Source organism: Panulirus ornatus, chromosome 17 (genome assembly GCF_036320965.1).
Source record: "Panulirus ornatus isolate Po-2019 chromosome 17, ASM3632096v1, whole genome shotgun sequence".
NCBI classification, from domain to species: Eukaryota; Metazoa; Arthropoda; class Malacostraca; order Decapoda; family Palinuridae; genus Panulirus; species Panulirus ornatus.
The window spans coordinates 16198319-16342497 of NC_092240.1; the positions used below are offsets into that span (position 1 = coordinate 16198319).

Here is a 144179-nt window from a genome sequence, read left to right on the forward strand (position 1 = left end):
AAACCTTAACGAAACCTATTCAAATGAAATTACAAGAAAAAATTCTTTGCGTGCGGCAATGAACTTGACCTCTTAAAATCAGTAGGACCCTTCCTTGCCCTATGTGTAAAACACCTCTGAACTTTTTCCAGTAGAGCTAAAGTAACTTGAGCTGAAATGAAACACTTTACTCGTGTGGAAGTGACCCTGAACTTTTGACTTTAAAGGAACCTTTCTTATTCGAAAGAAATCGCCGTGTGATGAGATCCTTCTCGCTAGCCTTGAATTTTTTGGTGGAAATGCGTGTTGTAGAGGGCGTAGGAGTGTGCTGAAGACCCTTCCTTCCTGTATTACTTTCCAAAAGAAAGAACGGAGCAAGGAGCCAAGTATGGATTTTTCCCTCTAAAGCTGTCATTTGTTCTTGACACTACCTCCCAATCTGACATACACCCATACGCGCTCAAGCACAAATATTTGGACGCGTGGAAAAATACACACGCTGACGCATGCACACGGAAACAAACGTGAGCAAAGAAACATAAATGTGCGGACCCATACGCACATGAGAATACATGTGCACATAGAATCATATGTGTGCACACACACGCACGAACATAAACTCTACAAACATCACACAAAACTACAATAATATTTTGACGCTTGAAAAAAGGAGTTTGGCACACACTGGCCCCATGTCGTATATCTAATGTTCTAATATTGATCCTTATCTAATGCTCAATAAATTTACTGATTCTTGGTCCACTCCTCCAGTACTTTATCACTGTAGAATTTTTTTTTTTCACATCTATACAGGATTTGCTAAGTTTGTTATTCTAGCCCATCGCATAGATGTCCGTACTGTTTTCTCATACTAAGATTTCCCTTCTCCAGTAAGTTTTGTTGGCCAATTTTCAAAATTATTGATGAGTCGATGTTCCTCATGGTTTATCCTGTTTCTCAGCTTTCTTTTGTTGATTACTGACCATTTCCCACAAATATCCTTATTAGAAGCAAATGTCGAAATCTAAATAACGGTTCGCAGCAAACAAAAATTCGTACAAAGATGATTTGGTAGCGTTCAGGCGGCTCATTTAACATTTCCGATTTATTAGATTCATCATCAATCGTGATCATTGTTGTGAATTTCTTTTAGCAATTCTTTTGAAGCAGAACACTGCATAACCTTCATGTTGCAATATGAATGTGAAGAGATAGTAGAGATTCCGGAGAAGCGCGCCATGGTTGAAATTATGACCATCGGGTAAACGTCATTCACAAGTTTTTTTTTTCTTCCTAAAGATGAATCTAGGACCGTAGCACCCAAACTGGATTATATTGCGACTAGTGACTAGTTAGGATGGGTGGGCGGGACGCTTCGCCTCCCTCCTGGGGGAAAAAACGGAGTTGGATATGAAGCTGCGATTATTAATCTCGTTTTTCTTATACTGAAAATATTTTCCCCACTTTTCTATTTCATATATTATATTGTTCAAGAAAGGTGCTGCAGATGACCAGAGCGTCAAAGTTCCTGAGATTGATCGAAAAAAAAAAAGGCTTTCCAAGTGAATATAAAGAATAATCTAAGTTTAAGGTAATGATATATGAATTTCAATGAGTGCAACAACTTCCACAGTTAAGTCCACAAAGTAGCACATACACATCAATTGGATTCTTAATGACTGAAACAAATGATAGACTCATGGGAAATAATAGCAGGAGGCCAACCTTCGCTCTGTAAAGGGAATCGGGCGCCATTACCAATAGCCCGCATTGTGAAAACGTGTGTAGTATTCACCGTACCCAGTGACAGGTGTAATGGTATATGTGATTATTTTGACGTGTTTATAATTTCACTGTTGACCTTGAGCAAATCGGTATTCTAAGCAAGATATGTTTTATATCAGTTTAGTTAAAATATGAGGTTTTTATTAACTTCTTAAATGGTATTATTACCGTTTCAGACATCCAGCGAGTTAGGCTCAGTTTGGTCGATTCTTTTTCTTTCGATAATTCTTGATTGGATGTTTTGTGGATGTTCTAAACTTCATTTCTATCACTAACTACCTCATAAACCATCTGAAAAACATAATTTCTGTTTCCAAGCAGGTGGATGTCCGAAACGTTAATTTTACATTTTGAAATCCATTTAAATTCTATAAAAAGTCGATATATTTAATCTTCTATATTATAGTCTGAGAAAATCCGCTTCTAGTGATCTTTGTTGTTGAAGCGACAGATAATTCTAAATAATCAATTATAGTCGATAAATGAGATATTCTATCTAGGAGTCTATAGATCTAGCAGTGGTGGTACAAGGAAAGCTAAGAAAAACGAAAAAGAAAAATACCCATTGCAACAAGTTTCGAAGGTGCCATGACACAAGGCAGCCTAGCTATTGTGAAAAATACGAAAAATTGCATTTCTTTTAACTTTACTCATGAAAATTGTGCCATAACTAAACATGAACGTTATGGCAGAACTACGATAACCTGTTTCCGAAGAATTATATGTATATCGACGTAAATCAACAACAGTATAGAATATTACTCACTCAACTCTTCCGCCGTAAACAACTTGTCACTCGACTGGAATGAATATGAAGGTGGAGTGGAAAATGTTAAAACTCTACCGTCTTCCATGCTGCAGTGACAGATAACCTGTGGATCCTTGCTGTAAAAACATTTACTCGATGATTCTTCAGAAAATCAGTGATACTGCAAGCAACGTATCCGTTTGTAACAGGAAGATGATGCTTTCATTATATATCCAGTTGGCTAGCGTATGGAACATATGTTTGGAAACTGAAAATGTTAAGTAGTTTTTAATTATGTTAATCTACAAAAGTACAATCATCATAATTATAATTTACAACAATATAAATATAATGAAGTGGAATATAACATCTTTACCGAACAGTCGTTACCGTAAGATAGAAATAATTTTTTTGTATGTGATCAGTACAGGATCCAAATTACGCAACCTTGGAAAGATGGAAGCCAATAATTTATCAAATAACCAGCGCCTAGAAACCAAAACCTAGACAATTTCGGTTTGATAAAAGTGAAGAATGAAATTATGTCGATAGGCGTGTTTTACCTTGGCAGTTGGAAATATAATAGGTTATTTAGCATCATTCAACCCTCTAGATACCTACAATTTCCTGCATTTTGTTTAGCATTAGTCACTGTCCTTCTTTCTATTTACATTGTATATTTAAATAAATTCTTTGAAAATCTATAGTGTTTAAAGAGTAGAGCTAAAGTTTGGCATAAGTACTGTAGCTTCAGCCTACAATGAATGATCGCTTGGACTTGGTCGTTACGCAGTTTTCCCAAATATATACTGAACTATATATCATATCTTTACCCCCATTGTATGTGTAACCGAAAAATAGTGAAGAAATACTGTAGGAACTTATTATAATGTGTTATATAATTCATGAATATCCTTTCTCTTCCGTCCCATTGAAATACTACCAAAGTTGGATTTTTTTGCCAAACACTGCAATAACGGTAATGAGTTGATATAAGAACAAGTGTAGAGACGCTTCCAGCATTGTGAGGCTGCGTCTTTTTTGCTGTTGATAGTGAATGCTGGTCACATGAGCCGCGAAGTATGACGTTGGAGTAACTGGGTGGTTGATTGTTGGAATTTAGGCCTACTCATAGCAGGAGACAGATAAGAACGTCATTCTCAGGTTATAACCAGTAATCGACGAATGTCATCAATTCTCTGATGTTCAAGACAGTTGTATGACCTTACACACCCCATATTCACATGGCTCAAGAGAGCGAGGTTTCGCGGAACATGTAGTCTAATCTCGGTATAAAAACACTGACGCCGCGTAATTGAAATCACATTTACCCATTGGGTTGCATAAGCTTGTGCCTAAGGCTCAGACACAGCTTATGTGGAGTAAAAAGGTCCTAAGTGTAATGTCTGGGACAGTAAGATGGGTTTGTTTGTGTAAAAACCCTTTTTAGGCATGTCGATGGTCCGAGAACGCTATAGATAGGGAAGGTGCCCTGTCTTTGTTTCTATACTGTTGTTGAACGACACAGGCAGCTGAATACTTCCTAATCATATACGCATTTTTAACCCTGACGGAGGATGGTAGCCGATGGCCAAGCCAAGAGCTCCAGTCTGGGCGAGCCTTTGTGTGATTCATTGTCAGCAACGCCAACCTTTGCACCAAGAAGGAGCGTCTGCTGTAACATAACATCTTTGGACTACTTACTATACGGTAAGGGTGGGGAAGCTTCAGCCTCAGGTGAATGATAGCCCCACAGTACCCATCTTGCATCCATTTATAATCTTCATTAGCGGGAATGGCTCAGGTGCAGTCCCCTCGCAGCCTTACAAGACGTGCCCCGCTGTCTCAAGAAGTCAGTTGCTGAGGTACCTTCTCAAACCACTCCACATCCATCTTACAGCAGTTCACCCACGGGATATCTGCAACGCTTCCTTTCTCCTGCAGCCACACCTTTTTATCTAAACATTACCGCGGGGCCTCGGCAACGCCTCCTCCCTTTTACCGCACAACCCCGGGGATCTCTGTAACTCCTCCTTTCTCTGGTAGCACAGCCAGAGTAGGATCTCAGCAACGCCCCCAGCCTCCTTCAACACAACCACATGACCTCGGTTATGCTACCTGCCTCCTGCAGCAGCAGCATCACGACTCAGCGAGGACTCGCCTCACCTTCCCTGCAGACGCACCGGTGGAGTCTTCTTACCTGCATCAGCAATTAGCACCTCACCCGTGAGTTGCTCTTCTCTGTTGACTAATTTAGTTATAACATTGTTATAATTGTTATTTATAGTTATGTGCTTGTGTCTGTAAAATCATTACAAAAAAGATGAGATACTCCTTAGTTATAGTATATCGTAGCTTGCTCTGAAACGTCATGCAAAAGTCTAGTAAATAATGATTTTTTTATAGTTTCATCATTCTAACAATGAATTTTATTACCGGCCATGTATGATCACTGGAATGACAATTAAAATGAAGTGTAAGGTACCAAGCTTCTTGTATAAGAATTCCGTGAACGTTAGTCACGTATTATAGGAAATATCTAGTAAAGCGATTCTTACTGCCATCTGTCGGTTGTTTTTATAGTCACACATATATGTTGCCATGTTTACTATATATCAGAACCAGCTGAGACGAAAGCAGTACTCATTAAATATTTACATCCAGCTGATGATGTAAATTCCTCGTCTCGTTAGAAGTAGTGTAACATTTTACTTGGTTATATCATGCAGGCCTTCAGAATGACTTTGATGGTGCCACGTTTGAATCAGGTGATCAAGAGCTGTGCAATAGTGCGGAGAACTGGAGTTGTACAATTATTACAGGTATGAAGGAACTTAAATGATGTACTTATTTTGATTATTAATTGATTTGACTTAATTTTGTATGTCCCACTAGGACCAGGACATAATATTCGGCCAAAACAATTATGATATTTTAGAAGTAAGGTCTTAGTTTGGTCATTAAGACAACGTTTGATAAAGCAGTGATTGTTATGCCGACTAATGTGCAATAATAGTCATTAAACCATCGATGCTAAGTAATACCGTTTGTGGATGAACGCTATTTTGTCGATTAACCAGTACCAGTGGTTCATCCCTTATATTGATTAGTTTACACCAAATGGTTAGAAAGTATGGTTCTTGCCTGTATATTCATGAATACTGCCATCACTTGTTTTAAAGCTAAATGGTTGTTAGGTGCTTTGTTTAAAGTGTTGGTGATATTTATTTCCTGTATCAGCATTCCATTCCCAGGGCGCCGCATTGAGCTGTCTTGCCTAATCCAACATAGCTATACTTTACATATTTAATTTAGCCAGCTGAACCTGTTCAACCTAATCCAGCCTACTGAATCTAACAAACTACTTCATAACATAACTTAACCTAACCAGTTTAGCACAACCAGCCAAACATAATTGAGGCTAATTAGCTGAAGCTAACATACCTAACTTAAAAAAGCTTAATCTAACCTAAGGCACGATGTGTTGCTCGAAGCCGCGCTGGGGAATGGAATGGCATTACTCTGAATGCAAGTCTCCAGTTCTACAGCAAATCATACTGCATCTAGTGTGATTAAGTGATTACAGAAAGCATTATTGTATGCATTTGGTAACAAATTAGCATTTGGCACTGATATTAAGACTATAAAATGAAGTTTGACCCACCAGTGCCATCTAATCGGCAAGATACCATTTGAACCACTAATGCCAACTTGTTATCCTTTGTGAGTTTAAGGTTATTTTGTCGACTAGTCAGCATCATAACCTACTTCGTATACTTGTTACCCGTCATTGTCTTCGATGATAGCATAGTCATCGATTTTGTTACCCATTTTGTTTTGCATTTTATGTCAAGTATAAAAATTTTTATGCTCTGTTTTAAAAGGATCACATTGGAAACAAGGCTTGTGTTTTTTGTGTTATTTCCGGAATTGTTATACGTACAGTACATGTGATATGAATTTCTAATGAAATATATCATCTGTTTCTGTATTCGTCTGTCTCTCTGTTGGTGTAAATGGACTCTGCTTCCAAGTGGTAGCACCATAAGCAAGAGTCCAGTGGTAAATAGTATTGTCAGAATGGAAAAAGTAGTTTAATCGAAGACCTTCTCAACTTAAGGATTGTGTGGAGCAGTGATGGCTCGAACTATGGCAGTGGGGATTTTCCTTAACCTGGTGGGTGCAACCATGCTGCAAAGGTTAAGCTTGAGCTCTCAGATGAACACATGTATGCTATTTTTCTCCTATACTTTTCAATCTTCCCATCTTGTTGTCAAAACTGATATTGGTCATTTGTTTGAGTTAAAATGAATTTCTAAGATTAGAATATTCTAAACTGAATTAAGAGTGCTGAATAGCCCAAAAGCCTAAATTTCATAATCCACTCGTCACCTTGAGTCCATCTTTTCTCTGTTCTTGCCAGGAGTGGAGCCTTGAATTTGTAGGAGTTCCATGAAAGGGGTCCTGATGTATACAGATGATAACATTTATTTGTTGCATATGCAAATAAAGGTTTAGAACCTGATCATATCCATAGTAATGTCTTTAAGGAAAAATATTAGGTTTCAAGGATTAATGATAATTAATTCAAAGATTAATCATTACTGGTGTTTTCATCAATATTAGTACATTTTATTTACTACTTAGCAGGATGAACTATTATACAGTCCACTTGTAAGACCGCATTTCAAGTATGTAACTCCATTGTGGAGTTCATATTTTGTTAAGGATTTTTAAGCAGTGTGTAATGTGCAGCGCTAGGCTACCAAGGCTTCTGAAGTTGAATTTGCCTTTACTGTTGTATAGGAAATCATATTAGTATATGCGCAAGACTAAGGTTTCTGTGTGGAATACTTGACATGAATGAATATGAGGGTATATTTCAGTTAATGAGTAGAGTGTTACATAAAGACACAAAAAGAAGATATCTGAGAACCACAGTAGGCTGAACATCAGAAAACAGTCAAATACAGGTGAAATGGTCTGTCTGATTGTGTCATTAGTTCTTGTGCAATAGAGACACTTGAACGAAATGCAGATTAAGAAAAGGAGATGCAAGAACTGGAGACTGAGGCTGACCAGCCTTTTCCGTTATGATGCCTGAGTTTCTGTGAGTAACCTTCTGCTTGGAATATCATTGATTTTATTTTGTAATGATAGTATGGTGTATTTATAGTAAAATGAGACTGGGAGAGCATAACTAGAATTGATATCTTTTATAGTAATAAGCTCGTCACATGGTTTGATCATGGTGTATTTATAGTAAAATGAGACTGGGAGAGCATAACTAGAATTGATATCTTTTATAGTAATAAGCTCGTCACATGGTTTGATCACACGAAGAGAATGAGTGAGGAAAGATTGACAAAGAGGATATATGTATCAGAGGTGGAGGGAACGAAGAGAAGTGGGAAACCAAATTGGAGGTGAAAGGATGGAGTGAAAAAGATTTTGAGTGATTGGGGCCAGAGCATACAGGATGGTGTAAGGCGTGCAAGGAATAGAGTGAATTGGAATGATGTGGTATACCGGGGTCGACGTGCTGTCACTGGAGTGAACCAGGGCATGTGAAGTGTCTGGGGTAAACCATGGAAAGTTTTGTGGGGCCTGGATGTGGAAAGGGAGTTGTGGTTTCAGTGTGTTACACATGACAGCTAGAGACTGAGTGTAAACGAATGTGGCCTTTGTTGTCTTTTCCTAGAGCTACCTCGCATGCACGCGGGGGAAGGGGTGTGCCATTTCATGTGAGGTGGGGTGGTGGCAGGAATGGATGAAGGCAGCATGTATATGTACATGTGTATATATATGTTTATTTCTGTGTATGTATATGTTGAAATGTATGGGTATATATATGTGCGTGTGTGGGTGTTTATGTATATACATGTGTATGTGGGTGGGTTGGGCCATTCTTTCATCTGTTTCCTTGCGCTTACACGGGAAACAGCGACAAAGTATAATAAGTTCATAATTGAGAGGGCTATGAAGAACAGAGAATATTTAGGGATGATTAACATAGAAGTAGGTGGAACACTTATAGGAATCAACAGTACCTATGAAAACCTTACTTGGTTTGGTCTGGAAGCCAATATTTAGCCTAGATTTCAGTGCAGTAGCCAAAATATATCGGCTATATATATGTGTTCCATCCTGCCACATGGTAAAAGAATGTAACTAGGAATGGTTGTTTAAAGTAGGATTAAGTAACCACACATGCACATACTGCACTAATTCTGGATGTAAATATACGCAGCAACAAAAATGCAAATATGAGACCATAAGTGAAATATTTTTCATATAACTTAAAAAATGATAAATTTCAACTGGCAGAGGAAGCTGAGTCAGATTTTCAGAGGTTCTTTGTATTGATACAAATGTTACTCTTGCTTTCTCAATAATTAACCCCACATATTTCCTGAACTTCATAGCCCTCCTCATTATCAGCATGTATAAAGTTATAGGAATAGAATATTTCTCTGACCATTGCTCCTCTGATCTCATTTTACATGAAATATAGTGCACTGTCATCGCATGATAAAGTCACTGATATTATAATGTGAGTGAGGTTCTTTTAACCCCTAATGTTCCATTAAGTAATGCTTTCCAGCAGCCTTCATCATTTGTTACTCAGGTTATTTAGAATATTAATTGAACCTTGAAAATCTAGGATATTCATAAACAAATGAAAATAATTTCCAAAGCCTGTTTTGTCTACTACTTTCACTGTGCCCAGTAGAATGCAAGACAGGGGCCTTTGTGTCAAGTGAGTGGCCACTGTTCATGTTTTATTGCTTATTTTACCTACACCAAGCATATTGATTACAGATATTTAGTTTGTTAAATCTCTTCTTGCTGTAATCAGCAAGTTTCTTTGATTTTTTTTTTTTCATAACAAAAGTAAAAAGGTTTGTAGAACTACCAGCAGCACTGGTCAGATACATTGTTATGGTCAGGCAGGAGCTGGCAGCACTGCCTCCACTTTTCTTAGAAAACTTTTTCCTTCTTCAACTTACCAACTTTCAGTGCTGAAAGATTCCCTGTCAATCTAGTCAACAGCTGCTTTGTTTCTGTTGTAGAAAACTTGCGAATATTTTTATCATTGACATGGCTGAAGAATAACCAAGTATAGAGAAATGATTGCACACTACCATCTCATCCACCACCCACACCTTGTGCATGACCTTGAAATTGAGGCATGGAAGTCAATGCTTATATATTCTGGTAGAACGATTCCTCACCTCGTGTAGATATCCACCTGGAGGTGCTAAGAGTAACACTAATATTATTACGACTTTGAAGTTGAGGAAAACACGAGGTTCAGAAAAGTTGCCTGTACAATTTTAGTTGGTGAGATGCTCTTTTAACATTTTTTCTTTAAATTCTTCATAACTGGTGATCTTCAGTGCCACTTCTTAGCTTTAAGTGCCTAACAGGCCACTGCAGAGGGCAACTCTAGCAGTGTTTCCAGAGGCTCTTGCCTAATTACCACCTTTACCTAAAGTGTTTACCTCTTGTTCAACTTAATGCTGCTACCTACAACTTCTATCTGTTGTTCCTGCCATCCTGCCAAAAGGCAGGACTAGCACATAGTGCTCACTGCAGAAAAATCGAGAGTTGCGAAGAATGAGTTGTGTGAGCTGAATGTTCTAGTTCAAAGTTATGTGTGGGACAAGGAGAGATTATGTTTGTGGACAGAATGACAGGAGTCCACTTGTGGGTGAGACAGAAATGTAAAAGGGATCATTTCTAGAAACTGGTATGATATATGAAAACATACTTCTGATCGCACCTGACTTCCATCTATTTTCGTTGTTGTTGAAAAGAAATGTGATTATCATGGCCTCATACATAGTCTTGTGCAATCAAATGCACAGGAGTTCAGTTGCATGAATGTGTTTCAGTGCTCATATTTCATCATGTGGTGGAACACAATTGATGACAGTTACTAAAGTACTTTGACTATAACTGAAAATTATGGGAAATTTTGGCTTCAGGGTGAAATGGTAAGGTTTGAATTAAGGTAAATCTCTGACTCTAGATGATGATATGAGGTTTTCATTTGGTTATTTTGATTTTCAGAAGTATATTACATGCTCTGTTTTTCATGAACTCTATATTTTTCCAGACTTTTACAGCAATCCCCACTCTAAACCTATTCATCATAGAATAAAGTAATCCAAGTTGTACACCACCAGCCTTATTACATTCTAGACAGGGTACATTGTCATTTGAAAAGAAAGTCTGATATTCCAAATTCCCTTTTTTTGATTCCCTTTAATTAGAATTTTCTAAAGGTTAGATTTAATGTGGTTTGTTATGGTAGTCTTACCCTGGTATACTAAGGATACTTATCAAATGAATGAGGCAGGAGGTCAAGAGAGAGGTGCAAGAGGTGAAAAAGATTGCAAATAAGAGTTGTGGAGAGAGTATCATTAAATTTTTGGGAAAATAAAAAGATGTTTTGGAAGGAGGTAAAGTTCATTAGACGAGAACAAATGGAAACATCAGTGAAGAGGACTAATGGGGAGGTAATAACAAGTAGTTGTGATGTGAGAAGGAGATGGAGTGAGTATTTTGAAGGTTTGTTGAATGTGTTTGATGATAGAGTGGCAGATATAAGGTGTTTTGGTCGAGGTGGTGTGTGAAGTGAGAGGGTCAGGGAGAATGGTTTGGTAAACAGAGAATAGGTAGGGAAAGCTTTGCGGAAGATGAAAACCAGCAAGGCAGCAGGTTTGGATGGTATTGCAGTGGAATTTATTAAAAAGGAGTGACTGTTGTTGACTGGTTGGTGAGGATATTCAGTGTATGTATGGCCCATGGTGAAGTGCCTGAGGATTGGCGGAATGCATGCATAGTGCCATTGTACAAAGGCAAAGGGGATAAAGGTGAGTGCTCAAATTACAGAGGTATAAGTTTTGAGTATTCCTGGGAAATTATATGGGAGGGTATTGATTGAGAGGGTGAGAGCATGTACAGAGCATCAGATTTAGGAAGAGCTGTGTGGTTTCAGAAGTGGTAGAGGATTTGTGGATCAGGTGTTTCCTTTGAAGAATGTATGTGAGAAACACTTAGAAAAACAAATGGATTTGAATGTAGCATTCATTGATCTGGAGAAGGCTTAGATAGAGTTGATAGGGATGCTCTGTGGAAGGTATTAAGAGTACATGGTGTAGAAGGCAAGTTGCTAGAAGCAGTGAAAAGATTTTATCAAGGATGTAAGGCATGTATACGAGTAGGAAGAGAGGAAAGTGATTGGTTCCCATGAATATCGGTTTGTGGCTGGGGTGCGTGATGTCTCCATGGTTGTTTAATTTGTTTATGGTTGGGAGTTGTTAGGGAGGTGAATGCAAGAGTTTGGAGAGAGGGGCAAGTATGCAATCTGTTGTGGATGAAAGGGCTTGGGAAGTGAGTCCGTTGTTGTTCACTGATGTTACAGTGCTGGTGGCTGATTCGGGTGAGAAACTGCAGAAGCTGGTGACTGAGCCCTCTCATCCAGAACAGACTGCATACTTTCCCCACTCCAAAACTCCTCCATTTACCTCCCCAACAACCCCATTCATTAACAAGTTAAACAATCATGGAGACGTCACGCACCCCTGCCGCAAACCGACATTCACTGGGAACCAATCACTTTCCTCTCTTCTTACTTGTATGTGTGCCTTACATCCTCGATAAAAACTTTTCACTACTTCTAGCATACTCTTAATACCTTTGTCAGAGCATCTCTATCACTCTATCGTATACCTTCTCCAGATCCATGAATGCTACATACAAATCTCTTTTTCTAAGAATTTCTCACATACATTCTTCAAAGCAAACACCTGATCCACACATCCTCTACCACTTCTGAAACCGCTATGCTCTTCCTCAGTTCAATGCTCTGTACATGTCTTCACCCTCTCAATCAATACCCTCCCATATAATTTCCCAGGAATACTCAGCAAACTTATATCTCTGTAATTTGAACACTCACCTTTATCCCTTTGCCTTTGTACAATGGCACTATGCATGAATTCCGCCAATCCTCAGGCACTTCACCATGAACCATACATGCATTGAATATCCATATCAACCAGTCAACAACACAATCACCCTCTTTTTTGATAAATTCCACTGCAATACCATCCAAACCCGCCACCTTGCCAGCTTTCATCTTCCGCAAAGCTTTCACCACCTTCTCTGTTTACCAAACCATTCTCCCTGACCCTCTCAGTTCCCACACCACCTCGACCAAAACACCCTATATCTGCCACCCTATCATCAAACACATTCAACAAACCTTCAAAATACTGACTCTTATCTCCTTCTTGCTTCATGACTACGTATTACCTCCCCATTAGCTCCCTTCATCGATGTTCCTATTTGTTCTCTTGTCTTACGAACTTTATTTACCTCCTTCCAAAACATCTTTTTGTTCTCCCTAAAGTTTAATGATACTCTCTCACCCCGACTCTCATTTGGCCTCTTTTTCACCTCTTGCACCTTTCTCTTGACCTCCTGCCTCTTTCTTTTATACATCTCCTAGTCTTTTGCACTACTTCCCTGCAAAAATTGTCCAAACGCCTCTCTCTTCTCTTTCACTGAGTGAGAGAGAGTATCATTAAATTTTAAGGAAGATAAAAAGATGTTTTGGAAGGCGGTAAATAAAGTGTGTAAGACAAGAGAACAAATGGGAATATCAGTGAAAGGGGAAATGGGGAGGTGATAACAAGTAGTGGGGAAGTGAGAGGGAGATGGAGTGAGAATTTTGAAGGTTTGTTGAATGTGTTTGATGATAGACTGGCCGATATAGGGTGTTTTGGTCAAGGTGGTATGTGAACTAAGAGGGTCAGGGAGAATGATTTGGTAAACAGAGAAGAGGTAGTGAAAGCTTTGTGGAAGATGAAAGCTGGCAAGGCAGCAGGTTTGGATGGTATTGCTGTGGAATTTATTAAAAAAGGGGGTGACTGTGTTGTTGACTAGTTGGTGAGGATATTCAATGTATTTATGGTTCATGGTGAACTGCCTGAGGATTGGTGGATGCATGCATAGTGCCATTGCACAAAGGCAAAGGGAATAAAAATAAAGGTGAGTGTTCAAATTACGGAGGTACAAGTTTGTTGAGTATTCCTGGGAAATTATGTGGAAGGGTATTGATTGAGAGGGTCAAGGCATGTACAAAGCATCAGATTGGGAAAGAGCAGTGTGGTTTCAGAAGTGGTAGATGATGTGTGGATCAGGTGTTTTTGCTTTGAAGGATGTATGAGAGAAATACTCAGAAAAACTAATGGATTTGTATGTAGCATTTATGGATCTGGAGAAGGCATATGATAGAGTTGATAGAGATGCTTTGTGGAGAGTATCAAGAGTATATGGTGCAGGAGGTAAGTTGCAAGAAACAGTGAAAAGTTTTTATCGAGGATGTACATCATGTGTATGAGTAGGAAGAGAGGAAAGTGATTGGTTCCCAGTGAATGTCGGTGTGCGGCAGGGGTGCATGATGTCTCCATGGTTGTTTAATTTGCTTATGGATGGGGTGGTTGCGGAGGTGAATGGAAGATTTTTGGAGAGAGGGGCAAGTATGCAGTCTGTTGTGGATGAGAGGGCTTGGGAAGTGTCAGTTGTTGTTCGCTGATGATACTGTGCTTGTGGCTGATTCAGGTGAGAAATTGCTGATGTTTGTGACTGAGTTTGGTAAAGTGTGTGAAAGAAGAAAGCTGAGAGTAAATGTGAATAAGAGGAAGGTTATTAGGTTCAGTAGGGTTGATGGACAAGGAAATTGGGAGGTAATTTTGAATGGAGAAAAACTGGAGGAAGGTAAATGTTTTAGATATCTGGGAGTGGATGTAGCATCAGATGGAACCATGGAAGTGATAGTGAGTTCATAGGGTGGGGTAGGGGGTGAAGGTTCTGGGAGCAATGAAAAATGTGTGGAACGCGAGAACGTTATCTCAGAGAGCAAAAATGGGTATGTTTGAAGGAATAGTGGTTCCAACAATGTTATATGGTTGTAAGGCATGGGCTATAGATATGGTTGTGCAGAGGAGGGTGGAAATGAGATGTTTAAGGACAATATGTGGCGTGAGGTGGTTTGATCGAGTAAGTAATGAAAGGGTAAGAGAGATGTGTGGAAATAAAACGAGTGTCTTTGAGAGAGCAGAATAGGGTGTATTGAAATGGTTTGGTTACATGGAGAGAATGAGTGAGGAAAGATTGAGAAAGAGGATATATGTGTCAGAAGTGGAGGGAACTAGAAGTGGGAGACTAAATTGGAGGTGGAAAGATTGAGTGAAAAAGATTTTGAGTGATCAGGGCTTGAACATGCAGGAGGGTGAAAGCCATGCAAGGAATAAGGTGAACTGGAATGATGTGGTATACCAGGGTCAACATGCTGTCAGTGGATTGAACCAGGGCATGTGAAGCATCTGGGGTAAACTGTGGAAAGTTTGTGGGGCCTGGACGTGGAAAGGGAGCTGTGGTTTTGGTGCATTACACATGACAGCTAGAGACTGAGTGTGAATGAATGTGGCCTTTGTTGTCTTTTCCTAGCGCTACCTCGCATGCACGTGGGGGAAAGGGGGTCCCATTTCATGTGTGGCAGGATGGCCATTTCCCACATTAGCGAGGTAGCGTTAAGAAGAGAGGACTGAGTCTTAGAGGGAAAATCCTCACTTGGCCCCCTTCTCTGTTCCTTCTTCTGGAAAATTTAAAACGAGGGAAGGATCACCAATTCTTGCATTGATGAAGTGGTCCCAGGAACAGACAAGGAAAGGCTTCATCCTCTCGCATCAGTTCTCTAGCTTTCATTTGTAATGCCTAAAAGCCTGAAATCACAGCTATGCATATCCATTCCCTACAGACCTTTCCATGGTTCATCATGGACATTTTGCATGCCCTGATTTAGTCCATTGACAGCTGGTCGACCTCAATATACCACATCATTATAGGTCACTCTATCCCGTGCATGCCATTCACCCTCTTGCATATTCAGGCCCTAATCGCTCAAAATCTTTTTCTTTCCATCCTTTCACCTCCAATTTGGTCTCCCTATTCTTCTTGTTCCCTCCACTTCTGGAACATGTATCTTCTTTGTCAACCTTTCCTCACTCATTTTTTCCATATGTCCAAACCATTTCAGCAGAACCATTACTACTCACAACTACACTCTTTTTGTTACCTACCTCACTATTACCCTTTCATTACATGATCAAACCACCTTGCATTACATGTTGTTGTCAAACCTTTTATTTCCAACACAGCCACTTTCCACCACATAACCTTAGCTATAGCCCATGCCTCACATCCATATAATGATGTTGGAAATACTATACCATGCTCATTTTTGCCCTCCCAGATGACGTTCTCTCTTTCCACAGTGCTCCCAGAACCTTCACCTCTTCACGCACCCTATGACTCGCTTCTGCTTCCATGGTTCCATTTGCTGCCATTTCCACTCCTAGGTATCTTGAACACATCACTTCCTCCAAGCTTTCTCCATTCAATCTTGCACCCCAACTATCTTGTTCATCAGCCCTGCTAAACTTAATAACCATGCTTTTATTCACATTTACTCTCAACTTTCTCCTTTCATACACTCTTTCAGACTCAGTCACTAGCTTCAGCAGTTTCTCACTCAAATCTGCCACCAATGTTGAATCATCAGCAAACAACAACTGGCTCACTTCCTAGGCCCTCTCATCCTCTACACACAGCATTATCACCCCTCTCAACAAGACTACATTTACCTCACTCACCACCCCATTCATAAACAAACTGAACAACCATGATAACATCACACACCCCTGCTGCAAACCTTCCTTCACTTGGAACCATTAAAACACACACACACACACACACACACTTTTTTACGTATGCCTTGCACCCTTGATAAAGGCTTCTCCGTTTCTGGCAAAATAGTGAGTGGTATAATCATGAAGACTCACAACAGGTGATAGAAAATATATGATGAAAATGTTCATCATATACTTGAGAATATATATGATGAAAATGTTCATCATATACTTGAGAAGCAAAGTTGATTTTTGCTGCATTATTTGGTCTACAGTCAAACAAATGGAAGTATACAGCCTTGAATGTTTCACAGGTAAATTGATAGAATGGAACACATGAACTGTCAGGAGAGGTTGAAAAGGCTTAATCTGTGCATCATAGAGAGAAGGATGGAAAGGTACATGATACTTATGCATGGCAGCATATAGAGGGCATCAAGAAGAATGTATGAACTTAAAAGCTTATCTGATTGGAAGATACAGAATCATTGGGTTGGGAGTAATACCTGTGAATTTTTCTAAAAGGTATCAAGACATGGTTATATGTGAGTCTGTCAAAGAACTTGGAAAGACTGTTCATTGTGATGTTCAGAGAAATAAGAAACAACTTAGAAACATTTAAAAGAAAACTTGATAGACAGCTGATGTTGATCCCTGATCAGTCTCAGATTGACAATTACAGGAGGTGCATGAAGGCCAAGAGCAATATCATTATTCAATAAGTGAAACATATGGCAAGCATGATGCACTAGCCTTATCATCTTTGGAAATTCTCATCATAGATAAAGTACTTTTAGGTAAGTACTAATGGGTAACTGCCTTAGAGAGAAAATTTTTCGCCTGCAAAACCAACTGTACGTTTTTGGATTTGTGTGAAGTATTCCAGTACATAATAGTGTGCTAGATAGATAAAGAAGTATTCATGGTCCTAAAGTTAGCTTTAGTCCTGCTTCTCAGGTTTGGCTTGTGTGATGAACCTCCAAGTAAGTTGCATATTTTTCTTTAATACCAATAAAACTTTTGTGATTGATATGTTTTGAATGTTAATGAAAATGTAGTCACTGTTTATGGCTCAGTCCTCTGCTCTTGACTTTATCTCTTTCATGTGGGAAATGGCAAATATGTATGATTTTTTTTCTTCTATTTCCAGAAGTATCAAAATCCTTCAAGATATGTCATTGGTAAAAGATCCATGTCTGCATTACCACCAAAGATGTCAAAGCCACCCAAGGAAAAGGGACCAGTGTCTTGGAAGTCACTCTTAGCCATAGGAGTGGTAGGGGCTGGTCTCTTGGGCTTTATGTTGTATGTCAAGTCAGAGAAAGAATTAGGTTTGTATGCATTTTCTTTAATTTGTTTACTATGTTTCATGATTGAGAATATATGTCAAACTATAGTTTTAGAGGTATGTTCTATTTGCCTTTGCCTGGGGCTCATCAAATTCCTACAACCACTCACTTCATTCTTACACTTCTTTAATTAATGTGGACAGAGTCTTCCACACTGATATGCTCATATCTCCCTTTCTGTGGAGGAAGATGATAGATATCCCCAATCCAAAACTGGCTAATTTGAAGGACACCTTTTATGCAGACAATGAAGTAGGGAACCAACTTAATCAGTTTAAGGCTTGTTTTAAAATTTTTAATCTCTAACTCACCAATTTCAGTCAGATTGTCCATCCATATGTTATCACTATTCCATTCTCAGTTGATAATATGTAATTTGAATAACATGTTGAAGCTGCAAAGAAATAGATTACTAATGAAAGAGGTGGATATGCAAAGAGAATATTGGTAATATAGATAATTTGCTTAATGTGCTGCAAGTTAGGTTGTGCTGTATTGTGATTGTTTATACTGTTGTCCCAATTTAATGGAGTGAATCTAATAGATAAACCCTTTTGCAACATCTATCAGACATATCTTCGACCCATGACTTTTATGTTGAAATGTGAATGTCTTCTCTTATAAAAGTGCTTCTTCATTTTTTCTGATACACTGAGGTGATTCATAAAGGTAAATCAAAGGATTTTTCAGATTAGAACAATATCTGCATTCTTATCACTTCTACTCAGAAAATGCTTTCATTGTGTTCAGTCCCCAGCCATTCATTTAGCATCTTCATATGATATATCCTGAGTCCTAATGAACTCTTGTGTTGTCAGTTTTTTACCACTCCATTGCAACTGGTAACGCATTTGAATTGATGCTGCTTCTTACTGTTCACCAAAGGAAATTAAGCAGACAGACTGACACTGGGGTGATAATTGATAATGCTTGCATGACATATCCTGACTGGGGAAGTCTAAAGATGGTGTTTACTTACAATGTTTGAGCAACTGAAAGAATGTTTTAGAACTTATAGGGTAAGTGACACTAACTGAGTGTTTGAGGTTGTTTAGATAAAAGTAGGAATTGTGTGATATGGTTATAATGAAAACAAATAGAAGGAATGAACGCATGCACACATCTACCATCAGAGGAAGGTAGAGGGACTTCCAACAAACCGATCACTCACAGTTGAACCTAGCCATATATTGCATATAAGGACAGAAATATGCTATGTACCTGGATTGAAAAAAAGTTGCATAATCAATAAGAAAAGTAGAAGAAAAAAATGGGCATCACCTAGAATGCTTCAAGGTTGGATCTTTGCTAATATTTAAGAGACATAAAATGGTTAATTGAGATTGCACGAGTAACAAACGACATTAAAATCAAATTTTGATGCTATTGGTAATAGCAGAGAATATAATGTTATTGGAGCATCTCGGTGATAAATATGGATAGTAGTTAATCAAGAATAGGTATTATTATGTTGTTGAATTTCATGCCAGTTGTGTTTAATAGTTTGACCTTATTGAGGCAAGCTAATTAAACTGTTGATTAATCTGAAGAAATATTTTGTTCTAGCAGGTAATAAACCCTTACTAGAGACATTTACTTCCCAAGTTAACCCTTTAAGTGCACAGTTCAAATGAAACAAAACACTCAGTGTTCAGAAAAAGGCTTATGAAATGTATATGTGTTATCTGCATGAAAAGAGAGATCTCCTCATGAAGTAGTACAGCTTTCCTTTAAATGGAAGGATTTTGAATTGAGGGCATTCAGGCAGGTTGAAAGCCAATCTATGATAATTGTTTTTCTCCTTTCTGCAAAGACAAGACATTTTATTGGATATTGAAGATGGTCAGAGTTTGGACCTTCGTACCCGTATTTCCAGTGATGAAACGCTAGTCTTCCTCACCCTTTGGTAACCTTTAAGCCATGGCAGGGGAATGGCCCACCCTCAGCCACTATAAGGATAATATCAGATCCAATTAGTCCTAGTAGCTGTAGAAATTATTTTTCTTCATTAGGGTAGAAAACTAGTCTTGCTGGCTCAACCTAGGCTTTATGCTAGAGTTGTTCCTTGTTGGAGGACTCCAAGAATAGAGGCTTTGGTCCCCTTTTTCTAGCATAGTAAATGGTTGATTAGTTTAGAGGTGGTGGGTCTCCTCTGTAGCTTTGGAGTTTCCCTCACTTGGAGAGGTGGTTTTTTGGTATGCCTTCAATTGCCAATGAAGGTATTTATTTTCATGTACATGTACATTTCCGTGTGTGGCGGGGTGGCGATGGGGGTGAGTAGGGGCAGACAGTGTGAATTGTGTGCATGTGTGTATATGTGTGTGTCTGTGTGTGTATATGTGTGTGTACGTTGGGATGTGTGGGTGTGTATGTTTGCGTGTGTGGACGTGTGTGTGTGTGTGCATGTGTGTGGGGGTGGGTTGGGCCATTTCTTTTGTCTGTTTCCTTGCGCTACCTCGCAGGCGCGGGAGACAGCGACAAAGCAAAATAATAATGATAATAATTGAAGCTCTCCAGCCATCCTCTTTCATATTAGTAAATAATTGAAGCTCTCCAGCCATCCTCTTTCATATTAGTATGCTCACATGCATTCAGGACACACCTGAGTAAAGAAATGTGAGTTGTGAAGAATGAAAGCCTTTCTACTCTGAGACAATACCCTACACACAGCTTTTCCTGTTTTTGTTATCCTGCTCAGCCTTCCCCTGATTTTTGGAAAACCTTTTCTCTATGCCTATTGGTGGCTGCCTTCATTTGGCTCTGCAATCTGTAAAAATGTGAGGGCTCTTCTTTCTTTGAGTTGGTGGGAAATTGACATCAACCAGGGGGCAGAGGCTAATAGTGTTCAGCAGAGGCTTTGGTGGTCAGTGAATCATCTGAAAAAGGTTCGCTAAATAGTGTTCTTCTCAAGCTGTACGAGGGTAGGATGGAAACCTTCCTGATATTCATGTGGATTTCTTATGTTCACAGGGCACAGCCTCAGAGAGAGAAGTTTTTTCATTTTCCATAACCCACATCTTCAGAGATATTGGAGGTTAATTGGTGATGATATTGGAGATAGAAATAGTGGTGCTGGTAATCCACCCCCTCCCATATGATTGGGGAAAATATTTACACATTCATTGATACAAGAAAATTACAGTATACATATTACATACATGGTACAGGACTTTGGTGCATCATTAAGGAAATAGCATCATTATTATAATTCTTATTGATTACCATCTGATAGGGACTTTACTTACAAACATGTTTGTTAAAATAACAAAAGACAAAAAAGTGTGAAAAGTTGAAAAATTGTGTTCTACATCCATAGCAGCATATCTTCAACGTGTATCAGTCTGGTTCACTTTGGAACAGGTAGGCACATGGAACCCTGGGAACTTGAGTTGTAATGTAGAGCAAGTAGAAGAGTATGTAAATTATTAAGAGAAGATATACATAACCTTTGAAAATATGGAGGCACAAATATCAGTCATGGACTAAGTGAAGTTATTTTCATGTATTTATGGGGTGCTGCTACTTTCTGCTATTTTGTCATTCCAAAATGTATATACTAGGTGTGGTGTAACTTTAAATGTCACTCTTGAATTTTGAAAATAATTACCTCAAAAGTTTGCCATCAGCCATCTTGCCATTCCAATCAGCTTTCATCAAATTTTCTAAACCTTCATTTGTGTAGCCATCTTTACTGTTTGACAAGGTTGGTCTCACACCCAGCACTCCATTCCAGTCAAATTTTCCTCAGCCAACGGTCATGTAAGTCTTGTAGACATGAAACATATGTGATTTATCCATCTTAAAAGTGTGTGACTTTTCCATTCTCCTGAAATCATTGATCATTCCTCTTAAGTTCCGTTCAGCCTTGCATATTTTGTTATAGGTGATTACATGCATATTAGTTGTGATAGAAGCCACATGCACAATTTCCAGGAATTAGTTTTGCATAATTGGGATCCTTTAGCATTGACCTTGCAGCTCTTATAAAAGGAGAAAGATCCCCATTTTCCTTAGTGTATTTTGTTAGCAGGAGGATGGATGTGCTGGAAATGAGATGTTTGAGGACAATGTGTGGTGTGAGGTGGTTTGATCGAGTAAGTAACGTAAGGGTAAGAGAGATGTGTGGAAATAAAAAGAGCGTGGTTGAGAGAGCAGAAGAGGGTGTTTTGAAATGGTTTGGGCACATGGAGAGAATGAGTGAGGAGAGATTGACCAAGAGGATATATGTGTCGGAGGTGGAGGGAACGAGGAGAAGAGGGAGACCAAATTGGAGGTGGAAAGATGGAGTGAAAAGGATTTTGTGTGATCGGGGCCTGAACATGCAGGAGGGTGAAAGGAGGGCAAGAAATAGAGTGAATTGGAGTCATGTGGTATACAGGGGTTGACGTGCTGTCAGTGGATTGAAGCAAGGCATGTGAAGCGTCTGGGGTAAACCATGGAAGGCTGTGTAGGTATGTATATTTGCGTGTGTGGACGTGTGTATGTACATGTGTATGGGGGGGGGGGGTTGGGCCATTTCTTTCGTCTGTTTCCTTGCGCTACCTCGCAAACGCGGGAGACAGCGACAAAGTATAAAAAAAAAAAAAAAAAATTATTCAATAAACTCTCCTGCCCTTATAGCTGGAGGAAACTGGTCACATTTAGAAATAGAATTTATTTGCATGTTGAAGTAATAAGCTCAGCATGTTTTAATGAGTTGGTTTGGGATTCTGTGTATAACACAGTGTGAGGTCGTACTTGGAGAGGCTGTATCATCACTAGTGGATGGAAAGGAACACAATCACGTTGAGGAACTTTTCACTTAAAAGGAGTCCATCGTTTTCTTGCTTCTTTTTGGAGCTGCAAGAGCCTCATAGAAGGGGTCCTATGGCTGCTTGTTGATGATGCTTTAATGATAGATTACTTATTAGTGGTCATGTGATATAAAGTGTGCTCATTTACTAGGTATGGCTGTACATAGCTGCTCTAAGGATTTTCAGTTGCTTCTACAATGGGCACCTGTTAGGCAAATTTGGTTTATCACCTTGATAGTACCATGAAAAATTCTTTGAGATTTGGTTTGTGCTAGAGAAGAATACATACATATAAGATAATTTTTTCTCTAATGTAAGATGTATAACATATCTTTGTTTTTACAGCCCAGGCTAGAGAAAGGAAAAGAATACTAGGGAAAGCTAGTATTGGTGGAAAATTTGACTTGATTGACCATGATGGGCAACCCAGAAAGAGTGAAGATTTCTTAGGTCAATGGATTTTACTTTACTTTGGATTCACGCATTGTCCAGATGTCTGTCCTGATGAACTCGAGAAGATGGCCGCTGTGGTTGATGCAATAGGTGAGTGTTTTGATTCAAGAAAATTTGAGTGAAGATCCTAGGTGAAACTGTTGTGAAGGAGGTCTGCAAAGTAGATGGAAACAAAATGGGAAGTGCCCGATAAAGAGAGAGAAGCTGTAATTATTCTGATATATAAAAGAAGATAAAGTAAAGCAAATTTTAAGGTGTATGTTAGGACAATTATTGATTTCTGTTAGGAGGATTAGTAGTCCCTATGTGGTGAACAAGTTGGGTTTTGGAAGGGAAGAGAGTATATACACTAGATTTTTAAACTTAAAGTAATGAAGATTGTAGAGACAAAGAAGAAAGCTTTTACAGCATTTATTGGTTGAATTATGTTAAGAGATTTTGTAATGAATGTAGTTTACATGTGAGACTAAAGACTGGTACTAGTGAAGGGTGGGAAATAAAAATGGGAGTGCACTGAGATTGTGTGATATCATAATAGTTATTCAATGTTTTATGGATAGGTCATTATGTGAGGTTAGAGGAAGGTAGGATGTAAAACTTAATATGTAATCATGGAAGATGCCAGTTACTGTACTGTGCTGTTAGGTAAATAAGAAGAGCTGGATAGTTTGTCACTTTGATGATGTATGGTAGAGAAGAATGCTGAATGTGATCAAGAATAAAAGAAAGAATGTTATCTTTGAAGGTAATGGGAAATCAGCATGTAATATCTACATGGTGAAAATCAGCATGTAATCAGCAGGGAGATCAGCATGTAATATCTACATGGTGAAAAAATTCTTAGTAGTAGATGATTTTAGTTAGCAAGGAGTAAACTTATGTAAGGATGATAGTGAGAAGCTGAGAGCAGAGTCATAAAAGGGAGAAAAATTGAAGGTGCCCTGAAATCTCTGGTAAAGGGGAAAACTTTAAGCATGGAGTGTGCACAGTCTTCCACAGAGGAGCATAAGTTTCAAGTCTGATGAATGTATAAGTTTAAGTTCATGGAGATCAGGAGAGGTAAAAAGAGTAGTATAGTTTGTCTCTTTGATCATGTACGGCTGAGGAGAATGCTAAATGTAATCAAGAATAAAAGAAAGAGTGTTGTCTTTGGTGATGGGAGGGTGATGGGAGATCATGTAATATCTGCACAGTGAAAAAACAGTAGTTGTGGATGATTTTTATTAGTAGGGAGTAAACTTATTCAAGAATGATAGTTGGAAGCTGAGAGCAGTCATAAAAGGAAGAAAAATTGAAGGTGCCCTGAAATCTTAGGTAAAGAGAAAGCTTTAAGCATGGAGTGTGCACAGTCTTCCATAGTGGAGTATGAGCTCCAAGTCTGATGAATGAATGTGAATTTTAAGTTCATGTAGGTCAGTCGAGGTAAAAGATAAAAGTATCAGAAACAAGAAATTAGCATAGTGCAGCTAGAATTGATGGAGTAGATAATAAAGAATGAGAATGTGAAAAGAATATATAGTGCAACAAAAACATCAGAAAGGAGTCATTTTGATTAGCTATGGTCATGGAAAATGTAGAGCAGAGGGTAGTTTAATGAAGAAGTGTACGTTGGTACAGCCATGGTACATAGAGTAGAGATGATCATGGAAGAGATAAATAGATCCAGTGAAAATAGTTGATTAGGGCTTAGGATATTTTTTATGGAAATACTAGACATAATGGGATTGGATACAGTAAATGCATATTATGTACATAGAGTTGGTTTGGGTAGAGATGTTGGAGTGCAAGATGAAGTTTTTTTTTTTTTTTTTTTTTTTTTTTTTTTTTTTTTGAGTGCAGAAACTCATGTTTCATTTTAACACTTAGGGTTTGGGTTGAGGATGTGGATGAGTGATTGTAGAAGTTGTATGTACCTGAGCCACCCAACCAGTGGAATTGGGAATGGAGGCAATGATGATAGTGGGATGGAAGCTAGGATACTGTATGTAGGTTACTGCATTATTTTTCTTGTTATTTCTTTACTTTATGATATTTCTGACTACAGTGAAGAGTTTGAATATTGATTTGTAAATCAACAAGTTGTTTGTACTTGATAAAATACCATGTTTTGCGAATATGTTCCATGTAATATACTGAAGCTGATGTCGTAAACCATGGAATATTCTTTGGCTTGGCTGTGGATGATGGGCTCTGGATTTAAAACATTGTGTATGATACTTAGAGATTGGATGTGTGCAAATGAGGCCATTAGTCACTTGTTCCTGATGCTACTTTGATAAGGCTAGAGAAATAACCTCTCCTTTTCATCCACTGATAGATCTTTCTGGTCTTTTACTAAAAGCATTGCTAACAACTTCTGTCACTCCACCTTCCCCTTACTTTAATGTTCTGACATTACTATATCTGTCTCTCCCATAGACAAAGCACTTGTTTTTTGGTTCTCTTTTCTCCTCTAACTCTGTCTTGGATGATTCTGACTTTCCTTCATCCCCTGATGCTCCTCTTACTAATTCTGTGCCCCTCCCTGTAATCTCTCTTCGAACTGTCTGGAAAGGCTTTTCTCTCTCTGGACACAAGCAAGGCTTATGATCCTGATGGCATCCATCCCTGTGTGCTGAAAGAGTGCATCTCTGAACTTGTACCTGTGCTTGCTCGTCTGCTCTGTTTCTGTAAAATTCAGGACTTTTCCTTCATCTTGGTGATGTGCTTTGGTGCACCCCATCCCCAAGAAAGCTGACTAATGTAACCCCTTTTAACTATTGTCCTGTCGCTTTGACATCTACTATTTCCCGAGTCTTTGAATCTCTCTTCAACTCCTGTTTCTTCAGACGTCTTGAATACTGCTTTTATAAATGCCATGCACTCATCTTGTACTCCTTAGTTTCACTTGATATCACCATGTGTCATCTTTCATGGTGTTTATGAACACAAGCCACTTTTCCAAGATTGTTTACTTTTACCATGTCTTTAAGATGTATGTCATTTTCCTATTCCCACCACCAGCTTTCACTCTCATCTCCACCAAGAAAAGATCAAACATTCCATATACCATGCCTTGCAAAGTGATCACAGTCAATAATTCTTTGCATGTCTGTTGTTTAACACATATTCTGTTAGCACCCGTAAACCCCAACCTATGTACACCTATTTGTATGTTGTACCTAGCACCCGTAAACCCCAACCTATGTACACCTATTTGTATGTTGTACCTTTTCTTAAACTTTCTGTCCCAATCACCTTTTCTCTTTCATTTTACTAACAAACAGCTTAAGGGTTAGGATTACGGTTACATAAGAGGGTCCTTCATCACTTTTAAGCAGTTGTGTAGTGCCTAGTGGACATTGTCTTCTTTGTTGCTACATACTGTATTGGTCATGTCAGAACAGATGTAGACATCAGAAGAACACTTTCCTTACCTTGTGATATATTTTCTTCCCATTAGAGAAAATTATTGTGGCAGCCTGTTATATTGGATTGTAAGGTGTATCATGAAGTTTACTATCCTTTTGAATGAATAGAATTTTTCTATTCAAATTTTCTTGTAATTCTTAATTTTTCTCATACAAATACACTGTTTCCTGTGTTAGCAAAGTAGCACCAGAAACAAACAAAGAAAGGGCCTCAGTCACTTGCATCCATTCACTAGTTGTCATGTATAATGCACCAAAACCACAATACATTATCCATAACCAGCTCCCACAGAACTTTCTGTGGTTCTTTTGGCTGCTTTATATACCATGATTCAGTCCACTAATAGCACATTGGCCTTTGTATATGACATCACTCTAATTCATTCTATCCCATGCTCTTCTTTCACCCTCCTGCATGTTCTGGCCCTAGTCACAGAAAATCTTTTTCCTTCCATCCATTCATATCCGTTTGTCTCATCTTTCTCCTTGTCCCTTTCACTTCTAACACATACATCCTTTTTGTTAACCTCTCCTTTCTCATTCTTTCTATATGTCCATACTATTTCATTACACCCTCTTCAGATCTCTTAGCCATAATCATCTTATTACAGCACCTCTCACTAACCTTGTCATTACTTCGGCAACCCTCTTCACAACACATATAGCCCTCATTCATTGAATTTCCATCACATTCGCCATTTTCCATTTACTGTAATCTGTAGCCCATACCTTGCATCCGTACAACATTGTTGGGTCTACTATGCATGCAGACATACCCATTTTTGCCCTAACAAATAGTGACCTTTATTTCCACACATTTCTCAGTCTCCCAGAACCTTCGCCTCTTCACCCACCTTATGAATCATCTCCACTTCCATGGTTCCATTTGCTGCCATGTTCACTCCCAGGTATCTATAACACTTCACTTCTCCAAGTTTTCTGAGTTCAGAGTAACACCCTGAGTAATGTGTCTTTCGGCGCTGCTAAACCTGCTAACCTTGATTTTGTTCTCATTTACTCAAGTTTCCTCTTTCAGTCACTGTTCCAAACTCAGATACCAACTTCTGCAGTTTTGCTTGAATCTGCCACCATTGCTGTAACATCAGCAGAGAACTGACTCACCCCCCCCCCCCCCCCCCACCACCACCACCACCACTTGACCTTCCAAAACTTCTTATTTTCCCTTAAGCTTCCTCTTACTCACTCATTCCATCTCTCATTTGCCCTCTTTCTGCCCCTGCACCTTCTCCCCATCACTTGTTCTCCATCCACATAAGTAATGCCAGTACACCTCTCTTTTCTCTTTCACTAGTTACTTTGTCATCTCAGTACTCACCCACATCCCTTTCTCACCTGCCACTTCCCCACCTCCACGTGCTACACACTTTTCTTGTTCTTGCTATGCTTAATCTCTCCTGGTATTTCTTCACACAAGTCTCTTTTTCCAAATTCATTCATGAACTTGTAGCATTGTCTAGAATGTGTTCTTACCTTGAGGAAACAAAAAGTCATTCATAAACTTGTAGCATTGTCTAGAATGTGTTCTTACCTTGAGGAAACAAAAAGTCATTCATAAACTTGTAGCATTGTCTAGAATGTGTTCTTACCTTGAGGAAACAAAAAGTCATTCATAAACTTGTAGCATTGTCTAGAATGTGTTCTTACCTTGAGGAAACAAAAAGTCATTCATAAACTTGTAGCATTGTCTAGAATGTGTTCTTACCTTGAGGAAACAAAAAGTCATTCATAAACTTGTAGCATTGTCTAGAATGTGTTCTTACCTTGAGGAAACAAAAAGTCATTCATAAACTTGTAGCATTGTCTAGAATATGTTCTTACTTTGAGAAAACATACAAGAGATCTGAGAGGGTCATAAGCATTGACCTACTTCATTCAAACAGGAGCCGAGTTATGTGAATATAGACTGACAGATAGACAGAACAAACGTAGAGCGTCAGAAAAGAAAAATCATGCGATTTTTCTCTTCCCAATAGTATCAAAATTTTGCTATCACCTGATTATAATGTCTACCATTCTTTGATACTTCAGGTGGACCATACCATCATTATCTACTTAATTAATGCTGATGGAGAATTTGTGGATTACTATGGCCAGAACAAGACTGCTAACCAAATAACTGCTAGTATTGCTGTCAACATGAAGAAGTATGTGATATGCAGAAAAAAGGAATTCTAAGTCATCTACTGTAAATGTACAAAGGTAGAGCAGCAGAATTGTTTTATTTTTTGTCTTTTAGGAAATTTCTTAACTTTTCTACAAAGGACTCAAGGCTTACAGAAACTACTGCCAAGATTTTTTTTTTTCTGCCATGGATTTAGAATGCTTTTGATATTTTTCAGATGAAGCTTGTGCTTTTGAAAACACAAAGAAATACACTATAATCATTTGGTGCTCATAATAAATGTTTTTTTTTGGCATGCAATGCATGTAAGATATCAGTGAAATATATGTTACCATTACTGGTTCAGTACTGAGCTTAGTTATATGAGTTCTTCACTGTTTTTTTTATCACATATTCTTGTGTAAATACTCCAAATAGGATTGGAGGAAACTTTTTTCTCTCTCCTTCTCACTTTTTCTTCGTGAATATCTTTATGGTCAAAGCTTTACAAAATTGTTTAATATCTTCAGTTTGGCATGTCACTTTATAGATTTTTTTAGGCAGTGCTTACTTTGCCATAGTATTGGTTACAAATCTCAGGTGTTATGATAGACATTAATAATGTTTTTGTAGGAAAAAAAATCTTTTAAGATTAGGAATTTGAATGATTGCAAAGAAATTTCTATGCCAATATAAGTCTTCAGAAAATCTTTTACACTTCTGTACAAGTAATGAACTTCAGTCATGGTAACAGGTGACCTAGCAAAATATAATGATTACCTGTACATGTTAGCTGTTTAGTGCTTTGTAATTTATTTTCTATTTTTTTTTAATAAACTATTGCTTTATAAGGAGTTTTATGATAATCATATTTGTTTCAATAAAGATAAAACTGGTATGTTATACCTAGCTTACTACCAGATGTTAGCTTCCGTTCCATAGGTTGCTTTGCTTAGTCATAATCAGAATTGTCATGTCTGGATTCTTAATCATTAAATTGGAAGACTTCCCTGACACAAGCAGTTGAAGAGAAGGGTTTTGTCTTTTTCTGCTGTTATGAAATGAAACCTTGGAAAAGCCTTGTTTATGCCATTACATGAGGCTGATGTAAGGTCCAAGGGATTTGTGAAGCAGCAGTTTTATGACTAAATGACTTAAAATGTGAAGTATCAAGTTTGTAAGTTTACAACTAGTATGGTGTGTACTTTAAGTAACCTAAGTATGACTTCTTTCTAGGCCAATTTAATCTCCTTGCTTTATGTTGTTAGCTTTTATGTTGTGCAGGATGTCAGTTAAGAAGTTGTCATACTAGTGGCCAACAGCAAGCAAACTTCAGGTATTGCAGTCAAATTGCATAAGAAAAGGGGATAACTAATTGTTGATTGCTTAGTTGGGATTTTCAATATATGTAAAAATCATGGTGAGGTACCTAAGGATTGGCAGAAAGCATGCATAGAACAAATTGCATAAAGTGTTTGAATTAGAGGTTTAAGTTTGTTAAACGTACTTGGTGAGATGTATGAGAGAGTGGTGCAGAGGGTGGTGACATGTGCAGAGCATGAGAATGAGGAGGAATAGTGTGGTTTTAGAAGTTGATTAGGTGACTGCTGTGAAGAATGAGTTAGAAATACTTGTAGAAGCAGAAGGATTTGCATGTAGCATTTATGGATCTGGAGAAGGCATATGATAGAGTTGATAGAGATGCTCTGTGGAAGGTATTAAGAATATATGGTGTGGGAGGCAAGTTGTTAGAAGCAGTGAAAAGTTTTTATCGAGGATGTAAGGCATGTGTACGTGTAGGAAGAGAGGAAAGTGATTGGTTCTCAGTGAATGTAGGTTTGCGGCAGGGGTGTGTGATGTCTCCATGGTTGTTTAATTTGTTTATGGATGGGGTTGTTAGGGAGGTGAATGCAAGAGTTTTGGAAAGAGGGGCAAGTATCTGTTGGGAATGAGAGAGCTTGGGAAGTGAGTCAGTTGTTGTTCGCTGATGATACAGCGCTGGTGGCTGATTCATGTGAGAAACTGCAGAAGCTGGTGACTGAGTTTGGTAAAGTGTGTGAAAGAAGAAAGTTAAGAGTAAATGTGAATAAGAGCAAGGTTATTAGGTACAGTAGGGTTGAGGGTCAAGTCAATTGGGAGGTGAGTTTGAATGGAGAAAAACTGGAGGAAGTGAAATGTTTTAGATATCTGGGAGTGGATCCGGCAGCGGATGGAACCATGGAAGCGGAAGTGGATCATAGGGTGGGGGAGCAGGCGAAAATTCTGGGAGCCTTGAAGAATGTGTGGAAGTCGAGAACATTATCTCGGAAAGCAAAAATGGGTATGTTTGAAGGAATAGTGGTTCCAACAATTTTGTATGGTTGCGAGGCGTGGGCTATGGATAGAGTTGTGCGCAGGAGGATGGATGTGTTGGAAATGAGATGTTTGAGGACAATGTGTGGTGTGAGGTGGTTTGATCGAGTAAGTAACGTAAGGGTAAGAGAGATGTGTGGAAATAAAAAGAGCGTGGTTGAGAGAGCAGAAGAGGGTGTTTTGAAATGGTTTGGGCACATGGAGAGAATGAGTGAGGAAAGATTGACCAAGAGGATATATGTGTCGGAGGTGGAGGGAACTAGGAGAAGAGGGAGACCAAATTGGAGGTGGAAAGATGGAGTGAAAAAGATTTTGTGTGATCGGGGCCTGAACATGCAGGAGGGTGAAAGGAGGGCAAGGAATAGAGTGAATTGGGTCGCTGTGGTATACCGGGGTTGACGTGCTGTCAGTGGATTGAATCAAGGCATGGGAAGCGTCTGGGGTAAACCATGGAAAGCTGTGTAGGTATGTATATTTGTGTGTGTGGACGTATGTATATACATGTGTATGGGGGTGGGTTGGGCCATTTCTTTCGTCTGTTTCCTTGCGCTACCTCGCAAACGCGGGAGACAGCGACAAAGCCAAAAAAAAAGAATATATATATATATATATATATATATATATATATATATATATATATATATATATTATCCCTGGGGATAGGGGCGAAAGAATACTTCCCACGTATTCCCTGTGTGTTGTAGAAGGCGACTAAAAGGGGAGGTAGCGGGGGGCTGGAAATCCTCCCCTCTCAATTTTACTTTTCCAAAAGAAGGAACAGAGAAGGGGGCCAGGTGAGGATATTCCCTCAGAGGCCCAGTCCTCTGTTCTTAACGCTACCTTGCTAACGCGGGAAATGGCGAATAGTTTGAAAGAAAAAAAAAGGAGAGATAGTGTGATTGTAAACAGAATGCTAGTAGTCCACATGAGGGTGAGGCAGAAAGAAAAGACAGCTACCTGGGTCAGAGGAGTATATATTGACAACCACTGTAATGGCTCACTACACAGCCATCACTAACCCTCCTGATACCCAGGTGGGTAGTACTGTTAATATACCTCCCTGCTTGTTGGCTGCCTACCAACTACTACCTACTTACCACTACCTCTTCTCACCCATATTATTTCCTCCTGAACAAAAACTTCTACTAATCTTCACTTTTGCCCCCATCTGTTAATGATTAGACATCCCACCACCTGCCCCTCTCAGCTCATTTACATCCAAGTCTGTGTATTAATATATTATTATATATATTATATATTTTGCCTTGTCGCTGTCTCCCGCGTTAGCGAGGTAGCGCAAGGAAACAGACGAAAGAATGGCCCAACCCACTCACATACAGTTGTATATACATACACGTCCACACACACAAATATACATGCCTGTACATCTCGATGTATACATATATATACACACAGACTTATCCATATATACACATGTACATAATTCATGCTGTCTGCCTTTATTTATTCCCATCGCCACCTTGCCACACATGGAATAACCCCCCTTCCCCCTCATGTGTGTGAGGTAGCGCTAGGAAAAGACAACACCACATTCGTTCACACTCAGTCTCTAGCTGTCATGTAATAATGCACCGAAACCACAGCTCCCTTTCCACATCCAGGCCCCACAGAACTTTCCATGGTTTACCCCAGACGCTTCACATGCCCTGGTTCAATCCATTGACAGCACGTTGACCCCGGTATACCACATCGTTCCAATTTACTCTGTTCCTTGCATGCCTTTCACCCTCCTGCATGTTCAGGCCCTGATTACTCAAAATCTTTTTCACTCCATCTTTCCACCTCCAATTTGGTCTCCCACTTCTCCTCGTTCCCTCCACCTCTGACACATATATCCTCTTGGTCAATCTTTCCTCACTCATTCTCTCCATGTGACCAGACCATTTCAAAACACCCTCTTCTGCTCTCTCAACCACACATTTTTTATTTCCACACATCTCTCTTACCCGTACATTACTTACTCAATCAAACCACCTCACACCACATATTGTCCTCAAACATCTCATTTCCAGCACATCCACCCTCCTGTGCACAACTCTATCCATAGCCCACACCTCGCAACCATACAACATTGTTGGAACCACTATTCCTTCAAACATACCCATTTTTGCTTTCCGAGATAGTGTTCTCGACTTCCAAACATTTTTCAAGGCTCCCAGAACTTTCGCCCCCTCCCCCACCCTATGATTCACTTCCGCTTCCATGGTTCCATCCACTGCCAGATCCACTCCCAGATATCTAAAACACTTTACTTCCTCCAGTTTTTCTCCATTCAAACTTACCTCCCAATTGACTTGACCCTCAACCCTACTGTACCTAATAACCTTGCTCTTATTCACATTTACTCTCAACTTTCTTCTTTCACACACTTTACCAAACTCAGTCACCAGCTTCTGCAGTTTCTCACATGAATCAGCCACCAGCACTTTATCATCAGCGAACAACAAGTGACTCGCTTCCCAAGCTCTCTCATTCACAACAGACTGCATACTTGGCCCTCTTTCCAAAACTCTTGCATTCACCTCCCTAACAACCCCATTCATAAACAAATTAAACAACCATGGAGACATTACACACCCCTGCCGCAAAACCAACTTCCACTGAGAACCAATCACTTTCCTCTCTTCCTACATGTACACATGCCTTACATTCTCGATAAAAACTTTTCACTGCTTCTGACAACTTGCCTCCCACACCATATATTCTTAATACCTTCCACAGAGCATCTCTATCAACTCTATCATATGCCTTCTCCAGATCCATAAATGCTACATACAAATCCATTTGCTTTTCTAAGTATATCTCACATACATTCTTCAAAGCAAACACCTGATCCACACATCCTCTACCACTTCTGAAACCACACTGCTCTTCCCCAGTCTGATGCTCTGTACATGCCTTCACCCTCTCAATCAATACCCTCCCATATAATTTCCCGGGAATACTCAACAAACTTATACCTCTGTAATTTGAGCACTCACTCTTATCCCCTTTGCCTTTGTACAATGGCACTATGCAAGCATTCCGCCAATCCTCAGGCACCTCAACATGAATCATACATACATTAAATAACCTTACCAACCAGTCAACAGTACAGCCACCCCGTTTTTTAATAAATTCCACTGCATTACCATCCAAACCCGCTGCCTTGCCGGCTTTCATCTTCCACAAAGCTTTTACTACCTCTTCTTTGTTTACCAAATCATTTTCCCCAACCCTCTCACTTTGCACACCACCTCGACCAAAACACCCTATATCTGCCACTCTATCATCAAACACATTCAACAAACCTTCAAAATACTCCCTCCATCTCCTCACATCACCACTACTTATCACCTCCCCATTAGCCCCCTTCACTGATGTTCCCATTTGTTCCCTTGTCTTACGAACTTTATTTACCTCCTTCCAAAACATCTTTTTACTCTCCCTAAAATTTAATGATACTCTCTCACCCCAACTCTCATTTGCCCTCTTTTTCACCTCTTGCACCTTTCTCTTAACCTCCTGCCTCTTTCTTTTATACATCTCTCACTCATTTGCATTTTTTCCCTGCAAAAATCGTCCAAATGCCTCTCTCTTCTCTTTCACTAATAATCGTACTTCTTCATCCCACCACTCACTACCCTTTCTAATCAACCCACCTCCCATGCTTCTCATGCCACAAGCATCTTTTGCGCAAGCCATCACTGCTTCCCTAAATACATCCCACCCCTCCCCCACTCCCCTTACCTCCTTTGTTCTCACCTTTTTCCATTCTGTACACAGTCTCTCCTGGTACTTCCTCACACAAGTCTCCTTCCCAAGCTCACTTACTCTCACCACTCTCTTCACCCCAACATTCTCTCTTCTTTTCTGAAAACCCCTACAAATCTTCACCTTCGCCTCCAGAAGATAATGATCAGACATCCCTCCAGTTGCACCTCTCAGCACATTAACATCCAAAAGTCTCTTTCGCGCGCCTATCAATTAACACGTAATCCAGTAACGCTCTCTGGCCATCTCTTCTACTTACATATGTATACTTACGTATGTCTCGCTTTTTAAACCAGGTATTCCCAATCACCAGTCCTTTTTCAGCACATAAATCTACAAGCTCTTCACCATTTCCATTTCCAACACTGAGCACCCCATGTATACCAATTATTCCCTCCACTGCCACATTACTCACCTTTGCATTCAAATCACCCATCACTATAACCCGGTCTTGTGCATCAAAACCACTAACACACTCATTCGGCTGCTCCCAAAACACTTGTCTCATGATCTTTCTTCTCATGCCCAGGTGCATATGCACCAATAATCACCCATCTCTCTCCATCAACTTTCAGTTTTACCCATATCAATTTAGAATTTACTTTCTTACACTCTATCACATACTCCCACCACTCCTGTTTCAGGAGTAGTGCTACTCCTTCCCTTGCTCTTGTCCTCTCACTAACCCCTGACTTTACTCCCAAGACATTCCTAAACCACTCTTCCCCTTTACCCTTGAGCTTCGTTTCACTCAGAGCCAAAACATCCAGGTTCCTTTCCTCAAACATACTACCTATCTCTCCTTTTTTCTCATCTTGGTTACACCCACACACGTTTAGACACCCCAATCTGAGCCTTTGAGGAGGATGAGCACTCCCCACATGACTCCTTCTTCTATTTCCCCTTTTAGAAAGTTAAAATACAAGGAGGGGAGGGTTTCTAGCCCCCCACTCCCATCCCGACACGTGAGGAATGCGTGGGAAGTATTCTTTCTCCCCTATCAGAAATATATATAATCCAATAATGCCGGCTGACCATCTTTCCACTTATGTATGTACCTCATTTTGAATTTGCTTCAATATTTCTCTTCATCTTGCTGAATACCTCATGCACCCAGTTATACTCTCAAATGCTACATTATCACTTTTGCTTGTAAATCATCCATCACAAATACTCTGTCTCCTGCATCAAGATTGACACACTCACTTGATTGCATCAAAATTGTTGACACTCACTCAGATGCTTCCATAACACTCTTCTCACTTCAACATTCTTCTTGCAGCCAGGTGCATGAGTACTTATTATCACCCATCCCTTAAAATCCTTTTTCATGCATACCCACATCATTCTGGATTTATTTTTATAGATAGGCATTTATGAAAAACAATCTAATTTCTATTTTTGTTTTTCTTTTTTTTAGATGGAATGGAAAATGCTCATAATATTCAGCCCTTATTCATCACAGTGGATCCACACAGAGATAGCCAAAAAGCCATCAAGGAATATTTGAAGGAGTTCCATCCTAAGATTTTGGGTCTGACAGGGTCAGATGAAAAGATTGCAGAAGCCTGTCGTGCATACAGAGTTTACTTTAGTGCTGGTCCTAGAGATGATGATGATGATTATATTGTAAGTTCTTATTTGTCTGTTTTTCTCAATGAGTGTTTTGTAGCTTTTACTCTCTATGACAAAGTAGGCAATTTGCCAACATAGAATATGGTAGTTCTTTGCATGTGTTTCATAGTCTGCACTTGCTGCATCATAGTACATTTATTGATGAGAACAAGGTAGCATTGCTTAAAAAATCTTTATTTGTTGATTTAGTTAAAAGAGTCAAGTAATTGCCTTGTACTAGAAGACTGTGCATTGAATTAGTTCTTCAATTAAAAGAGTGGAAGTTCTATCACACAAGATGGGTAGCCTGTTGAATAAGGAAATGTTTAAGCATCAGGAGAAAGTGATAAACAAAGAGATATAAATGGAAATAGCAATGTATATGAGACTGAGTATCAGAGTTTATGGCAGTAATGTCACATTTAACTGCAGTATGGCTTTGACAATGAAATAGTAGCTCACCATGAAGCTCTTGCCCTTGACATTGTTTGAAAATGCTTGCATGGACAACTATGGTTAGCTATTTTTCTTCAGATGAATTCATCTACATACAGTTTTTATTTCAAAGATAGCCAAATCAGCTTCTTGTACATGAAAAGGAGGGTATCTCTTGTAGAATCTTCAAAAGCCCTTTTTCCAAATTCATTCATGAACTTGTAGCATTGTCTAGAATGTGTTCTTACCTTGAGGAAACAAAAAGTCATTCATAAACTTGTAGCATTGTCTAGAATATGTTCTTACTTTGAGAAAACATACGAGAGATCTGAGAGGCTTCATAAGCTTGACCTACTTCCATTCAAACAGGAGCCGAGTTATGTGAATATAGACTGACAGATAGAGAGATAGATAGATAGACAGAACAAACGTAGAGCGTCAGAAAAGAAAAATCATGCGATTTTTCTCTTCCCAATAGTATCAAAATTTTTGCTATCACCTGATTATAATGTCTACCATTCTTTGATACTTCAGGTGGACCATACCATCATTATCTACTTAATTAATGCTGATGGAGAATTTGTGGATTACTATGGCCAGAACAAGACTGCTAACCAAATAACTGCTAGTATTGCTGTCAACATGAAGAAGTATGATGATATGCAGAAAAAAGGAATTCTAAGTCATCTACTGTAAATGTACAAAGGTAGAGCAGCAGAATTGTTTTATTTTTTGTCTTTTAGGAAATTTCTTAACTTTTCTACAAAGGACTCAAGGCTTACAGAAACTACTGCCATATGGTAAACATTTTTATGCATTTTTTCATGGATGTAGGATGATTTTAATATTTTTCAGATAAGGAGTGCACTCTTGGGAAACACTGGGGGCCAATTATCATCTTTTAGTGTTTGTTATGAATAGTCTTGTTGGCGTGTATTTAAGTATAACGGTGAAAAAAATTCCTTAAGCTTTCCAGAAATGTATATGTTCAAAGTTTAGTCATACACAAGGCTTACAGAAACTACTGCCAAGATTTTTTTTTTCTGCCATGGATTTAGAATGCTTTTGATATTTTTCAGATGAAGCTTGTGCTTTTGAAAACACAAAGAAACACACTATAATCATTTGGTGCTCATAATAAATGTTTTTTTTTGGCATGCAATGCATGTAAGGATATCAGTGAAATATATGTTACCATTACTGGTTCAGTACTGAGCTTAGTTATATGAGTTCTTCACTGTTTTTTTATCACATATTCTTGTGTAAATACTCCAAATAGGATTGGAGGAAACTTTTTTCTCTCTCCTTCTCACTTTTTCTTCGTGAATATATGATGGTCAAAGCTTTACAAAATTGTTAATAATCTTCAGTTTGGCATGTCACTTTATAGATTTTTTTAGGCAGTGCTTACTTTGCCATAGTATTGGGTACAAATCTCAGGTGTTATGATAGACATTAATAATGTTTTGTAGGAAAAAAAATCTTTTAAGATTAGGAATTTGAATGATTGCAAAGAAATTTTCTATGCCAATATAAGTCTTCAGAAAATCTTTTACACTTCTGTACAAGATAATGAACTTCAGTCATGGTAACAGGTGACCTAGCAAAATATAATGATTACCTGTACATGTTAGCTGTTTAGTGCTTTGTAATTTATTTTCTATTTTTTTTTAATAAACTATTGCTTTATAAGGAGTTTTATGATAATCATATTTGTTTCAATAAAGATAAAACTGGTATGTTATACCTAGCTTACTACCAGATGTTAGCTTCCGTACCATAGGTTGCTTTGCTTAGTCATAATCAGAATTGTCATGTCTGGATTCTTAATCATTAAATTGGAAGACTCCCTGACACAAGCAGTTGAAGAGAAGGGTTTTGTCTTTTTCTGCTGTTATGAAATGAAACCTCGGAAAAGCCTTTGTTTATGCCATTACATGAGGCTGATGTAAGGTCCAAGGGATTTGTGAAGCAGCAGTTTTATGACTAAATGACTTAAAATGTGAAGTATCAAGTTTGTAAGTTTACAACTAGTATGGTGTGTACTTTAAGTACACACTAAGTATGACTTCTTTCTAGGCCAATTTAATCTCCTTGCTTTATGTTGTTAGCTTTTATGTTGTGCAGGATGTCAGTTAAGAGTTGTCATACTAGTGGCCAACAGCAAGCAAACTTCAGGTATTGCAGTCAAATTGCATAAGAAAGGGGATAACTAATTGTTGATTGCTTAGTTGGGATTTTCAATATATGTAAAAATCATGGTGAGGTACCTAAGGATTGGCAGAAAGCATGCATAGAACAATTGCATAAAGTGTTTGAATTAGAGGTTTAAGTTTGTTAAACGTACTTGGTGAGATGTATGAGAGAGTGGTGACAGAGGGTGGTGACATGTGCAGAGCATGAGAATGAGGAGGAATAGTGTGGTTTTAGAAGTTGATTAGGTGACTGCTGTGAAGAATGAGTTAGAAATACTTGTAGAAGCAGAAGGATTTGCATGTGGCATTTATGGATCTGGAGAAAGCATATGATATGGTACGTGGAAGATGTTATGAATATATGGTGTAGGGGGAAAGCTACTAGAAACAGTGAAGAGTTTTAATCAAGAAAGTATGGCATATGTGCAAGCAGATGATAGGATGGATGCAAGGTGTTGTGAATATATGGTGTAGGAGGAAAGTTGCTTGAAGCAGTGAAGAGTTTTTATCAAGAGAGTAGGGCATATGTTTAAATAGTTTGAAAGGAAGGTTGGTGGTAATTGGTGAAGCGGGGTTTGGAGCAGGGATGTTGATGTTACTATTGCTGTTTGACTTGTTTATGGATGGGTTGGTGAGGGAGATATATGCAAGGATCTTGGAGAGAGAGTTAGGTATACAGTCTGTTTGGTGTGGGAAGGGCCTGGGAGGTCTGTCAGTTATTGTTAGCCAATGATGCAATTAATACACCCTTAGGGGTGGAACAGAAGAGAGGTATTGCTCAGCTTCCTCAGGGCAATAGCATTAGCAGTTTTTTTTTAAATACAGACAAACACTTGAGGTGTGCAGGGGTTCTTGTTTTTTTTTGGACAGTTTGAGAGTCCCGCTGCCTCTGGGAAACACTACACTGTAGTTCCCCTTTGTCAGTGGCCTATCAAGGATGAGGCATGAAAAAGCTAAGAAGGAGCACTGAAATTTACCAGTTATTCCTGTGAATAAAAGGGATGAGTGATTGAGAGTAATGGCACAAAAATGTAAAATGGGATGACTAGTGAGAGTAAAAGGAGGGAGCTTGTGGAGAAATGTAAACATTATAGTTTGGATGTGCTAGGGTTTGGGGAAACCCATATCCTTGGACAGGGTGTATGGAGTGAAAATGGAAATGATGAATGCAAGTTATGATAGGGATAATATGGATTGGAATGAATAAAAATTATCAGGGAAGAGGGAAAGAAGATTGCATAACTGTGCTATCACCATTAGTAAGGGAGGGAGATACAGAAAAGGGATGGAATAGATCAAGAACGGTATGGGTGAAAGTAAAGATTAGAATTGTGAAGTATGCATGAGTTTATGTTCATGTGCCTGTGAATATGAAGACTGTGCGAGGGAAGGGTGAAATGAAGCATTTCTGAGAAATTTGAATGACTGTATAAATGGTTTTCAGTAGAGAAAGGTAATTGTAACGGGTGATATGGATGTGAAGGTGGGATGTGATGAAATTGGCAAGATAGTAAGTGGGGAGTGCCTGGAGTAAATGAGAATAGAAGTTATCATGTGGATGTATGTGTTAAGAATGTTTTACTCCTTTTATTCAGAACAAAATGATTCACAGTGGATAAGAAATGATGGAAGAGAAGAGCAAAAGGTGTTTATTATGTGGCAGTGTATGAAAGGATGAAAAAGGCTGTGCTAGATACTAGAGTTGTGAGAGGATTCTTTGGTGACGCTGACTATTTTGCAGTTCTTATGGGGATGAGGATAAGGGAGAAGTGGAGGTACAGTGTAAGGAAGAATGGATAGGTAAAAGGTTTGGCAAGCAAAAAGATGAATCAGAAAGAACACAAGGAGGAGTATGATAGGAGGTTGACCAATAGTTTAGATAGAAGTGCACTAAATGTAGGAATGCAGTCATGTGTGAATGAGGTGTTTAAAATGTTTAGAGAAAGACTGTTTAAGAGTGTAGAATTAGTAGTTGGATACAAGATCATGAAATATTGGAATAAAAAGGGAAAAGCATGGTGGAGGGATGAGATTAGAAATGCTGCAGAAGTGAAGAAAAAGGCATGTGGTAGATGTTTTTGAAGAAATTTACCTGTGGAAGTTCAGCAAAGGAGGGAGGAAATGTAAATAAAATGTTAAGCAGCTGATAGAGGAAAGCAAAAAAGAGTAGATGAAGATTTTTTAAAAAAGTTGAGTGAAGAGTTTCAGAAAAATAAGAAATTGTATTGGAAGGATGTGAAAAAAGAAAATAGTGGATGTAGGAGTGGAAATGTCAATGTGAGAACTAAGGAAGAGGAGTTGCCAAGTCAAAAGGAGGAAGTGAAAGGAAGATGGAATGAGTATTTGGAGAACTGATGAATATGGGAGAAGGTAAGACAGCAGTTGTTACATGCATGTGTATTAAGGATGGAAGGACAAGGATACAAATACATGGGCCTGTAGCAGAAAGAGAGGTGAGAAGGGCAGTAATGAGGCTGAAGGTAGGATGGGCACCTGGAGTGGATGGAATTACATCTGAAATGCTGAAGTATGGAGGAGAAAGTGTGTTAGAGTGGATGCACCAGATATGTAATTTAGCTTGGAAACAGGAGTTTGTTTCAGAGGATTGGTTTAAAGGTATTATTGTTACTTTATTCAAAAGGTGCTCATGATGTATATAGCAATTTAAGGGGAATAAGTCTGTGGGATGGCACCAAGAATGGATGAAGGCAAGCAAGTATGAATATGTACATGTATTTATATATTGAGAGCAAAGAACGTGAGGAGAGTGGGGGAGGAATGGGACGTATTTAGGGAAGCAGTGATGGCTTGCGCAAAAGATGCATGTGGCATAAGAAGCGTGGGAGGTGGGCAGATTAGAATGGGTAGTGAGTGGTGGGATGAAGAAGTAAGATTATTAGTGAAAGAGAAGAGAGAGGCATTTGGATGAGTTTTGCAGGGAAATAGGGCAAATGACTGGGAGATGTATAAAAGAAAGAGGCAGGTCAAGAGAAAGGTGCAAGAGGTGAAAAAGAGGGCAAATGAGAGTTTGGGTCAGAGAATATCATTAAATTTTTGAGAATAAAGATAAGAGATAAAAATAATAAAAGTGTATATGTATGTTATGATATATTCTGAGTACAGAATGGAAAAAGGTGAGAACAAAGGATGTAAGGGGAGTGGGGAAGGAATGGAATGTATTTAGGGAAGCAGGGATGGCTTGCGCAAAAGATGCTTGTGGTATGAGAAGCGTGGGAGGTGGGCAGATTAGAAAGGGTAGTGAGTGGTGAGATAAAGAAGTAAGATTATTAGTGAAAGAGAAGAGAGAGGTATTTGGATGATTTTTGCAGGGAAATAATGCAAATGACTGGGAGATGTATAAAAGAAAGAGGCAGGAGGTCAAGAGAAAGGTGCAAGAGGTGAAAAAGAGGGCAAATGAGAGTTGAGGTGAGTTTTGCAGGGATAAAGTGCAAATGAGTGGGAGATGTATAAAAGAAAGAGGAAGGAGGTCAAGAGAAAGGTGCAAGAGGTGAAAAAGGGGGCAAATGAGAGTTGGGGTGAGAGAATATCATCAAATTTTATATTAGATTTTAGAGAATAAAGATATTAAAAGATAAAAAAAGATATAGCGTATATGTATATGTATGGTATGTGTGTATATATATTCTGAGTACAGAATGAAAAAAGGTGAGAACACAGGATGTAAGGGGAGTGGTGGAGAAATGGGATGTATTTAGGGAAGCAGTAATGGCTTGCACAAAATATGCTTGTGGCATGAGAAGCATGGGAGGTGGGCAGATTAGAAAGGGTAGTGAGTGGTAGGATAAAGAAGATTATTAATGAAAGAGAAGAGAGAGGCATTTGGACGATTTTTGCAGGGAAATGATGCAAATGACTGGGAGATGTATAAAAGAAAGAGGCAGGAGGTGAAGAGAAAGGTGCAAGAGTTGAAATAGAGGGAAAATGAGAGTTGGGATGAGTTTTGCAGGGAAATAGTGCAAATGACTGGGAAATGTATAAAAGAAAGAGGCAGGAGGTCAAGAGAAAGGTGCAAGAGGTGAAAAAGAGGGCAAATGAGAGTTGGGGTGAGAGAGTCTCATTAGATTTTAGGGAGAATAAAAAGATGTTTTGGAAGGTGAATAAAGTGCGTAAGATAAGGGAACAAATGGGAACATCAGTGAAGGGGGCTAATGGGGAGGTGAAAACAAATAGTGGTGATGTGAGAAGGAGACGGAGTGAGTATTTTGAAGGTTTGTTGAATGTGTTTGATGATAGAGTGGCAGATATAGGGTGTTTTGGTCGAGGTGCTGTGCAAAGTGAGAGGGTTAGGGAAAATAATTTGTTAAACAGAGAAGAGGTAGTAAAAACTTTGCAGAAGATGAAAGCCGGCAAGGCGGCGGGTTTGGATGGTAATGCTGTGGAATTTATTAAAAAAGGGGGTGACTGTATTGTTGACTGGTTGGTAAGGTTATTTAATGTATGTATGACTTGTGGTGAGGTGCCTGAGGATTGGCGGAATGCTTGCATAGTGCCATTGTACAAAGGCAAAGGGGATAAAAGTGAGGGCTCAAATTACAGAGGTATAAGTTTGTTGAGTATTCCTGGGAAATTATAGGGGAGGGTATTGATTGAGAGGGTGAAGGCATGTACAGAGCATCAGATTGGGTGTGTGGATCAGGTGTTTGCTTTGAAGAATGTGTGTGAGAAATACTTAGAAAAGCAAATGGATTTGTATGTAGCATTTATGGATCTGGAAAAGGCATATGATAGAGTTGATAGAGATGCTCTGTGGAAAGTATGAAGAATATATGGTGTGGGAGGCAAGTTGTTAGAAGCAGTGAAAAGTTTTTATCGAGGATGTAAGGCATGTGTACATGCAGGAAGAAGGAAAGTGATTGGTTCTCAGTGAATGCAGGTTTGCGGCAGGGGTGTGTGATGTCTCCATGGTTGTTTAATTTGTTTATGGACGGGGTTGTTAGGGAGGTGAATGCAAGAGTTTTGGAAAGAGGGGCAAGTATGCAGTCTGTTGTAGATGAGAGGGCTTGGGAAGTGAGTCAGTTGTTGTTCGCTGATGATACAGCGCTGGTGGCTGATTCATGTGAGAAACTGCAGAAGCTGGTGACTGAGTTTGGTAAAGTGTGTGAAAGAAGAAAGCTGAGAGTAAATGTGAATAAGAGCAAGGTTATTAGGTACAGTAGGGTTGAGGGACAAGTCAATTGGGAGGCAAGTTTGAACGGAGAAAAACTGGAGGAAGTGAAGTGTTTTAGATATCTGGAGTAGATTTGGCAGCAGATGGAACCATGGAAGTGGAAGTGAATCATAGGGTGGGGGAGGGGGCAAAAGTTCTGGGAGCGTTGAAGAATGTGTGGAAGTCGAGAACATTATCTCGGAAAGCAAAAATGGGTATGTTTGAAGGAATAGTGGTTCCAACAATGTTGTATGGTTGCAAGGTGTGGGCTATGGATAGAGTTGTGCGCAGGAGGATGGATGTGCTGGAAATGAGATGTTTGAGGACAATGTGTGGTGTGAGTTGGTTTGATCGAGTAAGTAACGTAAGGGTAAGAGAGATGTGTGGAAATAAGAAGAGCGTGGTTGAGAGAGCAGAAGAGGGTGTTTTGAAATGGTTTGGGCACATGGAGAGAATGAGTGAGGAAAGATTGACCAAGAGGATGTATGTGTCGGAGGTGGAGGGAACGAGGAGAAGAGGGAGACCAAATTGGAGGTGGAAAGATGGAGTGAAAAAGATTTTGTGTGATCGGGGCCTGAACATGCAGGAGGGTGAAAGGAGGGCAAGGAATAGAGTGAATTGGAGCGATGTGGTATACCAGGGTTGACGTGCTGTCAGTGGATTAAATCAAGGCATGTGAAGCGTCTGGGGTAAACCATGAAAAGCTGTGTAGGTATGTATATTTGTGTGTGTGGACGTATGTATATACATGTGTATGGGGGTGGGTTGGGCAATTTCTTTCATCTGTTTCCTTGCGCTACCTTGCAAACGCGGGAGACAGCGACAAAGCAAAAAAAAAAAAAAAAATTATTTATTTATTCATTTATTTATTTTATTTATTTTGCTTTGTCACTGTCTCCCGGGTTAGCGAGGTAGCGCAAGGAAACAGACGAAAGAATGGCCCATCCCACCCACATACACATATATACATACACGTCCACACACGCAAATATACATACCTATACATTTCAATGTATACATATATATACACACACACACAGACATATATACATATATATATATATATATATATACATATATACACATGTACATAATTCATACTGTCTGCCTTTATTCATTGCCATCGCCACCTCACCACACATGAAATAACAACCCCCTCCCCCCTCATGTGTGCAAGGTAGCGCTAGGAAAAGACAACAAAGGCCCCATTCATTCACACTCAGTCTCTAGCTGTCATGTAATAATGCACCGAAACCACAGCTCCCTTTCCACATCCAGGCCCCACAGAACTTTCTATGGTTTACCCCAGATGCTTCACATGCCCTGGTTCAATCCATTGACAGCACGTCGACCCTGGTATACCACATCATTCCAATTCACTCTATTCCTTGCACGCCTTTCACCTTCCTGCATGTTCGGGCCCCGATCACTCAAAATCTTTTTCACTCCATCTTTCCACATCCAATTTGGTCTCCCTTTTCTCCTCGTTCCCTCCACCTCTGACACATATATCCTCTTGGTCAATACACACACAGACATGTACATATATACACATGTACATAACTCATACTGTCTGCCTTTATTCATTCCCCTCGCCACACATGAAATAACAACCCCCTCCCCCCCTCGTGTGCGAGGTAGCACTAGGAAAAGACAACAAAGGCCACATTCGTTCACACTCAGTCTCTAGCTGTCATGTAATAATGCCCCGAAACCACAGCTCCCTTTCCACATCCAGGCCTCACAGAACTTTCCATGGTTTACCCCAGATGCTCCACATGCCCTGGTTCAATCAATTGACAGCACATCACCCCGGTATACCACATCGTTCCAATTCACTCTATTCCTTGCCCTCCTTTCACCCTCCTGCATGTTCAGGCCCCGATCACACAAAATCTTTTTCACTCCATCTTTCCACCTCCAATTTGGTCTCCCTCTTCTCCTCGTTCCCTCCACCTCCGACACATATATCCTCTTGGTCAATCTTTCCTCACTCATTCTCTCCATGTGACCAAACCATTTCAAAACACCCTCTTCTGCTCTCTCAACCACGCTCTTTTTATTTCCACACATCTCTCTTACCCTTACGTTACTTACTCGATCAAACCACCTCACACCACACATTGTCCTCAAACATCTCATTTCCAGCACATCCATCCTCCTGCGCACAACTCTATCCATAGTCCACGCCTCGCAACCATACACCATTGTTGGAACCACTATTCCTTCAAACATACCCATTTTTGCTTTCCGAGATAATGTTCTCGACTTCCACACATTCTTCAAGGCTCCCAGAATTTTCGCCCCCTCCCCCACCCTATGATCCACTTCCGCTTCCATGGTTCCATCCACTGCCAGATCCACTCCCAGATATCTAAAACACTTCACTTCCTCCAGTTTTTGCCGCTGTCTCCCGCGTTTGCGAGGTATAAGAAGGAACAGAGAAGGGGGCCAAGTGAGTATTTTCCCTCAAAAGCCCAGTCCTCTGTTCTTAACGCTACCTTGCTAACGCGGGAAACGGCGAATAGTTTGAAAGATATATATATATATATATATATATATATATATATATATATATATATTATACTTTTTCACTGTCCCGCGTTAGCAAGGAAGGGCAAGGAAACAGACCAAAGAATGGCCCGACCCACTCACATACACATTTATATACACACACGCCCACACACGCACATACATAACTATACATTTCAATGTATACATACATATACATACACAGACATATACATATATACACATGTACATATTCATACTTGCTGCCTTCATCCATTTCTGTTGCCACCCTGCCACACATGAAACGGCACCCTCTCCCCCCGCGTGTGCATGAGGTAGTGCTAGAAAAAGACAACAAAGGCCACATTTGTTGTCTTTCTCCCCTGTCCCCAGGGATTGGGGAGAAAGAATACTTCCCACACATTCCCCGTGTGTCGTAGAAGGTGACTATAGGGGATGGGAGCAGGGGGCTAGAAACCCTCCCCTCATTGTATTTCAACTTTCTAAAAGGGGAAACAGAAGGAGTCATGCAGGGAGTGCTCATCCTCCTCAAAGGCTCAGATTGGGGTGTCATATGCAGTCTGTTGTGGATGAGAGGGCTTGGGAACTGAGTCAGTTGTTGTTCACTGATGATACAGTGCTGGTGGCTGATTCAGGTGAAAAACTGCAGAAGCTGGTGACTGAGCTTGGTAAAGTGCATGAAAGAAGAAAGCTGAGAGTAAATGTGAATAAGAGCAAAATTATTAGGTACAGTAGGGTTGAGGGACAAGTCAATTGGGAGGTAAGTTTGAATGGAGAAAAACTGGAGGAAGTGAAGTGTTTTAGATATCTGGGAGTGGATTTGGCAGCAGATGGAACCATGGAAGTGGAAGTGAGTCACAGGGTGAGGGAGGGGGCAAAAGTTCTGGGAGCATTGAAGAATGTTTGGAAATCGAGAACATTATCTTGGAAAGCAAAAATGGGTATGTTTGAAGGAATAGTGGTTCCAACAATGTTATATGGTTGCGAGGCATGGGCTATAGGTAGAGTTGTGCAGAAGAGGGTGGATATGTTGGAAATGAGATGTTTGAGATGTTCTGAGGCCATTCAGGTTAGGGGTCAGGCATATTGGACTTGGACATTATCCATGAGGCAAAGCATTCATTTATTCAAAGGAAGTATGATAACTCCTCTTCATTTACTGATAAGTATTTCTGGTCTTAAGCAAAGGACATCACTAACAACTTTTGTTGCTCTATCTTCCCTCCTTTTTTCTGTTTGGATAGTCCTATACCTGTCTCTCCAGTAGGCAAAGCAATTGTATTTGCTTCTTGTTTCTCCTCTAATTCTACCTTGGATGACTCATCATTCCTTCACCCCCTAATGCTACCTTACTAGCCCTTTGCCCCTCCTAGTAATATCTTTTTGAACTGTCTGAAAAGTGCTTCTCTCCCTGGACACAGGCAAGGCTTATGGTCTTGGTGGATTCCATTCCAGTGTACTGAAAGGTGTGCCACTGAACTTGTACCTGTGCTTGCTCATATGTTCCATTTCTGTGTAAAAACCAGAACTTTTCCTTCCTCTTGGAAGAATGTATTGGTACATTCCATCCCTAAAAAGGGTGACGGCTATAACCCCTCTAACTATCATCCTGTTCCTTTGACATCTACCATTCTCAGTGTCTTTGAAAAATCTCTTCTCAACTCCCATATCCTCAGACATCTTGAATTTCAGTCTTCCCTCTGATCATCAGTATGGCTCCTGTAAGGTGAGATCCTTGGATGATATTCTTTCTTATCTCGCTAATGTCAGGTCATCATCCCTTGAGAGATGTTTGGGAAAAATGTAGTTGCACTTGATATATCCAAAGCCTTTGACAGGATGTGGCATCTGTGTTTCACCTCTAAGCTCCCTCTTTTGGCCTCCCTCCCTTACTTTGCTCCTTCATATCAAGTTTCCTCTCTGGCTGATCTATGGTTGTCAGTGGATCAGCCTCTCTCCCTTTCTCAATCAACAGTGGTGTCCCTTAAGGGTCTGTCCTGTCTTTACACTTTTTTTTCTTTCTTATCAACAATTTCCTTTCTTCTGCAAATAACCAAATGCTCTCATACACTGATGACTCAGCAATGCATTTGTTCACATCTTTCAGTTCTGCTCCTCTCACTCGATCTGCATATCGTCTTGAAACAACTTCCTCCATTAACTCAGACTTGGACAGGATATTTCATTGGGGTAGGTGAAATCTGGTTAAGTTTATTGTCTCCATCTAATTACTAATATTTAATATCCTTCTGAGTATCTCAGCAGGGTAGATGAAATCTGGTTATATTTAATGCCATCTGTCTGTCAAAAATTCCTCACCTTTTTCTTCTCTCCTTTTACAATTCTGTAATTCACCTCTTTACTCTATAAACATACTTGGTATTACTGTAACATTCACTTTACCTTGAAAATCCTCATTACAGAAATAGCTAAGTCTGCCTCCAAGAAACTGGGAGTCCTGGTTAGAATTCGAAATTTCTTTTCTTCCAAAGTCCTTTTGTTTATACAAGGGATTTATCTGTCTACGTATGGAGAACTGATCTTTTATCCGAAGTGGTTCTAGCTCTGTACCCATACCTAACACGAGTTAAGCTAAAAGCACTAACTTATCGAGTTTCCCAGGCTAACTTCAAATCTCGACATTTTTGCCCTTCACTGCAATGTTGGTTCATTTTTCTTTAGGTATTATTTTGGTTTTGTTCCTAAGAGCTGGCTTACTGTGTGGCTGTTGGCAACTTTAAGGTAGGCCATTTTGATGACTGTTTCTTTCCCTACACCTTGAAGCTTTGGAACTCTTTACCCTTTTATGTCTTTCCCAATAACCATGACTTAACACATTTTAAGAGATTTTCACTTCCTTCAAAATTTGTAAATACTTTCTCATGTTTCTTCTTTTTCTCCTTCATAAACATCTCTATATTTCAGTTAAGGCCTGGTCTTGATGTGGGGTTTTGTCTGTGAGTGGAGTCTTTAATGGAATAAACAAAAACAAAAAAGTGGGTCCATAAACTTTGCTTGTTTCCAAAGAGAGAGACGCATTTTTCAGACCATTCAAAAAGTGATTACAGGGAGGAACATAGGATTAGTAAGAGGAGTATCAGGGATTGAAGGAATGTTAGTCATCCAAGGTAGAGGAGAAACGAGAACCAAAGAGAGTTGCTTTGTCTGCAGGAGAGACAGCTATAATACCTTCAGAATGGAAAAGTGAAGGAAAGGTAGAGTGACAGAAGTTGTTAACAGTGCTCTTAACTAAAGACCAGAAAGACTCATCAGTGGATGAAGAGAGTTTATTGCACTTCCTTGGAATAAAGGAATGCTTTTCTCCATGGATAATATGTTTGTAGTGATTATGAGCAGTGAAAAAAGCTGAAAGGGAGTTGGAGGAAGGAGAGTTTTTCCAAGCTCAGTAAACCTGATTCCTTGCCTCATTATCCTTAGAACAAGAACAGTTGAACCATGGATTTGAGCAAGTGATCGTCTTGAAGGAAGAGGGGATAAATGCTTCCATTCCTGCAACAGTAACTCTGCTCTGCATTTGGCAGATCCAAAAACATCTTCACATAAGAGACAGTAAATTGCCCAAGGAAAGTCAGAAAAGGATTTTTTAAGTTGTTCCAGTCAGCTTTGTTGAGGTGTCATTATTTTTGTGTAAAAGGGGCTGCTGGAGGGGGGAGCAGATGAACCAGTTGGGGCAAGATTATGTACAGCACAAAGGATTAAAGGTGACAAACAGATCCAGAATGTTAGAAGTGGCCATTGCAGTGAATATAGGTGGGATGGGTGATTGGTTGCACTCACTCACTGAGAATAGTGAACATGAGAGCTTCAATCTCCCCACCAACCGTTTGGGAGGGCTTCAACCATTCCCTATAGAAAATGTAGAAATCCCCTAATTAGAGGATGTCACAGCCTTATGGCTGGAGTTTAGATGACAGAAGAAAGTTACAAAATTTATAGAATTAGGAGAGAAGTAGATGAAACAAAAGGAAAACAGTGGTAATTAGGAGACAGACCTTGAGCCAAATAATATCGAAGGTGGGGGACTCAAGGTCCTCAAGGCCTGCCACAGGTGTGTTAATGTTGGGATAGCACATATACCACATTTGAACTAGAATCATGAGTGGAGATTACAGTTGGACTATACATGAGGTGGATCATAGGATTGATGAGAAAGCAAAGGTCCTGGGAACATATGGAAAAGGTGGAAAGAGAGTTACTATCTAATGGAGTGATAATGATTACATTTAAAGATATATAAGATCCACTGGTCTTTTATGGATAAGAGGCATGGGTTATAAAGGAGAATGTACAGATGAGGATGAATGTGTTGGAAATTTAATGCGAGGACAATGTGTGGTGTGAGGAGCATTAATCAAGCAAGAAATGATAAAGGAAGAGAGAGAGGTGTGGTCATGAATATGGTTGAGAGCTGAAGAAGGTGTGCCAAAATTGTTTAGATATTTGAAGAGAGAGAAGAGAGGCTGACAAACAGAATATATATGTTAGAAGTTAAGGGGAAACTGAATTGGAGATGAAAGGATGGAGTGAATAAGATTTTAAATGCCTGGTGTCTGAACATGTTGGATGGTGAAAGGTGTACGCAAAAGAGTGAATTGATGGAGTTAGGAATAATGGGGGTTACATGCTGCCAGCTGACCGAACCAGGGCACTTAAGGCAGCTAGGGAAAACCATAGCAAGATCTGTGGAGCTTGGTTTTGTTTAAGGGGCTTGTGTTTCAATGCATTACACATGACAGCTAAAGAATAGATGTGAGCAAATGAGGCCTTTTCTTACTGTGTTCCTGGTACTACTTTGTTAGTGTGGGAAATGGTGAACAGGTATGAAGGAGAGAAAGAATTTCTGTACATCTGGGAATTTTTATTGGTGTCAACAGAGCTTTTAATCCTCAAAATTAATCCTATTCTTCAGCATCTGAAGGTTAACTCTGAAGTTGGTAGCTGGGAGACCCTTCACTCCTAAACCATTGACAGCAAATATGCTTCCTGCTGCCGATTGGGAAGCAAGTTCCTCTGTTTTCAGTCCAGTTTGGGCTGATGTTACAAAGAGAGTAGAGTAATCTTCTCCTCCCCAGCAGACTGAAGTAACATTTTGTGTTGGAAGCTCAACTGTATGAATAATCTTGCCAACTTTTGGATCAACGCAAATAACCTGTCAAAATGGTGTCTATTTTATTATGGGTCCACATATGAAATAATTTGTCAGTTCATACTCCAATATGAGAGATGGGAAATACAAAAAACTGGAAAAAGTACGATTATAGAATTATAAAGAAGAAACAAGAACAACACTTATAAGAAATAAACCTTAAGTGACACCAACATGCTCATAGTATGGTAAATGTACTGCAACTAATGTGTATATTCCTGTTACACTTTGTAATCATGTTCCAGGATTATATTACTCTAGAGCACTCTATGTACAATATGTTAATCTACCACAACTCGGATACAAGTTTGTGTTAATAAGCTGTAAATAAATCAAAATTTGAGTGACAGCAGAAGTGATCATTATAGCAAGCAATTGAGAAACAAACAGAGAATGTGCTCATTCTAACTAGGAAATTATTACAGAGGTCATTTACTTTGCTTGCTTTCCTGCCCCAGGAACACCTAAGGAGATCCTGCAGTCCACAGGAATCAGGACCACAGTTTAAAACTTGTGGTTATGTTGTGTGTTTTGTTTGTGTTAGGTGACTGCAGGACAGTTAACCTCTTGCCTTGCTCATTAATTTCTGAAGTGGTTCAGAAAGTAGCCTTTTCTGTTCATTTCTGAAATGTATACATATTAGCAAAGTAACATGTAAGTTTTTTCAAATATTATTTTCTTTCATACTTGCTTACTATTTTGTGTGTGTTAGCATCGAGAACAGATGACTGGGCCTCAAAGGAAAATTGAGACATGTTTGAAGTTAAGAAATTATTGTATATACAAGTACTCTGGACTGTGGTTTTGGTGCATTACTCATGACAGCATGGGAATGGATGTGAGTGAATGAGGCTATTTGTTTGTCTGTTCCTGGCAAACCTCACTAATGCAGGAAACAAGAACAAGTGTGAAGAAAAGTTATGCTGTAAATACCATCACACTACCTCTGTAATGTGGGAAACTGTGAACAAGTATGAAGAAGAAATTACCCTGTAAATACCATCCCAAGAAATCTCAAGGATCATAAAAAGAAATGTGTCAAGGCAACTATGAAGGGCAGGAGTTGGGGCAGGAAATCCTCCCCTACTGTATTATTTTCCTTCAGTGCTCACTTCTCTCTTCTTACAATAACTTAATTGTGTGGGAAATAGTGACATTTATGAATGGAAAAAATGCTGAAAACTTGTATACAGCATAGAAATTGTGGTGTAAGCTGAACAAGAGGTAGATCCAAATTTACACAGCTTGTCTCAAGTATCAGGCAAATTTGTTTATGTATCAGGTGTCCAAGCTATCCTTGTCAAATTATGTGTCAATTTCACTCTTGCTACCAGACTCCTCTATGTCTATAATCATCAGAATTATCATATTTTTTGTTTTCACCATCCATTTAGAGGGGAAGAATAGATCAGAATGCCATCAAAAATTGAAAAATTGCCACTTTCATACAAGTTTCACTGTTCTCCTATAAGCTAACAAAATGTAAATAATATATGAGCTGCCAACTGTTATGAGAAAATGGAAGTAGTCTCACTACCATGAGTTATTCTGGGTTTGAATTTGAAAATTTTAAGCACCACAAGTTAACTCATGAAAAATTCTTTATGCATAAACATTTTTTTTAGTATACTTGGGATTATAAAGCAAGGGGTAGAGGAGAAATTGTTCAGGTGTCTTCAAAATAGAAGTTACGTATTGGGCGTGATGAGTACCATATCATCTTGAACTGGTGTTTGTAAAGTTGTAGAGCAAAATATCTCATACAGGGTCATTGAGATCAGCCAGATACATTAGCCTGAGTGAATGAATTTCATGTAAAGCACCGTTATATTGAAAATCTGCATTTGGAAAAGACTAGTATTATTAAAAGGCTGCCTTCATCTGAACCAAATAACTGAAATTAAAAAGGTTGTTCTGGTATGGGAATTTTACTTGAATAGGGCACATGGCAGATGGAATGTTAGGGTAATTGTTAAATGCTTTATTTTTACCATTGTATCCAGCACACTTGTCTTGCAAAATTACCTATCAAACTGTCAGTAAAATGACTGGCAGGTTCTCTCCATATCTTGGGAATTTCAACTGGCATTTACTCTTGCTTCCTGCCAGCCCATTGACATGAGCTTTCCACTGATGATTTACAAACAGAATGTGGAATACATGTTTTGTCCTGGTTAACAATTAGTAGTCAGTGGGAAAGTTAGGCAGGAGCCTCTATAAACACTGTGAGAGTTGCCCTCTGCCAGTGGCCTATAAAGGGTGAGGTACTAAAGGCTAAGAAGCAGCACTGGAGTTCACTAGTTGTGGAGACTCTATTGCCATGTCTACCCCATTGAGGGAGTTTCAGGTTGGAGCAGGCATTAGAGATATAGATAGATCAACTTTACAGCCAAATAAGGTATGATAATATATTCTTTCTTTTTTGTCTGGTTCTTTTTTGTCTTGGCTTCAAAGTAGTATAGCATCCACAAATATAAAACAAATTGGGTGTATCTTTACAGGTTCTAGCCATACCTGACTCAAATATGAAACAAAATAAAGATGTATTAGTACACTTTTGGCAGTGGACAAATTATATGAATATTTACTTAGTATAAATGGGCATGTATATGTCACTTTTGGTCATGTAATGAAACATGCCTTTGTTTGAAATTGAAATGTAGGTAAAATGTGTTAATTTTTCCACCAAACCTAATGTGAAAGAATGAATTAAGAATATTAATACATGAATGCATGTTATATATTTTACAAAAATTACAAAATGTTTTGAGACCCAAGTGTCTAATGATGTTCTCATTAGCCACTTTTCATATCCACCCATACTCTCCACTCAAGATTCCATTTCAGATGTGGTGTATGTGCTTATTTCAACATCAGCACACCCATTGCATGCCTCTAGGACCTTGAGACCCCAAACTTTGATGTTATCTGGCTCAAGATGTATCTCCCAATTACCACATTTCTCCTTTGTTTCACCTAGTGATCTCCTGATTCTACAAATTTGATAACTTTCTTTGACCACCATAACTCCTGCCAAAAGAATGTGGTTATCCTCTCACCCACAAGCCAAGATTATCTACAAACTGGATTTCAACATTCACCATAGGGAAAGGTTGAATTCCTCCCACATGGATGACTGGGGCTTGAATCCTTCACATTCATTCTTCTCAATGATCCAGAACAAATTATCTCTAACCCCACCCATATTCCTTAGCACTGAGACTACTTTCCTAAAATTTTGGATCTGTTTTTCACCTCTCATCCTTTGTGCTGTAACTGCACACTCTGACCTCCAGTTGGTTCATCAGACCAAACTCTCATAAATGTACCTATCTTAATAGCACCTTCCCTTCCAGTAGCCCCTTTAAAACATTAATATTGGCACCTCAACAAAGCTGATGGGAATAACTTTAGAAAATTCTTTTCTGACTTCCCTCGATGGGAGCTACTGGAGGGATTGGGTATCAGTGATATAAATAGATTATTCACTACTTAACATTGCAGTAAGTTATCCTTTCCCACTCTTGAAAATTCACATTTTTCAGATTGTTTAAAATGAAAATTATTTCTTACCATTTTAAATATATTCATATGAGGATTAAAACCACTTCAAAAGTATTTTTCAAATGCTACTTTCACTGGAATAGCATGTAGAAATTTTATAAGTATTTCGGCACAATGCACTAAAAAAGGCAAGAGTAAGGCCTTCCACTGGGAATGTGTCATCATTTATTAGACTTGCACCAAGATATTGATTATCATATTTTATCTTGTTTAATGAATCTTTCTATAATCACTGTCATTCATTGATAATTTTTACTGCCTCCACTCTTGTTAGAAAACCTTTTATTGGCTCATTCCTGCTTAAAATGTCTGTCTTTAATATCGCTTTCCTTATGATCTGAAGAGGATCACAATCATCATATAATTCAGGATCATCTGCCAGGTCCTCTAACTCTAGCTGAAAGCTGCTCAATTTCCTTCTTAGAAAATTCATGCAAATGTCCACTCATTGGCTTGGCTGGAGGGTAACTGACTATGAGGAGAAATTATCATGCACTGCCACCTCAGCCACCACTCAGACTCAGTGTATGGCCCTGAAATTAAGGCACTAAACAGTGCATAAGTATCTATCGAGAGGCATCACCTAGTGTTCATAAATGTCCATCTGGAGGCATTAAGGGGTTAATGAAAATGTATACTTGGTGTTCTGTAGAATTTTCAACATGTTATCCTATTTCATTACTGCATTTATGATCATGTAAACAGCTAGATATTTTCATCTCGAATTTTTTTTACAGAATTCAGGTATAGTCTAGTTGGCATAAATGGTAAATATGTCTCCTTTTGCTAGAGAAAGAACATGTTTTGTTTGTTTTTACTAATGGTTAGAAAAGACAAGTTTGATGGTTTCTCTGTCTATAATGAAAATGACATATAGTGATAGTGGACATACTGCAAAGGCTCCCAAATGATATATCTAGTTTTCAAGGCTCGTCTTAAATTTCAGACAAGGGACATCCACTTCAGTCACTGCTTTGCCTTTATATTTTTTATCCTAGTGCAGTGTCACCATATAATAGGGTTATCTATTTTCTTCCCAATGGCTTAATACAACTGAATAATCAAATACATGATTATTTCAAACATAGAACTTTTTTGAACTTGTGAAAAGAAGCCCTTTGATTTAAAAGTGATGAATGATACAAAATATATCCACAGCATAATTATTTTGAGAAATGGAATCTGGATGTTTTGGCTCTTAGTGAAATGAAGCTCAAGGGTAAAGGGGAAGAGTGGTTTGGAAATGTCTTGCGAGTAAAGTTAGGGGTTGGTGAGAGGATAAGAGCAAAGGAAGGAGTAGCACTACTCCTGAAGCAGGAGTTGTGGGAGTAAGTGATAGTGTAAAAAAGTAAACTAAATTGATATGGGTAAAACTGAAAGTGGATGGAGAGAGATGGGTGATTATTGGTGCAAATGCACCTGGGCATGAGAAGAAAGATCATGAGAGGCAAGTGTTTTGGGAGCAGCTGAGTGAGTGTTAGCAGCTTTGATGCACGAGACCAGGTTATAGTGATGAGTGATTTGAATGCAAAGGTGAGTAATGTGGCAGTTGAGGGTATAATTGGTGTACATGGGGTGTTCAGTGTTGTAAATGGACATGAAGAGCTTGTAGGTTTGTGTGCTGAAAAAGGACTGGTGATTGGGAATACCTGGTTTAAAAAGAGAGATATAAGTAAGTATACGTATGTAAGTAAGTAGGAGAGATGGCCAGAGAGCATTACTAGATTACATGTTAATTATTAGGCACATGAAAGGGAGACTTTTGGATGTTGATGTGCTGAGAGGGGCAACGGAGGGATGTCTGATCATTATCTTGTGGAGGCAAAGGTGAAGATTTGTAGAGGTTTCCAGAAAAGGAGAGAGAATGTTGGGGTGAAGAGAGTGGTGAGAGTAAGTGAGCTTGGAAAGGAGACTTGTGTGAGGAAGTACCAGGAGAGATTGAGTGCAGAATGGAAAAAGGTGAGAGCAGAGGATGTAAGGGGAGTGGGGGAGGAATGGTATGTATTTAGGGAAGCAGTGATGGCTTCCACAAAAGATGCCTGTGGCATGAGAAAGGTGGGAAGTGGGCTGATTAGAAAGGGTAGTGAGTGGTGGGATGAAGAAGTAGGATCTTTAGTGAAAGAGAAGGGAGAGGCATGTGGATGATTTTTGCAGGGAAATAGTGAAAATGACTGAGAGATGTATAAAAGAAAGAGGCAGGAGGTAAAGAGAAAGGTGCAAGAGGTGAAAAAGAGGGCAAATGAGAGTTGGGGTGAGAGAGTATCATTAACTTTTAGGGAGGGTAAAAAGATGTTTTGGAAGGAGGTAAATAAAGTGCATAAGACAAGAGAACCAATGGGAACATCGGTGAAGGGGGCTAATGGGGAGGTAATAGCAAGTAGTGGTGAAGTGAGAAGGAGATGGAGTGAGTATTTTGAAGGTTTGTTGAATGTGTTTGATGATAGAGTGGCAGATATAGGGTGTTTTGGTCTTGGTGGTGTGCAAAGGGAGAATGGTTTGCTAAACAGAGAATAGGTAGTGAAAGCTTTGTTGAAAACAAAAGCCAGCAAGCTAGCGGGTTTGGATGGTATTTTAGAGGAATTTATTAAAAAAGGAGGTGACTGTGTTGTTAACTGGTTGGTGGGAATGTTCAGTGTATGTATAGTTCATGGTGAAATGCCTGAGGATTGGTGGAATGCATGCATGGTGCCATTTTATAAAGGCAAAGGTATCTGGATATAGGTGAGTGATCAAGTAACAGAGGTATAACTTTTTTGAGTATTCTTGGGAAATTATATGGGAGGGTATTGATTGAGAGGGTGAAGGCACATACAGAACATTGGATTGGGGAAGAGCAGTGTGGTTTCAGAAGTGGTAGAGGATATGTGGATCAGGTGTATGCTTTGAAGAATGTGTGAGAAATAATACTTAGAAAAACAGATTGATATGTATGTAGCATTTATGGATCTGGAGAAGACATATGATAGAGTTGATAGAGATGCTTTGTGGAAGGTATTAAGAGTATATGGTGTGGGAGGTAAGTTGCTAAAAGCAGTGAAAAGTTTTTATCGAGGATGTAAGGCATTTGCATGAGTAGGAAGAGAGGAAAGTGATTGGTTCCCAGTGAATGTTGGTTTGTAGCAGGGGTTTGTGATGTCTCCATGGTTGTTTAATTTATTTATGGATGAGAGTAAATGAGAATAAGAGTAAGGCTATTAGGCTCAGTTGGGTTGAGGGACAAGTCAGTTGGGAGGTAAGTTTGAATGGAGAAAAACTGGAGGAAGTGAAGTGTTTTAGATATCTGGGAGTGGATTTAGCAGCAGATGGACTTGTGGAAGCGAGTCACAGGGTGGGGGAGGGGGCGAAGGTTTTAGGAGTGTTGAAGAATGTGTGGAAGGCGAGAACGTTATCTTGGAGAGCAAAAATGGGTATGTTTGAAGGAATAGTGGTTCCAACAATGTTACAAGGTTGTGAGGCATGGGCTATAAATAGGGTTGTGCGGAGGAGGATGGATGTGCTGGAAATGAGATGTTTGAGGGCAATATGTGGTGTGAGGTGGTTTGATCGAGTAAGTAATGAAAGGGTGAGAGAGATGTGTGATAATAAAAAGAGTGTGGTTGAGAGAGAGCAGAAGAGGTTGTATTGAAATGGTTTGGTCACATGGAGAGAGTGAGTGAGGAAAGATTGACCAAGAGGATATATGTAACAGAGGTGGAGGGAATGAGGAGAAGTGGGAGACCAAATTGGAGGTAGAAGGATGGAGTGAAAAAGATTTTGAGCGATTGGGGCCTGAACATACAGGAAGGTGAAAAGGTACAAGCAAAGAATAGTGTGAAAAGGTGCAAGTGAAGAATAGAGTGAATTGGAACAATGTGGTATACCGGGGTCGACGTGCTGTCAATGGATTGAACCAGGGGATGTGAAGCATCTGGGGTAAACCATGTATAGTTTTGTGGGGTCTGGATGTGGAAAGGGAGCTATGGTTTTGGTGCATTACACATGACAACTAGAGACTGAGTGTGAACAAATGTGGCCTTTGTTGTCTTATCCTAGCGCTACCTCGCATGCATGTGGGGGAAGGGGGTGGCGAAGGGGAATGGATGAAGGCAGCAAGTATGAATATGTACATGTGTATATATGTATATGTTTGTGTATGTATTTGATGAAATGTATAGGTATGTATATGTGAGTGTGTGGGCGTTTATGTATATACATGTGTATGTGAGTGGGTTGGGCCATTCTTTCGTCTGTTTCCTTGTGCTACCTCGCTAACATGGGAGACAGTGACAAAGTATAAAAAAAAAGCATAAATATCTACAATCTAAACATTTACAATCACCTACTATTTTATTTATTCATTATACTTAATCGCTGTCTCCCGTGTTAGCGAGGTAGTGCAAGGAAACAGACAAAAGAATGACCCAACCCACCCACAAACACATGTATATACATAAATGCCCACACTCACTTATACATACCTATACCTTTCAATGTATACATACATAAACATACACAGAAATATACATATATACACATGTACATATTCATTCTTGCTGCCTTCATCCATTCCTGTCGCCATCCCACCACACATGAAACAGCATCCCTCCCGCAAGGTAGCACTAGGAAAAGACAAAAAAGGCCACATTCCTTCACTCTCAGTCTCTAGCTTTCATGTGTAATGCACCAAAACTACAGCTCCCTTTCCACATCCAGGCCCCCAAAACGTTCCATGGTTTACCCCAGACGCTTTACATGCCCTGGTTCAATCCCTTGACAGCACGTCAACCCAGGTATACCACATCGTTCCAATTCACTCTATTCCTTGAACACCTTTCACCATCCTGTGTGTTCAGGCCCCAATCGCTTAAAATCTTTTTCACTCCATCCTTCCACCTCCGATTTGGTCTCCTGCTTCTCTTTGTTCCCTCTACCTCTGACACATACATCCTCTTTGTCAATCTTTCCCCACTCATTCTCTCTGTGACCAAACCATTTCAACACACCCTCCTCTGCTCTCTCAACCACACACTTCTAATTCACCTCTCTCGTACCCTTTCATTGCTTACTCGATCAAACCACCTCGCACCACATATTGTCCTCAAACATTTCATTTCCAACACATCCACCCTCCTCCACACAACCCCATCTACAGCCCATGCCTCACAGCCATATAACACTGTTGGAACTACTATTCCTTCAAACATACCAATTTTTGCTCTCCAAGATAGCATTCTCTCCTTCCACACATTTTTCAACGCCCCCAGAACCTTCGCCCCCTCCCCCACCCTGTGACTCATTTCCGCTTCCATGGTTCCATCCAATGCTAAGTCCACTCCCAGATATCTAAAGCACTTCACTTCCTCCAGTTTTTCTCCGTTCAAACTTACCTCCCAATTAACTTGTCCCTCAACCCTACTGAACCTAATAACCTTGCTCTTATTCACATTTACTCTCGGCTTTCTTCATTCCCACACTTTACCAAACTCAGTTAACAACTTCTACAGTTTCTCACCTGAAGCAGCCACTAGCACTGTATCATCAGCGAAAAAAATTGACTCGCTTCCCAAGCCCTCTTATCCACAACAGACTGCATACTTGCCCCTCTCTCCAAAACTCTTGCATTCACCTCCCTAACCACCCCATCCGTAAACAAAATGCTTGTATTTGAAACTGATATACTGAATTTTGTGACCAGAAAAAAGAACTAAGTATGCAGCAGCCCTTTACATATGTATATTTATATTGTTTATAAGTTTATAAGTTTATAAGTTTGTTGAGTATTCCTGGTAAATTATATGGGAGGGTATTGATTGAGAGGGTGAAGGCATGTACAGAGCATCAGATTGGGGAAGAGCAGTGTGGTTTCAGAAGCGGTAGAGGATGTGTGGATCAGGTGTTTGCTTTGAAGAATGTATGTGAGAAATACTTAGAAAAGCAAATGGATTTGTATGTAGCATTTATGGATCTGGAGAAGGCATATGATAGAGTTGATAGAGATGCTCTGTGGAAGGTATTAAGAATATATGGTGTGGGAGGCAAGTTGTTAGAAGCTGTGAAAAGTTTTCATCGAGGATGTAAGGCATGTGTACGTGTAGGAAGAGAGGAAAGTGATTGGTTCTCAGTGAATGTAGGTTTGCGGCAGGGGTGTGTGATGTCTCCATGGTTGTTTAATTTGTTTATGGATGGGGTTGTTAGGGAGGTGAATGCAAGAGTTTTGGAAAGAGGGGCAAGTATGAAGTCTGTTGGGGATGAGAGAGCTTGGGAAGTGAGTCAGTTGTTGTTCGCTGATGATACAGCGCTGGTGGCTGATTCATGTGAGAAACTGCAGAAGCTGGTGACTGAGTTTGGTAAAGTGTGTGAAAGAAGAAAGTTAAGAGTAAATGTGAATAAGAGCAAGGTTATTAGGTACAGTAGGGTTGAGGGTCAAGTCAATTGGGAGGTGAGTTTGAATGGAGAAAAACTGGAGGAAGTGAAGTGTTTTAGATATCTGGGAGTGGATCTGGCAGCGGATGGAACCATGGAAGCGGAAGTGGATCATAGGGTGGGGGAGGGGGCGAAAATTCTGGGAGCCTTGAAGAATGTGTGGAAGTCGAGAACATTATCTCGGAAAGCAAAAATGGGTATGTTTGAAGGAATAGTGGTTCCAACAATGTTGTATGGTTGCGAGGCGTGGGCTATGGATAGAGTGGTGCGCAGGAGGATGGATGTGCTGGAAATGAGATGTTTGAGGACAATGTGTGGTGTGAGGTGGTTTGATCGAGTAAGTAACGTAAGGGTAAGAGAGATGTGTGGAAGTAAAAAGAGCGTGGTTGAGAGAGCAGAAGAGGGTGTTTTGAAATGGTTTGGGCACATGGAGAGAATGAGTGAGGAAAGATTGACCAAGAGGATATATGTGTCGGAGGTGGAGGGAACGAGGAGAAGAGGGAGACCAAATTGGAGGTGGAAAGATGGAGTGAAGAAGATTTTGTGTGATCGGGGCCTGAACATGCAGGAGGGTGAAAGGAGGGCAAGGAATAGAGTGAATTGGAGCGATGTGGTATACCGGGGTTGACGTGCTGTCAGTGGATTGAATCAGGGCATGTGAAGTGTCTGGGGTAAACCATGGAAAGCTGTGTAGGTATGTATATTTGCGTGTGTGGACGTATGTATATACATGTGTATGGGGGTGGGTTGGGCCATTTCTTTCGTCTGTTTCCTTGCACTACCTCGCAAACGCGGGAGACAGCGACAAAGCAAAAAAAAAAAAAAAAAAAAAAATCTTGTAATGGAATGTTAGATATAATACAAACCTTTTTGCCATAGAAATTGGCAACCCAAAGATTTCCAGTTTCATCAATGCACATGCCATCAGGGACATCCTTCTGTAGTCCAGATGTCTTGTAGTCTAACACAGTACGACGACTGCCTGAATTAGAAATTGCAAGCCATAATTTTAGGTCTAAAGATCACACAAATGAGCAGTTTCAATTAGCCTAGAAACTACACATTTTACTTTGTTTATTCATACAAACTTGAACATATCACCAGAATAGTTAGATACTTTTATGTAATTTCATAAAGGTGTTCTGTTTCAAGACTGCTAAATAAGCACAACCTCTGGGCATAATGGTAATTTAGTTTTCCCAAGAACAATTTATGTGCATTCTCACCATGATAATGATTGAAGAACTTGCTGTTTTTGGTGAATAGACAAGTGAAAAAGTTTACAATATTGTGAAAAGGTGGTATTACAGTAGGATGCTCAAGAACACGTGGATATGAGTTCAAAGTGGCAAGCTCAAGTAATCACAGAAAATGCTTTTGTTCCACTTCAGGAACCATTAATGCCAAAAATGGTATGGATCTAGACATTTTTAGGGGTGGCATAAATTGGAATAGATTTCCTCCCTCCTAGGAACAGGCTCCTCATATGTCTGTATTGTCTTATTGTTAACTTTTCCTTCTTGCTTCATGCACAAAACTGATGTTCTGTACTTTTTCCAGATATTCTGCCTCTTTTCCACTGAGACAGGAAAGTACTCTGGAATATTACCACAGACAGACAGTCCTCTAGATTGCATCCTTTACTGGATCAAATACTGAAAAACTCTAAAAGAGTTCCATGAACATATCAGGGCACCAGATGGGAGCAACTAAATGGATGCCTAAAAACCTTAGAGGAATGTGGCATCAAGGACAAAGTGCAAGCCTTGGCTGTTGACACCACCATTTCCATTACTGAGCAGAAGCAAGGACCTGTGCCTTCACTGAGAAGAGAATCACCACCAATTGGAGACATTTGATGTGTGTGTCATGTTGCCATTTCATCTTTGAATTAATACTCAAAGAAGTATTCACCTATGAGCTCAATCTGTCAAGCAATCCCAGTGATGGATTATTCAACTGACTGTAAACCCATAGGCCTGATGTCAAATCAGTTGAGGGAGTTGTGTGATGTCACCATGGCTTTTTAAAATATATATGGATGGAGTGATAAGAGAGATGAAAGCAAAACTAGGGAAAGTGGGTACAGAGATGGAGTGTGGCAGTGAGGTATGGTTGCTAATGGCAAGCCTGTTTATAGGTGATGCCAAGTTGTTTGCTGAGAGTGAAGAAGAGTTACAAAAGGTTTTATGTGTGTTTTATGATGAGTGTAATCATAGGTAATTGAAGGTAGATGCAAAGGAATATGAAATAATGGTGTCCGAAAGAAAATCGGGTGAAAGTTTAGATTTTGCAAAACCACATAGTGAAAGGAGAAAGTGTACTAAAATGTGTTTTGGATAAGTGGAGAAAGACTGGGAGAGGTGAGAGAATTTAAGTATTTTGTAGCTGTCTTCAGTAAGTTTGGTGACATGGAAGTAGAAACAAGGGAGAGAGCAGTACAGGGTAGAAGAGTCATTAGGTTTCTTAATAGAACAATGCAGGGTAGAGGTATAAGTGTGGAAGGGAAGAGAGGATTAAGGGACAGCATAATCCTCCCAACCCTGATCTATGTAGCTGAAACATGGACATGGAATAAGTCACAGAGGTCAAGAATCCAGACTGTGGAAATGAACTATATGAGAGGAGCATGTGGTATGACTAGATGGAGTGAAGAAAGAAATGAAGAAATATATGAGAGATATGGTAGGGTATAGAAAGCAAATTGAATGAATTGTAGAGTGGTAGAGTGGGTAAAACATAATACTTTGAGGTAGTTTTGGCATGTGAAAGGAATGCAAGACTGGAAGTTTATAAGAAGAGTGTATGATAGCACAGCTAAAGAGGTTGGGGTGAGAGGAAGACCACGTGTGACATGGGGAAATAGAGTGAGAATACTGGAGGGAGAGAAGTAGTGGAAGAATGAATGCATGGAATATTAAATGCAAGGGAGGCATATAAGGACAGGGATAAGTGGAGACTTTTGCCATGACCATCTCCTTGATGGGAGTTTCCGGAGGGAAGGGGCACCAAAGATATAGGTAGATAGACAAATCGTTCACCTTGTTCCCTTCACTTCCAACACATATATCATCTTTGGCAACCTTTCCTCACTCGTTCCCTTTGTGTCCAAACCATTTCACCACTCTCTTTAGCTCTTTCAACCACACTCTTCATAGCCTTTTATTACTCAATCAAACTACCTCACACCAAGTACTGTCCTCAGACATTGCCTTCCCAACATATCCACACTTCTCTGCACAGCCTTATCTATAACCCATGCCTTGCATCCGTATATTGTGGGACTACTATACCTGTAAACATACCATTGTTGCCCTCCTTGACAACATTTTTTCTTTCTGCACATTCTTCAGAGCTCCTAAAACCTTCACCCCCTGAGCCACCCTATGACTCACTTCCACTATCATTGGTTCCATTCATTGCCATGTCCACTCCCAGGCATCTATAACATCTTCACTTCTAAATTTTCTCCATTCAAACTCATACCCCAACTAACCTGTCCTTCAACCCAGCTAAACCTAATAACCTTGCTTTCATTCACATTCACTCTCCTCCTCATTTCATACTCTCTTCCAGACTCAGTCACCAACTTCTGCAGTTTCTCACTCCAATCTGCCATTAGATCTTTATCATCAGCAAACAAAGTGACTCACTTCCCAGGCCTTCTCATCCCTCAGAAACTGCACACTTAACCCTTTCTCCAAGACTTGTATTTACCTTCCTCACTACTCCATCCATAATCAAATTTAACACCCATGGTAACATCACTCACCTTCACTTCGAACCATTCACTCACTACTCTGACATGTGCCTTATGCCTTACACCCTTGATAAAAATTTCTTACTGCTTTTAGCAGCTTTCCTCCCACACTGTATATTCTAAAGACCTTACACAAGGTGTCTCTATCAACCCTATCATATGGTTGCTCCAGATCCATAAATACCACATGCAAATCCATCTGTTTCTCTAAGTATTTCTCGCACATTCTTTAAAACAAACACCAGATCCATACATCCTCTACCAGTTCTGAAACCACAGTTCACTTCCCCAGTCCGATGATCTGTACATGCCTTCACCTTCTAAATCAGTACCCCCCCAAACAACTTAGTAGGTATACTCAACAAACTTTAACTTTTGTAGTTTGAACACTCACCTTTATCCCCCTTACCTTTATATTGAGGCACTATACAAGCATTCTGCCAATCTTCAGGCACCTCGATATGGTCCATATACACATTGAAAGCCCTTAATAAATTCAACTTCAGTACTATCCACTTCAGCTGCCTTGCCACATTTCATCTAACATATTGCTTTCACCACCTCTTCTCTCTTCACCAAACCACTCTCCATGATTCACTTCACATACCATCTTAACCCAAACACCCCACATCTGCCACACTATTATCAAACATATTCATCAGTCTTTCATAATGCTCACTCCATCTCCTCTTCACTTCATCACTACCTGTTAATAATTCCTTTTTTGCCCTGGGCACTGATGTTCTTATTTTTTCTCTTGTTTTCCTGCACATTTTGAACCTCCCTCCAAAACATCTTATTCTCCCCTAAGTTAACTGATACTCACTCACCCCAACACACACATGCACACACAAATATATATATTTATTTATTTATTTATTTTGCTTTGTCGCTGTCTCCCGCGTTAGCAAGGTAGCGCAAGGAAACAGACGAGGGAATGGCCCAACCCATCCACATACACATGTATATACATACACGTCCACACACGCAAATATACATACCTATACATCTCAACGCATACATATACATACACAAACAGACATATACATATATACACATGTCCATAATTCATACTGTCTGCCTTTATTCATTCCCATTGCCACCCAGCCACACATGAAATAACAACCCCCTCCCCCCTCATGTGCGCAAGGTAGCGCTAGGAAAAGAGAACAAAGGCCACATTCATTCACACTCAGTCTCTAGCTGTCATGTAATAATGCACCGAAACCACAGCTCCCTTTCCACATCCAGGCCCCACACAACTTTCCATGGTTTACCCCAGACGCTTCACATGCCCTGGTTCAATCCATTGACAGCACGTCGACCCCGGTATACCACATCATTCCAATTCACTCTAATCCTTGCACGCCTTTCACCCTCCTGCATGTTCAGGCCCCAATCACTCAAAATCTTTTTCACTCCATCTTTCCACCTCCAATTTGGTCTCCCACTTCTCCTCATTCCCTCCGTGTGACACATATATCCTCTTTGTCAATCTTTCCTCACTCATTCTCTCCATGTGACCAAACCATTTCAAAACACCCTCTTCTGCTCTCTCAACCACACTCTTTTTATTACCACACATCTCTCTTACCCTTTCATTACTTACTCGATCAAACCACCTCACACCACATATTGTCCTCAAACATCTCAATTCAAGCACATCCACTCTCCTCCGCACAACTCTATCTATAGCCCACGCCTCGTAACCATATAACATTGTTGGAACCACCATTCCTTCAAACATACCCATTTTTGCTTTCCGAGATAATGTTCTCGACTTCCACACATTCTTCAACGCTCCCAGAACTTTCGCCCCCTCCCCCACCCTATGATTCACTTCCACTTCCATGGTTCCATCCGCTGCCAAATCCACTCCCAGATATCTAAAACACTTCACTTCCTCCAGTTTTTCTCCATTCAGACTTGCCTCCCAATTGACTTGTCCCTCAACCCTACTCTACCTAATAACCTTGCTCTTATGTACATTTACTCACAGCTTTCTTCTTTCACACACTTTACCAAACTCAGTCACCAGCTTCTGCAGTTTCTCATACGAATCAGCCACCAGCACTGTATCATCAGCGAACAACAACTGTCTCGCTTCCTAAGCTCTCTCATCCACAACAGACTGCATACTTGCCCCTCTTTCTAAAACTCTTGCATTCACCTCCCTAACAGTCCCATCCATAAACAAATTAAACAACCATGGAGACATCACACAACCCTGCCGCAAACCTACATTCATTGAGAACCAATCACTTTCCTCTCTTCCTACTCGTACACATGCGTTACATCCTCAATAAAAACTTTTCACTGCTTCTAAAAAACTTGCCTCCCATACCATGTATTCTTAATACATTCGACAGAGCATCTCTATCAACTCATCATATGCCTTCTCCAGATCCATAAATGCTACATACAAATCCATCTGCTTATCTAAATATTTCTCACATACATTCTTCAAAGCAAATACCTGATCCTCACATCCTCTACCACTTCTGAAACCACACTGCTCTTCCCGAATCTGATGCTCTGTATATGTAAGTTTTGATAGGAAAGATCAAGTAACAGCTCCATGAATTTTGTCTTTTTAAAAAGACTGTAAATATTATAAAAGACTGTCAATATTATTTCAATGAATCAAATAAAGTTTAACTTGGATTATATATATTAACACTGGTTATCTGACCATTTAGATATTTCTCTGCAACAAAAGGATTATGCACATGTGTGTGTGTATGTATTTAAGTGATAATGTAATAAGCACAGGGCTGGCCCATGTGTAAGTTCCCTCCTTTCATTAGCCTTTTGAGATGGTTGTAAATCTACACACATTGCAGGTAAACCACTACTTTCATTATGTTCATCTCCCTTATTAATAGAAAAATATATACTTCTGTTAAGAATTTCTTGGCATAGGCTAGATATAATGTAAATGCACTGAGAACTGTTGATGTAAATGGTTGGATATTTGTGAAAACTTTTGATTTTATACTCTTAATTTATTGATATATTCATAGAGGGAGCAGGGGGCTGGAAGTCTTCCCCTCCAGTTTTTACCATTCCAAAAGAGGGAACAAAGGAGGCCAAGTGAGGATTTTCCTTTAAAGCTCAGTCCTGTGTTCTTAATGCTACCTCACTGATGCGGGAAATGGCATGGGAGGTGGGCAGATTAGAAAGGGTAGTGAGTGGTGGGATGAAGAAGTAAGATTATTAGTGAAAGAGAAGAGAGAGGCATTTGGACGATTTTTGCAGGGAAATAATGCAAATGAGTGGGAGATGTATAAAAGAAAGAGGCAGGAGGTCAAGAGAAAGGTGCAAGAGGTGAAAAAGAGGGCAGATGAGAGTTGGGGTGAGAGAGTATCATTAAATTTTAGGGAGAATAAAAAGATGTTTTGGAAGGAGGTAAATAAAATGCATAAGACAAGGGAACAAATGGGAACTTCAGTGAAGGGGGCTAATGGGGAGGTGATAACAAGTAGTGGTGATGTGAGAAGGAGGTGGAGTGAGTATTTTGAAGGTTTGTTGAATGTGTTTGATGATAGAGTGGCAGATATAGGGTGTTTTGGTCGAGGTGGTGTGCAAAGTGAGAGGGTTAGGGAAAATGATTTGGTAAACAGAGAAGAGGTAGTAAAAGCTTTGCGGAAGATGAAAGCTGGCAAGGCAGCAGGTTTGGATGGTATTGCAGTGGAATTTATTAAAAAAGGGGGTGACTGTATTGTTGACTGGTTGGTAAGGTTATTTAATGTATGTATGACTCATGGTGAGATGCCTGAGGATTGGCAGAATGCGTGCATAGTGCCATTGTACAAAGGCAAAGGGGATAAGAGTGAGTGCTCAAATTACAGAGGTATAAGTTTGTTGAGTATTCTTGGTAAATTATATGGGAGGGTATTGATTGAGAGGGTGAAGGCATGTACAGAGCATCAGATTGGGGAAGAGCAGTGTGGTTTCAGAAGTGGTAGAGGATGTGTGGATCAGGTGTTTGCTTTGAAGAATGTATGTGAGAAATACTTAGAAAAGCAAATGGATTTGTATGTAGCATTTATGGATCTGGAGAAGGCATATGATAGAGTTGATAGAGATGCTCTGTGGAAGGTATTAAGAATATATGGTGTGGGAGGCAAGTTGTTAGAAGCAGTGAAAAGTTTTTATCGAGGATGTAAGGCATCCCTGGGGATAGGGGAGAAAGAATACTTCCCACATATTCCCTGCGTGTCGTAGAAGGCGACTAAAAGGGGAGGGAGCGGGTGGCTGGAAATCCTCCCCTCTCGTTTTTTTCAATTTTCCAAAAGAAGGAACAGAGAAGGGGGCCAGGTGAGGATGTTCCCTCAAAGGCCCATTCCTCTGTTCTTAACGCTACCTCGCTGACGTGGGAAATGGCGAATAGTACGAAAGAAAAGAAGTAAGGCATGTGTACATGTAGGAAGAGAGGAAAGTGATTGGTTGTCAGTGAATGGAGGTTTGCGGCAGGGGTGTGTGATGTCTCCATGGTTGTTTAATTTGTTTATGGATGGGGTTGTTAGGGAGGTGAATGCAAGAGTTTTGGAAAGAGGGGCAAGTATGAAGTCTGTTGTGGATGAGAGAGCTTGGGAAGTGAGTCAGTTGTTGTTCGCTGATGATACAGCGCTGGTGGCTGATTCATGTGAGAAACTGCAGAAGCTGGTGACTGAGTTTGGTAAAGTGTGTGAAAGAAGAAAGTTAAGAGTAAATGTGAATAAGAGCAAGGTTATTAGGCACAGTAGGGTTGAGGGTCAAGGCAATTGGGAGGTAAGTTTGAATGGAGAAAAACTGGAGGAAGTAAAGTGTTTTAGATATCTGGGAGTGGATCTGGCAGTGGATGGAAGCGGAAGTGGATCATAGGGTGGGGGAGGGGGCGAAAATCCTGGGAGCCTTGAAGAATGTGTGGAAGTCGAGAACATTATCTCGGAAAGCAAAAATGGGTATGTTTGAAGGAATAGTGGTTCCAACAATGTTGTATGGTTGTGAGGCGTGGGCTATGGATAGAGTTGTGCGCAGGAGGGTGGATGTGCTGGAAATGAGATGTTTGAGGACAATGTGTGGTGTGAGGTGGTTTGATCGAGTAAGTAACATAAGGGTAAGGGAGATGTGTGGAAATAAAAAGATCGTGGTTGAGAGAGCAGAAGAGGGTGTTTTGAAATGGTTTGGGCACATGGAGAGAATGAGTGAGGAAAGATTGACCAAGAGGATATATGTGTCGGAGGTGGAGGGAACGAGGAGAGGTGGGAGACCAAATTGGAGGTGGAAAGATGGAGTGAAAAAGATTTTGTGTGATCGGGGCCTGAACATGCAGGAGGGTGAAAGGAGGGCAAGGAATAGAGTGAATTGGAGCGATGTGGTATACCGGGGTTGACGTGCTGTCAGTGGATTGAATCAGGGCATGTAAAGCATCTGGGGTAAACCGTGGAAAGCTGTGTAGGTATGTATATTTGCGTGTGTGGACGTGTATGTATATACATGTGTATGGGGGTGGGTTGAGCCATTTCTTTTGTCTGTTTCCTTGCGCTACCTCGCAAATGCGGGAGACAGCGACAAAGAAAAAAAAAAAATGTATATATACATATATATAACAGTTCATTACCCAGTAAAATTTTACATTGATGAACAAGATCCAAGGATGATGTATAATTCCATTATTCTTGGTAAAAGTTTGAATAACCATGTTCATATCCTAGTGTGCAAATATTCTTCCCAAAGAAATATCTACTTGCTGGCAGGAAGTTGTTTGTTAATCAAATATCATGGTAATAAGAGACCTTTATGAAGAAACAGTAAAATAAACTGTTTTAGGAGAGTTCAATGCTCTCTGAAAGACAGGGTAGTGGAGCAAGAGCAATTAAAGATGCAGAAACACTCAGTTATCCTTCCATGATATCCCGTGCAGGATCTTAACATCTGGAATAACTGTCACTGTTATCTAAGAGCTGGACACCACCAAATCAACTCCTTTTACTGTACATTAACTTGTCACGCTGAAGGAAGTTACCTCACATAGAAAAATGAGATCAAATATCATAATTTTATAGTTTCATGAAAGATTCAACTAGTGCAACTTCACAATCAATAAGAGCATAAGAAATCTTTAGTTTTCCTTGCAGAAAATTTATGTTCATTCTAAACGTAAGCTGATACTTACAGATTTTACTGGATTCATCATCATAATCAAAAGCATCTATGGAGTAGGCAAGGGAATCATTGTAATAGAAAGTCTTCTTATCCAAGCTCCATGCTAAGCCATTACTGACAGACACCTGTTAGGATAAAGATTCAAGGATATTGAATAAGATGTCTCCATCAGAATTGGGTATTTCTTAACAGAGTACTCCCTAGGAGAGAGTATTACTATATAAAACCAAATTATTACAGTAAAACCTTTGATATCCTTAATTCAAGACAACAAAATGTTCAAAACAATGTATGTTTATCCATTTCAGTTGGTAACCCTATGTTCTCCAAAAAAAATTTAAAAATTCAAAAAGATCCATCAAAATATTTCAAAATGGATGAGCACCATGCAGTAACCATTACTGGACTCACCAACTGTTGTTTTGTGGCACTGGTGATTGTTTACCATCTCCTGTTTGCTTTCTGACACATTGTTGTGTGCTGGTCTTGCACATATATGTATTTTGTGCACCTGGATTACTAGTGTGGATACAGCCCTTTCCAGCATCATCAGCAAAGCCATCTGTGTCTCACATTATGTGCAAGAGAATGTTTTAAGCCTCAAAAAGAAGATGGAGTTGTGCAAGAGGCTGGTTAAGGATGAGTCCAAAGTAGCTTTCAGCAAGGACTTCATTGTCGGCATGACAACTATTTATGACATAAGCAAGCAGCAAAAGATCGAGTAATGTTATTTGTTTACATATATTTATATTTTCTCTATAAGATATTTGTATTTAATATTTTTAAAACCCTTGAATAATCGGAAATTAATCGGAAATATTTTTTATCTGAAACAACTGATATCCCAAAAATTTCAGATGACACAAGATTTTACTGTAAAGTTATTATAGAAGAAATCTTTGGATCTAAAAGATAGTTCATAATCTCTTGTTTGACACTGAAAATGAAACTTGATCATTAAAGAAACAATGACTATGTAATTATATTTAATATAATAACTAAGTATAGTAAAATAGAGATTCTAGACTCTCATGTTACAATAATTATATACCTGGGACTGTTGATTTGGACTGTAAGAGATAATTGTTAATGGGCTGTTTACACCCTTCCTTTGGGTGTAATCTCGTATTACATTCCCATCTGCCCTTTGCACAGTTCACATTCCTCATTTGCACAACCGTTTTCCCTCTAACATTCCAGCTTTCCTATTTTCTTGTTTATCGGTGAATATAGAAGGCAGCAAATACAGGAGTTACCACATAGCATCATATTTACATACTTTCTGTACCAGTCCCAGATGCCATACCATAAGCATGTTTTAAAGGTAGTCATTCCAGTTTGTTTGTTTGTTTTTTACACCTGCCAAGACAACTGGGTTATCTAAGCAAGTTAGACCTGAGCATCTACTTTAGTCTTTCATGTGTATCTAAGTTTTCAACCCTTCCCTTTACGCTTGATGGTGGACGGGTAAAAGACAATGATGTTTTCAAGTTAATTTATCTTCAGGTGGAAACAAATTTTTTATACAAGGTGTAGTTTATTCTCGGTTGATTTTCTTCATTAATATAAGGTTTTACTGATTGTCTTTTTATATATGTTTTGACTCGAAGTTATTTGTGAATATTTTAATTATTTCAGAATTCTAAATATTAGATTTCAAAAGCATGAAAAAGGATGGTAATTACCTTTGCTTTGCTGTTGGCACAGCAGATGATTTTTGGTGATCTTTAAATCACGTGTACCAAATTATCTTAGCTTTTGTGGGTGTCCATATCTGCAATGAATGAACGCGTCTTTTCTGTTTACCCTCTTTGTAGAACTTTTAGTGGTATCTCCGATGTTTTTCTTTTTTCTATGATGATAGGTACAAGAGTCCATGTTTTTAAGTTCTGTGTTCCACTTACCAATATTATGTGATGTTTGGTTGCTATATATTTAAATGAGAGCCAGCAGCTGGAGACAGTTCAGCACCACACATTATGGTGTCCATAGGCTCTCTTCGTTCAGCCTCCACCTTCCCCTCGATATTTCTCATTTTTCTGGTGAAAGTAATGATTTTCCTTACCTTTTGTGTATTTTGGTGTTTTCTTGTGTTTGCCATGATGGTTTTTGGTGGTCTTCACCCTCTGTGACTTTTGCTGCTGCCTCCCACCTCCCATGGGGATGCTTAGCTGCATCCACCTGACAGACTCCTCAGACCCACTCTCAACCCAAGGTAGTAAGGAAGATTTGAAAAGTCAGTTTTAGGCTCCTCAGTCTCAAATGTAATTCTGGTATACTAAAGTTGCTCTGAAGGGAATAATTTAGGTTCTTCCTGGTGATTTGTTGTGATGCATGTAGATGTACCTCCACCTGAGCCTCTCTCATGCACCAGACTCCTTTTCAGTCTCCTTCAAGCTAAACTATATGGCATAGTATGTCTCCTCATTGGATGCCCAACTGGAGTCTCCAGAGGTAGCCGAGGCACTGACCCAGATTTAACCACTCATATCCACTGTCTGGAATCCCAACCAGAGTCCTGATGGAACACTAAACACTTGACCTCTCATGTGCTTCCTACCAAAGCCTTGACTGAACCCCCACCCTGCATATTATGGGAGACGTTAAGCCACATTCTGTGAAGTCAACAGACAGGAGTACTATAATGCTTTCCTCTACAGACACTTTCCAACCTGTGCCATATTTTCGTAAATAAAAGACTCTTAGTAACAGCACCAACCCCACTGATGGTGACCAGAAGTCCACCACCTCCAGAAAGTAAGAGATGTGATATTATATCTTGTTTAGTCAAGATTATTGTTTATAACTCGACGAAATGTCCCACAGCACAGGTCTGAGATCTCATTACCAACCAGTATGATTGATTTTTCTCCTTGCATCCTTTCTGTGGGTATGTTCTCACTGTCCATAGAGCAGCATCCAGAAATGGAGACAAAAAAAGTGTCTTTCACCAGCTCTAAACTTATATTATTGTTCCTGTAATTCTCAGCACAGTATGTGAATCTAATGTAATCTGGTTTTCCTTGTATTTCTGTTCTCTTCCAACGTTCACCAAGATTGAGTTATGCTTCTCTGTTGATGTGTAACCATGGAAATTGGCATCTTTATTAATATCAAGTACTTCATGAAGTTTCTTAACATTAACAGCAGCAAACATAATGTGATATTTACAGTACTATAAGACAGACTCCCAGTTAACTGAATTGTGGCAGCATGAGACCAAAACAAAAAAAGTATACCCCCATGCTACCAAGAAAACAAGTGTAATATGAAATGTTCGTGGTGTGGCATTTGAGACTCTTGAATTTTTTTATTTTCCAAATTATTATTTACTAATGTGTTATTATTTGCCCAGTCCATTAAATCCGAAATCCATTATATTGGGGTTTGTTAAATTAAAGGTTTTCTGTGCATGTAATTTTAATTTTGCAAAAGAAGAAACAGAGAAGGGTGCCAAGTGAGGATATTCCCTCTAAGGCTCAGTCCCCTGTTCTTAGTACTACCTCACTTACATGAGAAATGGCAAATATGTATGAAAAAATAAATATATTCATATTTACACACACACACACACACACACACATATATATATATATATATATATATATATATATATATATATATTATCCCTGGGGATAGGGGAGAAAGAATACTTCCCACGTATTCCCTGCGTGTCGTAGAAGGCGACTAAAAGGGGAGGGAGCGGGGGGCTGGAAATCCTCCCCTCTCAATATTTTTTTTTAAATTTTCCAAAAGAAGGAACAGAGAAGGGGGCCAGGTGAGGATATTCCCTCAGTGGCCCAGTTCTCTGTTCTTAACGCTACCTCGCTAACGCGGGAAATGGCGAATAGTTTGAAAAAAAAAATATATATATATATATATATATATATTTTTTTTTTTTTATACTTTGTCGCTGTCTCCCGCGTTTGCGAGGTAGCGCAAGGAAACAGACGAAAGAAATGGCCCAACCCCCCCCCCATACACATGTATATACATACGTCCACACACGCAAATATACATACCTACACAGCTTTCCATGGTTTACCCCAGACGCTTCACATGCCTTGATTCAATCCACTGACAGCACGTCAACCCCGGTATACCACATCGCTCCAATTCACTCTATTCCTTGCCCTCCTTTCACCCTCCTGCATGTTCAGGCCCCGATCACACAAAATCTTTTTCACTCCATCTTTCCACCTCCAATTTGGTCTCCCTCTTCTCCTTGCTCCCTCCACCTCCGACACATATATCCTCTTGGTCAATCTTTCCTCACTCATCCTCTCCATGTGCCCAAACCACTTCAAAACACCCTCTTCTGCTCTCTCAACCACGCTCTTTTTATTTCCACACATCTCTCTTACCCTTACGTTACTCACTCGATCAAACCACCTCACACCACACATTGTCCTCAAACATCTCATTTCCAGCACATCCATCCTCCTGCGCACAACTCTATCCATAGCCCACGCCTCGCAACCATACAACATTGTTGGAACCACTATTCCTTCAAACATACCCATTTTTGCTTTCCGAGATAATGTTCTCGACTTCCACACATTCTTCAAGGCCCCCAGAATTTTCGCCCCCTCCCCCACCCTATGATCCACTTCCGCTTCCATGGTTCCATCCGCTGCCAGATCCACTCCCAGATATCTAAAACACTTCACTTCCTCCAGTTTTCTCCATTCAAACTCACCTCCCAATTGACTTGACCCTCAACCCTACTGTACCTAATAACCTTGCTCTTATTCACATTTACTCTTAACTTTCTTCTTCCACACACTTTACCAAACTCAGTCACCAGCTTCTGCAGTTTCTCACATGAATCAGCCACCAGCGCTGTATCATCAGCGAACAACAACTGACTCACTTCCCAAGCTCTCTCATCCCCAACAGACTTCATACTTGCCCCTCTTTCCAAAACTCTTGCATTTACCTCCCTAACAACCCCATCCATAAACAAATTAAACAACCATGGAGACATCACACACCCCTGCCGCAAACCTACATTCACTGAGAACCAATCACTTTCCTCTCTTCCTACACGTACACATGCCTTACATCCTCGATAAAAACTTTTCACTGCTTCTAACAACTTTCCTCCCACACCATATATTCTTAATACCTTCCACAGAGCATCTCTATCAACTCTATCATATGCCTTCTCCAGATCCATAAATGCTACATACAAATCCATTTGCTTTTCTAAGTATTTCTCACATACATTCTTCAAAGCAAACACCTGATCCACACATCCTCTACCACTTCTGAAACCACACTGCTCTTCCCCAATCTGATGCTCTGTACATGCCTTCACCCTCTCAATCAATACCCTCCCATATAATTTACCAGGAATACTCAACAGACTTATACCTCTATAATTTGAGCACTCACTCTTATCCCCTTTGCCTTTGTACAATGGCACTATGCACGCATTCCGCCAATCCTCAGGCACCTCACCATGAGTCATACATACATTAAATAACCTTACCAACCAGTCAACAATACAGTCACCCCCTTTTTTAATAAATTCCACTGCAATACCATCCAAACCTGCTGCCTTGCCGGCTTTCATCTTCCGCAAAGCTTTTACTACCTCTTCTCTGTTGACCAAATCATTTTCCCTAACCCTCTCACTTTGCACACCACCTCGACCAAAACACCCTATATCTGCCACTCTATCATCAACACATTCAACAAACCTTCAAAATACTCACTCCATCTCCTTCTCACATCACCACTACTTGTTATCACCTCCCCATTTGCGCCCTTCACTGAAGTTCCCATTTGCTCCCTTGTCTTACGCACTCTATTTACCTCCTTCCAGAACATCTTTTTATTCTCCCTAAAATTTACTGATAGTCTCTCACCCCAACTCTCATAATATATATATATATATATTATCCCTGGGGATAGGGGAGAAAGAATACTTCCCACGTATTCCCTGCGTGTCGTAGAAGGCGACTAAAAGGGGAGGGAGCGGGGGGCTGGAAATCCTCCCCTCTCAATATTTTTTTTTTAATTTTCCAAAAGAAGGAACAGAGAAGGGGGCCAGGTGAGGATATTCCCTCAGTGGCCCAGTTCTCTGTTCTTAACGCTACCTCGCTAACGCGGGAAATGGCGAATAGTTTGAAAAAAAAAAAAATTATATATATATATTTTTTTTTTTATACTTTGTCGCTGTCTCCCGCGTTTGCGAGGTAGCGCAAGGAAACAGACGAAAGAAATGGCCCAACCCCCCCCATACACATGTATATACATCGTCCACACACGCAAATATACATACCTACACAGCTTTCCATGGTTTACCCCAGACGCTTCACATGCCTTGATTCAATCCACTGACAGCACGTCAACCCCGGTATACCACATCGCTCCAATTCACTCTATTCCTTGCCCTCCTTTCACCCTCCTGCATGTTCAGGCCCCGATCACACAAAATCTTTTTCACTCCATCTTTCCACCTCCAATTTGGTCTCCCTCTTCTCCTCGCTCCCTCCACCTCCGACACATATATCCTCTTGGTCAATCTTTCCTCACTCATCTCTCCATGTGCCCAAACCACTTCAAAACACCCTCTTCTGCTCTCTCAACCACGCTCTTTTTATTTCCACACATCTCTCTTACCCTTACGTTACTCACTCGATCAAACCACCTCACACCACACATTGTCCTCAGACATCTCATTTCCAGCACATCCATCCTCCTGCGCACAACTCTATCCATAGCCCACGCCTTGCAACCATACAACATTGTTGGAACCACTATTCCTTCAAACATACCCATTTTTGCTTTCCGAGATAATGTTCTCGACTTCCACACATTCTTCAAGGCCCCAGAATTTTCGCCCCCTCCCCCACCCTATGATCCACTTCCGCTTCCATGGTTCCATCCGCTGCCAGATCCACTCCCAGATATCTAAAACACTTCACTTCCTCCAGTTTTTCTCCATTCAAACTCACCTCCCAATTGACTTGACCCTCAACCCTACTGTACCTAATAACCTTGCTCTTATTCACATTTACTCTTAACTTTCTTCTTCCACACACTTTACCAAACTCAGTCACCAGCTTCTGCAGTTTCTCACATGAATCAGCCACCAGCGCTGTATCATCAGCGAACAACAACTGACTCACTTCCCAAGCTCTCTCATCCCCAACAGACTTCATACTTGCCCCTCTTTCCAAAACTCTTGCATTTACCTCCCTAACAACCCCATCCATAAACAAATTAAACAACCATGGAGACATCACACACCCCTGCCGCAAACCTACATTCACTGAGAACCAATCACTTTCCTCTCTTCCTACACGTACACATGCCTTACATCCTCGATAAAAACTTTTCACTGCTTCTAACAACTTTCCTCCCACACCATATATTCTTAATACCTTCCACAGAGCATCTCTATCAACTCTATCATATGCCTTCTCCAGATCCATAAATGCTACATACAAATCCATTTGCTTTTCTAAGTATTTCTCACATACATTCTTCAAAGCAAACACCTGATCCACACATCCTCTACCACTTCTGAAACCACACTGCTCTTCCCCAATCTGATGCTCTGTACATGCCTTCACCCTCTCAATCAATACCCTCCCATATAATTTACCAGGAATACTCAACAAACTTATACCTCTGTAATTTGAGCACTCACTCTTATCCCCTTTGCCTTTGTACAATGGCACTATGCAAGCATTCCGCCAATCCTCAGGCACCTCACCATGAGTCATACATACATTAAATAACCTTACCAACCAGTCAACAATACAGTCACCCCCTTTTTTAATAAATTCCACTGCAATACCATCCAAACCTGCTGCCTTGCCGGCTTTCATCTTCCGCAAAGCTTTTACTACCTCTTCTCTGTTTACCAAATCATTTTCCCTAACCCTCTCACTTTGCACACCACCTCGACCCAAAAAAACCCCCTATATCTGCCACTCGCTGTCATCAGACACATTCAACAAACCTTCAAAATACTCATTCCATCTCCTTCTCAATCACCACTACTTGTTATCACCTCCCCATTACCCCCCTTCCCACTGAAGTTCCCATTTGCTCCCTTGTCTTACGCACCCTATTTACCCCCTTTCCAGAACATCTTTTATTCTCCCTAAAATTTACTGATAGTCTCTCACCCCAAACTCTCATAATATATAATATATATATTTTAAAAAAATTTTCCCTGGGGATAGGGGAAAAGAATACTTCCCACGTATTCCCTGCGTGTCGTAAAAGGGCACTAAAGAGGGAGCGGGGGGCTGGAAATCCTCCCTCTCAATATTTTTTTTTTAATTTTCCAAAAGAAGGAACAGAGAAGGGGGCCAGGTGAGGATATTCCCTCAGTGGCCCAGTTCTCTGTTCTTAACGCTACCTCGCTAACGCGGGAAATGGCGAATAGTTTGAAAAAAAAAAATATATATATATATATATATATATTTTTTTTTTTTATACTTTGTCGCTGTCTCCCGCGTTTGCGAGGTAGCGCAAGGAAACAGACGAAAGAAATGGCCCAACCCCCCCCCCATACACATGTATATACATACGTCCACACACGCAAATATACATACCTACACAGCTTTCCATGGTTTACCCCAGACGCTTCACATGCCTTGATTCAATCCACTGACAGCACGTCAACCCCGGTATACCACATCGCTCCAATTCACTCTATTCCTTGCCCTCCTTTCACCCTCCTGCATGTTCAGGCCCCGATCACACAAAATCTTTTTCACTCCATCTTTCCACCTCCAATTTGGTCTCCCTCTTCTCCTTGCTCCCTCCACCTCTGACACATATATCCTCTTGGTCAATCTTTCCTCACTCATCCTCTCCATGTGCCCAAACCACTTTAAAACACCCTCTTCTGCTCTCTCAACCACGCTCTTTTTATTTCCACACATCTCTCTTACCCTTACGTTACTCACTCGATCAAACCACCTCACACCACACATTGTCCTCAAACATCTCATTTCCAGCACATCCATCCTCCTGCGCACAACTCTATCCATAGCCCACGCCTCGCAACCATACAACATTGTTGGAACCACTATTCCTTCAAACATACCCATTTTTGCTTTCCGAGATAATGTTCTCGACTTCCACACATTCTTCAAGGCCCCCAGAATTTTCGCCCCCTCCCCCACCCTATGATCCACTTCCGCTTCCATGGTTCCATCCGCTGCCAGATCCACTCCCAGATATCTAAAACACTTCACTTCCTCCAGTTTTTCTCCATTCAAACTCACCTCCCAATTGACTTGACCCTCAACCCTACTGTACCTAATAACCTTGCTCTTATTCACATTTACTCTTAACTTTCTTCTTCCACACACTTTACCAAACTCAGTCACCAGCTTCTGCAGTTTCTCACATGAATCAGCCACCAGCGCTGTATCATCAGCGAACAACAACTGACTCACTTCCCAAGCTCTCTCATCCCCAACAGACTTCATACTTGCCCCTCTTTCCAAAACTCTTGCATTTACCTCCCTAACAACCCCATCCATAAACAAATTAAACAACCATGGAGACATCACACACCCCTGCCGCAAACCTACATTCACTGAGAACCAATCACTTTCCTCTCTTCCTACACGTACACATGCCTTACATCCTCGATAAAAACTTTTCACTGCTTCTAACAACTTTCCTCCCACACCATATATTCTTAATACCTTCCACAGAGCATCTCTATCAACTCTATCATATGCCTTCTCCAGATCCATAAATGCTACATACAAATCCATTTGCTTTTCTAAGTATTTCTCACATACATTCTTCAAAGCAAACACCTGATCCACACATCCTCTACCACTTCTGAAACCACACTGCTCTTCCCCAATCTGATGCTCTGTACATGCCTTCACCCTCTCAATCAATACCCTCCCATATAATTTACCAGGAATACTCAACAGACTTATACCTCTATAATTTGAGCACTCACTCTTATCCCCTTTGCCTTTGTACAATGGCACTATGCACGCATTCCGCCAATCCTCAGGCACCTCACCATGAGTCATACATACATTAAATAACCTTACCAACCAGTCAACAATACAGTCACCCCCTTTTTTAATAAATTCCACTGCAATACCATCCAAACCTGCTGCCTTGCCGGCTTTCATCTTCCGCAAAGCTTTTACTACCTCTTCTCTGTTGACCAAATCATTTTCCCTAACCCTCTCACTTTGCACACCACCTCGACCAAAACACCCTATATCTGCCACTCTATCATCAAACACATTCAACAAACCTTCAAAATACTCACTCCATCTCCTTCTCACATCACCACTACTTGTTATCACCTCCCCATTTGCGCCCTTCACTGAAGTTCCCATTTGCTCCCTTGTCTTACGCACTTTATTTACCTCCTTCCAGAACATCTTTTTATTCTCCCTAAAATTTAATGATACTCTCTCACCCCAACTCTCATTTGCCCTTTTTTTCACCTCTTGCACCTTTCTCTTGACCTCCTGTCTCTTTCTTTTATACATCTCCCACTCAATTGCATTTTTTCCCTGCAAAAATCGTCCAAATGCCTCTCTCTTCTCTTTCACTAATACTCTTACTTCTTCATCCCACCACTCACTACCCTTTCTAATCAACCCACCTCCCACTCTTCTCATGCCACAAGCATCTTTTGCGCAATCCATCACTGATTCCCTAAATACATCCCATTCCTCCCCCACTCCCCTTGCTTCCATTGTTCTCACCTTTTTCCATTCTGTACTCAGTCTCTCCTGGTACTTCCTCACACAGGTCTCCTTCTCAAGCTCACTTACTCTCACCACCCTCTTCACCCCAACATTCACTCTTCTTTTCTGAAAACCCATACAAATCTTCACCTTAGCCTCCACAAGATAATGATCAGACATCCCTCCAGTTGCACCTCTCAGCACATTAACATCCAAAAGTCTCTCTTTCGCACGCCTGTCAATTAACACGTAATCCAATAACGCTCTCTGGCCATCTCTCCTACTTACATAAGTATACTTATGTATATCTCGCTTTTTAAACCAGGTATTCCCAATCATCAGTCCTTTTTCAGCACATAAATCTACAAGCTCTTCACCATTTCCATTTACAACACTGAACACCCCATGTATACCAATTATTCCCTCAACTGCCACATTACTCACCTTTGCATTCAAATCGCCCATCACTATAACCCGGTCTCGTGCATCAAAACCACTAACACACTCATTCAGCTGCTCCCAAAACACTTGCCTCTCTTGATCTTTCTTCTCATGCCCAGGTGCATATGCACCAATAATCACCCACCTCTCTCCATCAACTTTCAGTTTTACCCATATTAATCGAGAATTTACTTTCTTACACTCTATCACATACTCCCACAGCTCCTGTATTAACTTTCTAAAATGGGAAACAGAAGAAGGAGTCACGCGGGGAGTGCTCATCCTCCTCGAAGGCTCAGAGTGGGGTGCCTAAATGTGTGTGGATGTAACCAAGATGTGAAAAAAGGAGAGATAGGTAGTATGGTTGAGGAAAGGAACCTGGATGTTTTGGCTCTGAGTGAAACGAAGCTCAAGGATAAAGGGGAAGAGTGGTTTGGGAATGTCTGGGGAGTAAAGTCAGGGGTTAGTGAGAGGACAAGAGCAAGGGCAGGAGTAGCAATACTCCTGAAACAGGATATATATATATATATATATATATATATATATATAACAAGTAGTGGTGATGTGAGAAGGAGATGGAGTGAGTGTTTTGAAGGTTTGTTGAATGTGTTTGATAATAGAGTGGCAGATATAGGGTGTTTTGGTTGAGTTGGTGTGCAAAGTGAGAGGGTTAGGGAAAATGATTTGGTAAACAGAGAAGAGGTAGTAAAACCTTTGCGGAAGATGAAAGCCGGCAAGGCAGCAGGTTTGGATGGTATTGCAGTGGAATTTATTAGAAAAGGGGGTGACTGTATTATTGACTGGTTGGTAAGGTTATTTAATGTATGTATGACTCATGGTGAGGTGCCTGAGGATTGGCGGAATGCGTGCATAGTGCCATTGTACAAAGGCAAAGGGGATAAGAGTGAGTGCTCAAATTACAGAGGTATAAGTTTGTTCAGTATTCCTGGTAAATTATATGGGAGGGTATTGATTGAGAGGGTGAAGGCATGTACAGAGCATCAGATTGGGGAAGAGCAGTGTGGTTTCAGAAGTGGTAGAGGATGTGTGGATCAGGTGTTTGCTTTGAAGAATGTATGTGAGAAATACTTAGAAAAGCAAATGGATTTGTATGTAGCATTTATGGATCTGGAGAAGGCATATGATAGAGTTGATAGAGATGCTCTGTGGAAGGTATTAAGAATATATGGTGTGGGAGGCAAGTTGTTAGAAGCAGTGAAAAGTTTTTATCGAGGATGTAAGCCATGTGTACGTGTAGGAAGAGAGGAAAGTGATTGGTTCTCAGTGAATGGAGGTTTGCGGCAGGGGTGTGTGATGTCTCCATGGTTGTTTAATTTGTTTATGGATGGGGTTGTTAGGGAGGTGAATGCAAGAGTTTTGGAAAGAGGGGCAAGTATGAAGTCTGTTGGGGATGAGAGAGCTTGGGAAGTGAGTCAGTTGTTGTTCGCTGATGATACAGCGCTGGTGGCTGATTCATGTGAGAAACTGCAGAAGCTGGTGACTGAGTTTGGTAAAGTGTATGAAAGAAGAAAGTTAAGAGTGAATGTGAATAAGAGCAAGGTTATTAGGTACAGTAGGGTTGAGGGTCAAGTCAATTGGGAGGTAAGTTTGAATGGAGAAAAACTGGAGGAAGTAAAGTGTTTTAGATATCTGGGAGTGGATCTGGCAGCGGATGGAACCATGGAAGCGGAAGTGGATCATAGGGTGGGGGAGGGGGCGAAAATCCTGGGAGCCTTGAAGAATGTGTGGAAGTCGAGAACATTATCTCAGAAAGCAAAAATGGGTATGTTTGAAGGAATAGTGGTTCCAACAATGTTGTATGGTTGCGAGGCATGGGCTATGGATAGAGTTGTGCGCACGAGGATGGATGTGCTGGGAATGAGATGTTTGAGGACAATGTGTGGTCTGAGGTGGTTTGATCGAGTAAGTAACGTAAGGGTAAGAGAGATGTGTGGAAATAAAAGGAGTGTGGTTGAGAGAGCAGAAGAGGGTGTTTTGAAATGGTTTGGGCACATGGAGAGAATGAGTGAGGAAAGATTGACCAAGAGTATATATGTGTCGGAGGTGGAGGGAACGAGGAGAAGTGGGAGACCAAATTGGAGGTGGAAAGATGGAGTGAAAAAGATTTTGTGTGATCGGGGCCTGAACATGCAGGAGGGTGAAAGGAGGGCAAGGAATAGAGTGAATTGGAACGATGTGGTATACCAGGGTTGACGTGCTGTCAGTGGATTGAATCAGGGCATGTGAAGCGTCTGGGGTAAACCATGGAAAGCTGTGTAGGTATGTATATTTGCGTGTGTGGACGTATGTATATACATGTGTATGGGGGTGGGTGGGGCCATTTCTTTCGTCTGTTTCCTTGCGCTACCTCGCAAACGCGGGAGACAGCGACAAAGGAAAAAAAAAATATATATATATATATATATATATATATATATATATATATATATATATATATATATATATATAAGATTATTAGTGAAAGAGAAGAGAATGGCATTTGGATGATTTTTGCAGGGAAAAATGCAAATGAGTGGGAGATGTATAAAATAAGAGACAGGAGGTCAAGAGAAAGGTGCAAGAGGTGAAAAAGAGGGCAAATGAGAGTTGGGGTGAGAGAGTATCATTAAATTTTAGGGAGAATAAAAAGATGTTCTGAAAGGAGGTAAATAAAGTGCGTAAGAAAAGGGAGCAAATGAGAACTTCAGTGAAGGGGGCTAATGGGGAAGTGATAACAAGTAGTGGTGATGTGAGAAGGAGATGGAGTGAGTATTTTGAAGGTTTGTTGAATGTGTTTGATGATAGAGTGGCAGCTATAGGGTGTTTTGGTCGAGGTGGTGTGCAAAGTGAGAGGGTTAGGGAAAAGGATTTGGTAACAGAGAAGAGGTAGCAAAAGCTTTGCGGAAGATGAAAGCCAGCAAGGCAGCAGGTTTGGATGGTATTGCAGTGGAATTTATTAATGAGGGGGTGACTGTATTGTTGACTGGTTGGTAAGGTTATTTAATGTATGTATGATTCAGGGTGAGGTGCCTGAGGATTGGCGGAATGCTTGCATAGTGCCATTGTACAAAGGCAAAGGGGATAAGAGTGAGTGCTCAAATTACAGAGTTATAGGTTTGTTGAGTATTCCTGGTAAATTATATGGGAGGGTAATGATTGAGAGGGTGAAGGCATGTACAGAGCATCAGATTGGGGAAGAGCAGTGTGGTTTCAGAAGTGGTAGAGGATGTGTGGATCAGGTGTTTGCTTTGAAGAATGTATGTGAGAAATACTTAGAAAAGCAGATGGATTTGTATGTAGCATTTATGGATCTGGAGAAGGCATATGATAGAGTTGATAGAGATGCTCTGTGGAAGGTATTAAGAATATATGGTGTGGGAGGCAAGTTGTTAGAAGCAGTGAAAAGTTTTTATCGAGGATGCAAGGCATGTGTACGTGTAGGAAGAGAGGAAAGTGATTGGTTCTCAGTGAATGTAGGTTTGTGGCAGGGGTGTGTGATGTCTCCATGGTTGTTTAATTTGTTTATGGATGGGGTTGTTAGGGAGGTGAATGCAAGAGTTTTGGAAAGAGGGGCAAGTATGAAGTCTGTTGTGGATGAGAGAGCTTGGGAAGTGAGTCAGTTGTTGTTCGCTGATGATACAGCGCTGGTGGCTGATTCATGTGAGAAACTGCAGAAGCTGGTGACTGAGTTTGGTAAAGTGTGTGAAAGAAGAGAGTTAAGAGTAAATGTGAATAAGAGCAAGGTAATTAGGTACAGTAGGGTTGAGGGTCAAGTCAGTTGGGAGGTAAGTTTGAATGGAGAAAAACTGGAGGAAGTAAAGTGTTTTAGATATCTGGGAGTGGATCTGGCAGCGGATGGAACCATGGAAGCGGAAGTGGATCATAGGGTGGGGGAGGGGGCGAAAATCCTGGGAGCCTTGAAGAATGTGTGGAAGTCGAGAACATATCTCGGAAAGCAAAAATGGGTATGTTTGAAGGAATAGTGGTTCCAACAATATTGTATGGTTGCGAGGCGTGGGCTATGGATAGAGTTGTGCGCAGGAGAATGGATGTGCTGGAAATGAGATGTTTGAGGACAGTGTGTGGTGTGAGGTGGTTTGATCGAGTAAGTAACGTAAGGGTAAGAGAGATGTGTGGAAATAAAAAGAGCATGGTTGAGAGAGCAGAAGAGGGTGTTTTGAAATGGTTTGGGCACATGGAGAGAATGAGTGAGGAAAGATTGACCAAGAGGATATATGTGTCGAAGGTGGAGGGAACGAGGAGAAGTGGGAGACCAAATTGGAGGTGGAAAGATGGAGTGAAAAAGATTTTGTGTGATCGGGGCCTGAACATGCAGGAGGGTGAAAGGCGTGCAAGGAATAGAGTGAATTGGATCGATTTGGTATACCGAGGTTGACGTGCTGTCAGTGGATTTGAATCAGGGCATGTGAAGCGTCGGGTAAACCATGGAAAGTTTGTGGGGCCTGGATGTGGAAAGGGAGCTGTGGTTTCGGGCATTATTGCATGACAGCTAGAGACTGAGTGTGAACGAATGGGGCCTTTGTTGTCCTTTCCTAGTGCTACCTCGCACACATGAGGGGGGAGGGGGATGGTATTCCATGTGTGGCGAGGTGGCGATGGGATTGAATAAAGGCAGACAGTGTGAATTGTGTGCATGGGTATTATATGTATGTGTCTGTGTGTGTATATATATGTGTACATTGAGATGTATAGGTATGTATATTTGCGTGTGTGGACGTGTATGTATATACATTGTGTATGTGGGTGGGTTGGGCCATTTCTTTCGTCTGTTTCCTTGCGCTACCTCGCAAACGCGGGAGACAGCGACAAAGCAAAATAAATAAATAAATAAATATATATATATATATATATATATATATATATATATATATATATATATATATATATATATATATATATATATATATGTACGCGTGTATATATGTATATGTTGAAATGTATAGGTATGTATATGTGCATGTGTGGGTGTTCATGTACGTATACATGTGTGTATGTGGATGGGTTGGGTCATTCTTTCGTCTGTTTCCTTGCGCTACCTCGCTGATGTGGGAGACAGCGACAAAGTATAATAAAATAGAATAAATATCTATATTTATCATACCTCGTCGCTGTCTCCCACGTTAGCGAGGTAGCACAAGGAAACAGATAAAAGAATGGCCCAACCCATCCACATACACACATGTATACGTACATGAACACCCACACATGCACATATACATACCTATACATTTCAACATATACATATATACACGCGTACATATTCACTCTTGCTGCCTTCATCCATCCCGTCACCACCCCTGCCACACATGAAATGGCATCCCCCTCCCTCCGCACGCACTCAAGGTAGTGCTAGGAAAAGACAACAAAGGCCACATTCGTTCACGCTCAGTCTCTAGCTGTCATGTATAATGCACCGAAACCACACCAGGCCCCACAAAACTTTCCATAGTTTATCCCAGATGCTTCACATGCCCTGGTTCAATCTATTGACAGCACATCTACCCCAGTATACCCAATTGTTCGAATTCACTCCATCCGTGAATGCCTTTCACCCTGCATGTTCAGGCCCCGATCGCTCAAAATCTTTTTCACTCCATCCTTCCACCTCCAATTTGGTCTCCCACTTTTCCTCGTTCCTGCCACCTTTGACACATATGTCCTCTTTGTCAATCTTTCCTCACTCATTCTCTCTATGTGACCAAACCATTTCAATACACCCTCTTCTGCTCTCTCAACCACACTCTTATTATTACCACACATCTCTCTTACCCTTTCAGTACTTACTCAATCAAACCACCTCACACCACATATTTACCTCAGACATTTCATTTCCAACGTGTCCATCCTCCTCCCCACAATTCTGTTTATAGCCCATGCCTCGCAACCATATAACATTGTTGGAACCACTATTCCTTCAAACATACCCATTTTTGCTCTCTCAGATAAAGTTCTCTCCTTCCACACATTCTTCAACGCTCTCAGAACCTTCGACCCCTCCCCCACGCTGTGACTCACTTTTGCTTTCATGGTTCCATCTGCTGCTAAATCCACTCCCAGATGTCTAAAACACTTCACTTCCTCCAGTTATATAGTGATGGGTGATTTGAATGCAAAGGTGAGTAATGTGGCAGTTGAGGGAATCATTGGTGTACATGGGGCGTTCAGTGTTGTAAATGGAAATGGGGAAGAGCTTGTAGATTTATGTGCTGAAAAATGGCTGGTGATTGGGAATACCCAGTTTAAAAAGAGAGATATACATGAGTATACGTATATAAGTAGGAGAGATGGCCAGAGAGCATTATTGGATTACATGTTAATTGATAGGCGCGTGAGAGAGAGACTTTTGATGTTAATGTGCTGAGAGGTGCAACTGGAGGGATGTCTCATCATTATCTTGTGGAGGTGAAGGTGAAGATTTGCAGAGGTTTACAGAAAAGAAGAGAGAATTTTGGGGTGAATATAGTGATGAGAGTAAGTGAGCTTGGAAAGGAGATTTGTGTGAGGAGGTACATGGAGAGACTGAGTGCAGAATGGGTAAAGGTGAGAGCAAAGGACGTAAGGGGAGTGGGGGAGGAATGGGATGTATTTAGGGAAGCAGTGATAGCTTGTGCAAAATAAGCTTGTGGCATGAGAAGCGTGGGGGGTGGGAAGCTTAGAAGGGATAGTGAACTGTGGGATGAAGAAGTCAGATTATTAGTGAAAGAGAAGAGAGAGGCATTTGGATGAGTTTTGCGGGGAAATAGTGTAAACAACTGGGAGATGTATAAAAGGAGGAGGCAGGAGATCAAGAGAAAGGTGCAAGAGGTGAAAAAGAGGGCAAATGAGAGTTGGGGTGAGTGAGTATCATTAAATTTTAGGGAGAATAAAAAGATGTTTTGGAAGGAGGCAAATAAAGTGTGTAAGACAAGAGAACAAATGAGATCATCAGTGAAGGGTGCTAATGTAGAGGTAATAGCAAGTAGTGGTGATGTGAGAAGGAGATGGAGTGAGTATTTTGAAGGTTTGTTGAATGTGTTAGATGATAGAGTGGCAGATATAGGGTGTTTTGGTCGAGGTGGTGTGTGAAGTGAGAGGGTCAGGGAGAATGGTTTGGTAAACAGAGAAGAGGTAGTGAAAGCTTTGAGGAAGATGAAAGCCGGCAAGGCGGTGGGTTTGGATGGTATTTCAGAGGAATTTATTAAAAAAAGGGGGTGACTGTGTTGTTGACTGGTTGGTGAGGATATTCAATGTATGTATGGCTCATGGTGAAGTGCCTGAGGATTGGCAGAATGCATGCATAATGCCATTGTACAAAGGCAAAGGGGATAAAGGTGAGTACTCAAATTACAGAGGTATAAGTTTGTTGAGTATTCCTGGGAAATTATATGGGAGGGTATTGATTGAGAGGGTGAAGGCATGCACAGAGCATCAGATTGGGGAAGAGCAGTGTGGTTTTCAGAAGTGATAGAGGATGTGTGGATCAAGGGAGGGTTTGTGGTTTCAGAAGTGATAGAGGATGTGTGGATGGGGGGGGGGGTTTGGAAGTGGTAGAGGATGTGTGGATCAGGGGGGGTTTGTGGTTTCAGAAGTGGTAGAGGATGTGTGGATTAGGGGGGGTTGCTATTTCATGTGTATATATATGTATGCATATGTTGAAATGTATAGGTATGTTTATGTGCATGTGTGGGTGTTTATGTATATACATGTGTATGTGGTTGGGTTAGGCCATTCTTTCATCAGTTTCCTTGCATTACCTTGCTATTTCATGTGTGGCAGGGTGGTGACAGGAATGGATGAAGGCAGCAAGTATGAATATGTACATATGTATATATATATATGTATGTATATGTTGAAATGTATGGGTGTGTATATGTGTGTGTGTGTGTGTGGGCATTTATATATATACTCGTGTATGTGGGTGGGATGGGCTATTCTTTCGTCTGTTTCCTTGCACTACCTCGCTAATGCAGGAGATGGTGATTAAGTATAACATATTTTGTATGTGGCAAGGTGGCGATGAGAATGGATGAAGGCCGCAAGTATGGATATTTACATGTGTATATATGTATATGTCTGTGTATGTACATGTTGAAATGTATATGTGCGTGTGTTCACGTTTATGTATATACATTGTATGAGGGTGGGTTGGGCCATTCCTCATCTGTTTACTTGCGCTACCTTGTTAACACGGGAGATGGTGGTTAAGTATAATAATAATATAATATATATATATATATATATATATATATATATATATATATATATATATATATATATATATATATATATATTATTATTATTATTATTGTTGTTATACTTGATTGCCATTTCCCGCATCAGTGAGACAGCGCCAGGAAAAAAAATGAAGAATGGGGGATAGCAATGCTGTTTTCCTGTGGGATGGGGTGGCACTAGGAATGGATGGGGGCAAGCAAGTATGAATATGTACATGTGCATGTATGTAATGTCTGTGTATGTTTATGTTGATATGTATATGTATGCATATGTGCGTATGTGGGCACATATACATATGTGTATGTGAGTGGATGAGCTATTCTTCATCTATTTCCTGGCGTTACCTCACTGATGTGGGAAACAGCAATTATGTATCATAAATATAGATATTATATCTTTCCTTTTTTTCTTGCATTGAAGGCTCCAGTCACAGACAAAAGTCCACATCAAGCTGTGCCTCGATTGAAATGTATAGAGAGGTTAAAGAAAGGGAGAAAGAAGAGAAAAGCAAAAGTATTCAAGAATTCTAGAGGATGTGAAAAACCTGTCTTTTTAAATGTGCCAGGTCATAGTTGTTAGGAAAGACATGAGAAGGTAGAGAGTTCCAAAGCTTCAAAGTGTAGGGAGACAAACAATTACCACAATAGCCCACCCTCGAGTTGCCAACGGCCACACAGTAATCATGTGATGCAACAGCTTACTGAGTATTGCCTGGTCTAGCTAGTGTTGGGGGCACACAAGAAGCAAGGTCTCAGGAATGGGGACACACAAGAAGGAACAAAAATCAAAGTAATACCTACAGTAGAATGAAAGTGGAACCAACATTGCTGCGTAGGGCAAAGTTTTGAAGTTAGCCAAGAAGAGTTTATAAGCTGGACAACTTGTAAACCTAATACTGATCCTGATTCTCTCCAAACCATCCAACTGCTCCTCTCATAGTGCCCTATATAATTTCTGTTTTCTATATCCAAATATCTGAATAAATGATCCACAACTGAATCGAGCAAAATATCCCACTTTCACCAGCACAACATGGCTTTAAACTCAACCAGACTATTACCACACAATACACACACACCTCACACTATAGATCTTGGATGGCTTCATCCAACCACAACCCACCTCCTGCATAGTGCATCCAGAGTTGCATGACTTAATTTTCAAGGTATGTATGATTAAATCATTTGTTTCATTACTTCATCCAGATAGCTTTTTCTTTCAATTTTAAACAAGTTCACTCCAGTCATACCATGCATCAACTCACTATATTTACAAATGTTCTATTTGAGGTCTATGTTAATGCTGTACCAGAAATTTTTTTAAACTATTATATCTTTGAGAATCATATTCTTAAAAGAAAATTCTGGCTTACACTTACCTTGTTAACCCTGTCAGTAAGTGTAAGATCAACATCCAAACAGTACAAAGAGCCCATATGCTTGACTGGCTCGCCAGATAATTTTTCACAGGCATATGTACCTTGTGTGAGAATATTAAAGGTTTTGGTATTTTGAAAGTAGATGATAATATTGTTAAATATAGAAATATGTTGTTAGTTTTTTGGACATATAATCACCAGCGTAATGAATTTAGAAGAAAGTAAATCAAATGGATAAAAATTCATTTTGATATAAGGATAACTCATCCTAAAGAAGTCATAAATTAAATATGGAATGATAATGTTTAGATTACTATGCCACAAATTTGTTGTTACAGGTTGTACCTCTCTAATCCGGCACTCTGTAGTCCAAAAATTCCCATGATCCGGCACATTTTGAATCTGCCACCATTAGTTTGTGGATTTGCCACTAGGGCGGCATTGTTAGCAGTGCTAAGGTGCCAAAATCTGTTTACACTACAGCTAATTAAGAGCCCTGTTAATTTCTTATAGCCCCAAAACAAGTGTATAATGCTGACGAATCTGCCCTGTATTGGCATCATATGCCACAAAAAATCCTTGCCCAAGATATTGAGGAGTCTCCATCTGGGGATAAGAATTCCAAAGATAGAGTATTTATTCTTGATTGAAGCAATGCTGCAGGAAGGCATAAAGCCAAGCTGATAGTAATTGGTAGGAGTGTTCACCCAAGGGTCTTTAAAGGGGTCAATTTCTGTTTTTTAATATTTTCTGTAGTCTGGTAATGGCCAGGTCCAAAGTTTGCCTAATTAAGAAGGTACAACCTGTATATAGAGGCCCAAGAAATCATCCTTAGTATACTGCACTGTGATTTCACTGGCTTTTCTCCAAAGTATACAAAGAGGCAAAACACTTGTGTACAGAATATGATAAATGTAAGTTTAATGTAATTTTTTTTTATTCATGAACATTGAAACTGATGACACTCAGTAATGAAATAGTTCTTAGACTGCAATGAACACCATCTAAATTGATTAAAGTATACAAGAAAACCTATTTTTATGTCAACCTTCTGTGGAAATATTATAAGAAGAAACTTCGATGACATCACCTAAAGAAGCATCCCTTTTTAAAGGAAATACTAGTATGACCAAAATCTGTAGTAGATAATGCAGGCTACTCACTCATGCTTGAGAAATCATTATGAATGCATTTGGGTGCTGTATCTTGACTAAAACGAGCTTTGAAATAGTGCCATGAATTTATAATGGATTTTGTGATTATAGTTATTACAATTGATTTTTTTTTTCAAGGGCATCATATGATTAATCTGTTGGTATACATTTTATGGTAGACCAATTAACCAGTTAATATTTGAATATGAAAGACCACCAAGTTTTCAGGAAAAAGTCATTTGGGAATAAGCTACTGGTTACCTTACTTTTCACAAATAATGTATTTTTCTGCAGTACGTACTGAGTAACATAATGAGCTAAGTAGCCATGACCTTAAACACTATTTCCAGAATCACTTAAACACAAATTAATTGAAGTTGACAATTTGATATACTAATTCTCTGGGTTGTAAATCTGGTTCTAAATAATTTATATGGACTACAAATAAAGGAACAGATAAGCAAATATTCACCTTACCTGCCCACAGTCGACCTTGTGGATCACACTTGCCATCATTAAAACGATTGTTAGGCAAGTGGGCATCAACAGTGTGGAGAACAGTCTTCACCTTGACTGTGTGGTTGTCAGGGTCACTGGGAGACCAATGGATCACAGCAAGAGATCGACCAACTGTCACAATGAATAAGTCAGTAGCTCCCTCGATGGGAATGATAATGGACACATTGTCTCCTGAGCCAGCATCCTCTGTAATCACAGTCATATTTGAGGACCTTTGTTCCTAGGTGCCAGAAGCACTCCAGTCCCTCTCCATTCAGACTGTAAGCTCAAACTTTCATGCCTTATCCATGTCTACTCTCAACTTTCTTCTTATAAAACATGCTTCCTAACTCTGACTCAAGGTCCTGGAGTTTCTTTCTGCAATCTGCCACTAGGTAGTAGTTGGTAAGCATCCACCACCAGGAGGTATATTACCAGTACCACCCACCTGAGTCCTGAGAGGGTTAGTGATGGCTGCATAGTAAGCCAGCACTTCAATGGTTGTCAAGAAGCACTCTTCTGACCCAGGTAGGTGTCTTTTCTTTCTGCCTCTCTCACATGTGGACTGCTGGCATTCTGTCCACAAACATGCAATCTCTCCTTGTCACACATAACACCTAACATTTTCCTGCAGTGAGCACCATTCACTATCCCTGCCTTTTGGCAAAATGGTAGGAGCAATAGATAGAAGATGTAGGTAGGAACACTGGGCATGAGCATTAAGTAGAAATATTATACAGAAGTAGTAGGTAGGAACATTAAGTGAGAATGTTAGGTACAAATAGTGGCTTAGAACACAAGATAGGAACATTAGGCAGGAGCCTCAGGAAACACTGCACCAGAGTTGCCCTGTTTTAGTGGCCTGTTTAGGATGAGGCACTGAAAGCTAAGAAGTGGCACTAGAGTTTGCCTGTTATAGAGACTTTGTCATGGCCTCCCCCAAGGGAGAATTCCCACAGGGAATGGCAATTATAGATATAAACCATTTGGAACTACATTAGAGTAGAATTCAAATTATTCTTGTAAAATAAATACTGTAGTTGATTTTTCCTTTTATTTCTAAACACAATATGCCCCAAATGTTAAAGCTAGTGCAGAAAGATTTTGGAATGGTGTGAGAAAGATGCAATGGGATGCAAGTCTTAAACACCAGAAATAGCATACATCTCTATTTAGAACTATGAAGTAATTTTCCTGAGTAATATGCAAAGCTTCAAAATAAACTGAGTACCAAACATTGAACACACAGACCTCAGGATCCTTATGTGATTCTTATTGCATTTACGGAATAACTGTAATGTACCTAATCTTGTAAATATTTGAAGCCACAGCCTTCTGATTTCTAAAAGTAAATGTGCTGGGAGCTACAAGAATGACAATTTCTCCAACATATTAAGAATGTCGTGTCAAGAACTTTATCATAACAGTCTGAATTAGGCGATACATTTTTATAATAGTGCATAAGTAGGGGATAGAGAATTCTACCTCCGTATTCCCCACATGTCAAAGAAGGCGACTAAAGAGGGATGAAAACCTACCCCTTCTTGTATTTCAGTTTCTAAAAAAGGAAACAGAAGGAGTCAAGTGGGGAGTGCTCATCCTCCTTGAAGGCTCGGATTGGGGGTGTATGTTTGAGGAAAGAAACCTGGATGTTCTGGTTTAAGGGTAAAGAGGAAGAGTGTTTGAAAACATTTTAGGAGTAAAGTCAGGGGTTGGTGAGAGGCCAAGAGCTAAGGAAGAGTAGAACTACTCGTGAAGCGAGAGTTGTTGGAGGTAGTGATAAGAGTGTAAGAATGTAAATTCTAGATTGATGAGAGTAAAACTGAAATTGGATGGTTAAGAGATGGGTGAGTATTGGTGCATATGCACTGGTCATGGGAAGAAAGATCATGGGAGGCAAGTGTTTTGGGAGCAGCTGAAGGAGTGTGTCGGTAGTTTTGATGCACGAGACTGGGTACTAGTGATGGGTTATTTGGATGCAGTTGAGGGTATAATTGTTATGTATGGAGTATTCAGTGTTGCGAATGGAAATGTTGAAGAACTTGTGGATTTGTGTGCTGAAAAAACTTTGGTGATTGGGAATACCAGGTTGAAAAAGAGATATATACACAAGTAAACATATATGAGTTGGACAGATGGTCAAAGGGCTTTATTAGATTATGTATTGATTGATAGGCATGTAAAAGAGAGACTTGGATGTAAATGAGCTGAGAGGGGCAGCTGGTGGGATTTCTAATCACTTTCTTGCAGAGATGAAGGTGAGGATTTGCAAAGGTTTTCAAAGAAGAGAGAATGTAGGGAAGTAGAGTGGTGAGAGTAAGTGAGCTTTGAAAGGAGACTTGTGTGGAGAAATACCATGAAAGATTGAGTGTAGAATAGCAAATGAAGTGAAGGGAGTGGGTGAAGAATGGGATGTATTTAAGGAATCAGTAATGGCATGTGCAAGAGATGCATGTGGCATGAGAAAGGTGGGAGGTGGGCAGATTATAAAGGGTAGTGAGTGGTGGGATGAAGAAGTAAAGTTGTTAGTGATAGAGAAAGGAGAGGCATTTAAATGGTACTTAATAGGAAGGAGTGCAAATGACTGGGAGATGTATAAGAGAAAGTGGCAAGAGGTCAAGAGGAAGGTGCAAGGGATGAGAAAGACAGCAAATGAGAATTGGGGTGAGAGAGAATCATTAAACTTTGCCATTGTTCAAAGGCAAAGGGGATAAAGGTGAGTGTTTAATCTACAGAGGCATGAGTTTGCTGAATATATCTGGAAAATTATATGGGAGGGTATTGATTGAGAAGGTGAAGGCATGTACAGAGCAGCAGATTGGGAAGGAGCAGTGTGGTTTCAGAAGTGGTAGAGGATGTGTGGATCAGGTATTTACTTTGAAGAATGTATATGAGAAATACTTAGAAAAACAGATGGCATTTATGGATCTGGAGAAGGCATATGACAGGGTTGATAGAGATGCTTTGTGGAAGGTCTTAAGAATATATAATGTGGAAGGTAAGCTGCTACAAGCAGTGAGAAGTTGTTATCAAGGGTGTAAGGCCTGTGTATTAGTAGGAAGAGAGGAGAGTGACTGGTTCCCAGTGAAGGTTAGTGTGCAGCAGGGGTGTGTGATGTCACCATGGTTGTTCAGTTTGTTAATGGGTGGGGTAATTTGGGAGGTAAATGCAAGAGTTTTGGAGAGAGGAAAGAGTATGCAGTCTGTTGGGGATGAGAGGGCCTGGGAAGTGTCAATAGTTGTTTGCTGATGATACAACACTGGTGGGTGATTCGAGTGAGAAACTGCAGAAGTTTGTGAGCTTGTTTGGAAAACAGAGTGAAAGGAGAAAGTTGAGAGTAAATGTATATAAGAGCAAGGTTATTAGGTTCAGCAAGGTGGAGGAACAATTTAGTTGGGATGTAAATTTAAATGGAAAATTATTAGAGGAAGTGAAGTGTTTTAGATATCTGGGAGTGGACTTGGCAGTGAATGAATCCATGGAAGTGGAAGTGAGTCATAGGGTAGGGGTGATAGCGAAGGTTCTGGGAGTGATGAAGAATGTGTGGAAAGAGAGACATTATCTCAGAGAGCAAAAATGATGGCTGTGAGGCATGGGCTATTGATAGGGTTGTGCAGAGGAGGGTGGATGTGTTGGAATTGAAATGTTTGAGGACAATACAATATATGGTGTGAGGTGGTTTGATGGAGTAAGTAATGAAATGGTAAGAGAGATGTGTGGTGATAAAAAGAGTGTGGTTGAAAGAGCAGAAGAGGGTGTCTTGAAATTGTTTAGACATATGGAATGAATGAATGAGGAAAGTTTGACAAAGAGGATATATGTGTCATAGGTGGAGGGAACAAGGAGAAGCAGGTGACCAAACTGGAGGTGGAAGGATACAGTGAAAAAGATTTTGAGCAATTGGGGCCTGAATATGTAGGAGTGTGAAAGCTGTGAATGGAATAGAGTGAATTGGAACAATGTAGTATACTGGGGTTGATATGCTGTCAATGGACTGAACCAGGGCACATGAAATGTCCTGGATAAACCATGGAAAGGTCTGTAGGGCCTGGATGTGGATAGGGAGCTGTGGTTTAGGTGCATTACACATGACATCTAGAGAATGAGAGTGAACAGATGTGGCCTTTTTTTTTTTTTTTTCTGGCATGACCTCACTGATGTAGGAGGTGATGCTGTTTCCTGTGGGGCGGGATGGCATCGGGAATGGATAAAGGTGAGCAAGTATGAATATGTGCATGTGTATACAGATGCTTCCCAACTTATGACCTATGTGACTTACAACCATCCTTATCTATGACCAGAAAAAACTATGAATTAAAAATATAAGAAAATATAAAATTTACTCATGGTCATACGTTTGCTAGTGCTAACAGCTGCATGTGTACAATAGTGACTGTCGGACTATCCTGGCATTTTGTACATCACAGCCTCTCTCTCAGTTCTTGCTCTCAATTACCATTCAGAAATCACACATTATTCAAGTGATTCTAACATATTTTTGCTGGATTAAACCATTTTTGTATTAAACCTCAAAGATGATGATGAGGAAAAGGAAAACCCCATCACATGTTGATAGATCTGCAAGAAGCCGAGGTAGATGCTCAATTTGGAATTGAAAATGAAGGTAATCATCCAATATAAAGAAGGAAAAAAGTTAATGTGATTGCATGTGATCTACAGTTGTCCTATACAACAGTCTTCACAATTTAAAAGGACAAAGAAGAAAATATGTGAACCAGTGAAAGGTTTGGCAACTTTGAAGTCTATGATGATAACAAAACAATGACAAGGGCCCATCCACAAAATGGAAAAGTTGTGGAAGGATGATCAGATTAAAAAACATGTACTAATGTACAAATCAGGCGAAGGCTGAAAGTCCTTTTAAGACTCTGAAGGAGCAAGCAGGAGAGATTACATCAAGAACTTTACAGCAAGTCATGATTGGTTCAATAACTTTAAAAGATTTAGCTTGCACAACATTCAAGTCACCAGGTGAAGCAGCAAGTGCTGATGAAGGAGCTGCCAAAAAGTTCATTGAAAGTTTGGATGACTCAGTCCATGAACTAAAGAATCTTATATAAAAGGTAAGAAAGTACAGAATCATATAATAAAGCTGTTTAATAAGAAATGAGAGAATCATGATAGAAATTGAGTAGGATAAAAGAATGCTGTACAGATATACAAAATTTACATGCCATGCTGGCATATGTCCAGCTTATGTCCATTTCAAGATACAGCCTGTCTGTCAGAAATGAACTCAGACATATGTTGGGAGCAATTGTATATGTATGTATATGCATATATATACATATGTAAGTGTATTTGCGTGAATGTATACATATGTGTATATGAGTGGATGGGTCTTAATTTGTCTGTTTCCTGGCGCCACCTCGCTAATGCTGGAAACAGCGATCAATTATGATAAATCAAGTGAGGACATTCCCTCCAAGGCTCATTCCTCTGTCCTTAATGCTACCTCACTAATGTGGGAAATGGCAACTATGTATGAAAAAAAAAAAAAAAAAAAAAAAAAAAATATATATATATATATATATATATATATATATATATATATATATATATATATATATATATATATATATATATCTTTTCTTTCTTTTCTTTCAAACTATTCACCATTTCCCGCGTTAGCGAGGTAGCGTTAAGAACAGAGGACTGAACCTTTGAGGGAATATCCTCACCTGGCCCCCTTCTCTGTTACTTCTTTTGGAAAAAAAATTATATATATATATATATATATATATATATATATATATATTATTATTATTATTATTATTATTATTATTATTTTGCTTTGTCGCTGTCTCCCGCATTTGTGAGGTAGCGCAAGGAAACAGAAGAAAGAAATGGCCCAACCCACCCCCATACACATGTATATACACACACGTCCACACACGCAAACCTACACACCCATACATCTCAATGTACACATTTATATACACACACAGACACATACATATATACCCATGCACACAATTCACACTGCCTGCCTTTATTCATTCCAATCGCCACCTCGCCACACATGGAATACCATCCCCCTCCCCCCTAGGAAAAGATAACAAAGGCCCCATTCGTTCACACTCAGTCTCCAGCTGTCATGCAATAATGCCTGAAATCACAGCTCCCTTTCCACATCCAGGCCCCACACAACTTTCCATGGTTTACCCCAGACACTTCACATGCCCTGATTCAATCCACTGACAGCACGTCAACCCCAGTATACCACATCGATCCAATTCACTCTAGTCCTTGCCCGCCTTTCACCCTCCCGCATGTTCAGGCCCCGATCACTCAAAATCTTTTTCACTCCATCTTTCCACCTCCAATTTGGTCTCCCACTTCTCCTCGTTCCCTCCACCTCCGACACATATATCCTCTTGGTCAATCTTTCCTCACTCATTCTCTCCATGTGCCCAAACCATTTCAAAACACCCTCTTCTGCTCTCTCAACCACGCTCTTTTTATTCCACACATCTCTCTTACCCTTACATTACTTACTCGATCAAACCACCTCACACCAAACATTGTCCTCAAACATCTCATTTCCAGCACATCCACCCTCCTGCACACAACTCTATCCATAGCCCACACCTTGCAACCATACAACATTGTTGGAACCACTATTCCTTCAAACATACCCATTTTTGCTTTCTGAGATAATGTTCTCGACTTCCACACATTCTTCAAGGCTCCCAGGATTTTTGCCCCCTCCCCCACCCTATGATTCACTTCCGCTTCCATGGTTCCATCCGCTGCCAGATCCACTCCCAGATATCTAAAACACTTTACTTCCTCCAGTTTTTCTCCATTCAAACTTACTTCCCAATTGACTTGACCCTCAACCCTACTGTACCTAATATATATATATATATATATATATATATATATATATATATATATATATATATATATATATATATATATATATTATATTTTATTTTTTTATTTTGCTTTGTCGCTGTCTCCCGCATTTGCGAGGTAGCGCAAGGAAACAGACGAAAGAAATGGCCCAACCCACCCCCATACACATGTATATACATACACGTCCACACACGCAAATATACATAGCTATACATCTCAATGTACACATATATATACACACACAGACACATACATATATACCCATGCACACAATTCACACTGTCTGCCTTTATTCATTCCCATCACCACCTCGCCACACATGGAATACCATCCCCCTCCCCCCTCATGTGTGCGAGGTAGCGCTAGGAAAAGACAACAAAGGCCCCATTCGTTCACACTCAGTCTCTAGCTGTCATGCAATAATGCCCGAAACCACAGCTCCCTTTCCACTTCCAGGCCCCACAGAACTTTCCATGGTTTACCCCAGACGCTTCACATGCCCTGATTCAATCCACTGACAGCACATCAACCCCGGTATACCACATCGATCCAATTCACTCTATTCCTTGCCCTGCCTTTCACCCTCCTGCATGTTCAGGCCCCGATCACTCAAAATCTTTTTCACTCCATCTTTCCACCTCCAATTTGGTCTCCCACTTCTCCTCATTCCCTCCACCTCCGACACATATATCCTCTTGGTCAATCTTTCCTCACTCATTCTCTCCATGTGCCCAAACCATTTCAAAACACCCTCTTCTGCTCTCTCAACCACGCTCTTTTTATTTCCACACATCTCTCTTACCCTTACATTACTTACTCAATCAAACCACCTCACACCACACATTGTCCTCAAACATCTCATTTCCAGCACATCCACCCTCCTGCGCACAACTCTATCCATAGCCAACGCCTCGCAACCATACAACATTGTTGGAACCACTATTCCTTCAAACATACCCATTTTTGCTTTCCGAGATAATGTTCTCGACTTCCACACATTCTTCAAGGCTCCCAGGATTTTCGCCCCCTCCCCCACCCTATGATTCACTTCCACTTCCATGGTTCCATCCGCTGCCAGATCCACTCCCAGATATCTAAAACACTTTACTTCCTCCAGTTTTTCTCCATTCAAACTTACCTCCCAATTGACTTGACCCTCAACCCTACTGTACCTAATAACCTTGCTCTTATTCATATATATATATATATATATATATATATATATATATATATATATATATATACACAGGCAAAGGGGACAAAGGTGAGTGCTCAAATTACAGAGGTATAAGTTTGTTGAGTATTCCTGAGAAATTATAAGGGAGGGTATTGATTGAAAGGGTGAAGGCATGTACAGAGCATCAGATTGGGGAAGAGCAGTGTGGTTTCAGAAGTGGTAGAGGATGTTTGGATCAGGTGTTTGCTTTGAATAATGTATGTGAGAAAATACTTAGAAAAGCAAATGGATTTGTATGTAGCATTTATGGATCTGGAGAAGGCATATGATAGAGCTGATAGAGATGCTCTATGAAAGGTATTAATAGTATATAGAGTGGTAGGTAAGCTGCTAGAAGCAGTGAAAAGTTTTTATCAAGGATGTAAAGTATGTGTATGAGTAGGAAGAGAGAAAAGTGATTGGTTCCCAGTGAATGTCGGTTTGCGGCAGGGGTGTGTGATGTCTCCATGGTTGTTTAATTTGTTTATGGATGGGGTTGTTAGGGAGGTGAATGCAAGAGTTTTGGAGAGAGGGACAAGTATGCAGTCTGTTGTGGATGAGAGGGCTTGGGAAGTGAGTCAGCTATTGTTCACTGATGATACAGTGCTGGTGGCTGATTCAAGTGAGAAACTGCAGAAGCTGGTGACTGAGTTTGGTAAAGTGTGTGAAAGAAGAAAGCTGAGAGTAAATGTGAATGAGAGCAAGGTTATTAGGTACAGTAGGGTTGAAGGACAAGTCCATTGGGAGGTAAGTTTGAATGGAGAAAAACTGGAGGAAGTGAAGTGTTTTAGATATCTGGGAGTGGATTTAGCAGCAGATGGAACCATGGAATCAGAAGTGAGTCACAGGGTGGGGGAGGGGGTGGAGGTTCTGGATGCATTGAAGAATGTGTGGAAGGCGAGAACATTATCTTGGAGAGCAAAAATGGGTATGTTTGAATTAATAGTAGTTCCAACAATATTATATGGTTGTGAGGCATGGGCTATAGACAGCGTTGTGTGGAGGAGGGTGGAAGTGTTGGAAATAAAATGTTTGAGGACAATATGTGGTGTGAGGTAGTTTGATCGAGTAAAGAATGAAAGGGTAAGAGAGATGTGTGGTAATAAAGAGTGTGGTTGAGAGAGCAGAAGAGGGTGTATTGAAATGGTTAGGTCACATGGAGAGAATGAGTGAGGAAAGATTGACAAAGAGGACGTATGTGTCAGAGATGGAGGGGATGAGGAGAAGTGGGAGACCAAATTAGAGATGGAAGGATGGAGTGAAAAAGATTTTAAGCGATCAGGGCCTGAACATACAGGAGGGTGAAAGGTGTGCAAGGAATAGAGTGAATTGGAATGATGTGGTATACCAGGGTTGATGTGCTGTTGATCGATTGAAACAGGGCATGTGAAACATTGGGGGTAAACCATGGAATGTTTTGTGGGGCCTGGATGTGGAATGGGAGATGTGGTTTCATTGCATTACACATGACAGCTAGAGACTGAGTGTGAATGAATGTGACCTTTGTTGTCTTTTCCTACAGCTACCTCGCATACACGTGGGGGGGTGCCATTTCATGTGTGGCGAGGTGGCAATGGGAATGGATGAAGGCAGCAAGTATGAATATGTACATGTGTATATATGTATATGTCTGTGTATGTATATGTAGGTATACGTTGAAATGTTATCCATGAGGATAGGGGAGAAAGAATACTTCCCATGTATTCCCTGTGTCATAGAAGGCAACTAAAAGGGGGAGGGAGCGGGGGTATGAAAATCCTCCCCTCTCATTTTTAATTTTTCAGAAGAAAGAACAGAGAAGGGGGCCAAGTAAGGATTTTCCTTAAAGGCTCATTCCTCTGCTCTTTTGGAATCATTGCTGCCACTGTAAGTAGTGATTAAGAAATTCTCCCTTTTCACTATTAAAACTATTCTCTCAATGCTGATTAACCTAGTGGTAGGATTATGAGGGAGAGGAAAAATGTGGGGTTAGATAGTAAGTTGTGCAAAATATCAATATTAGAACATAAAGATAACCTGCTTATCTAAAAGTTATCAAAATATGTACTCCACCTAACCGTGCTCTGGATCATTTGGTTCAGAAGGTAAACAAGTTCATATATCTATAGAGATATAGGAACATGACCTGGTGTGGGACATGTCTCATAAACATTAATTCAATCCCTATATCTTTATATATATATGAACTCACCTAACTTATTAACAAAACTTGGATGCAGTTGAAGTAAAACATTATTATGCTTGGTGGCATACTGAGGAATGTATCATTTATAAAGGAACTGGGCATTTCTAGACCCAACAAGCAAGTGTAGTTTCTTGTATTACAGCATCACATGGTTTGTATACTGACATACAAACTTGATAAAGCTCTTTAGAATCTGAGCAAGTGCCAGGGAATATTTGATGTCAATCATCTGGAGGATAGTAACTTTTTGAATGTCTTCACTCAGCATTCAGACCCTACAGGCAAGTTTAGTTACTTATATTACAGCTTCATTTGGTTTGAATGTTGACGTAACAACCAAAGAAAGCTCTATAGAATCTGAGTACTTCAGTGGCTGCCAATTTGCACTTCTTTGACCCAGGAAGCTATCTTTTTTTCTGCCTCACCCACACATGGACCACTGGCTGTCTGTCCACAAACATACAATATCTCCTTGTCATACTTAACACTTGACAACATTTAATTCACACAGCTCATTTTTCATAACCCTAGATTTTCTGTGGTGAACACTGTACTAACCCTGCCTTTTAGCAAAATGGTAGGAGCAATAGACAGAGGTAGTAGGTAGGAACATTTAGCAGGAACATTAGGTAGAAACATTAGGCAGAAGTAGCAGGTAGGTAGTAGGTAGAAGCTTCTGCAAACACTGTGCTAGAGTTGCCCTCTCCCAGCGGCCTGTTAAGGGTGAGGCACTAAAGGCTAAGAAACAACACGAGTTCACTCGTTATGGAGACTATTGCTGTGGCCACCCCGTGAAGGGAATTCTAGGAGGGAACAGGCATCAAAGATATAGACAGAATAGATAAATAAAGCCCGAGCAAACACCAGGGAAATGTTTAATTTCAGTCATCTGCAGGATTATAAATTTTTTTATGTCTTCATTATGTGCAAGAGGACATTAGAAGACACCATAGGCATCCCTCCTGTTCATGTTCCAGAGTATCATCTGTGATGAGAGTGATATCAATGGATATTTTACATTCCTATATGTTGATACAAAGAGCTTTTATGCCATATGTTCTCCTATTTCAAAGCCCTGCCAACCTCATGAGAACTTAAAATTGTTGGAGTAGGATGTGCTATAGCTAAAATTCCACACTCTGTATCAACTTTACAAATTGTAAGAAATATTACAGTGCCACTTTCATTAATAAGAACATGTGTTCCCATCAACTGATGAATTATCCAATTAAATACTTCCAGTCATCCACACAAAAGACAAGTTCCTCACCTCACATGTAAAGACCTGGTGTTTTTCTCTCATAAGAAACTTGGTGCCTCAGCTTTCCTACTGGGAGAAACTAGTGCCATGGCTTACCTATATGGAGGATCTGATGTCTCTTGGTTTTGAGGAAGTAGCGGTGTGCATCACCCTTCAAGATATCAACAAACAGGAGGCACTGCTGGTCGTCCATCCAATGAGGCCCTTCACCCAGTAATATTCCTGGTAAAATCTGTGTTATCTCTATGCCTGACATGCTGCCTCTGTCATAGTCCCTGGACAAATAATAGAGCCAATTTTCTTCTTTCACTTGATAATGGAGACTGATGAAAAAAATCAAAAAATATGATCATGACAACAATTGTCCATTTATGAAGTATTAAGAGAATTCCTGTAGCTACCTAAAACTCCAGGAGAATAAAGCTTATATCACCATATGGGAACATTTATTGAATGATTACCTTGGTTTTGTTCAGTATACAAAGCAACTGGCTTTGCCACTCACCTTGGATATTTTTCCTTTTTCCCCCCACTAAAATTGTGATTTTATATTGCTGATAAACATGGGAGTTTTGATACTGAGTCACTTAATAATTGCTATACCTGAGCTTATACATTTACTTATATGTAAGCGTCAACATATTTCAGAACATGGAAAGGGTGTACTATATTCATGTTTCCATTCTTCAGAGTGATTTTTTTACTCTTATAGCCCTTCTTTTAACCTAACACTTCTGTTGTAAAACTTTAAATTCCTAGGTGTTTAAAGTATTCATCTTGGCCTCAAATAGCATAAATCATATGTCCACACCTCTTTTGCTAGACACAAGTTTTGTCTATTTGTTCAAAGAATTTTTTCCTCTGCTTCAACCTCTTTATCTTAAATGAAATATATGTTAATATCATTGTAACCCCTTAAAGAACTTGAATTTTTTATCATGTTCCCTCTTATCCTTTACTACCCTGTTGTGGGAGAGTCTAGGCTTCTCATTCCTCCTTGTAATTCATCTCCCTCAGTTTTTTAATAAAATTTAAGTTTGTCATGGACTCTCAGTAGTAACTCTATATGACTGTTATAGTGAGGAGATTGAAAAAGCAAAACTAATGTGTACTTATGCAGGTGAGCAAAAATCTTATTGAACCTCTTGTCCATGTGCTCTAAAGCATCCGAGTGTATGTGTGTGTGTGTGTGTTTTGGGTAGAGAGTTTTACACTCATGTTGCCCTGCCTCTTATCTTTATTCTTGTGTGTACACATACACATTCTAGACTGTCAGAAAGCATGTGACACTTTTCTGCATGGGAGGCTGATTAAAGAAGCAGGATCACCAGGCAGGAATAAGGAGAAAAATCCTTCAATGGATAGAAGATTATCTCGGAGGAAGGGAACAAAGGACACATGTCAGAGGAGCCTTCCCCAAATGGGTCGAGGTGACTAATGGAGTGTCATAGGGTTCTGCTCTTGGACCATTACTCTTCCTTATTTATGTAAATGACTTTCCTGAAGTTACAGACTCCTATCTGAATATGTTTGCAAAGATCATGAGGGAAGAGAAAAGTGAGGAAATTGCATATGCTTAAAAGGGAATCTAAACAGACTCCACAGTTGGTTTGATTCATGGTCAATGATATTGATGGAACAAAACGAAAGAAGGCCTCAATACGATTATTATCTAGCCGAAATTAAACTTCAGGATACTGTGAATGAGAAGAATTTGGTTGTAAACAATGTACCTAACCTGTTGCCATAGTCCCATATCAGGAGAATAGTTTAGGCACACTGTTTGCTGGCAAATATTAGAATATCATTTTAAGTACATGGATTATAAAAGATTTAGAAAGTTGTTCACGCCCTTCATAAGGCCAAAACTTGAATATGCTTCCAAGTTTGAACAGAGCACCCAAAGAAGTACAAAGAGTTCATAGAAGAGGTCCAGGATAGGCCAATAGGGCTGGGAGTAGAATTAAGAGAGCTGAAGTACAGGGAAAGGCCGGAAGCTTTATATTTGCCCAACTTGGAAGAGAGAATGGTGAGGGATGAACTGATCACAGCCTTTAAGTTTTTAAAATGATTACATAGCAGTGAATACTTCTTCAAGAGATGTGATAATGCAGCAACCAGATGACAACATGAAATTAACAATAAGCTTGCTGAAAAAAGATTTAAAAAAGTACTTTATGGTATAAGAGTGGTAGATCAATGAAGATAAATGAGGACATGATTAATGCAGACAGCAAACAAATTTAAAAAGATATATGAGAATGCTCAAGAGATGGGTCCCCACGTGTGTAAAACTCCCTTCCCACCAAGTACAAATTTCCAGGTAAGTACACACCTGGTATCTATTTATCGACCTCTTCTGTGAGGAGAAAAGAACATCTAGGTTGGTTATGGACTTCCTGCTGCACCCAGAATTTGAACTGTGGTGGGCACATGCATGAATCATGCTCAGCTATGCTATGTGTACAATTACCTATTTGTAATGTGTGGAGAGGGAGTTTGACTCCTGGCCCACATCTCTCAACCATGTCACACAACTTTCTAAAGCATATGCTATCTGCAATTACTATATTGTCATAAAGCTTATTCCATTCTTCTACCACCATTATACTATAAAAACATTGTTTTACATACTTAAAAACAAATTAATTTCATATTATGGCCTCTGGTTGTTCTTTTCCTGCATCTTTCAGAGAACTTCACACTCTACATCATTAATAAGTGTATTTTTATTAATTACCAATTTGAACTGTATGAGGTGGGAGTTTTACTCTCATGGGGCCCTATCTCATTCACATTACTTGATATCATACAACTTCTTAAATTTTTGTATGGTCTTTGCATTATCCATGATCTGATTTGTCTTGCTCCATATATCCACTGCTAGTATACCACAAAGAATGTTTCTTTATATCCATTTGATATATATCCAGTATATTGGACATTATGATCTCTATAGCTCAATCCCTACATCTCTTGAACTATGCACTGCCCAAGTCATTGATTTGTTTTAAGAACTTAGGTCGTCACCCCTCACTCCTCTCTTTTACAAGATGGGCAAATTCAAGGCCTCTATCCTTTCCTTGTAACTGAGCTCTCGTAATTGTGTTAAAATCACTTGTTTGCACAGCACTGAGAATGAATTCTACTCTCAAAAGGCTCCATCTCCTAAATTTTCTTTACCATCAAGTAGTGTTTTGAACACTGCATACTGCTGGCATCATTTTCACTTCATATTCCAGCCTTCCACTAATACAATACTTCATGTCCATTCTAACAAGCTTTTTGCTTAGCTTCTTGTGATTATGTATTTCTACTGCATGGGAAGGGAGTCCTTCACATACAGGGTCCCACAACTTGAATTTTTCTCCTTTCATAAACTTTTTATTATTCTGTTTATTGTCGACTACTCTTATACCATAAAAGCACATCTATGCATCTTTTCTGTTTTCTTTCTCATGGTTTTATCTCTTGAGGAACAGTTCACTATCTTAGCCTGTGTGTAAATAATAATAATAATAATAATAATAATAATAATAATAATAATAATAATAGTAATGGATTAATACAACACCCACATCCAAAGAATAAAAATGTGTATACATGCATTTCTTTATTGTGTATCATAATCATTCCAAGACCATTTTCTTTGAAAGAGTCCTAGTTTTACCCTGGACCTCTTTTTAAAGTTCCTTGTAGTCCAAGATTGCACTACTTTTGGTAGCAGGGAAATGTGGATTTTTTAGGAGTGAGGAATTCTTTGATGGTACTGTACTCAAAGTATAACCTCTTGCAAGCAGAGCCTGGTAATACACACAAACAAAAAGATAGAGTTACCATCTTCATACAAGAGTGTTTACCTCCAATTTGATTGTGAAAGAGATAGACAAATCAGAAGCCTTTACCATAAATTGTGAACTCAGGAGGCTGTTGAAGGTGTGGTTGCCTCTGTGTAAACAATGACCCCATAGCATCTTCCTTTTGGAGTTGTGACCCAATTGACCACAGGAACTCCATAAATTTCCTCTAGGGTCAGTGGGGTGATTGCTGTCAATCTTCACAATCTCCTTATACCAACCAGTGCTTGTGCAGATACAAGAATTGTCCTATACTTACCAATAAGAATGTCATAATCATTCCATGAACAAGTACATGGCTAAGCAAGCAAATAGCTCAGTTTTCCCATAGATATGTGTATTCCAACTACTATGTTACTGTAATGCAGCCATGAAAATATTTATCACTAAAGGTTCAGCATTAAATACATAATGTAATGTCAATACAGTATTACTGAAGTTCAACAAGTATGTAGCTTTACAATATTCACCATTGAATACAAAATGTGGATGTAACTTTACATTGTTAATCATTAAATACAAAATGTATGTCAACACATTCCTACTGCAATTCACCTAATATGTAACCAATAGAATGCATTGGAACGATATGGTATACTGGGGTCGATTTGCTGTCAATGGATTGAACCAGGGCATATGAAGCGTCTGGGATAAACCATGGAAAAGTCTGTGGGGCCTGGATGTGGAAAGGGAGCTATGGTTTCGGTGCATTACACATGACAGCTAGAGACTGAATTTGAACGTATTTGGCCTTTTTTGTCTTTTCCTGGCACTACCTCACCAGAGGGGGGGATGTTATTTCATGTGTGGCGGGGTGGTGACATGAATGGATAAAGGCATCAAGTATGAATATGTGCATGTGTATATATGTATATACATATATATATGTATGTATACATTGAAATGTATATGTGTGTATATGTGCGTGTGTATTTAGGTGGGTTGGGCCATTCCTTGTCTATTTCTTTGTGCTACCTTGCTAATGTGGGAAAAGGCAATTCAGTATAGTGAATATATATATTATCTTTTTTATTATACTTTTTCACCCATGCCTCGCACCCATATAATATTGTTGGAACCACTATTCCTTCATACATACCCATTTTTGCTCTTCAAGATAACGTTCTTGCCTTCAATACATTCTTCAATGCTCCCAGAACCTTTGCTACCTCCCCCACCCTGTGACTCACTTCCACTTCTATGGTTTCATCTGCTGCTAAGTCCACTTCCAGATATCTAAAACACTTCACTACCTCCAGGTCTTCTCTATTCAAATTTACATCCCAATTAACTTGTCCCTAAACCCTACCAAACCTAATAAAATTGCTCTTATTCACATATACTCTCAACTTTCTTCTTTCACACACTTTACCAAACTCAGTCACCAACTTCAGCAGTTTCTCACCCGAATCAGCCACCAGCGCTGTATCATCAGCAAACAACAACTGACTCACTTCCCAAGCCCTCTTAGACAACAGACTGCATACTTGCCCCTCTCTCCAAAACTCTTATATACATATATATATATATATATATATATATATATATATATATATATATATATATATATATTTTTTTTTTTTTTTTTTTTTTTTTTTTTTTTTTTACTTGTCGCTGTCTCCCGCGTTTGCGAGGTAGCGCAAGGAAACAGACGAAAGAAATGGCCCAACCCATCCCCATACACATGCCTTGATTCAACCCACTGACAGCACGTCAACCCCGGTATACCACATCGCTCCAATTCACTCTATTCTTTGCCCTCCTTTCACCCTCCTGCATGTTCAGGCCCCGATCACACAAAATCTTTTTCACTCCATCTTTCCACCTCCAATTTGGTCTCCCTCTTCTCCTTGCTCCCTCCACCTCCGACACATATATCCTCTTGGTCAATCTTTCCTCACTCATCCTCTCCATGTGCCCAAATCACTTCAAAACACCCTCTTCTGCTCTCTCAACCACGCTCTTTTTATTTCCACACATCTCTCTTACCCTTACGTTACTCACTCGATCAAACCACCTCACACCACACATTGTCCTCAAACATCTCATTTCCAGCACATCCATCCTCCTGCGCACAACTCTATCCATAGTCCACGCCTCGCAACCATACAACATTGTTGGAACCACTATTCCTTCAAACATACCCATTTTTGCTTTCCGAGATAATGTTCTCGACTTCCACACATTCTTCAAGGCTCCCAGAATTTTCGCCCCCTCCCCCACCCTATGATCCACTTCCGCTTCCATGGTTCCATCCGCTGCCAGATCCACTCCCAGATATCTAAAACACTTCACTTCCTCCAGTTTTTCTCCATTCAAACTCACCTCCCAATTGAATTGACCCTCAACCCTACTGTACCTAATAACCTTGCTCTTATTCACATTTACTCTTAACTTTCTTCTTTCACACACTTTACCAAACTCAGTCACCAGCTCCTGCAGTTTCTCACATGAATCAGCCACCAGCGCTGTATCATATATGTATATATATATATATATATATTTTTTTTTTTTTTTTTTTTTATACTTTGTCGCTGTCTCCCGCGTTTGCGAGGTAGCGCAAGGAAACAGACGAAAGAAATGGCCCAACCCACCCCCATACACATGTATATACATACGTCCACACACGCAAATATACATACCTACACAGCTTTCCATGGTTTACCCCAGACGCTTCACATGCCTTGATTCAATCCACTGACAGCACGTCAACCCCGGTATACCGCATCGCTCCAATTCACTCTATTCCTTGCCCTCCTTTCACCCTCCTGCATGTTCAGGCCCCGATCACACAAAATCTTTTTCACTCCATCTTTCCACCTCCAATTTGGTCTCCCTCTTCTCCTCGTTCCCTCCACCTCCGACACATATATCCTCTTGGTCAATCTTTCCTCACTCATTCTCTCCATGTGACCAAACCATTTCAAAACACCCTCTTCTGCTCTCTCAACCACGCTCTTTTTATTTCCACACATCTCTCTTACCCTTACGTTACTTACTCGATCAAACCACCTCACACCACACATTGTCCTCAAACATCTCATTTCCAGCACATCCATCCTCCTGCGCACAACTCTATCCATAGTCCACGCCTCGCAACCATACAACATTGTTGGAACCACTATTCCTTCAAACATACCCATTTTTTGCTTTCCGAATAATGTTCTCGACTTCCACACATTCTCAAGGCTCCCAGAATTTTCGCCCCCTCCCCCACCCATGATCCACTTCCGCCTTCATGGTTCCATCCGCTGCCAGATCCACTCCCAGATATCTAAAACACTTCACTTCCTCCAGTTTTCTCCATTCAAACTCACCTCCCAATTGAATTGACCCTCAACCCTACTGTACCTAATAACCTTGCTCTTATTCACATTTACTCTCAACTTTCTTCTTTCACACACTTTACCAAACTCAGTCACCAGCTTCTGCAGTTTCCTCACATGAATCAGCCACCAGCGCTGTATCATATATGTATATATATATATATTATATATATATATTTTTTTTTTTTTTTTTTTTTATACTTTGTCGCTGTCTCCCGCGTTTGCGAGGTAGCGCAAGGAAACAGACGAAAGAAATGGCCCAAACCCCCCCCCCCCCCCATACACATGTAATACATACGTCCACACACGCAAATATACATACCTACACAGCTTTCCATGGTTTACCCCAGACGCTTCACATGCCTTGATTCAATCCACTGACAGCACATCAACCCCGGTATACCACATCGATCCAATCCACTCTATTCCTTGCCCTCCTTTCACCCTCCTGCATGTTCAGGCCCCGATCACACAAAATCTTTTTCACTCCATCTTTCCACCTCCAATTTGGTCTCCCTCTTCTCCTCGTTCCCTCCACCTCCGACACATATATCCTCTTGTCAATCTTTCCTCACTCATTCTCTCCATGTGACCAAACCATTTCAAAACACCCTCCTCTGCTCTCTCAACCACGCTGTTTTTATTTCCACACATCCCCTTTTAAACCCTTTTAAACGTTACTTACCGATCAAACCACCTCACACCACCCCCATTGTCCTCAAACATCTCATTTCCAGCAAAATTTTTTGTGCATGATCAAGATTTTTCCTATGAGCCCCCCGGGGAAAATGAAACACAAAATTTCCCCCAAGTCACTTTCTGTAATAATCACGTCATCAGGGGAGACACAAGAGAAAAACAAAACAGCCCAGTTATATACATCAAGAAAAAAAGTTTAGACCCATTTTGGGAAACATTGATTGTGATTGGGGGAAAAACTGGAGGAAGTAAAGTTTTTTTAGATATCTGGGGGTGGAACCCCGGCACGGAAAGGAACCCTTTGGGAAACGGAAGTGAATCAAAAGGGTGGGGGAGGGGGGGGAAAATTCCCGGGGGCCTTTAAGGGAAATTTTGGAAATCCCAGAACATTATTCGGGAAAACAAAAATGGGTATGTTTTTAAGGGAAATGGTTCCAAAAATGTTGTATGGGTTTCGAGGGGGTGGGGGTATGGATAGAGTTTTTGGCAAAGGTGGGATGTGCTGGGGAAAAGAGATGTTTTGAGGCAATGTGTGGTGGAGGGGGTTTGATCGAGTAAATAAGTAAGGGGAAGAGAGATGTGTGGGAAAAAAAAAGAGCGTGGTTTAGAGAGCAGAAGAGGGTGGGTTTTTAAATGGTTTGGGCCCAAGAGAATGAGTGGGAAAGATTGACCCAAAAGGATATATTTTCGGAAAAAGGAGGGGAAAGAGGAGAAGTGGGGGACCAAATTGGGGGTGGGAAAAATGGAGTGAAAAAGTTTTTTTGGGGATCGGGGGCCCAACATGCAGGAGGGTGAAAGGGGGGCAAGGAAAGATGAAATTTGGGTCGATGTGGGATACCCCCCGGGTTTACAGCCCGTCAGTGGGTTGAATCAAGGGATGGAAAACGTTTTGGGGTAAAACAGAAAAGTTTTTGTGGGGGCCCGGATTGGGAAAAGGGGGCTGTGGGTTTCCCGGGGATTATTGCATGAAGCTAAAGACTGAGTGTGAACAAATGGGGCCTTTGTTTCTTTTCCTTTGCGCTAAACCCCCTCCACACATGAGGGGGGGGGGAGATTTGGATTCCAAAGTGTGGGAGGTGGCATGGGAATAAATAAAGGCAAAAAAGTGTGAATTGTGTGCAAAAAGTTTTATATATGTATGTGTCTGTGTGTGAATATAAATGTACATTTAAGGGTGTATAAAATAAGTATAATTTGCGTGTGTTTGGGCGTGTATTATATACATGTTAAAGGGGGGGGGTTGGGCCCTTTCTTTCGTCTGTTTCCCCCGCCTACCTCGCAAACGCGGAGACAGCGACAACGCAAAAAAATAATAAAATAAAAAAAAAAAATATATATAATAATATATAATATAAAAATATAATAAATATAATATAAAATAAATATATAAAAATATATGTTTTAAAAAAATGACGTTCCCAAATTTTCTCCCTTTTTCTTATGCAAATTTTTTTTACCTCCTTCCAAAACACTTTTTATTCTCCCTAAAAAAATTTTAAAGATACCTCTCACCCCAACTCTCATTTGCCCCCTTTTTCACCTCTTGCAAAACCCTTTTTCTTTACCTCCCGCCTCTTTCTTTTGGGACATCTCCCACCTTTTTCAAATCTTCCCCGCAAAAATCGTCCAAATGCCCCTCTCTTCTCTTTCCCCTAATAATTTTATTTTTTCATCCCCCCCCTCCCCTAAACCCTTTTTAATCAACCCCTCCCAAGTTCCTCATGCCCCAAGCATCCTTTTTGCGCAAGTCTCACTGGGTTTTCCCCCAAATACATTTCCCACTCCCCCCCCAAAATCCCCTTAACCCTCCTTTTTGGGTTTTCACCTTTTTTCCCTTTTTAACCCCAGTCTCTCCGGGTTACCCCAAAACCTCCCCACAAGTCCCCCTTCCCCAACTCACTTTAATCTCACCAAATCTCTTCACCCCAACATTCTCTCTTTTCTAAAAACCCCCACCCAAAACTTCACCTTTTGCCTTTCCCCAAGATAATGATCATTGGGAAGGGGGGGCTAATGGGGGGGTGATAAAAAGAAATGGTGATGTGAGAAAAGGGGATAGATGATTATTTTGAAGGTTTGTTGAATGTGTTTGATGAAAAGGGGTGGCAGATTTTAGGGTGTTTTGGTCGGGGTGGTTCAAAGTGAGAGGGTTTTGGGAAAAAGATTTTTGGTTTAAAAAAGAAGAGGTAGTAAAAATTGGGGGAAAAATAAAGCCGGGAAGGGCAGCAGGGTTTGGGTGGTATTGCAGTGGAATTTTTTAAAAAAAGGGGGTTTACTGTATTTTTTGAATTGGTTTGGGAAGGTTATTTAAAGAATTGGGGAAGACTCCCTGGTGAAAGGTTTCCGAGGGTTTGGCCCGGAAAACCGGAGCCTTGAAAATGTGTGGAAGTCAGAACATTATCTCAAAACAAAAATGGGGATGTTTTTTAAGAATAGTGTTCCAACAATGTTGTAGGTTTCGGGCTGGCTATGGATAGAGTTGTGGCAGGAGGGGATGTGCTGGAAATGAATGTTTGAGGGCAATTGTGGGGAGGTGGTTTTTCGAGTAATAAGTAAGGGTAAGAGAATGTGTGGAAATAAAAAGAGCGTGGGTTGAGAGAGCAAAGAGGGTTTTTGAAAATGGTTTTTGGGACATGGAGAGAATGATAGGAAAAATTGACCAAGAGGATTATGTGCGGAGGTGGAGGGGAAAAGGAGAAGTGGGAGACCAAATTGGGGGTGGAAAGTGGAGGGGAAAAAATTTTGGTGACGGGGCCTGAACTGCAGGAGGGTGAAAGGGGGCAAGGAAAAGAGTGAAATTTGGGCGATTGGGATACCGGGGTTGACATGCTGTCATGGGTTGAACAGGCAGTGAACGTCTGGGGTAAAAAATGAAAAGCTTTCGTCTTTTTCCTTTGCCTACCTCGCAAACGCGGAGACGGACAACGAAAATAAATAAAAAATAAAAAAAAAAATATATATTAAAATATAATATATTATATTATAAAATATATATAATAATATATATATATGTAATCACTGACGTTCCCATTTGCTCCCTTGTCTTATGCATTTTATTTACCCCCTTTCCAAAACATCTTTTTTTTTCCCCCAAAAATTTTAATGATACTCTCTCACCCCAACTCTCATTTTGCCCTTTTTTCACCTTTTTGCACCTTTCTCTTGACCTCCGCCTCTATCTTTTGTACTCCCCACTCTTTTGCAAATCTTCCCTGCAAAAATCGTCCAAATGCCTCTCTCTTCTCTTTCACTAATAATCTTAGTTCTTCATCCCACCACTCACTACCCTTTCTAATCAACCCACCTCCCATGCTTCTCATGCCACAAGCATCTTTTGCGCAAGTCATCACTGCTTCCCTAAATACATCCCACTCCTCCCCCACTCCCCTTACCTCCTTTGTTCTCACCTTTTTCCATTCTGTACTCAGTCTCTCCTGGTACTTCCTCACACAAGTCTCCTTCCCAAGCTCACTTACTCTCACCACTCTCTTCACCCCAACATTCTCTCTTTTCTAAAAACCCCTACAAATCTTCACCTTCGCCTCCACAAGATAATGATCAGTGAAGGGGGCTAATGGGGAGGTGATAACAAGTAGTGGTGATGTGAGAAGGAGATAGAGTGATTATTTTGAAGGTTTGTTGAATGTGTTTGATGATAGAGTGGCAGATGTAGGGTGTTTTGGTCGAGGTGGTGTGCAAAGTGAGAGGGTTAGGGAAAATGATTTGGTAAACAGAGAAGAGGTAGTAAAAGCTTTGCGGAAGATGAAAGCCGGCAAGGCAGCAGGTTTGGATGGTATTGCAGTGGAATTTATAAAAAAAGGGGGTGACTGTATTATTGATTGGTTGGTAAGGTTATTTAATGTATGTATGACTCATGGTGAGGTGCCTGAGGATTGGCGGAATGCGTGCATAGTGCCATTGTACAAAGGCAAAGGGGATAAGAGTGAGTGCTCAAATTACAGAGGTATAAGTTTGTTCAGTATTCCTGGTAAATTATATGGGAGGGTATTGATTGAGAGGGTGAAGGCATGTATAGAGCATCAGATTGGGGAAGAGCAGTGTGGTTTCAAAAGTGGTAGAGGATGTGTGGATCAGGTGTTTGCTTTGAAGAATGTATGTGAGAAATACTTAGAAAAGCAAATGGATTTGTATGTAGCACTTATGGATCTGGAGAAGGCATATGATAGAGTTGATAGAGATGCTCTGTGGAAGGTATTAAGAATATATGGTGTGGGAGGCAAGTTGTTAGAAGCAGTGAAAAGTTTTTATCGAGGATGTAAGGCATGTGTACGTGTAGGAAGAGAGGAAAGTGATTGGTTCTCAGTGAATGTAGGTTTGTGGCAGGGGTGTGTGATGTCTCCATGGTTGTTTAATTTGTTTATGGATGGGGTTGTTAGGGAGGTAAATGCAAGAGTTTTGGAAAGAGGGGCAAGTATGAAGTCTGTTGGGGATGAGAGAGCTTGGGAAGTGAGTCAGTTGTTGTTCGCTGATGATACAGCGCTGGTGGCTGATTCATGTGAGAAACTGCAGAAGCTGGTGACTGAGTTTGGTAAAGTGTGTGAAAGAAGAAAGTTAAGAGTAAATGTGAATAAGAGCAAGGTTATTAGGTACAGTAGGGTTGAGGGTCAAGTCAATTGGGAGGTAAGTTTGAATGGAGCAAAACTAGAGGAAGAAAGTGTTTTAGATATCTGGGAGTGGATTTGGCAGCGGATGGAACCATGGAAGCGGAAGTGGATCATAGGGTGTGGGAGGGGGCGAAAATCCTGGGAGCCTTGAAGAATGTGTGGAAGTCAAGAACATTATCTCGGAAAGCAAAAATGGGTATGTTTGAAGGAATAGTGGTTCCAACAATGTTGTACGGTTGCGAGGCGTGGGCTATGGATAGAGTTGTGCGCAGGAGGATGGATGTGCTGGAAATGAGATGTTTGAGGACAATGTGTGGTGTGAGGTGGTTTGATCGAGTAAGTAACGTAAGGGTAAGAGAGATGTGTGGAAATAAAAAGAGCGTGGTTGAGAGAGCAGAAGAGGGTGTTTTGAAATGGTTCGGGCACATGGAGAGAATGAGTGAGGAAAGATTGACCAAGAGGATATATGTGTCGGAGGTGGAGGGAACGAGGAGAAGTGGGAGACCAAATTGGAGGTGGAAAGATGGAGTGAAAAAGATTTTGTGTGATCGGGGCCTGAACATGCAGGAGGGTGAAAGGAGGGCAAGGAATAGAGTGGATTGGATCGATGTGGTATACCGGGGTTGACATGCTGTCAGTGGATTGAATCAGGGCATGTGAAGCGTCTGGGGTAAACCATGGAAAGCTGTGTAGGTATGTATATTTGCATGTGTGGACGTATGTATATACATGTGTATGGGGGTGGGTTGGGCCATTTCTTTCGTCTGTTTCCTTGCGCTACCTCGCAAACGCGGGAGACAGCGGCAAAAAAAAAAAAATATTATATATTACGAAAAGGTAAAGGAAGGGGAAAAGGCGATAGAATTAAGAAAATTCCACTTGGCTGTTCGAGGAGAAAAGAGGGTAACAAATTGGCTTTACACAAACATTAAAATGGGAGTAATAAACAGTCAAGTAATTGCTGAGTAAGTTAATTATTTAGATAAGGTTCTAGCAGCAATGCGTGCGAGTTAGTACAGGCTCAATGCGGTAGTGGTGCAGAACTGCAACCCTTGAGATGAAGGATCTCGGGTAGCAAGAGCTGATGGTTCATTACCTTTATTCTATAGTGTTGGATGAGGTTCTAGTGATAACAGGAATGAATCAGAGGAGTTTATATGCTGAGCCCCTCTTGACTTGTGTTGTAAGTGGGACCTATGATGGTTTTACGTGCTTTATGCATTAAGGTGTATATGTGTGTGTAGCGACCTTCTGTCACTTCACAAGTGTCATCTTACTGACTTGGCGGCAGGTCATAGCGTTTACTTCACCTGAGGTAATATTTCCCGAAAAATTGAATTCAGTGGCCCTTGTAGCATAACTCCATGACACCCATAATTGATATTCGGCGAAGGCACGTCGAAAGCTGCTGTTGTAATTATTCCATGAAATAGATGACCTGACCCTTCCCATGAGAGGAGTCGCCCTTTGAGACGTACCCTCAGTCCAACAGCATGGAGAGGGGTCAGAGTTTGCGATCACGGTACCGTTTTAGTTAAGATTAGAGTATTAATGTGCAGCATTAAGGCGCTGATTCCTAATCCTAATGCAGTCCATGCTTGCTCAAGATTTTTGAAGTCGAAATGCTGTAATATGTTTAAAGAATTGAAGAGTTTGCCGGAACGCTATGTGAAGTTTGAACTTGTACAGTTAACCCATTTCAACATGTTTGTGTTCTATACTTTTATAATTGTTCCGTTCACTGATATTTCCCTAGATTCCTTCTTTTTATGAAAGTTCTCATCGTTTCTCTTTACTAGCACGTGCGACTATGAATTAAGATTAAAAATGTCTGATAACACTTAGCACACCTGTTAAATAATACGTACCCTAAAGTATGATGAAAACGTTGTAGTCGGCAACAAGACCGCTGACATGTGCTGACATATCTTTTATATACCCGCAGATCGAGTGGTCAGTCGAGTTGGCAGATGTTATGTTTCTCACAAATAATTGATGAGAGATTACAACCAGATGATGACAAGTTAGAATTAGGGTTTTACGCGTATGGAAACCCATCTAGTGTGCATTCTTAGAAAACTCTGAATGTATGTTTGTAGTCTGTGTTAATTATGGCCTCTGTTAACTTATTTTCATTTCATATATATATATATATATATATATATATATATATATATATATATATATATATATATATTATATATATATATATATATATATATATATATATATATATATATAGTGCAAGGAAACAGACGAAAGAATAGCCCAACTCACTCACATACAAATGTATATACATAAACGCCCACACACACACACATATGCATACTTATACATTTCAACGTATACATACCACATCTTTCTAATTCACTCTATTCCTAGCACGCCTTTGACCCTCCTGTATGTTCAGGCCCCGATTGCTCAAAATCTTTTTCACTCCATCCTTCCACCTGGAGTGATATATATATATATATATATATATATATATATATATATATATATATATATATATATATATATATATATATATATATATATATATTATCCCTGGGGATAGGGGAGAAAGAATACTTCCCACGTATTCCCTGCGTGTCGTAGAAGGCGACTAAAAGGGAAGGCAGCGGGGGGCTGGAAATCCTCCTCTCTCAGTTTTTTTTTTAATTTTCCAAAAGGAGCAGAGAAGGGGGCCAGGTGAGGATGTTCCCTCAAAGGTCCAGTCCTCTGTTCTTAACGCTACCTTGCTAACGCGGGAAATGGCGAATAGTATGAATATATATATATATATATATATATATATATATATATATATATATATATATATATATATATATATATGGAAGCGGAAGTGGATCATAGGGTGGGGGAGGGGGCGAAAATTCTGGGGGCCTTGAAGAATGTGTGGAAGTCGAGAACATTATCTCGGAAAGCAAAAATGGGTATGTTTGAAGGAATAGTGGTTCCAACAATGTTGTATGGTTGCGAGGCGTGGGCTATGGATAGAGTTGTGCGCAGGAGGATGGATGTGCTGGAAATGAGATGTTTGAGGACAATGTGTGGTGTGAGGTGGTTTGATCGAGTGAGTAACGTAAGGGTAAGAGAGATGTGTGGAAATAAAAAGAGCGTGGTTGAGAGAGCAGAAGAGGGTGTTTTGAAGTGGTTTGGGCACATGGAGAGAATGAGTGAGGAAAGATTGACCAAGAGGATATATGTGTCGGAGGTGGAGGGAACGAGGAGAAGAGAGAGACCAAATTGGAGGTGGAAATATGGAGTGAAAAAGATTTTGTGTGATCGGGGCCTGAACATGCAGGAGGGTGAAAGGAGGGCAAGGAATAGAGTGAATTGGAGCGATGTGGTATACCGGGGTTGACGTGCTGTCAGTGGATTAAATCAAGGCATGTGAAGCGTCTGGGGTAAACCATGGAAAGCTGTGTAGGTATGTATATTTGCGTGTGTGGACGTATGTATATACATGTGTATGGGGGGGGGGGGCATTTCTTTCGTCTGTATCCTTGCGCTACCTCGCAAACGCGGGAGACAGCGACAAAGTATAATAAAAAAAAAATAATTTATCTAGAGCAGGGAAACAGGCGAGGAATGGCCCACCCCGCTCACAAACACATTTACAATACTTACACGCCCACATGCACATATACATATACATTTCAACGTATACATGTATATACATACACAGACATATATACACATATACATATTCATACTTGCTGCCTTTATGCTCCCCCCCCCCCCAAGCGAGGCAGCTCGAGGAACTGACAAAAAAAGGACCACATTCGTTCACACTCAGCCTCTACCTGTCATGTGTAATAACCTTGCTCTTATTCACATTTACTCTCAACTTTCTTCTTTCACACAAATTATCAAACTCAGTCACCAGCTTCTGCAGTTTCTCACATGAATCAGACACCACGCCGTATCATCAGCGAACAACAACTGACTCACTTCCCAAGCTCTCTCATCCACAACAGACTGCATACTTGCCCCTCTTTCCAGAACTCTTGCATTCACCTCCCTAACAACCCCATCCATAAACAAATTAAACAACCATGGAGACATCACACACCCCTGCCGCAAACCTACATTCACTGGGAACCAATCACTTTCCTCTCTTCCTACACGTACACAAGCCTTAAATCCTCGATAAAAACTTTTCACTTCTTCTAACAACTTGCCTCCCACACCATATATTCTTAATACAGAGCATCTCTATCAACTCTATCATATGCCTTCTCCAGATCCATATATGCTACATACAAATCCATTTGCTTTTCTAAGTATTTCTCACATACATTCTTCAAAGCAAACACCTGATCCACACATCCTCTACCACTTCTGGAACCACAATGCTTTTCCCCAATCTGATGCTCTGTACATGCCTTCATCCTCTCAATCAATACCCTCCCATATAATTTCCCAGGAATACTCAAAAAGCATATGCCTCTGTAATTTGAACACTCATGTTCATCCCCTTTGTCTTTGTACAATGGCACTATGCATGCATTTCACCAATCCTCAGGCACTTCACCATGATCCATACATGCAATGAATATCCTTACCAACCAATCAACAACACAATCACCTTTTTTTGTTATAAATTCCACTGCAGCACCATCGAAACCCACCGCCTTGCTGGCTTTCATCTTCCGCAAAGCTTTCGCTACCTCTCACTTCGCACACCGCCCCGACCAAAACACCCCATATCTGCCACTCTATCATCAAACACATCCAACAAATCTTCAAAATATTCACTCCATCTCACTTCATCACTACTTGTTACTACCTTCCCATTTACTTTATCTCCTGCCAAAACATCCTTTTATTCTCCCTAAGATTTAATGATACTCTCACCCCAATTATCATTTGCCCTCTTATATATATATATATATATATATATATATATATATATATATATATATATATATATATATATATATATATTGAAATATGTGTCAAATGTGATTAAACAACAGCCAAGGAAATTATGTATTTCATGAGTGGGATTCGTAGGCAATGATCTGGACGGTGGGAGTTTCTGTTGCCATGGCCAAGGCCTTTTACTGTCTGGTCACGCTTACAGTCTTGGTCAGTACAATCAAATACTGATTTGCTGTTATAAGCAGAGCTTGATATTTACTTAAGTGCAATCTGTTCTTGTACTTAAGTAGATATACTAGATATAATGAAGGATGAAGGGCAGTTTAATTAATGTATATTGACAAACGTTGCTCCGAGTACTTTTCTCCGTCATTACTTACTTTTAGTATGGCATAGCACGTTTGAATGCATATCGCTAAATTTATGTGGTTTAGCTGACTCATATTATCTATTTCCCAGTCCGGGAATCATCTTGGTATGTCAACGCTTAGTGTATTCTTTTTGTGTTTCAAGTGGGAACCAAACTGAAAATGTTCAAAGCGCGGGTGCACTAATGAAGTTTTTTTTTTTTTTTTTTTAACTATTTCGTACTGCTTACGAAGCTTTAGGTTGGCCAGTCTTTTTCTTCCTTTAGTAGCATAAAAGAATTTTCATTCTTGTTTGCCTTCTCGTTTCTACAACTGATGTGTAGAACTCTGTATTTATGGCTATGTAATTTTTTTCTACATGTAAGACCAATCCCTCATTTTGTTTATATCATCTTGCAGCTGTAGACATTCAGTTTTTATTGTAACTTTATTTCCCCGAGAGGCACGTTATCAGTGTTCAGTCATATGAGAATGAGAACCGGCTTGTTACGTCCAACCAATCGGAAGTTTGACCGTTAATCATTATCCCTTTGCTTACGGCCAATCAAGCAGTTTTCTAACTCCTGCTCGTATAAACTGTATAACAACCTTTGTTAGCAATCTTTGACACGGGATACTTTTTCTCTTGTGAATATACATGAATTCTGAATCTTTGATGTGGGTGTATATTGAGTGCCTCCTAAATATCTAAATAGATAACATTAAAGAAATGAAAAAGATTAATCAGATATGAAAGGATTGGTCGAAACCCATACAGCGAATCATTAGACAAGAGGTAGTCCTGTAAATGATAGACAGTGTTGTCCCGAATGATGTTTTTCAAAAGTTTACGAACACCGATTGTCAACCCAATTGTGCGATAATTTCCGGGAAGGGCAATATAATTACCTGTTTTGAATATCGTTCTTGCATTAGCAATTTCCAATTCTCTGGAAGGTACCTCAAATCTATGGAAGCATCGACCCCTTACTATTCTATAAAAATACTATAACGTATTTTGTATAGATTTTTTTTTTTTTTTGCCGTACCCCTCCCTATTAGAATCAAAAGCATAAAGGCAGCAGACGAAGCGTCGAAAACTTATGATTTATATTTTTTTCAGGCTTACCACTTGGAAATGGTTCAGATTGGCGCGTCCAACTCACCATGTAGTTCTCAACATCAGGTATGTAGCTAAATGCATCACACTTTCGTAAGTACACTATACTGTAATGACAGTAAAATTTATCCCATGAACAGACGTGAGGGTCGCCACAATTTCTTACTCAGAATCTGGTGGAAGTCAAAAACAAGATTCTGTATAATGCGACCATTTAGTGAGCCTATTTTAGGTACCTGTAATGATTATCTACAGACGTACGTCTGTGTAGTCCTCAAATATATGATTTGACTGAAAAAGCAGGAACTTTAAACTGTAAGTGCCTCGAATCGTTTTCTCTGCGATGTACTACTTCCACCAGATTCGAAGCCAGTAGTTTATTAATTATTATTATTATTGTTATCATTATTTTTTTTTTTTTTTTTTTTTTGCTTTGTCGCTGTCTCCCGCGTTTGCGAGGTAGCGCAAGGAAACAGACGAAAGAAATGGCCCAACCCACCCCCATACACATGTATATACATACGTCCACACACGCAAACATACATACCTACACAGCTTTCCATGGTTTACCCCAGACGCTTCACATGCCTTGATTCAATCCACTGACAGCACGTCAACCCCGGTATACCACATCGCTCCAATTCACTCTATTCCTTGCCCTCCTTTCACCCTCCTGCATGTTCAGGCCCCGATCACACAAAATCTTTTTCACTCCATCTTTCCACCTCCAATTTGGTCTCCCTCTTCTCCTCGTTCCCTCCACCTCCGACACATATATCCTCTTGGTTAATCTTTCCTCACTCATTCTCTCCATGTGCCCAAACCATTTCAAAACACCCTCTTCTGCTCTCTCAACCACGCTCTTTTTATTTCCACACATCTCTCTTACCCTTACGTTACTTACTCAATCAAACCACCTCACACCACACATTGTCCTCAAACATCTCATTTCCAGCACATCCATCCTCCTGCGCACAACTCTATCCATAGCCCACGCCTCGCAACCATACAACATTGTTGAAACCACTATTCCTTCAAACATACCCATTTTTGCTTTCCGAGCTAATGTTCTCGACTTCCACACATTCTTCAAGGCTCCCAGAATTTTCGCCCCCTCCCCCACCCTATGATCCACTTCCGCTTCCATGGTTCCATCCGCTGCCAGATCCACTCCCAGATATCTAAAACACTTCACTTCCTCCAGTTTTTCTCCATTCAAACTCACCTCCCAATTGACTTGACCCTCAACCCTACTGTACCTAATAACCTTGCTCTTATTCACATTTACTCTTAACTTTCTTCTTTCACACACTTTACCAAACTCAGTCACCAGCTTCTGCAGTTTCTCACATGAATCAGCCACCAGCGCTGTATCATCAGCGGACAACAACTTACTCACTTCCCAAGCTCTCTCATCCCCAGCAGAATTCATCCTTGCCCCTCTTTCCAAAACTTTTGCATTCACCTCCCTAACAACCCCATCCATAAACAAATTAAACAACCATGGAGACATCACGCACCCCTGCCGCAAACCTACATTCACTGAGAACCAATCACTTTCCTCTCTTCCTACACGTACACATGCCTTACATCCTCGATAAAAACTTTTCACTGCTTCTAACAACTTGCCTCCCACACCATATATTCTTAATACCTTCCACAGAGCATCTCTATCAACTCTATCATATGCCTTCTCCAGATCCATAAATGCTACATACAAATCCATTTGCTTTTCTAAGTATTTCTCACATACATTCTTCAAAGCAAACACCTGATCCACACATCCTCTACCACTTCTGAAACCACACTGCTCTTCCCCAATCTGATGCTCTGTACATGCCTTCACCCTCTCAATCAATACCCTCCCATATGATTTACCAGGAATACTCAACAAACTTATACCTCTGTAATTTGAGCACTCACTCTTATCCCCTTTGCCTTTGTACAATGGCACTATGCACTATCATTATTATTATTATTATTATTATTATTATTATTATTATTATTATTATTATTATTATTGCTATTATTGATATTATTATTATTATTATTATTATTATTATTATTATTATTATTATTATTATTATTATTGTTATCATTATTATTATTATTATCATTATTATTATCATTATTATTATTATTATTATTATTATTATTATTATTATTATTATTATTATTATCATCATTACTATTGCTAATATTGATATCATTATTATCATTATCATTATTATTATTATTATCATAATTATTATTATTATTATTATTACTATTATTATCATTAATATTATTATCATCATATTGTTGCTATTATTGGATAGTTAGGAGGAAAAAAAGTGGTGGGTGGGGCAGTAGGCTGTGGGTAGAGAAAGACTTCCAAGAAGAATCTAATTATAGTGTACGTGCACGTATGTATGGTATATCCTTCATTGCTGGTTACTTAACTTTGATGCTTTATTTACCTACGCCAATCAGACTGGCGTGTGTGCGTGTCTTGTTCCTTTAGGGAGAAAAAATCACCCGGTCTATGTGGCTAGTCTCTCTTATATACTGTTGGACTCTTGAGAACCAAGGGTGCTCCATATTTGTATGACCGTAGAGATCTTTGCTATCTTCTCGCCCGCAGTCAAAATCCACACGGAAACCTCGTTATGATAGCAACCTTCCGACTGGAAGCCAAAATTCATTCCTCAATCAGTTAGATATACATTGCTTCATCGGATCGAATATATCCCCACTAAATGCCGATGGTGTCAATGATCCTCTTTACAGGGCTGGAATTATATCTAGGGAACGATTTAACTTCTCGGCCTCCCCTAAGCTAATTCTTCAATGTTTCTCATTCAAATCCAAACTCTACCTATTTATATTATTTTTTTTTTTTTTTTAATAATGTTGATTCTACTAACATTTGCAGATGTTACTGGCTATAAATTTGTGAAAATTACTTCTACGTAATTGTTCAGAGTATAAAATTATTACAATGTGTACATGAATATAACAATTTGCTTCCCCAAACCGAACTGGGAACCGAGCAGGTCATAATCTCGTAGCCAGTGCCAAGTTAGTTCATAATCACAAAAGTTATTAGGAAACTCGGCTCCAAATTATATGTATCCTGAAAGTGTGTGCATCAGTCAAGGTCCAGTTTTAACTCGTTACAATTGTTTTATGTTCTCTCAATGCTCTCTGACATATCTATGCTTGAAGTTTGTGCAAATGTTAATTCCAATCAGCAACAATAATTTTGATTTATCACGATAGTCATATCTGTGTTGTTTGTTGTATGTAAACATGATTTGAACTTTAATGTATGCATCTGCTCCATATCTATTTTTGTGTTCTGTCAAATTTCAGCCTTCAGGGAAATCTGGGATGATGTAAAAAAAAAAGACATGAACGTAACTTTGAAAAGCTTCAGTAATATCTTCAAATGCGTGATAAGACGGTCAATTTCTAAAACAAAGCCGAAGTTGTAGAACGATGAAATAAATGAATGCTTGTTGTCTAAAAAAGTAGCTCGCTAGAAACTGAAACAGACCAATAGCCAGCATGATACAGTAAGTTATGCAAATTTACATAGACAAAGCAAGAGAGTAAGTTGGACGACAAAGTAAACGTCAATATGAAGCATATATCGCTGAAAATAGCAAAAGAAACCCTAAGGAGTGTAACAGTTATTTTAAAAGCAAGGTGGCCATTACTCAGTCAACTGGTCCCTTAATTACGGAAAATGGCGACTTCCTTCAAGACGACTAAACCAATGCAAAGATCGTAAATGACTTTTGCGTCTATGTTTACGGTCGAAGACATAACCCATGTCCCGAATCCAGTTTCATTGATAAGAGAGGAGAACACTTCAACAAACTGATAAGTTTTATTCAGTGACAATGAAAGATGCGAACAATGAGATAGGCAAGCCCTTGGCTGTCCTTCACATAAGTCACCTGATACGGGAAAAGTTCCACATAATATCAAAATTCGCTGATGATACAAAGATGGGAAATATATTTGCAGATGAACTTAATCATCTGCAGCTTCAAACTGATGTAGACGAACTGATGGTCTGGGTTCATAGGTGGCAAATGAATTTTATCATCGATAAGTGCAGATCTTTACATATCGGTAGCAAACACAAAAAGGTAAGCTACAGTATGAATTCCGTTGAACTCCCAAAGGTAAATGAAGAAAAAAAGCCTTGGACGTAATGATCCCTGTTGACCTAAAATCAAGTAAGCAGTACACAGCAGGGAAAAGAGCGAACAAAATTCTAGGATTCTTAGGAAGTGACTTTGAATTTATGTATACGGAAATTATTCTAACTATTTACAATTCACTGGTTCGTCCCCATCTTGAATTTTGTGTTCCGTTTTGGTCGCCCATGCCTCAAAAAGGGATAGAATAGAGAAAAGTGCAGCGTCGAGCAAGTAAGGTGATTCCTGGGGTAAAAAAAATCATTCCTGCGAGAGCAAATTAAACTTCAATCTGATTAGCTTAGGAAAGAGATGGTTAAGAGGTGATCTAACCCAAGTGTTCAAGATCATTCCAGACTTTTGACAACCTTGACCTGTTTAGCTACATAATTGATTCGTCTGCTTTCACTCATGGGCAAATGTTTTACCTCGAATGAGGCGACGTACATTTATTCAACAGGACTGATATCATATGGAACGATCTGCAAAACAGAGGGGTTGAATGCAGTACTATAGATAAGTTTAACAATAAACTTGATAAACATTTCGCTTCAGGTCAACGACTGAACGTTATTTGCGCCCCCTTGTCACAATGACACTTGGAATTATCTGTATACCTTCCATCTTTTGCCTCACTAATCTGTCGAGTTTCTCTTATCTCCTACTATCACAGACTGTCTCGAAAAGACCCGGTGGCCTGTTGCTGTGTGAGTTTTTACGTATTCATGTGTGTTATTTGTTCCAAGGTTAATGAAGTTGTACAGCACTCCGTCATCAGTGGCCTGTATCAGATTGTGTTTTTATGTTTCCAACGAGGTTGTACAGGCATAGAATTACGGTCAGCAAGTGGACGAAAGCAGTCCATGATGATTACTTCTGATTCTCGAAATAGTGGAAAATAATTAAACGTTTTCATAGGTTCTGTTGATTATTAAAAGCTTTTGCCTTGTTTTGCGAGACGATGTTTCACCGCAGCACACGTACCCGTATCTTCATTGCTCTGCCCGCTCTCGGGTTATTCATTGGCTAGACTTGTGGTTTTCAACGTGTCATTTTCAGTGTTCTGTTCGCTGTGGCAAATCATCTTATAACTATGTTTAAGAGTAATTGCCAATTCGTATAGTCGCGTCCGTACAGTCTCTCTCTCCTCTCTCTCTCTCTCTCTCTCTCTCTCTCTCTCTCTCTCTCTCTCTCTCTCTCTCTCTCTCTCTCTCTCTCTGATCGTCATATTAGGTTTACGCACAGCAACATCATAACTGTCAATGAGGGGAAAATAAAAGAAATTACTTTTGGAGGGGGAAGGAGGTTGGGGGGCAAAGACTATCTAAAATACGAAAGCGTGATGAAACTTACGTGAGCACTGGTTGCTTTACTTCTGCATGGTTTCAACAGATGGTGCTGTACGAGGTATTAGCACTCATGGTTTTTTTTGTATTGGTATAACGGGTGTTCTGTCTTTCTTACATAATTCTTGGGGGGGGGGGTTAACATCGGCAACACGTAATAGAGATGGAATAACAGTCCTTTCCTTTACTACTGCCGTCTGGTTACGGTGAAGTTAGTTTGGTAGTAGTATACAGGTGTCTTAAAGCAGCTATGGATACGCGCACACGTAAAAGGTTTGACATAAACTAAAATGTCTCACTTAGGGAAAGGAAGCTAACATGGATTTTCTTTTTTTTCATTTATGGAATAGAGGTGATAACGAATATATTGCATAATGACATCTCTTTGCTTTCATTACGTTACCATGATAGAAATATAATTTTTTTTGTAATTTGTGAGCTTCCGAAGAGTTCTTTCATTATTGCGAAAAAAAAAAAAATACGTGGATCCACTTCCCAGATTAAGATATAAGTAGTCAGTCAACTGTTATCAATGTCGTTATCTTTCCGTTGGACAAAGATGCTCGTGGGAACCATGAAAAGTAAGAGGATTGGGTACATACATTTTTTTTACCTTCAGACTTTTGATAAGGCGTTGTCGGTATCTCTGTAGTGGAAATGCTTTAACCCAGCCGAAATAATTCAACACGTTTCAGTTGGCTATGGACAGTAAAAATAGATAGGCAGATGTGGTACTAACAATGGAGTGCGAAATGAGGAATGAACTTCGAGAAATCATCTTTGCATAGCCTTGACCTCTGAGATATGGTATCTGGATCATTCCACCATCTGGCCAATCCAGTTTGCTAGGATGATTTGAATATAAATTTGTCGCCTTCCCTTCAAAGACCAACTGCGAATATGAAATCGGTGTCAAAGGGAAGGTAGCAAAGATACAATTCGCACAGCCCCTGCAGGACCACATTAGTGCCGTGCCAAGAGAGGCTTCTTTTTATTTTAGAAAAAAAAAAAAAGTACACTGATTATTTCATTTCAAAAGAGGTTTGACTGCATTCATTAGTTTTTTTTTTTTTTTCATCCGAGATGGGACGGACAACTGAAGCCCTAACAGAGACTATTCAATACACCCTAACTACCTCTAGGTACCCATTTTATCGACTAACCTCTAAGGTGGATGAACAGCTGGGTTGACTGCGGACCGACTGCCTCAACCAGGATTAGAACGTAAGCGAACTGCTCGTGAATGCGTCACGGTCATGAATGCTAACCGTTACATCACGGGAGTTCATATTGATAATAGGAAAATATGGTATTCTTTATATATTCTTTATTAACATATAAACTTTTCAGAATAGTTACTTATCATCTTAGAAGCTAATGCTCGGGGTGTTACAATAATTCAATAAAGTAAGAAGAACGCAGGTGCATTTCTAGTGATGTAGTTCATGGTATCACAGTTTAACAACAAACACCCTACCTATTCATTAAATAAAAATTATTTCAGTTATTCCCTCAGCACTGCATCGTACAATACAATACCACAGCTTTGATCCAGTAGCTTATTATTAGAAAATCGTTGGAAAAGAACTTTCCCGTGTTATCATTCAGACGTTTAAGCTGCGAGCTTTGCCTTCAGTTTTTCGAGATTGGGTCTGAAGTTAACAGGTGGGTTACCCTTGGTGCCCAGCCCAGTGATGGCGAAAGTTCCTCCTGCCGAGGGATTGGCGGCTATCTCCTCAGGAGTGAGCTTATGGGTTCCCGAAGTGACGTACAACGTGGAGTAGTCTTTCCCGCCCCAGCACACGGAGGTTATGCTTTTGGATGGCACCGCCACCTTCCGGATCACCTGACCAGCTTTGGGGTCCACACAGATGACCTGGTGAGAGAGACTCTTATCAAAATTATTATATTACCCAAATGTATGTAATACGTTCTCCGTATTAACATCGACGATAAGTTACATCTCAGTAAACTCTTGGGCAAAATTATCTTTATTTCACCGGGTGAAACACAAACATGTTTGAGTTTTAATTCATACAGAAAATGAATTTCGTACAAATTTTTCAGTGCTGCATATAATTACATACTGATTTACGGGAGGGGGACTGAAAGGATCGAGATAGTTCATGCAAGTATCATATACCATAACATCAAATCTAAAAATATTTCGCATGTAAATGAGCTCACAATATTTCTTCGTTTGTTCCTAGCCCTATATATATATATATATATATATATATATATATATATATATATATATATATATATATATATATATATATATATATATATATCATCACTGGGGACGAGAGAAAGAATACTTCCACGTATTCCCTGCGTGTCATAGAAGGCGACTAAAAGGGGGAGGGAGTGGGGGGCTGGAAATCCTCCCCTCCTGTTATTAATTTTCCAAAAGGAACAGAGAAGGGGGCCAAGTGAGGATATTCCCTCTACGGTTGTCCTCTGTTCTTAAACGCTGCCTCGCTAATGCGGGAAATGGCGAATATATATATATATATATATATATATATATATATATATATATATATATATATATATATATATATATATATATATTATTATTTTTTTTATTATACTTTGTCGCTGTCTCCCGCGTTTGCGAGGTAGCGCAAGGAAACAGACGAAAGAAATGGCCCAACCCCCCCCCCCCCCATACACATGTATATACATACGTCCACACACGCAAATATACACACCTACACAGCTTTCCATGGTTTACCCCAGACGCTTCACATGCCCTGATTCAATCCACTGACAGCACGTCAACCACGGTATACCACATCGCTCCAATTTACTCTATTCCTTGCCCTCCTTTCACCCTCCTGCATGTTCAGGCCCCGATCACACAAAATCTTTTTCACTCCATCTTTCCACCTCCAATTTGGTCTCCCTCTTCTCCTCGTTCCCTCCACCTCCGACACATATATCCTCTTGGTCAATCTTTCCTCACTCATTCTCTCCATGTGCCCAAACCACTTCAAAACACCCTCTTCTGCTCTCTCAACCACGCTCTTTTTATTTCCACACATCTCTCTCACCCTTACGTTACTCACTCGATCAAACCACCTATATATATATATTTATATATATATATATATCCCTGGGGATAGGGGAGAAAGAACACTAACCACGCATTCCTCACGTGTCGTAGAAGGCGATTAAAGGGGACGGGAGTGGGGGGCTAGAAACCCTCCCCTCCTTGTATTTTAACTTTCTAAAAGGGGAAACAGAAAAAGGAGTCACGCGAGGAGTGCTCATCCTCCTCGAAGGCTCAGATTGGGGTGCCTAAATGTGTGTGGATATAACCAAGATGAGAAAAAAGGAGAGATAGGTAGTGTGTTTGAGGAAAGGAACCTGGATGTTTTGGCTCTGAGTGAAACGAAGCTCAAGGGTAAAGGGGAAGAGTGGTTTGGGAATGTCTTGGGAGTAAAGTCAGGGGTTAGTGAGAGGACAAGAGCAAGGGAAGGAGTAGCACTACTCCTGAAACAGGAGTGGTGGGAGTATGTGATAGAGTGTAAGAAAGTAAACTCTAGATTGATATGGGTAAAACTGAAAGTTGATGGAGAGAGATGGGTGATTATTGGTGCATATGCACCTCGGCATGAGAAGAAAGATCATGAGAGGCAAGTGTTTTGGGAACAGCTGAATGAGTGTGTTAGTGGTTGTGATGCACGAGACCGGGTTATAGTGATGGGTGATTTGAATGCAAAGGTGAGTAATGTGGCAGATGAGGGAATAATTGGTATACATGGGGTGTTCAGAGTTGTAAATGGAAATGGTGAAGAGCTTGTAGATTTATGTGCTGAAAAAGGACTGGTGATTGGGAATACCTGGTTTAAAAAGAGAGATATACATAAGTATACGTATGTAAGGAGGAGAGCTGGCCAGAGAGCTTTATTGGATTACGTGTTAATTGATAGGCGCGCAAAAGAGATACTTTTGGACGTTAATGTGCTGAGAGGTGCAACTGGAGGGATATCTGATCATTATCTTGTGGAGGCGAAGGTGAAGATTTGTAGAGGTTTTCAGAAAAGAAGGGAGAATGTTGGGGTGAAGAGAGTGGTGAGAGTAAGTGAGCTTGGGAAGGAGACTTGTGTGAGGAAGTACCAGGAGAGACTGAGTACAGAATGGAAAAAGAATAAGAACAAAGGAGGTAAGGGGAGTGGGGGAGGAATGGGATGTATTTAGGGAAGCGGTGATGGCTTGCGTAAAGGATGCTTGTGGTATGAGAAGCGTGGGGGGTGGGCAAACTAGAAAGGGTAGTGAGTGGTGGGATGAAAAAGTAAGATTATTAGTGAAAGAAATGAGAGAGGCATTCGGACGATTTTTGCAGGGAAATAATGCAAATGAGTGGGAGATGTATAAAAGAAAGAGGCAGGAGGTCAAGAGAAAGGTGCAAGAGGTGAAAAAGAGGGCAAATGAGAGTTGGGGTGATAGAGTATCATTAAATTTTAGGGAGAATAAAAAGATGTTTCGGAAGGAGGTAAATAAAGTGCGTAAGACAAGAAGGGGGCTAATGCGGAGGTGATAACAAGTAGTGCTGATGTGAGAAGGAGATGGAGTGAGTATTTTGAAGGTTTGTTGAATGTGTTTGATGATAGAGTGGCAGATATAGGGTGTTTTGGTCAAGGTGGTGTGCAAAGTGAGAGGGTTAGGGAAAATGATTTGGTAAACAGAGAAGAGGTAGTAAAAGCTTTGCGGAAGATGAAAGCCGGCAAGGCAGCAAGTTTGGATGGTATTGCAGTGGAATTTATTAAAAAAAAAAAGGGGGGGGGTGACTGTGTTGTTGACTGGTTGGTAAGGTTATTTAATGTATGTATGATTCATGGTGAGGTGCCTGAGGATTGGCGGAATGCGTGCATAGTGCCACTGTACAAAGCCAAAGGGGACAAAGGTGAGTGCTCAAATTACAGAGGTATAAGTTTGTTGAGTATTCCTGGTAAATTATATGGGAGGGTATTGATTGAGAGGGTGAAGGCATGTACAGAGCATCAGATTGGGGAAGAGCAGTGTGGTTTCAGAAGTGGTAGAGGATGTGTGGATCAGGTGTTCGCTTTGAAAAATGTATGTGAGAAATACTTAGAAAAGCAAATGGATTTGTATGTAGCATTTATGGATCTGGAGAAGGCATATGATAGAGTTGATAGAGATGCTCTGTGGAAGGTACTAAGAATATATGGTGTGGGAGGCCAGTTGTTAGAAGCAGTGAAAAGTTTTTAACGAGGATGTAAGGCATGTGTACGTCTAGGAAGAGAGGAAAGTGATTGGTTCTCAGTGAATGTAGGTTTGCGGCAGGGATGTGTGATGTCTTCATGTTTGTTTAATTTGTATATGGATGGGGTTGTTAGGGAGGTGCATGCAAGAGTTTTGGAAAGAGGGGCAAGTATGCAGTCTGTTGTGGATGATAGAGCTTGGGAAGTATGTCAGTTGTTCGCTGATGATACAGCGCTGGTGGCTGATGCATGTGAGAAGCTGCAGAAGCTGGTGACTGAGTTTGGTAAAGTGTGCGAAAGAAGAAAGTTGAGAGTAAATGTGAATAAGAGCAAGGTTATTTGGTACAGTAGGGTTGAGGGTCAAGTCAACTGGGAGGTAAGTTTGAAAGGAGAAAAACTGGAGGAAGTGAAGTGTTTTAGATATCTGGGAGTGGATTTGGCAGCGGATGGAACCATGGAAGAGGAAGTGAGTCATAGGGTGGGGGAGGGGGCGAAAATTCTGGAGCCTTGAAGAATGTGTGGAAGTCGAGAATATTATCTCGGAAAGCAAAAATGGGTATGTTTGAAGGAATACTGGTCCCAACAATGTTGTATGGTTGCGAGGCGTGGGCTATGGATAGAGTTGTGCGCAGGAGGGTGGATGTGCTGGAAATGAGATGTTTGAGGACAATATGTGTGTGAGGTGGTTTGATCGAGTAAGTAATAACAGGGTAAGAGAGATGTGTGGTAATAAAAAGAGTGTGGTTGAGAGAGCAGAAGAGGGTGTTTTGATATGGTTTGGTCATATGGAGAGAATGAGTGAGGAAAGATTGACCAAGAGGATATATGTGTCACAGGTGGAGGGAACGAGGAGAAGTGGTAGACCAAATTGGAGGTGGAAAGATGGAGTGAAAAAGATTTTGAGTGATCGGGGCCTGAACATGCAGGAGGGTGAAAGGCGTGCAAGGAATAGAGTGAATTGGAACGATGTGGTATACCGGGGTCGACGTGCTGTCAATGGATTGAACCAGGGCATGTGAAGCGTCTGGGGTAATCCTTGGAAAGTTCTGTGGGACCTGGATGTGGAAAGGGAGCTGTGGTTTCGGTGCTCTATCACATGACAGCTAGAGACTGAGTGTGAACGAATGTGGCCTTTGTTGTTTTTTCCTAGCGCTACCTCGCACACATGAGGGGGAGGGGGTTGTTATTTCATGTTTGGCGAGATGGCGATGGGAATGAATAAAGGCAGACAGTATGAATTATGTACATGTGTGTGTATATATATGTATACGTTGAGATGTATAGGTATGTATATTTGCGTGTTTGGACGTGTATGTATATACATGTGTATGTGGGTGGGTTGGGCCATTCTTTCGTCTGTTTCCTTATGCTACCTCGCTAACGCGGGAGACAGCGACAAAGCAAAATAAATATATAAATACATTAATATATATATATATATATATATATATATATATATATATATATATATATATATATATATATATATATATACAGATAGATAGATAGATAGATAAATAAATATAAATATATATCATTCATATTCTCCATTTCCCGCGTTGGCGAGGTAGCGTTAAGAACAGAGGATTGAGCCTTAGAGGAAATATCCTCACATGGCCCCCTTCTCCGTTCTTTCTTTGGGAAAAGTAAAAACGGGAAGGAAGGATTTCCTGCCCCTTGAAATCCCCTTGCTCCCTCCCTTTAGTCGCCTTCTGCGGCACGCAGGGAATAAGTGGGAAGTACATATGTCTGTATGTATATATGTTATGTATATGTACATGTATGGGCGTTTATGTACATATGTATATGAGTGGATGGATCGTTCTTTGTCTGTTTCCTGGCGCCACCTCGCTGTTGCGGGAAACGGCGATCAAGCATAATAAAAATAATATATATATATATATATATATATATATATATATATATATATATATATATATATATATATATATATATACATATATATATATAAAGTGTGTGTGTGTGTATCCTGACAGGAGACGAACACAGAACCTCAGAATCTGGCCGACAGCGGCTGCACGGTCAATTCCACTATAGTCCACAATGTTGAATAAAATGGATATGGTCATCTCCGTCAAACAGCTATCGAACTAACATACGATTAACTCAATTCATGGTCTAAATCATTCGACGTGAGCATTGGACGCGTAAAAAAAAAGGGGGGGGGGGTCTTAGGGACTTACCTGTCCGCCACCAAAACAAGCGACCCACAGGTTTCCATCTTTGTCTATGGTCATCCCGTCTGGCACCTGGTCCTTCAGGCCAGCTGCAGCGTAGTCCAGCAGCACACGCTGGTTACCTGCCAGAGAAAACTGTATACATCTGCTTATCCTGGTAGACTGCTGTGCTTACGCTACACCATCTGATTACACGTTTCACTACCTGCTTACACGCTGCTCCACCTGCTGCGTACGCTAAAGGATTCCCACTGTAATCACAGGAACTTAACATTTAAACGCTAATATAAGCTCCATATCCTGCTTTCTAAACAACACGATTCATGTGCTACTTTCACAATACCATTCTGTTTAAACCCAAAGCTACTGTTTTAATATCCACATGACAATCATACCTATACATGCTACCAATCAAGCTCTACCTCTTTTTATTTTTACATGCAGATCGGGGTAATATTTACAGTGTCATAGTCTAATGATTTCCTTGCTCCCCTATTTGTTACCTAGTTAGATATCTTTATGCACCTCCCCAGCTACACCGTCAAAGCACAGCTAGTGAGGCTTGACATCGAACTGATGAAAGTTACGTACTGATGGCTCCAGCAGCGTCGTCGTAGTCAAAGTAGTAGACTGCCAGAGCCGGCGAGTCAATGTAGTAAAGGGTCTTCCTGTCGTGGCTCCACGCCAACCCATTCGAGATAGTCACCTGAAACCCAGGAAAATATGAAGTGTTTTCCAAAATAAATTCAAATATTTAGTCTATCAGTGTACATTCCATGTTGAGGGCTTTAAATACGGTATACTTCTAACATATTCTAAATCATGTTAAGGACGAGGGACTCCACGCATTTCATCAGTGCCGTCTTAGGTGGCCTGTGTCATTAAAATATTTACTCAGTGCAATTTCAATCCACTTTCCACTACCAGTTAAATTCATCTAAGTGGCACTTCCCGTGCTGCAAGACGAGGGGGAACCACTTCTTGAAAGAGTTAAGTGGGGCCTTACGATCATGAGAGGGAAATGGCAACGTTATGGGTCCAGTCTGAATGAATCTTGTACATAAAGAACGAATAAATCGAAGTCCATCAAGCAACGCTGATGGTCTGATACTAACATAATACTACGGATACTCCTCAACAGCTGATGAACTCAACAGACACAACTCTCCACAGATAAGCATCACGACATTTTAAAGGATTGGGAAGAAATAATCAAGGATGTTTTTGATTATATCATAGACGGTGTGCTCTGCCGGAAGAGCTTGGCACCTGATAATAAACGGAGAACTCCTTTAGTGGCAGCAATCTGTCGTAAGCAGAGCTGTATTTTCCGAATATACCAAGGCCTAGCTAGGATGGCAAGTCAAAGTGGGGAGGCAAACATGTATTGCTATTTATTTTGTAATGCAGGTACGTGTATCTCTCTCTCTCTCTCTCTCTCTCTCTCTCTCTCTCTCTCTCTCTATATATATATATATATATATATATATATATATATATATATATATATATATATATATATATATTTTATCCCTGGGGATAGGGGATTAAGAATACTTCCCACGTATTCCCTGCGTGTCGTAGAAGGCGACTAAAAGGGGAGGGAGCGGGGGGCTGGAAATCCTCCCCTCTCGTTTTTTTTTTAATTTTCCAAAGAAGGAACAGAGGGGGCAAGGTGAGGATATTCCGAAAAAGGCCCAGTCCTCTGTTCTTAACGCTACCTCGCTAATGCGGGAAATGGCGAATAGTTTGAAAAAAAAAAAAAAAAAAAAAAAAAAAAAATATATATATATATATATATATATATATATATATATATATATATATATATATATATATATTATATATATATATATATATATATATATATATATATATATATATATATATATATATATATCACTAGCATCTTCAAATTTTAAATAAATCATTATTCTAATAAGAAAATGAATAAGCAGAGTCTGGGTATGGGTGGGACATTGGCCTAGGGGCGGTCGGAATGGCAAACCCGGTCCATGCGACAAATCATTTTCAGTTGGTAAAACGATTAGTACGTACCATTCTCCCCAGCAACGAAAGTTATCATGTTATATATTTACGAAGAAAATTCTAAATCGTTTGTGAACACACCCTATTTCCTGACGAGCATGAAGAACAAGAGAGGTTAATGGAATACATGTCTCAGATTCACTTTTACATCTAAAATCACAAGCAGAATAAGGACTACTTTTTATTGATGTCAATAAAGCGATAGCTTACATTAATATGTTTCAGAATGCAGTGAATAAAAATCGGTGGTTAGTTACCTTTTTAACCCAGCTGGTAAAGTTGAGGTCGTGGTCGTACTTGAATAAGGAGGAATTGTTATACTCCAAAATGTCCGCCTTGTCGTCTAAGGGACTCATGGTGCCTGTGGGGAGCGACCAGTAGAGAATATCATTGCTTTCATCGAAGTTTAGCAGTGTACAAAATATACATAAACTATCTATACAATCATCACTGCTTTGCTTCCACCTCCATAAGGTGAATCACTGCAGAACATCGAGTGATATTCTGCTGCGAGTAACTTTTTCCGCAAATTCCCGATTAGTAAAAAAAAAAAAAAAAAAAGGTTCAAGCATTCCTTATATCTAATGATTTTACATTTCAAAAACTTGGTAGCTTAATATTTACTTAAGTAATTTTTCCCCAAATCCCCGATGAGAAAAAGATTTAAGGATTCTTTATATTTAATGTTTTTACGTTACATAACTGGGTAGCTTAATATTTACTTAAGTAATTTTTCCCCAAATCCCCGATGAGAAAAAGATTTAAGGATTCTTTATATTTAATGTTTTTACGTTACATAACTGGGTAGCTTAATATTTACTGATGGAAAAAATATCGCCACATTATGCTAGAAAAGAGGGAGCTGTATCCAGCAACCCAACGTAAACAACGCCTCACCTGCCCACAGACGACCCTGTGGGTCGCACTTGCCGTCGTTAAAGTGGTCGTCAGTAGTAGTCTGGATGACCTTAGGTTTTACAGTGTGGCGGTCCGGGTCGGTGGAGGTCCAACGTACCACGGAGAGTGTCTTGCCCAGCCCGACCACCAGTAAGTCCGGTTCTCCCTCCACCGGGATCACCATGCTCGCCGTCTCCGCCACGCCGCCGTCGTCTGCAGCAACATGCACGGAAAGTGGTTAAACCATTACACTCGACGGCATGAGCCTTGACCAGGGCAACTGTGACTCTTAAGTATAATAAATGACCTTGACTTTGGATTATTGTCATGCCATTATACCTATGGGTCGCACCGTCGTGTTCAGTAGGTTAATCTGATCTTGCCTTTCGTCAAGCTGGTCTGTTTAGTTTTCCATGTAACTAGATTTCATAATTGCGATTTATTCAGTCTACTCTCTGTAATTACTAATATTGCAATGAATCAAATGAACAAATAAGGCTTAATAACACTATTATGTACATTACATATTATTCCTTGGGATAGGAGTGAGGGGAATACTGCCAACATATATCCTACTTGTAAAAAGCGACAAAGTGAAGCGGGTGTAACAAGGCTTAAAAATTTTCACTTCATATTATAACGTCCTAAAATAGGGAACAGATGGGGCAAAGATGGAATTATAAGTCTACCCCACTGAGGCGGGAAAACTAGATGTAAATTTATCTATCTATCTATCTATCTATCTATATATATATATATATATATATATATATATATATATATATATATATATATATATATATATATATATATCTCACCCCATAGGGGTGAAAGAATACTTCCCACGCATTCCTCGCGTGCCGTAGAAAGCGACTAGAGGGAACGGGAGCGGGGGGCCAGAAATCCTCCCCTCCTTGTATTTTTTTTAACTTTCTAAAATGGGAAACAGAAGAAGGAGTCACGCGGGGAGTGCTCATCCTCCTCGAAGGCTCAGATTGGGGTGCCTAAATGTGTGTGGATGTAACCAAGATGTGAAAAAAGGAGAGATAGGTAGTATGTTTGAGGAAAGGAACCTGGATGTTTTGGCTCTGAGTGAAACGAAGCTCAAGGGTAAAGGGGAAGAGTGGTTTGGGAATGTCTTGGGAGTAAAGTCAGGGGTTAGTGAGAGGACAAGAGCAAGGGAAGGAGTAGCAGTACTCCTGAAACAGGAGTTGTGGAAGTATGTGATAGAATGTAAGAAAGTAAATTCTCGATTAATATGGGTAAAACTGAAAGTTGATGGAGAGAGATGGGTGATTATTGGTGCATATGCACCTGGGCATGAGAAGAAAGATCATGAGATGCAAGTGTTTTGGGAGCAGCTGAATGAGTGTGTTAGTGATTTTGATGCACGAGACCGGGTTATAGTGTTGGGTGATTTGAATGCAAAGGTGAGTAATGCGGCAGTTGAGGGAATAATTGGTATACATGGGGTGTTCAGTGTTGTAAATGGAAATGGTGAAGAGCTTGTAGATTTATGTGCTGAAAAAGGACTGATGATTGGGAATACCTGGTTTAAAAAGCGAGATATACATAAGTATACTTATGTAAGTAGGAGAGATGGCCAGAGAGCGTTATTGGATTACGTGTTAATTGACAGGCGCGCGAAAGAGAGACTTTTGGATGTTAATGTGCTGAGAGGTGCAACTGGAGGGATGTCTGATCATTATCTTGTGGAGGCTAAGGTGAAGATTTGTATGGGTTTTCAGAAAAGAAGAGTGAATGTTGGGGTGAAGAGGGTGGTGAGAGTAAGTGAGCTTGAGAAGGAGATCTGTGTGAGGAAGTACCAGGAGAGACTGAGTACAGAATGGAAAAAGGTGAGAACAATGGAAGTAAGGGGAGTGGGGGAGGAATGGGATGTATTTAGGGAATCAGTGATGGATTGCGCAAAAGATGCTTGTGGCATGAGAAGAGTGGGAGGTGGATTGATTAGAAAGGGTAGTGAGTGGTGGGATGAAGAAGTAAGAGTATTAGTGAAAGAGAAGAGAGAGGCATTTGGACGATTTTTGCAGGGAAAAAATGAAATTGAGTGGGAGATGTATAAAAGAAAGAGACAGGAGGTCAAGAGAAAGGTGCAAGAGGTGAAAAAAAGGGCAAATGAGAGTTGGGGTGAGAGAGTATCATTAAATTTTAGGGAGAATAAAAAGATGTTCTGGAAGGAGGTAAATAAAGTGCGTAAGACAAGGGAGCAAATGGGAACTTCAGTGAAGTTCGCAAATGGGGAGGTGATAACAAGTAGTGGTGATGTGAGAAGGAGATGGAGTGAGTATTTTGAAGGTTTGTTGAATGTGTTTGATGATAGAGTGGCAGATATAGGGTGTTTTGGTCGAGGTGGTGTGCAAAGTGAGAGGGTTAGGGAAAATGATTTGGTAAACAGAGAAGAGGTAGTAAAAGCTTTGCGGAAGATGAAAGCCGGCAAGGCAGCAGGTTTGGATGGTATTGCACTGGAATTTATTAAAAAAGGGGGTGACTGTATTGTTGACTGGTTGGTAAGGTTATTTAATGTATGTATGACTCATGGTGAGGTGCCTGAGGATTGGCGGAATGCGTGCATAGTGCCATTGTACAAAGGCAAAGGGGATAAGAGTGAGTGCTCAAATTACAGAGGTATAAGTTTGTTGAGTATTCCTGGTAAATTATATGGGAGGATATTGATTGAGAGGGTGAAGGCATGTACAGAGCATCAGATTGGGGAGGAGCAGTGTGGTTTCAGAAGTGGTAGAGGATGTGTGGATCAGGTGTTTGCTTTGAAGAATGTATGTGAGAAATACTTAGAAAAGCAAATGGATTTGTATGTAGGATTTATGGATCTGGAGAAGGCATATGATAGAGTTGATAGAGGTGCTCTGTGGAAGGTATTAAGAATATATGGTGTGGGAGGAAAGTTGTTAGAAGCAGTGAAAAGTTTTTATCGAGGATGTAAGGCATGTGTACGTGTAGGAAGAGAGAAAGTGATTGGTTCTCAGTGAATGTAGGTTTGCGGCAGGGGTGTGTGATGTCTCCATGGTTGTTTAATTTGTTTATGGATGGGGTTGTTAGGGAGGTGAATGCAAGAGTTTTGGAAAGAGGGGCAAGTATGAAGTCTGTTGGGGATGAGAGAGCTTGGGAAGTGAGTCAGTTGTTGTTCGCTGATGATACAGCGCTGGTGGCTGATTCATGTGAGAAACTGCAGAAGCTGGTGACTGAGTTTGGTAAAGTGTGTGAAAGAAGAAAGTTAAGAGTAAATGTGAATAAGAGCAAGGTTATTAGGTACAGTAGGGTTGAGGGTCAAGTCAATTGGGAGGTGAGTTTGAATGGAGAAAAACTGGAGGAAGTGAAGTGTTTTAGATATCTGGGAGTGGAACTGGCAGCGGATGGAACCATGGAAGCGGAAGTGGATCATAGGGTGGGGGAGGGGGCGAAAATTCTGGGAGCCTTGAAGAATGTGTGGAAGTCGAGAACATTAGCTTGGAAAGCAAAAATGGGTATGTTTGAAGGAATAGTGGTTCCAACAATGTTGTATGGTTGCGAGGCGTGGGCTATGGATAGAGTTGTGCGCAGGAGGATGGATGTGCTGGAAATGAGATGTTTGAGGACAATGTGTGGTGTGAGGTGGTTTGATCAAGTAACGTAAGGGTAAGAGAGATGTGTGGAAATAAAAAGAGCGTGGTTGAGAGAGCAGAAGAGGGTGTTTTGAAATGGTTCGGGCACATGGAGAGAATGAGTGAGGAAAGATTGACCAAGAGAATATATGTGTCGGAGGTGGAGGGAACGAGGAGAAGAGGGAGACCAAATTGGAGGTGGAAAGATGGAGTGAAAAAGATTTTGTGTGATCGGGGCCTGAAAATGCAGGAGGGTGAAAGGAGGGCAAGGAATAGAGTGAATTGGAGCGATGTGGTATACCGGGGTT

The 144179-nt window shown here is 40.1% G+C and overlaps 4 protein-coding genes across 11 annotated transcripts in view; 1 reads left to right on the top strand and 3 right to left on the bottom strand.

The window, feature by feature from the left end:
* Window positions 1-2887, bottom strand: part of LOC139754579 (cyclin N-terminal domain-containing protein 1-like) — a 15252-nt gene extending 12365 nt beyond the window's left edge. Inside the window, exon 1 of the mRNA XM_071671970.1 lies at window positions 2531-2887. Within this exon, the coding sequence (XP_071528071.1) occupies window positions 2531-2618 (88 nt within the window). The 5' untranslated portion in view covers window positions 2619-2887. The remainder of the gene's footprint in view (window positions 1-2530) is intronic.
* A 1232-nt stretch (window positions 2888-4119) lies between these two features.
* On the top strand, window positions 4120-93308 carry LOC139754583 (protein SCO1 homolog, mitochondrial-like). 4 transcript variants are annotated; one of them, XM_071671983.1, is made up of 6 exons: window positions 4120-4738; window positions 5242-5334; window positions 17429-17609; window positions 22766-22963; window positions 35952-36160; window positions 37115-38239. In XM_071671983.1, the coding sequence occupies exons 2-6, from the start codon at window positions 5251-5253 to the stop codon at window positions 37274-37276; spliced, it is 834 nt and encodes a 277-aa protein (XP_071528084.1). In that variant the 5' UTR covers window positions 4120-4738; window positions 5242-5250; the 3' UTR covers window positions 37277-38239. The 4 variants fall into 4 exon arrangements, with proteins under 4 accessions (XP_071528084.1, XP_071528083.1, XP_071528082.1 ...); XM_071671982.1 differs by lacking the exon at window positions 4120-4738 and adding an exon at window positions 91320-93308 and having other exon boundaries at window positions 5140-5334; window positions 37115-37286; XM_071671981.1 differs by lacking the exon at window positions 4120-4738 and adding an exon at window positions 63168-68031 and having other exon boundaries at window positions 5140-5334; window positions 37115-37286.
* Window positions 51333-119957, bottom strand: LOC139754582 (regucalcin-like). Of its 2 annotated transcripts, none has more exons than XM_071671978.1 (7): window positions 119849-119957; window positions 105570-105748; window positions 93909-94136; window positions 92278-92378; window positions 71528-71642; window positions 62474-62589; window positions 51333-51644 (listed from the first exon to the last, which is right to left on the bottom strand). In XM_071671978.1, exons 2-7 carry the CDS (start codon window positions 105727-105729, stop codon window positions 51375-51377), a joined length of 990 nt encoding a protein of 329 aa, XP_071528079.1. In that variant the 5' UTR covers window positions 105730-105748; window positions 119849-119957; the 3' UTR covers window positions 51333-51374. The 2 variants fall into 2 exon arrangements, with proteins under 2 accessions (XP_071528079.1, XP_071528080.1); XM_071671979.1 differs by having other exon boundaries at window positions 105570-105796; window positions 119849-119943.
* Window positions 119958-131185: 11228 nt separating this feature from the next.
* LOC139754581 (regucalcin-like) overlaps window positions 131186-144179 on the bottom strand; it is a 549227-nt gene continuing 536233 nt past the window's right edge. For all 4 annotated transcript variants that reach the window (XM_071671975.1, XM_071671973.1, XM_071671974.1 and 1 more), the window contains 5 exons: window positions 140252-140464; window positions 139612-139715; window positions 137897-138011; window positions 137312-137427; window positions 131186-131749 (listed from right to left, as the gene is read on the bottom strand). In XM_071671975.1, the coding sequence (XP_071528076.1) occupies window positions 131486-131749; window positions 137312-137427; window positions 137897-138011; window positions 139612-139715; window positions 140252-140464 (812 nt within the window). In that variant the 3' untranslated portion in view covers window positions 131186-131485. The remainder of the gene's footprint in view (window positions 131750-137311; window positions 137428-137896; window positions 138012-139611; window positions 139716-140251; window positions 140465-144179) is intronic.

Coding starts and splice junctions, on each gene's coding strand:
- LOC139754583 (XM_071671982.1), top strand. CDS start 5,236: ATGCAGGCCTTCAGAATGACTTTGATGGTGCCACGTTTGAATCAGGTG. Junction 5,335..17,428: donor GAGTTGTACAATTATTACAG/GTATGAAGGAAC, acceptor TTCTATTTCCAG/AAGTATCAAAATCCTTCAAG. Junction 36,161..37,114: donor ATGATGATGATGATTATATT/GTAAGTTCTTAT, acceptor TTGATACTTCAG/GTGGACCATACCATCATTAT.
- LOC139754582 (XM_071671978.1), bottom strand. CDS start 105,729: ATGTCAGGCATAGAGATAACACAGATTTTACCAGGAATATTACTGGGT. Junction 92,379..93,908: donor ACAAGGTCGACTGTGGGCAG/GTAAGGTGAATA, acceptor TTCTCACACAAG/GTACATATGCCTGTGAAAAA. Junction 51,645..62,473: donor CCAATTTCTATGGCAAAAAG/GTTTGTATTATA, acceptor CCATTTTGACAG/GTTATTTGCGTTGATCCAAA.